Consider the following 114546-nt stretch of genomic DNA (forward strand, 5'->3'; position numbering starts at 1 on the left):
GGACCTGCATTTTGTGAAAGTACAAACCCATTTGCAAAGTTTGATGCATCTGTTTCTTTGGTAAAAGGTTTGCTAGCGTCTAGATGCACAAGAACAGTAGCTGAAGTGAAAGCTTTCTTCAGTTGATCCAAGGTTGACTGTACCTCCATTGACCAGACAAAACAAATCTGTTTTTGGAGGAGTGCAGTTATTGGTGCCACTTGCTGGGAGAATTCTTCATTGAGACACCAATAAAAATTGACAAACTCCCTTGACATCCTTTGGGGCACTCCTCCTAGTGATGGCAGACACTTTCCGTGGGTCATTGTTAGGCCCTCGAAAGAAATGATATAACCAAGGAACTTGATAGTGTCCTTTTCAAATTCACATTTATCTGGTTTGGCATAGAGGTGATTCTGGCAAAGTCTGTCAAAGACAAGGCAAACATGTTGCTCATTTAGCTTCTAGTTTTCAAAGAAGACGAGAATGTCATCTAAACAGATAACAAAAAATCAGTCCAGCATGTCCTTCTTGAGTGTTACATAGCTCATATGCCATAACTAACTACTCAAAATGTCCATACTGAGTGCAAATTGCTGTCTTCCACTCATCACCTTCTGATATGAACCAGATTATAGGTGCTGCGAAGGTCCAGTTTAGAAGAATCCCTCGATTCAGGGCCCAGTAATCAACACAGGGGTGCAGGGTGCCATCTTTTTTTGCCATGAAAAAGGTCAGAGTCATCCCCCCCCCCCGAGAACTACAAGGGCAAGTAAACCCCTTCTCTGAATTTTCATGGAGGTGTTCCTGGAATGTCTGGAGTTCCAGTTCTGAGAGGGAGTGAATATGGCTGAAGAGAATGTCAGGCCCAAGCTGCAGGTCGATGGGGCAATCATAATTGTGACGCATAGGCAAAACATTTGCCCTCCTTTTGTCTAAGATATCACCATAGTCTCAATATTTCTCTGGAATACCCAACATGGTTGAAGGGGTGACAGAGAGGGCAGCTTCTAGCTTTAAAGTCCCCCCTCCCCTTCAGCCACTAAATCGTGAGTGGGTTCAGCTCTGACGCCTGACCTTGAAAGACATGACTGGCAGCAGAATCTTGAGGTAACGTGCACTATGAATGAGCCCCACTGGATGCATGAGTCGTGGGCAACCCATCCAGGAATACCAAGGATGACAGGGGAGTGAGGGATGCATATCAGTACAAACTGTAGATCTCCAAATGGGCTTGCATGTTGGTCGTAGTCAGTAGTGTTGTTTGATGAGTAACTGGGCCAGAGAAGAGTTGGGAACTCATAATTGGATTACACCTAATTGGGGTTGCTTTTATGCTGAGTTAATCAGGGATCTCTCATGTTGAGGATGTTATGAGTCTGAACAAATCCTATGTCCATAAAGTTGTCAGAACCCAAGTCCACCAGCGCCCTCAGTTCAACCTCAGATAGAGCAAAATGGCATAACTGAAGAGGAAGTTGGAGCGCGGTGGCTCATTGGCCACCAATGGCCAGAGTACTGGTTGACAAAAGGTGCTTTCCCAACCAGGACAGGACATGAGTCTTATTGGGGAATACCTGGATGTACTGCCCAGGTTCCCTGCAATATAAGCATAAGTCTAAAACTTGTTGCCAGTTCTTTTCTGAATCAGTAATGCAGGGTCAAATCTGCTTGGCTTGGGAGGGTCGAAAACTGGACTCCCTTTCTAGTTGGCATTTGGCTAAGCGATTGTTGATGCACAGCTTGACCAGGGCATGTCTAGGTGGAATGGTGACTTTATCTGTGCCAGCTCATCCTTAATTTCTTCATCTAAGTGCTGGTTGCTAAGTGCTGGAATTCCTCAGTGAACCTGGCAGCTGGTCTGTTCCCTTGGTGTAGACTCTGAAGTGCACTCTTAGCAGAGTGGGCACAATTCGGGTACTAGAAAATAATCACCATGTCTTGGATAAATTCCTCAATTTGCCCTCGTAGGCTGATAATGAGCCCCACTTGGGCCTGGTCAGTGGGCAATGACAGGAGTCTTAGCATGAACAGGAGCCGGCATTGATTCAGGAAGCTGCAAAATTTCCTGCAGTCACCATCAAACTGAGCCAGCGGATTCTTTGGTTCCTCAGGGACATGGGCCTGAGGTAGTGAGATCTGTTCCTGCAGGGCCATGATCTGGATCTGCAGCCTCTGGATCTGCAACAAGGTACCCGTTTCCTCCATCAGGAAGAGAGATGCCTTAAAGGGGTTCAGTCTCACAGCTGAGCCTAGTTTTCAGTCTTTTTCTGTCAAGAACATGACCAGGACGTGCACGATCAGGCCTAATGGTCAGAGCCCCTACGGTAACCTGGCTGGAGGGAAGAACGGAGCTGAGCTGGAGTCAAGAATCAGGGCCATGGGACAACTGGGGACGTAATTGAGAGCAGAGGCGAGGGTCAGAGCCAGTGATCAGAAGCTGAATATCAGAGCCAGTGGGTGAGCCAGAGACTTGTCAGGAAACAGAGCCGGGGTGTCAAGGATGGAGAAGGGTAGGGGCTGAAGTGGGCACAGGAGCAGGCAGGACAGGAAGTGGGACCAAGCACAGCTGCAGACAGGAAACTCATTGAGCAGCCAGTGAGCTTGGCTGGATTAAATAGTAGTTATCTCGGCCCCCTCATCAATGAGGAAGTGCAATCAGGCAGCCCTGGTAGGATCAGCTCAGCTGTGTCCACTGTATTGCTAGAAAACTGTCCCGCTCCTCGACATCCTTTTTCCACCCCAAAACTCCACTCAGCCCATGGGCCAGGCAGGAAAAATGAGAGTTGGCCAATAGCTGATCTGCTTGTCCTGTTATCCCACCAGCACAGACTAAAGTTGGGGTGGGGGGAGGGAATCATCATCCCAGGGGGTGAGTTAAAACTACTTTAAGCAAGAGCGAAGAGTTCTCTATTTATCCACAGAACAGGTGCAGGCTCCTGATATTAGTAATTATTGCTATTAATAATAATAATTAATAAGCAGTAGTCAGCTACATTCGCGGGGGTATTTCTTGCTGCTTTTTGCATATCTCAGAAATTCCTGATCTTGTACAGAGATGAAAAAATAAGGGCCATCCCTTGAAATAAGGGACTGTTGGCAACCCTACTGTAAGCTCTTTAGGGGAGTGACGGTCATTTGTTACGTGTTTGTGACGGACAAGGGGGCCCAACCTGGTTGTGGACGTTAAGGATTATTTCAATATAAATGTTATACAGTAGTAATAGCACTGCCCGCCTTCCAGTGTACCAATGTCCCACGGCACCATCTGAATTGTCTTTTTATGTATCTGACTATTTCCCTAACATACTTTTATTTTAATCTTCTAACTAGGGGTTTTTCAACACTCCCTGTGTGATTGGAAGTCTTGTCCCAAATGTCCTGGCTTTTGTGGCCTCAGAAGACACTAAGCGTATGTCCATACAGCAATAAAACTCCTACAGGAGGCCCAGGTCAACTGACTTGGGCTCCCTGGGCTCCATTTGCGGGGCTGTAAAATTGTGGTGTAGAAATTTGGGCTTGGGCTTTTGATCTCTGGGACCCATACCTGTCATAGGTGCCCAGAGCTTAGGCTCCACCCTGAGCCCGAACATCTGCACCACAATTTTACAACCCCACAGCCTGAGCCCCATGAAATCAAGTCAGCGGGCCTGGGCCAGCTGCAGGTGTTTAATAGCCGTATAGACACACCCTAACATTCAGACCCAGAACAGCTGCTTTGTACCATTTACTAGTATGGGTGCTAAAGGAGATTCACATTCTTTTCAACCAGCATGCTGATGTGCAGCAGACCAAGCAAGCAATGGATATTTCCCACATCATAGGGATGAATGAGGATGCTCTTTAAATTACCTATAAAACACTTTGAGTCAAACTGCTGAGGTTGACATGGACAGCTTGCTAAGCTTATTGATCATCTTCTGTTTAAATTAAAGTTTGATGTCCTGGAACAGGCTATTCAGCACAGAGCGCTAATGGGGTGGGATGAGATAGAGGAAGCAAGAAAGAAACATACACACAGGGGAAATGGATGATGTTCAAACAAAAACAAAAAAAAAGAGGGTTATGTGCTGAATAGGTTCTGTGGATTAGTTAGTGGATTAGTGGCAATAAAAAGAATGCAGCATGAATGGTGAAGGGGGCTTTTGCTGTGTGATTAAAGGCAAAACAGGCAGCTTATTAGATGTCTAAAATATCAGAGCCAGAAGATGAAAAGGAAGATGGCAAGAATGACTGTAAACGTGCATAAAAGCTAAGAAATTTCTGCTAGATTTTCTGCTAGAATTTCAAGGCAGCTTTTGGGGAGCTGGCTTATATGTGATTCTGCCAGCTCCCTAAGAAAGGGTGGACTGAGGCTAAATGGAGGGTGGGAGATGCCAATATTTTGGGCCTTCAGGGTGGACCCTTCTTCCCAGCCCCTATCTATCTATCACACTCACCAGCATGGTACCTTGGTTATGTGGAAGGAGGGGAAGAACCATTAAAATGGAAAAATAATTGGGTTAGGGAGAAGAAAACAGAGATTGTCAGAAGAAGAGAAGTCCAGACAGTGAAGGATGCAGCAGGATGCAACAGGGCAGAGGCAGTTTTATTCATTTTGTAAAGTTTTTAAAAAAGGGAAAATGACCTGGAAAATGAAGACAGATTTAATTTAAAAACTGGCTGCATTTGCTGATTAAACAAAATTGTTGAGTAGAAAATCCAGGCAAGCAAAGTAGAACACACACATATTCAAAATGTAAGAGTGTGTGGCCATCCCTCCCTGTCAATCTCAGAGCGAGGTCATGCCCCCTTGCTGTCTCATACCTAGAAACGCAGCATGGAAAGGGGAAACTAGCTATCTCTGGTGCCCAGGCTCTCTGAGCTGGGCTGGGCAGTAATCAGTCTCTGGGGCGTAAGCCCACAGGCAGGGTAGAGCCCCAAACCGTCTATGGCTCTGGCCCTCAAGCAGGGCCAAACAGTCAATAGTCTAGGAGCCCAGGCCCTGTCAATCTCGGAGGGAGGCCATGCCCCCTCACTACATAAGTGTTCTGGTAAATTTTGGATTAGGGGCTCTAGGAACAGACAGAAAATATCATATGGAAACATAATATAGAATACTGAGCAAGAAAAGGTCTTGATGTTATGATGAGTGGGACACAGCACTCGGGCAGATGTAATGATTGTTACTAGCTTTATGTGACTTGTTCTTAACATAGGAATATTAATCACTATACAAAAAAGTAGGAGAGACTCAAACCAAAACCCTGGATCCAGCATCCCAAATTTTGGAAAAGTTCTGATATGAAGATCAGTGTTGTGGCTTGGGTCATATCATAGCCTGAAAAAAACTCAAGACCAAAACTTTAAAACGTGCCCATTGCCTTCGGTGCCTCATGTTCTGGATGCCCAACTGAGACACCTAAGAGCTGATTTTCAGAGGTACTGTGCATGCTAAACTCCACCTTCAAGTCAATGGGAGCTGCAGGAACTCCACATCTCTGAAAAAGGGTCCTCAGTGTCTAAAGTCAGGCACCAAAAAATTGTGGCACTCAAAATTGGTGGCTGCTTTTGAAAATATCCAGACCTGAGCAATGTAATAAGCTGCTTTTTTTAGGAAAGGAGATTAAAAACAAAGTGATGAAGAGAGCAAGACAGCTTCCACCACATAAACCAGTATCAGCAATTACAAACTCCTGTGTCATTAACTCAACAGCAGTGTTGCATTTTCTTCTCTGCACCAGAACTATGGATGCCAGAATCCAAAAGGAAGTAGAAGGAGGAGGAAGGGACCAAACTAAGGTCTTAAAAATGTACATAGGTAAAAAGGGTCATTGTGGTGTTTTAGAAAATGTCCTGCCTCTTGCCTTTCTGCCAGATTTACAGTCTTTCCTCCAAACATAAATCTAGAAGTAACACATGAATCTTTGCCTACCTCTTCTATTCCATCTCCCCGGTCACAGCTCTAGGAAATGCAATAATATTGATAAGTCTGACACTGAAGCCCACATGCAGCTAGAATGAAATGCTGTTTGCACTACAACATACCTTCTTGAAATAGGCATAAAGAGCCCAATTCTTTCTTGCCCCTCTATGCTGCTCTAGTATCAGGGAGTGGAGAGCTAGTGGATACCGATCTTAGGCTGTATTACCAGCACATGGAGCCTAACTCAGCTGGCATTGAGTCAGGATAAGCTGATTTGGGCTCATGGGCCCAAGAAGGTTAAAATCAATGTCAGTGTTAGGGAAATAGTCAGATACATAAAAAGAAAATTCAGATGGTGCAGTGGGACATTGGTACACTGGAAGGCAGGCAGTGCTATTACTACTATATAACATTTATATGAGCCAGAGGTGGGAAGGGACACTCTGGGAAGGAGGAAGTGTGTGTCTGGAGCACAATGCACTGTGGCTAGTCTCTGCTTCTCATTGTCCATATGTAAGGGGACTGTTATCCCCTTACTAACATTCAGTGGGGGTGTTTTGGTTGGCTAGCTCCCAGTACCAAAAGGGGAAGGGTTGATAGGAAATGAGGACTCTGAGACTGACAGTCCACAGAGGTAATGGGGGGAGGCCAAAGCTCCAGGTCAGCCTGATTGACTGGATGGGCAGGCTAATCAAGGAGTCAGGAGGCCCGGGGGGGGTTCTGTCCTCCATGTGAGCTGGAATTGCCTGGGTCAGACAGAGTGGGGCTGAGCTAAGGAGAGAGCAGGGGCCCAAGCTAAGCTGCTGGGAGCAAAGCTGCAGCCCCAAAGCCAGAGCACAGCCCAGAGAGAGCAGACCTGCCCTGGGAGGAGAGCTGCAGCAACCAGAGCCAGAGGGGCTAGAGAAGCAGCCCAGGAAGCAGGTCAGATTCTGGGAGAAGAGTCACAGAAGCAGCCTGCAGAGCAAACCTGTCCTAGGAGCAGAGCTGTAGCAACTGGGGCCAGAGAAGCAGCCCAGGGAGCAGGTCAGAGCTGGGAGCAGAGTCACAGAAGCAGCCTGAAGAGCAGACCTGCCCTGGGAGCAGAGCTGTAGCAACCAGAGCCAAAGGGGCCAGAGAAGCAGCCCAGGGAGCCAGGGGCGGCTCTAGAAATTCCGCCGCCCCAAGCAGGGCGGCGCGCCGCGTCACCCTTCCCCGGTCCCGAGGCCGGGGCAGAAGTGCCTGCTGATGGTACCGTGGTCCCGCGGCTCCGGTGGAGCATCCGCAGGCATGCCTGCGGGAGCTCCGTCCGAGCCGCGGGACCAGCGCACCCGCCGCAGTCATGCCTGCAGGAGCTCAAGCGGAGCCGCGGGAAGAGGGGACCCTCCGCAGTCATGCCTGCGGCAGGTCCGCTCGTCCCGGGGCTCCGGTGGACCTCCCGCAGGCATGACTGCGGAAGGTCCGCCGGAGCCAAATGCCGCCCTGCCCCGACAATGCCGCCCCACGCGCCTGCTTGGCGTGCTGGGGTCTGGAGCCGGCCCTGCAGGGAGCTGGAGGCAGAGCAGAAGCAGCAGCCGTGCTGAGGCAGAGTGGAGCAGTCCACAGCCAGGTATGGTGAGCAGCTGGGGAGAGCGAGGGGGACCCTGGGCAGTGGGCCCAGCGCAGGGAGACGCCTCAGCCAAGAGGCTCTGCAGGCCAGACTTGGCAGGGATCGTAACCCCGACAGGGTGGGGGCAATGCTGGGAAGAAGGGTCCTGCCACCTAGAGCCTGAGAGCATGTGGCCACTGCCAGAGCAAGTGTCTGACCCACAGCATCCTTGCAGCACAGCCAGGGCCTGAGAAGGCGGCCTGGGACCCACAAGAAACAGACTGTGAATTGTGCTGACATTCCAGAGACACTGTTTGTGATGTTCTCTGACACAGAGTGGGGTGATGTGTTTCCTTCAACCTTTTCCATTTTTCCTTATTCCTTTTTAAACTAATTGTTAATTAAATAAACTGCATTGCTTTCAATCATATGTAATGATCAGTGGGTCAGGAAAGCATCAGTGCAAAGAGAGTACCCTGGAGTGGGGAAACCCTAGCCCCTGACCTAGCAAGGTTGGGAGTCGAGCCCCCCAGGAATCCTGGGCCCAGCCTTGTTGGGGTTATGAGGACCTGCCAGACAGGAGAGTGGAAGGGGAGTCCTCGAGGGCAGGGAGGCCTCAGGGTAAAGGAAGTGGGAGCAAGGACTCAGATCCTTCCGCTAGTCCATATCACCAGGGTAGTGCAGAAGCCAGGAAAGTTCCCCACAATAGCGGGACCATTCACCCCCTTACACATAGGGTCTCTAGAGTTAGGCCACTCTAATTTTCAGCAAGGCCTGGGCAGGCCCCTGACTACCCCAGAATATGGGAAGGGCAAAGATGGCTTAAAGGCCTCCCCAATTCTGTTTTTGCATGAGCACAGGAACAGAGTAATTCTGAATCAATGACAATATGCCTATTACATGCATCCATGGTTCTACATGTCTCTATGTGCTCACTCCAGAGTGGATCACACATCTGATCCAATAACAAAAGTGGGCCAAATGCTTACGCCAATTTAATGGGCCTGATTCTCCTCTTCACTGGAGTAAATCAGGAATAAGTGATTAAATCAATGGAGTTCTATCCAGAGCTGCTGAAAGTTTTTTTTCAATGACATGCTTTTCTGTTGGAAAATGCCGATTTATCAAAACCAGTTTTTCATGAGAAATGGTCAGTTTTTATTCTTTTCCTGTTTCAAAAAAGTTTTGACCAAAAAACAAAAAAAACAAAAAACCACTTTGAAACAGACAAAATGTTCCATTACCATATTTTTAAATGAAAAGTCTCAATTTTTTCATTCAAAATGACTTTTTGAAAATTAAGTTAATTTATAGTTTAAAATAATTAAACAAAAAAGGTTAAAATCTAAATAAAATGTTTGGATTGACCTGACCTGAATTTTTTTTTGGAGGGTGGTGGTGATTGGTTTGAGAAGAATTTTGAGATTTTTGAGTTTTGTCTCTATTTCGGATGGGGAATTGTTTTGAAATCTTGACATTTTTCCCAGGACAGTGTGAGAGAAGAATCAGGACTAATAACTTCCTTGAACTTGTATAACTGAGAGCAGAATTTGGCCTAATAGCTATAAAGAGTGAAAATCACCTTCACATGAAGGGCTATGCAATACCTCCTGTGCCACTGCAGGGCAGCTGGACAGGAGAACAATTGGCAGAGTAGCTGCTTTGGATGTCCTCTCACACACAGTATGCCCCAGCCTGGGCCCACACACCCACCTCATCTAGGTCCTGGCAGAAGGTGGTTTTGGGAGCAAGTCAGGCACAGGCAATGGGATCTGCCTTTGTGTGGATCCAGTGGTCCTAACACCTTGTGCAAGAGGTATGGAGGGGCAGCAGCTACTATTCTAGCCCATAGGAATTAATCTGATTGTATGTGACTGAAGTGAATTTCACCCAGTCTGATCAGCATATGATTTGATAGCCCTCAAAGCTTATGAAAGCTGAAGTAGTCTAGGTAAATATTAGTTCTGAGAGATGTACACTAGCAAAGCTTCCTCATTATCCAAGAGTCATGCCATGTCCAGCCGAGTGCTACTGCAAATTTTCATTGGAAAAATTACACATTGTGCTGTGATAAATCAAAGGGGAGGCAAATGATTGTTTTCAAATGGAAAATATTTACACAATATGGGCCTACTCCTACATTCTTTGTGCATCTCAGACACCCATCAGCTTCCATAGGAGTTTGAGGGTGCATGTGGAGTGAAGGGTCGAGTGTAGTTTTAGCTTTGTCTGGATGAAGCTAAGAATCACCCCAAATGCCGAGGAAATACTTTCCACTCCTGCCTGAAGCTGGGCAAGCTGGATAGGATAGTGCTTTAAGGGCTTGATTCTGTGAGGTGCTGAGCACCCTCAACTCCTATTGAAGACAGTGGGAGTTGAGGGCCACTTATCACCTCACAGGATGAGGCCCTAAATTAAATGTCTAGATATGCACTTTTGGCCTTCACAACATCCCCTGGCAACAAGTTTTACAGGCTGACTGTGTGCTTTGTGAAGAAGTACTTCCTTTTGTTTGTTTTAAACCTGCTGCCTATTAATTTAATTTGGCATCTCCTGGTTCTTGTATTAAAAGTATAACTGGGTTAAAAATAATTAGATAAGTTCATGGAGGATGGGTTCATCAGTGGCTATTAGCCAAGATGGTCAGGGATGCAACCCGATGCTCTGGGTGTCCTGAAACCTCTGGCTGACAGAAGCTGGGACTAGATGACAGGGAATGGATTACTCGATAATTTCCTTGTTCTGTTCATTCCCTCTGAAGTATCTGGTACCAGAAAACAGGCTACTGGGCTAGATGGACCATTGGTCTAACCTAGTACAGTCATTCTTATGTTTTTATCATCAGAGCTTAGGCAGGATGAAGAATCTGCCTCTCTGTTAAAAAACACTGAAAGCAGCATCAAACACGGGCTTGTCTCTCAATTTGATTTTAAATGAGGAAGAGATCCCGTTGCATTTCTAACCCCAAACAGGAGCCAGGCCCAAAGTCTGCAGTACTGTCACTGGGAGCTCAAGGGTGAATGACGTTAGTCAATAAAAGTGATTTACTGTATCTGCAGAGCACTCGGAAAGCAGGGTATTCAGAGAGCAGTTGCTTGCAATCTACAAACATGTACTTTACTCAGAAATATAGGTAGGACCCTCCCCCCCCATGGGTCTAAACAGGGGAGAATTGCACAGAGTGCTTCATTTAATAGTATCTATTTGTAGGTATAACATTGAGTTTTCCAGCTTTAGGGCCTGATCCTGCTCTCCTGGACAAAGAGCAGAATGCTCAGTAATTTCAATGGGTGCAGGACCAAGCCGTTACTGTTCTCAGTCTAGGTGCTGATCATCTTTTCTGAAATTGCTCCTTTTAGTAATGTATTTCTGGGATCAAACCCTGCTCTGATTTATATACCGTGTTACCTACCCCATTGTGTTACTTATCACCTACCCGTGCATAGGCTGGGGTCAGGAAAGAAAATTCAGTCCCTTACCAGTCCTCCTGTGTGTCACGTATCTCATTAACGCTGGTCAGCTCGCGAAGTAGAAACGCTCTGTGGCCTGCCCCATTTATAACCACATTCAGTCTGGAAATCAGCAGCTTTACAAGAAGATCAGTAATGTAAGAAAAAAGAAACATTTTCCTGCAGATGCACTTGGGTGTGATCAATCAAGCTGCAGCACTGGAGTGATCAGGCCCGCCGGTGGAGGGGGCAAAGGGAGCAATTGCCCAGGGGCCTGGGTGACTTTAAAGGGCCCGGGGGCCCCTGGCTGCTGCCGCAGTAGCGGCAGCGGGAAGCCCTGGGCCCTTTTAAATTGCCCAGGTGGGCTGCAGGGCTCCTAGGTGCGCAAGACCGCTCCAGGCCCCATGCTTTGGGGGGCCCCGTGGGCCAGCAGCACAATTGGCCAGTGTGGGTAGTCTCAGAAGTGACGGATTCGTCACTTCCGCCCTGGGCCCTGCCCGCTCCAGGGACAGCCCTGGCCCTGGGATCCATAATTTCTGTCAGCAGGCCTGGGAGTGATTGTATGGAAGCCTGACCAGGAGATCTGGATATATAGGTCTCCGGAGAGGCACAGCTCAGAAGGTGCAGCCCAGAAGGAGGCAGGGAAAAGGTTGTTATACAATCACGGGGAGAGGATAGAAGGGACCGCAAGAGTCAAAGAAGGGACTGCAAGGCCATTCTAGTCTAACCCCCTGGCAAGATGCAGGATTTGTTGTATCCAACCCGCCCAAGACAGATGGCTATCCACATTATGCCGTATTTCCACCCCCTGGATTCTAAGCTGCTGCAGGGGACAAAATGGCTCCCAGAGTAAGTTAGACCACTCCCAGGGGAGAATTCAGTGCTACAGGGACATCTCTCCCACTTTCAGTCTATACCAGGACTGGCAAGGAGGGGACTGTACAGGTCTGCTTATGGTGGCTCATATGCTGGGGGAATTGTCCTTTGGCTGCTTGTAACTCCTAAGCAGTGGAGTGGAGTCCAGAGTTGGCTCTATGCTGTGTATCAATTGACTTACAAAGTAGCAAAAACACACAGGAGGGTGATCTGGGAAGAATCTGAAGACTAGACGCACCATAAATATGGCTTCTCTTAATAGTGCTACTAACCCTCCCATTATATAATAATACTAAGTGGAGATTTTTTATCGAATTATGAAAGGAATTCACAGAGCAGCTAAGAAGTGGGTAGAGCTTCGGACCACGAGACACAAATCATAGGTCCTTTTTTGCAGCTCACTGTATGACCTTGAGCAAGTCACTTAACCTCTTTGTGTCTCAATTTATTTTTTTGTGAAATGGTTGGAAGGCTATTTACATACCTCACCTGGGTGCTATGAGTCTTAATTCATTATTGTCTGCAAACCCCTTTGAGCTACTCAGCTGGCTGGAGTTAGAGAATTACTGAGTAAATATTTCAATGAATAATTTTCTAAGTAGATCGAACAGAAAGTTCCACGCGTGAATAACTGCACCAGGGTCACTGCAACTTGAGGACAAATATGCAGATGTTTTACAAATATAAAATGCTCATTGCTGATGTATATTTGTCTGTATCCAGCAGGCTGTGGTGACCAGGAAGAGCTATCACAGGAAGCCATCTGTACAAAGCTAGCCTATCAATGTGCTGTTTGCAGTTGGGGGTCTACAGGAAGCCAGCCATACAGGAAGTCATGTCAGGCCAGCTGCATTCTCAAACATGATTCTGTCCCTGACAGTTTTCTCCTTGACATTGTCTATAAATGACACTTGGGAGGAAGTAAGTTGTCAATTGAAAATCATTACCTATTATTAGCTGTGGAATGCAAAGTACTTTAGTACAGAGAGTGATGCGTAACAGATTTTGGTTTATTTCCTCTAGGGTGTTGTTGACGGGAAGTCCACTTGAAGTAGAAATAAATATACAAATACAATGATGCCCTTTTCCTGGGCAGAGGAATTTTTTTCCATGAAGAAATTTATGCTTTAGTGGTTCGGTTAATTCACAAGAACACAGAGGAAAAAAAAATAGGATCAGTTTTCTGGGGTAAGAGAGTCACAGAAGCTGAGACAAGAAGGTTGTCTAGATAGGGAGGGGTGAAGTCCACCAAGGACCCTCAACCCCTCAACTCTTGGGAAAGCAACAATGCAGAAGACTCTGATCAGATCCCAATGGAGAGTCCTTGCTCTGTGTCACCGAAGAAAGTGAGCCAATCCCAGGTCTCCTGCTTCGGAATTAACAATGTATTTTCCAGGGCTAAATAATGACTATTCTCTTGCTGCCCTCAATTGTTCCTACTATGATGGGCAGGAAAATGCTAGGGAATTATGTTGTTGAGAATGAAGAAAGTTAAATTGTTCACAACTATGGTGAGAAAAAAACATATCAGGGAAAATATCCCACCTTGTAAATATTCTTCCCATGTTGAATTTATTTATTTGTTTAATTGTTGTGTTTTTTGTCTTGTAAAAATCTTCAGAAAATCCTCAGAACAAGTGTTAATAGAAAGACATATTTATTCAGAATCAAATACCCTGTTTACATTTATCTCATATTGATTATAAATCAAGAGGATTCTGTAATCATTTTTATCAAAACAGTGTAGCCAAAAAGAATAGAAGGATTATGGCTTTAGCATTCGTAGCACTTTTCTTTATATCATCTGAAAGTGATCGAAAGAAATCCACTCTTGCTACAGAACATGAATTTGTAAGCTGAAAGGATGTAATTTCTGCAATATTTATCTGAGAAAGGAAACAAAGATGTATTTCCCTCAAAAACTCATTTTTGCTATATCTACTACTGCTGTGTGCATCAGGTGGATGCATATTGGTTACATTCTATTTTAGGACACAGGCGGTGGTGCAAAGTATATGTTCCCTATATAGTAAGTAAGAGTTAAAGGAACTAGGAATTCAGAAAATAAGAAGGCCCTGAAGACATCTCTGATTCTAAAATGGAAAACCCAAACATAGTGATTCCCTATTATAGTAACACTAACTATCTTTCTGTCAAGGTATCACACTAAGGTGGCATTAATGACCTACCAGCTTCCTGGCTGCTGAACAACACAGTCATATGAGTAGGAGAAATTGTGAAATAAACTCAATTGGGGCAGAAATGAGGAAGGAAACAACGTGTTAAATCATTTTATTTTCTAAGCTCACTCTGTTTCTTACAGATAGAGACTTAGAATTGGAGCTGATTACAGTGCAATGATTTGATTAAAAGAGAGGGTAGAGAGAGAGATCTAATAGAGCGATTTCTATCAGTTTCAAAGAGTACCCTGATCTTGCATTTCATTTTGCATAGTGGGATCAGGAATTCTAAAGGGCATTTATCTTTAAATCTGTGTGGATCAGATACTGACCTCAGTGGTACTAGTGTAACTCCACTGACTTCAGACTGCAGTAACAGTGGAGTTACTCCAAATTTACATCAGTGTAACTGAGTGCAGTATTTGACACTAAACGAATTAACAGAGAGGTTGTTTTGAACCTAGTTTGTACATTGCTAGTTTCCCTTCTTGGGGGTTATACAGCATTTGTTGATAATTTACATTGCATTTCAACGTTACATATTCCATCCATCACATTTACTGTTTAATGCAATCCATAGTTTGAAAGTTAATGGGCTAAACTCTGCTCTCAGTAGAACTCCTGGAATGCCATTGAGATCTAGGCACTGAGACCATCACTCCTTTTGCAGCTCCTGACAAATCTGGGCACCTCTGTACTGCTGCAGAAGGTTAAAGCAACATTTCTTTTGTATTACCCAGTAATCTTTATGCTGGGTGGTAAAGTTAATGTACAGGACTGTCATTCACCACATAGGTTGCTGAACAGTCTTTCGAGTACAATGACTTTCAGTTACTACCAGTCTAGAGCAAATTTGAATCAGTGTTCTAGAGGTGAAAGAATTACACACCCATTTGTTTCTCAGTTGCAGAGCACTTCCAAGGTAAAGAGCAATCACCGAATAGGAAATAGAATCACCATCATTTTTAAATGAATCATTAAAAAGAACCTGGGATTCCTGATTCCAGTCCCCTATTATAACCACTAGAAAGCACCTCCACTCCCCAAACCCTGGAACTGTCAATGTCTGCAGTTCTCTTGAGACTTGGTAAAAAGAAAATAGTGGGGAAATGTTTATATACAGCTCTGGATTTTGGTGTTCTTGTTCTTTTTAATAAAGATGAAGACAGGATTCTTAAGGAGAGCATTAGTTGTTCCATACACACATGCATTGAGAAGAGAAATTGGATTCTAGCGAGCACACAGCCACTGGATAATACAAAGGAAAGGCTCCTTTAATCTTCTGCAGCAGTACAGCAGTGCCCAGTGTTGTCAGGAGCTGCTGGAGGAGTGATGGCTTTGTCACTGACAGCCGTCTAATTGGATGGTAGAGGGGGCCAGGAGAGAACAGCTATAAAAGATGTGTGTGTGCCAACAAGTGTGTCTGACATCAAGAGAGATCTATTGAGAAGGGGTAGAAATAACAGCAATACTGCAGTGCTAAGTGCACTTATAGTGTGGCAAGGCCTGCGCTGCATGGCCAGGAGAGAGTTTGTTAATGCCAAAGGTCTAAGCAGCTAATGGACAGCCACGGTAGAGAATAAGAGGCTTGACCGGAATCAGTAAGAACCAGAACCAGTGCCAACTGACTGTCTGATTGCTCAGTGAGAAAAGGCATCCTGGAAATAGGACCTGGAGATTTCAGATAGACTGGGGGATGGGAGCTACAGGAGCAATCAGGCAGGGGTGGAGATTTGAACCCAATAGCATAGCTCAATTGTACTCTGACTTCTTTATTCTATCAGAGAAAGATCTCACCTCCCAACAGCTCAAGCCTACATTGCATGGGTCATCAAACATTTCAGTTTGCAAACCACCAGGAAGGCCACTACTGGTCCACACACCCTGCCTTAGCTCCAGTGGCAGAGCTGCAAGGGGCTTCCTAGGTAGAACAAGGGAAAACCTTTAAAAGCCCCATGAAAGAAGAGTTGGAAACACCAAGGGGATGCTGAATGAATGTTTACTGCAGCCTGAGAGAGAACACATTTTCCCGAGTTACCAGTCAACTGAGGTATTTGGCTGCTGGGTCTTGTCCACATGCGCAGGGTCTAATGGATTGCCATATTTGGGGTCAGGAAGGAATTTTCCCCTGGCTCAAATTGGCAGAGACCCTGGGGGCTTTTTGCCTTCTTCTGCAGCATGGGGCACAGGTCACTTGCAAGTTTAAACTTGGTGGGTTCTCTGTAACTTGAAGTCTTTAAATCATGATTTGAGGACTTCAGTAACTCAGCCAGCAGTTTGGCGTCTATTACAGGAGTGGATGGATGAGGTTCTGTGGGCTTCAATGTGCAAGAGATCAAACTAGATGGTCATGATGCTCCCTTCTGGCTTAAAGTCTATATCTGTTAAGGCCAAATTTGGTGCTTTGTTACCATGGGATTTCATGGGTGTCACTGAGAGCAGAATTTAGCCTGAAATGTTCAGATCCTAATTCATTGCAGAGTGAGGTGTCTGATTGAAATATAGACAAGAACCGAAATTCTTGCTGAAATATCTGTGGGCACCTCTGGATATAGTTGTATAACTCACATCAGCCCTGAAAGTACCTCTCTCATAACCGCCCCATTCTAACCAGGCTTTCCAATGCTACAATGTCCATTCAGAAAACAACACGTTTCAAGGGAGAACTTCTATGAATAATAGGTATGTGTGTGGGGGGCGGGGAAGGGGGGAGCAAATACAGATGCTGTTCGGTGACCAAGAAGGGGTAGGAAAGTACCTAACAATTTTGCCAGAGAGCCTCAAAGCATCCGAGCTCTTCTACATTCATTTAAGCATCCTTATATGCTGGCAAAGCAGAGGTGGTACCGACAACAGCTGTTGAGGCCCTTTTGAGATGAAACAGATGTTGTATAGCAGCAATTAATGCAGAAAGCAAGGAGGTAGAATAACAGGGAAATGGCAGGAGCTGAATTCTTCACTTGATTACTCTGTGTGACCCCTGTGAAGTCAATGGGATTGGACCAGTGTAACTGAAAGGAGAATTTAGCCCCTCATTTACAAGACTACTATGATTATATTATCTATGGAATTGTCAGAAGTGATGGATTCATTGACAAATGCAGCAGTTTGATAGGACCATTGTAAATAATCAGAGGAGATGTAATAACAGCATGAAAAAAATAAAGGTTATAGTGCAGCCAGCTTTCAGACTTCACACTGCAATGATGTCTACCTGCACTCTTGTGTGTCCTGAGAGGACGCCAGACAATTCATGGCCATAGCATTTAACGGGGACTAATGATCTGGTCAATGGTGAAGTGCGGTGTTGTTGCTGATGTCTACAGTAACTGAAAATTTACCCATCCAATTTGTTTCTCTGCACCAGCCACAAAGGGAGATGACTCCAATTATTTTTCCGACAGAACTGAGGCTGGTGTTTACCATTATCTCCCTGGCAACCCCCTTTGCGTGACAACATTATGCAACGTAATTGCAAAGCTGCCTCAGCTCACTGAGGTTATTATTAAATGCACTCAGATTTTTTTTCCCAAGGTCAAGGATAATAATTAGGTGACTGGAATGCCTGCAACACAACCTCGTTATGTACAAAAAATAACTCAAATGATGCATCAGACATTCCCTGGTGAGGAGATTTCTATCCTGTTAAGAAGTGTTAGAAGATCAGTTGAAAGTAGGCTTGTGGGATAATGTGTGCGGGTGAGGATAAAGGGCTACAGTGCAGTGGCCTGAAGATAAAGCTGCAACTGGGAGTGCAGCATAACAAAGGGTTAGCTGGATAATGGGTGAATATATATAGGGACTATGGAGGGAGAGTGACAGGGTTTGAGAGATTAAGGAACAGTGCAAATGCTGAGCTACAGGATCTGAACTTTGTTTCTCTGTGCTACTGTTTGTTACAGCTGGCTTGGTGGTCTAGGCATTGCAGAGGCAGGGCACTTACCTATGCTACTCTTCAGAGACCCCTCAATAATAATAGTTAGTTCTTATTTAGCACATTTCATCAGTAGATGTCAAAGAGCTTCCCAAAGGAGGTCGGTATCATTACCCCCACTGTACAGATAGGGAAACCGAGACACAGAGAGGGGAAGTGACTTGCCCCAAGTCACCCAGCTGACTCGTGGCATTGCCAGGAATAGAATGCAGGTTTTCTACACACTATGTTCTACCCACTAGGCCACACAGCCTCCTTGTGATACCAGATGTCCATGTAGATCTGGTGGTGATGAGATTAGTGCTGCTATGTACCTAATCTAGCTGCAGGTTTGTGCTATGGCACCCATTACCACAGTATTTAAGTGCTCACGAGTAATTAAAAATAGGAATGGAAACCTGTAGGAGGTGACAACAAGATTAGTGTAAATCCTAGGTGACGTTAGAGGTATGGTGTATATTGTCAGGTGATGCCCGGGGTTAATGCATCTAATAGTGATGCCAAGGCAACTGCGTCTACCAGGTGACTCCGTCTACTAACGGATGAACTGGGCACTGTGTGTACCAACTAATACCAGGGGTAATCTTACAAATCTGTCTTTTTACTTAACAGCCTGGTGAATAGCAAGGTGAAACCATGTAGGCTACTTGCACACAAATTATGCTAGTGTTTGTAATGCAATTGGAAGATGAAAACTGCCATATAAGTACTAAAGATTATCATTATAATAGACAGAGTCTTCCCTGGGGACATTGAACTAAAGAATCTCTTGTTGCCCAATAATTCCCTTGGGCCTTCCACCTAGAAGGGACCAACTATTTTGTATTCACACTCAGTGATCATTTTCTAAGAGCAATAATTCTTTTAAGGCCTAACCCCCAAGCCCACTTAGTCCATGGGTATCTTTCCCTTGACTCCAATGGGCTTAGCATCAGACCCTTAATACTAAAATAAGAGCTTTGTGCCCATTAGCCAGAAAGTGCTCCTCTCCGTCCACACCTTAATGGTGTAATTGTATGCAAGAGTCTGTATGTACCCAGAGTCCTGGGCTAGATCAAAGCTAGCTCATGTATGTCTACAAGTGCTGCAATCATACCTCTTGATTGCAGTGTAGCCATACCCTGTGACTCATGTGCCTGGGCAGTGGCACATGAGAGAGAGAGAGAGTGAAAGTACTTACCACAGGAAAAGTGCAAATTACTTGAAAGGATGACACCGAAGAGCAATAGCCTTGTGGAGTAAGGAGCTTACGGTAATTGGATTGTGCTTGTGCGCAAGGCAGCAAAGTCTTGATGGGAGCAAGAGAAATCAATAAAAAAAGAGGGAGGAAGAGAGAAAATTTTTTTTTACACATTTCTCCAGTGAAATATCCTTTCATCTGGCTGCCTATAACTTACTTTTCATCATCAGTGGTGTGACCTGCCGTGGAAGCTTTCTCTCGGCTGTAAAAGCAGGCTGATTTCCTCTTTGTTGCCTGTTGAAAGAAATAAGGCAAAACATTTAGTCACTAGATCTTCTTTCTGCACTTTATCTTCTTATCTGAAAGTCTAGACTCCACAATCCCAGTGCAACCCTCACCCAAACTGCAGACTTCATTGTTTTCTTCAATTGAAGGAAAAGGTTAATCCTGAAAAAAACAAGTGTGTCCTTGGCCAGGACTTTTCAAGTCCTCTGAATACATGATTTACCAAAGCAGCAAAGAGTCCCGTGGCACCGTATAGACTAACAGACGTTTTGGAGCATGAGCTTTCGTGGGTGAATACCCACTTCGTCGGATTCATGTAATGGAAACCACTACATGCATCCGACGAAGTGGGTATTCACCCACGAAAGCTCATGCTCCAAAACGTCTGTTAGTCTGTAAGGTGCCACAGGACTCTTTGCTGCTTTTACAGATCCAGACTAACACGGCTACCCCTCTGATACATGATTTACCAAGAGTTTCAAAAGCAATTAGGGCAAGATCCTGCTCTCCTCACTCAGAGAAACCTCCCTAACATCCTATCACCATCTCCGGCCCTAGAAAACTTAAAAAGGATGATAGCAGCTAGCTCATTTTAAAGGTGTAGCGTCCTGCATATAAAAGAAACAGTACTTTGAAGGTGCAGTGCACATTGACAAAAGTTATTGGATAAAAGAGATATCCAGATCCTTGAAACAGTAGCAAATGAAAAAGGAAAAGAATATGTTTTTGTATGTTGCCTTTCACATCTGAGCTCTCCCAAAGCAGTACTTTGCAATGTAACAGGATAGTACTATAATGGAGTAGCCCGGGGTCGGCAACCTTTCAGAAGTGGTGTGCTGAGTCTTCATTTATTCACTCTAATTTAAGGTTTCATGTGCCAGTAATACATTTTAACCTTTTTAGAAGGTCTCTTTCTATAAGTCTATAATATATAACTAAACTATTTGTTGTATGTAAAGTAAATAAGGTTTCAAAATGTTTAAGAAGCTTTATTTAAAATTAAATTAAAATGCAGAGCCCCCCCAGAGCAGTGGCCAGAACCTGGGCAGTGTGAGTGCCACTGAAAATCAGTTCGTGTGCCGCCTTCGGCACCCGTACCATAGGTTGCCTACCCCTGGAGTAGCCAATATGTGCTCAGCAGTAGGTCACATATAGTTTTCATAAAGTAAACTGAGTTCTGTAATTGACACCACAGGTGGACACAAAGTACCTCGGTTACAGGTCTGCACTTCTCACAGTGCAGCTCGCACTGTAGTGGCAGCTTTACACTTTTATAGGACCTTCATCCAAGCAACTCCAAGGACTGTACAATCATTATCACACAGCTCACGTGACGTAAATACAGCTAAGGAGTTCTCTACCTGGCCAATTACTGCACAGCAAGCTAGGGTATAAACCTACAATGCACAAGCTTTCCGCACATACTGAACTGCTGTCCGGAACTTTCAGCGGGTGCTAGCAACGTCCATACTGTGAATTACTGTATAGCAAACTGGTGTGTGGTAGATTTAGATCCTGGCTTGCCACTCAGTAACTCACCATGTCTACAAGCCCTGATTCCCCCATTTTGCAGATGGGGAAACCGAAGCACAAAAGGTGAAGTGATTTGCCCATGGTCACATTGTGAAACAGAGGCAGAATCAAGAATAGAAGCCCAGAGTCCTGGCAGCCAAACCCCTGATCTAATTGTGTATATCCTAATGCTGTAATTGTACACAAGTATGTATACAACTTTGGCCATCTTGCTCTAACCTCTAGACATGGTTTTGATTCTAAACCTTTCTGGCCTAATAGCCAGAGAGCTAGCAACTAACCCACCACACAGTCAATGAGATTCTATTCTTGCATCAATGGTTCATTAACTGCACCTTAAGGTAAAAAGCAAAATGATTTTCATCCATTATAGTTGAAAGAAATAAAGTTAGTTCTCGGCCTTTGCGTCTATAAACAGGCGTGATCTGAAATGGTTCCACATTATCAATGCAATCTATGGGAAATGCTCAGATACAGTCAGCCTTAAAATAATGCTAAGGTCTGGCTGGGCTGAGCTCTGTTAGTACAAGAGGGAGTCCTAGTACCTCGCATAAGGAGAGATCAAAAGCAAGGATAACGATGGCTCCCCAGATTCCAACAGGGGGTGCAGTTCTCTGGAAATGTACAAATTTAGCTCTTTGCTTGGATGACACTGTTCCGTAGGAGCTATGAAACGTTATATAAAATGCTCTCATTGAGAAATATGCTGATGTAGCCAGCCAATTTATTCACAGCCCTTTAGTGCACATGTTCTGCATGATAAATACAGTCAGCAACATTGGATTTGATCTAGGCCTTGGTTCAAGAGCAAGTCTACAGGATCATCCATCTTAATGAAAGTTAATTGAAACCAACACTTATTGCTCATGATTTCCAAGTGGTCAATGATTATGAAAAGCTGTGTTAAACACCACCGGAAAACATGGCATACTGGAGAAAGGTACAATGACAAGAAAAAATTACACTACAAATAATACTTGTCTTGTTGCAGGAAACATAGGCACTGCAGTTTCTAGCAATTAATAGCACTCTGTACTTTTGTAGCATTCCTCATAAGGAGATAAAAATGAATTAATTAAGCTTACACTCCATTGAGGGAGAGAAGCATTTTACAGATGGGGAAACTGAGGCACAATTAGTTAAAGACTTGCCCAGATAGTGTGTGTGTGTGTGTGTGTGGGAAGACTGTCCTGATTCCCAGTCTCTTGCTCTGCCCACTAGAATACTGTCCTTCTCATTAGAATCAGTATCTATCGTCTACAAACCTGGTAAGGAAAAATTGAGTTGTCTCATGAAATCCATTACTTTGCTATGTGCATTTTCCTCACCCTAATAGAGCTACTAGAAAACCAGTTCTTAATTAGGATGGTGAGCACTTCCTTACTCAGCTTTCAGTCTGTTAATCCTTTGGGACTTGGTGTTGAATCCAGCCACTGAAAGTTTAGAGAAAGGCACTTATTTTAGATGCTTATGGTCAGTGCTTAATTTGTAATGAAAGAGGTGCCGGGACTCAAGCAATATTTGTACTTTTATAACTGATGAGGCAAGCCCAGAGGTGCGAGGGCTATGAACTGCCAAGCCTAGAGGTGCCGGGCTCAGCCCTAGCAAGCCCTGGCACAAATTAAGCACTATTTATGGAAATTCCACTCAGACAAATCCTGCAGTCTGGTGCATGCCCATCAATGCAGGGTACTTCTTCCTGACAGTTTGTCTTCAGCCACTGTGCTGCCTGCAAAGTGACCTTCTTTTGGTTTTGGAAATTGCACCTGTCATATGGAGCCTAATGTTACCTTGTGTCTTTGTAGTGCAGTCTATTTAAGGTACCATGACAACTTTAATCCTCATGCAGTATTTCCTGATTACTGTTTGTTTAACTAGATTGAGTTCAAGCAGCACTCTCTCACTAAGCACAGTGAAACGAACATTTGTTATCTTACACACCAGCAAAGTGATCTGCTTTTTCCTCTGTATCCAGTTCTCTCCACCCTACCTCCTGCTGGCATCTTATCTCCATGGAGAATAGGGAGATTGAGAGAGCGTCTTCTTCTGGTGGTCATCATGCTGTTCTTTAGACTTGCAGATAGGTGGTATCTGTAAGAATCATGTAGCGCCATCAGCACTTTCACAGACTGTCTACTTAAGCAACTGAGCATATCACCTTCTTTAGGCATATTGCCCAGGATCTGAAAGCCTGAGTCAAACCCTGTACCTGAAATGCATATACAGCCTGCTTCAGCTTCTTAGCCAAATGCTTTGAACCTTGTTCAGCCATTTCCAAATAGGAGAGGATCTTATTGGTTAAGGGTTTGATCCTGCAGGATGCTGAGTACTCTTGCCTTGCGAAACCCTTAAGCACATGCGGTATCTAATTTACTTCAATGAGCCTTCTCTACTTGGAAGCCAGCTTCAGGCCTGGCCTGAGGTGGTTGACTGAGGTCAGTGGCCTCACAGCAGTGCTCCATTCCTGGCAGGATTGAACCCTAAATGTTTCTTTCAAAAGTTGTCTACCCATTGTTAGGTTTGCATTGAGTGATTTTCTCTTTGGCGGGACTGTGTCTAATAGGCTTTTCCTGTAAATATGTGCACTGTTTTGGGGTTTTAAAATAATTAAATAAATAAATTTTATTTAAAAAAAGAAAAGGAAAAAAACAGACTTTTGGAGCTAGAGCTTTGAATATTGACTGTCTTTGAGAGCAATCCCATCTTGAACATTTTACTTCACACATGCAGTGATAAGGTTATTTTCACAACCAATCCATGCTTTATTAAAAAAAATTAAGCTACAAAGTTATATGACCTTCTGCTGGACATAGAGGATCAAATGCAAGATGCAGGTGGTCTGACTGGAGGCCAGTCAGTGGCCTCATAGCAGTGCTCCATTCCTGGTAGGATTGAACTCTTGGTCCCTTGCTTTTTTAAACTTTAATTTAAAAAAATGCTGTCATGTTTGAAGTCCTTACATTTATTCTTGGTCCCCCTTAAAATTCAGTTGCTAATCCTTCAAGCCATCTTAATAAAGGCCCCAGCAGTTTAATTATTCTCTCTTTCTGGAAGGTTTACTTTTTGCTCCTGATCATAGTTAATATGTCTGACATGAAATATTTATATCACCATTCTATCCTGCTGATGAAGACTAAGTGCTTTTTCCTTTAGTAAAAAATGTTGGATTATGAATGTGACTATCATACTGTAACTTTAAAGTATATTGGACACAGTATATTTAAATAAAATGGATGGATGTTTCCTAATGATCAAAGATGGCTTCAGAGATTTGTTAGGGTCTGATCCAACTCCCCTTGAAGTCCATAGGCGTCTTTCAGCTAACTTCACTGGATTTTGGATCAGACCCTTAATGTTTCTCTTGTGTTATTGCCCCAGTGACCAAAGAACTGGATCAAGGGGTTAATAAAAGGAGACTGGGGTAATAAAAATAGACCAAATATATTCCTGAATGGAAATCAATATATAAGTGAACTATTTCTCTCATTCTTCACTCAGACTTTATTTCTGATCTTTTACATTGCAATTACTGGAGCAGATGGTCCATCTAATCCAGGGCCCTGCCTCCAGCAGTGGCCAGTACCTAATGCTTCAGAGGAAGGCAAAATGCTGTAATTGCGGTAGTAGGTTTAATTTGACTGGTGTAAATCACTGTGCTCCAGGATGCATTGCAGAGAACTATCCTGCCTTGAGGGAGAGTAAGGGGTGAAGACTGCCAAGGGGTGGGGAAATAGCTGAAATGGTCACATAGGTTCCCATCTCTAGTGTTTATGTGATTAAGTACAGATCAATAACCTCCCACTCCAGAGCTTTTCTAGCTAATTAGCAGCAAACAGCAATAAGGTATAAATTTGCTATACTACCCACCATGAACTAGGTGAGGATCAATTGTGCTGATACCTGATGACTATCAAACCGTAGAAGAAAAGAGGCAGAGACATAGCTTAGTTGGCTCATGGCTAGGTAGATAATAATAGTAATATTTAGTTCTTACATAATGCTTTTTATTTTTGGACCTCAAAGCACTGAACACACACACAGAGCGAGCGAGTGAGAGATACAATTACCCTAGAGTGCTTTTGGTAATATGTGGTTAAAGATGCCAGTAAAAATAGTACTGGGTACTTGATACACGCCCAGAAGATCGTTTTCAGGCTGCATATCTGTTTGTTCGCTCGCTGCAAAACTGTATCGTAATCTTAAATTGCACAGGGTTGTAAAAATGCAAACTCAGCTCCCCAGTACGGACTCTGTGGCGAGAGTGCTACTGGCCCTTTAAGAAGCCAACTCAGTCGTGATGCTGCTGTTTGTGTTGCTAAATCCCCCGGAGTCCAGTTAAGAAATGGGCAGCTGTCTCTTTAAGTGTGATTTCCTTCTATTGTATTTGAATCGTGATCAGGAAAAAGGAAATGAAACCAGAGACTCGGGGCTGAGCTAAATAATAATAAGGATGATGCTGATCTCTGCATCTGCGGCATAGGCACCTATCTCAGTCTAGAGCATGTACAGAGCTGTCCAGGCAGAAAGCATAAGCAAAGCAAAGGGGACTCCAGGGTAAGCAGCAGTGACAGCTGAGACAGTCTGTTTCCATCAGTGATCTGAACAGCAGCAGCAGCAGCTGGGGCTGCCCAGCCACGCAGCAAGCAGGAGGAGCATTGCAAGGATGGGAGGTTAGATCCTAAGGGTCAGCCTTGCGGAGACATAACCCAGCAGCAGCAGCCCATATTTCTTTCTCTCTTTGGTGTTGCAGGAGGAAATCCTGTGAATGTCATTGGGGGGTGGAGGGGAAACTCAGCTGGTGAAAAGGCATCAGGAGCAGACAGCCTTTGTAGGGGCAGAGGGGGCAGATCCTACCAGAGACACACTACAAAGGAACAAGCCCTGCCAATGTCATCAGCCATCGAGAGGAAAAGCCTCGATCCTTCCGAGTAAGTGGCCTTTTTTCTTTCCTAACCCCCTCTGCCTTTTGATGGATATTGAGCTTCTCCAACAAATGGGCTTGAAAAGGACTTTATGAGCTTCAATAGTCCTTTATTATTGTTGTTGTTATTAATTATTATTATTTATTTTGTGTAAGCACCAGTTCTAGGGAGATGCTTTGGAGATCTCTTTCTGGTAGAAGATGGTTCAGAAATATACTAGGGCTGCTTTTTCCTTCAAAATAATATCCCTGCATGCAACAAAGTCCCGAGTACCCCCCCCCAACCTTGCTGCCATTGTAATATATTACAACCTGGGTAGATTTGGTAGTGTGTCACTTTGGTGCGTGTAATGGGGAGGTTTGGTAGATTTTCTTGAGCTGGTGCTGGACTAGGCAACCTCTGTGGATATCAGTGTGCTAATCATGTAGATGGCAGCACCAACCCACAGACATCCAGTTCCCCATTTTGAGTTGAAACCAAATTATAGATTCATCAGATTTCTCAGGTTTTATGAAATACCAGCCAATATAAACCTCCTGTTTGAAAAAATCTAACAACCCTTAAGATCAGTACATTCCTCCCTTCCCACTTCTTGAGATTCAGTGATGCTGATGAGAGTAATTCAGAGATACTGCGTGCATAATACTTTCCAGAGCTTAACTTGTTTTCAGTCTCTGCTCCATGTTTAATCTGCCGAAGTAGCTGACTAGTCTGAAAGGTCAGAGCTGTTATCTGATGGTGGACAACTTCCATATTTTCATACTACAAGTCAGTTTGAAACTTTCAAAAGATTATAATGGTGGTGTGAGGGAGGGAGGGGTTCTGTACATGGACCACGAATATATAAAGAATTGATACACAGAGGGCATGGGAGGAGACATTTGTTCTCATGTGCCACCTTTGTGGAAGAGGTTATGTAAATTCAGTAACTGATTGTAGCATTATGATCTGGCTCTTTCAGTAGATTTCCTGGAGCCATCCATTCGGACACCAAGCACATGCAGGCACTTAGTTGCAAGAGAAGTGTTAATTCAGCTCCACAATGTGTGGTGTCATTCCACTGAATTGCAGGGCTGTACATCTCAAGAGCAGCATTAGGTGCATTGCACTTGTCTGTGTCTTGGGAGCACCGTGATATTACAGAGAGAAAAAACACTTGTAAAGTCCCGGTTTTCGATGTAAAACTTAAAATATTATTTCCCCCTATAAACTTAATTAATTTGGGCTTTGTTTCCTGTAAGTCATTAAGAATGTTGTCTTCCGAAGCTCTAATCTAATACGTGTAAAACATAACTCACACATGGTCCAGGGCAGTTAATATGTCATATCAAGAACAGGAGTACTTGTGGCACCTTAAAGACTAACAAATTTATTGAAGCATGAGCTTTCGTGAGCTACAGCTCACTTCTTCGGATGCATAGAATGGAACACACAGACAGGAGATATTTATATATGTCATATCAGACATTTTGCATTTGTTACCATTTTTCTCATTTCCCATTGATTTTTAAGGAATTGTAATTTAACCTTCTAGGTACTTTTTTTAAGGTTTCAACTACAAAGTAGTAGCAATATTTATTTATTTATTTACCTTCTTTATGTTCTAGTGAATAACTGCTGGGTATGAAATCCAAGCACATAGAAAAGCTAATGCATGAAACAGAAATTCTGTTAAAAATAAACATAGAATCATAGGTTCCAGCAGGGCTGGAAAGCAGCTCAAGAGATCATCTGCCAAAGTGTAAGACTGTAGTACCTGACTTGGGCTTTGAAATAGGAACCATGAGTTAGTTGATATTGGTGCATGTAGGTGTACATCTGAACTCCCAAAAGAAGGGATGCATTTATTGTGGAAAAGCTGCTTCCTTATCTCCTCATATCCCTAAAATATTCTTGTGGACCTATAGGATTTACTGCAGATGATCACAGTGCTTTGTTCTGTGGCTATAATACCCTGTTTATATTATTTGGCTTATCTGTGTTGTTTAGTGCATTGATGTTTTCAAGACAGCCTCACAGAAATATCATGCATTCATCTATCCATCTATCCATCTATCTATCTATCTATGTGATTGGATGGTACTATGAGTAGCACTTCATGAAAAGCACAGGCACAGAGGTACAGGCAGTCCTCGACTTTATGATGTTCGAGTTACAATGAACTGCACTTATGGTGGTTCTACATTGATACCCTGATTTGACTTATAACTATAGGTTTCAAGTTTACGACACTCAGTCCCGCATAGAGTAGATTGCAGTTCTGAGTTACGACATTCTGACTTACGACGCAATTGTAAGGAATTGCCTCTATATGCTTTGAAATTCTAGGGTCTAATCCTTTGCCTGTAGAAATTCCCATTGACTTTACTGGCAATACTGGGCTGGCAGGTGTGGACTGCAAGTCGTAAGAATGTTAGGACACAGCTATATAAACTGTGAAGAGTGAAAATGGAAGTGCGTAAGAGCAGATGCTATCTTATGACTGAATTCTGAAGTCAGAGAGAGTTTTGCCTAAGTAAGGACTGCAGTCTTTAGGATGGAAGTTCTGGAGCACTGTACATTTTTCAGACACTGAAGAAAGTCATTTTTTACTAGGAAACTGTTTTTTCCAGTAAGTGAAGGTGGTAGAAAAATGTTAGTTTCCCTGGCCTGTTGGAAATGCTAAACAGCCAGATTTCTTTCTGGCAGTGTAGTTACATTCTGTCCTCACCAGTCCAGTTGCCCTATGTAATAAAAGCAAATTGTCCACAGATTGTGATATAAATAACTGAATAAGGTACTTAAGAATATTGGGCTAGATTCTGCCAGGTGTTGAGGGCTCTGTCTCTGATTCAGGAATGCACTTAAGCATGTGCATCTGAGTAGTTGAATTCAATGTGACTGGTCACATGCTTAAAGTTAAGCATGTGCTTAAGGATCTAATCCGGTGGACTCATATTTCCACTGACTTCAATGAGCATTGGATAAGGCCCTACATGCTTTGCTGGATCAAAGCCAGGGTACTCAGCACCTTGCAGGATTAAGCCCATCGGCGATTCTTTTAATTTTTTGCCAGTAGTGTTTCTGGCAGAACTTGCAAAGTGGTGCAAACAGGCAATGGTGAGACTTTCTTAAAGTGTATTTGCAGAAAATTATGGCTTCATCCCCTGTATTAGTAGATCCATTCCTTCTTGTTCTTGTTTAAAAATTATGAGGTGTCAGACTGGTATAGGAACAAAATACTGTGGATGAATATTTGCTTCCAAAAAACCCCTTAAGGTACTACCACAATACAGTTTTGGGACCTGAGTCTCCTCTCATGCACACGTATATAAATTAGGAGTAACTCCTTGAAGTCAGTGCAGTTATACTGGTGTAAAACCAGTGAAGGTGAGATCAGAGTCAGACTCGTGGTTGAATTAACCAGGAGGAAAAAAGTATTGTAGTAAGGTTGGGTGAAATTCTGGCACTATTGAAGTCAAGAGCAAAACTTCCACTGACTTCCATGGGGCCAGAGTCTTGCCTGTTGTATTTATTCACTTTTAATACTATTCAAACAGATGCCATCTTCAGGCTTAGCCTTCAAATGTACCTTCCTCAAAGGAAAGTTTCATTCCATGCAACAATCCTGGAGGACTCTTAGTATACATCTTCTAATCCTGCAGCCCTTTTAAAGGCAGAATTCCCATTGATTGCAGCAGCTCTGCAGAATGAGCATTGCAGGTTCAAGCCCACAGAATAAGTGTGTATTTTTTTTAAGAGTGCAATTGTTTTACAATCCTCAACAATCTATAGATAGATCTTGGGGTTTATACGGTTTGATGGGTGTCCCTTTTAAATGCTTACTGATAAACATACTAATCTTATTGAAAAACACCATGTAAGCTGTCCCTTTCATGGTAGGGAAGGCATTGCTACATTTTGCTATGGATAAAAGGGAACTACTTTAAAATAGCAAAATGATGATAAAAAATCCCAGGACTTAATGGTTGTCTCTAGGTTGTCAGCATATGCAGAAGCACAACAGAACTTCACTGAGACAGTGAATCCCGACTCTCTTCCCCAAAAATCACTGTCCCTTACCTCCTGTGTTAAAGGACAATCTTGTTTATTTTATAGCAGTGTGGTGACTATGACTCATAGTTGGACATTTTTATTCTCTTCAGTAGAGGGCAGTGATATATATATACAGACAATTCATTTACAATATGTTAAATGTGTTTACTGCAATGAGAAGCTAGAGGAGGTACAGATTGTCATGTTTGCACCTAAGTCTTTGCACAAGAAGAAACAAAGAATTAACAATGTTTTTGCCACCTTTGGTGATTTCCTAAATATTAGGCTGTTCTGTTTTTAAAACAAATGAAAAAAGCCTGCTCCTACTGATAGCAAGGAGGTGAAGTGGGCTGCCATTGACTTCAATGGGAGAATACTCTGGCCATAATTCCTGTTCTAATTAGGCAACTGATTTGATTTTTTTCTTGTTTGGTTGAGTTTAAAGGGCTTTCCCTTCTCCAACAATTGTTTCATTCTCTCAGGGAGCCAGTGGATGAAGTGCTCCAAATCCCCCCTTCACTGCTGACATGTGGAGGTTGCCAGCAGAACATTGGGGACCGTTATTTCCTGAAAGCCATCGATCAGTATTGGCACGAGGACTGCCTCAGCTGTGACCTGTGTGGATGCAGGCTTGGAGAGGTGGGGAGACGATTGTACTATAAACTGGGCAGGAAACTCTGCAGGAGGGACTATCTCAGGTACAGAGCCTTCCTACCTTATACTAGCCTGTCCTAACTTGCTTTCTTCTGTAATTTCAGGTTTATTTAGATATTTATAATGAAGCTAGAATCCCTAATGATGTTGCAGCGCAAGAATCCATGAAGAGATTATACTGAATAATTTATTCCTAAAATATAAATGCTGAGGGTAGTCACAGTGGTTGCACCACCTTTTGCTAAGTGGTGCTTCCTGATGTGGGAAGCTAAGCAGAGCTGAGTTGTGTTAGCACTTGCATGGGGACACCTCGAGTATGTGCTGAAGAGTCAGTAAGTGTTACTCTTCCCTCTGAGTCAGTAATGAGCCAATGCCCCAGCATAGTTTTAGAGGAGTTGTACTTCTGCAGGTGTTGCCTTTCTGATGCAATGTTTATAGTAACTGAGGCCTAAAGCAGTGGTCTCCAAACTTTTTTGATCACACACCCCATCAGTAAAAATTTTTTTGAGCACGCACCCCCGGCTCCCGGCCGAACTGTCGAAGCAACAACAACAACAAAAGCAGTTCAGACTCCCGGCTGAACTGCTGAGGGGGGAGCGGGAAAGGCCTTTTGGACTGCTGAGGGCTGAACTGCTGAGGGCGGGTGGGGGCGGGTGGGGGAAAAAAGCTGCACGGACTCCCGGCCAAACTGCTGAGGGAGGGGAAAGAAAACAAACAAAAAAAAGCCGCTCGGACTCCCGGCTGAACTGCCAAAGGGAAAAAAAAAAGCTGCACTGCTCCAGCGGTGTCCTGCCGCGCACCCCGAGGGATCCTCTTGCACACCCCCTTGGGTGCGTGCACCCCACTTTGGAGACCACTGGCCTAAAGGTTGAGTGTGTATGGAAGATCTTCTGCCACTTTTGTAAGAATAAGGTGTCCTGGTGCCTAGCCAAATTTCCTCTTCCACAATATAATAATACCACATGGAAAAGAGATGTTTTGCTTTGCTACTCTCTATATGGGGGAAGAGGGGTGTTTTGCTGTGCAATAACTGTGATTTGAGTATCAGTTTTTAAAGTTCTCTAGGACCCTTCAGGCTGAAAGGCAGTGTGCTGTTTACATTTATTATAATAATTATGGCCCAGTTCAGGAGAACTTGAAATCAATGTAATTTAAGCATGTGCATAAAGTTAAGCACATGCCTAAGCATTGTCCTGAATAGAATGGACTTAAGTATTTGCTTTAGTGTCTTGCTGAATCTGATACTATAAGAGCACCTGTTACAATTTTTGCATTAGTGAATCCTTGCCCATCTTTGTCCTTATAAATTTTGACAAATCAGATGAATAAAGTTTAATATATTATTTCCCAATAACTTAATAACAAAGAACCTGTGTGTTTTTTATTACAATTAAAGTGTATTGCACCTTCTACATCATTTGTTATAATATATCCTTTGTGCTCTAGGAGCTGGGGGAATGGAATAAGTAGGAACTCCACTTTTCTCCCTCCACCAAGCTTTTTACGGTCTAGTTTTATATTGAACCTGATATTCCTTACACAAAACTCACTTTAAGAGTGTAGGTAATTGGGAGGTGGAAAGAGTAGAGTTCCTAGTAATTTTATCTCATAGCTTTTCCAATGAGAGTTTTGCTAGAGACTGTAGGTTGGACCCCAATAGTGGCTTAAACTGTACGTCTCCATTATATGAAATATTCTAACATTGATCCAGTCCCATGTGCACTTGCCAAATATTTATTAACTTTTTAATGGAAGAATAACAGGCTATGGGAACAAAATTAATGTGTTTTCTGTACAATGAGACTGCATGTTTTCAGAAATGAAGCATTTCACAATCTTATCAGTATCACTTTCATTAGGCAGAAGTGAACAGCGACATCTCCTGGTGGACAAGAGAAATTATTTCTTTTTCCATCAGAGATCTGAGTCTAATAGGTTTTTTGTCTTCCAAACCTAGTAGGTTACTTGAAGCAGGCCCAGCCTGTGATAAACACAGTAAAAATATGGGAAATGGACTCACTAGTTTTAAAATTAATGTGGCAAATCAGAGAACTTAAACACACAAGCAAATATTTCAGACAAATAATATTTCTGAATTTCTCCCTTTCTTATTAAAAATAATACATTTCTGTTTATGTATTAATTATAGGGTTTTTAAACTCTGCAAGCTGCGGCCTACAGTAGAAGATGACATTACATTATGACAAATAGCTGAATAGGTCATAGTGTTCCAGCTGAAAGTAGTGCATTTGTGAGAGGGATAAACACGTTGTGCATGCATTAGAGGGTCCTTTCAATAGACAACCCAATAATTATGGTCTCAGTAGGGTTTCTTAATATGGCTTAAAGAGCAATCCAGATCATAAAATCCTTTGGACTAAAATGGATTTCTAGAGGGTCGTAGAGTCCAGCTCCTGAAACCTAGCAGGAGTGGTTTTATAAGTAGAGAAACATTTGAGTTTTTAAAAAATGAGGAGTCCGATGACCCCTTAAAGACTAACAGATTTATTTGGGCATAAGCTTTTGTGGGTAAAAAACCCATGAAAGCGTATGCCTAAATAAATCTGTTAGTCTTTAAGGGGCCACTGGACTCCTAGTTGTTTTTGTGGATACAAACACGGCTACCCCTCCGATGTTTGAGTTTAAAGGAATCCCAAATACCCTGCAGAATCCTAAATCATAGCCTGCAGCATAGTGGTGACAAAACTGAGCAATGGCAAGATTTATCAATCAGCAGGTAATTTCTATTGACTGATTAGGAAAGATACAAGTGAAAACAAGTATTAAGAGTGGAAAGAAAGTATTAGGGTGGTTTGAATTCATGGTCTGATCTAAAGAGGTTCAAATCTCATTGAAGTTGCTCATTGCCTTTCAGAATTAGGCCCTTACTTTGATCACAACAAACAGGTATATTCATTTAAAAAATAGGTGACACCCTTGGGTTCTTGGCAGGTCACCACTGCTGGATGCCACTCACGCTGGAAAGTTTTGAATGCCCCTGCTTGTTGGATTTCATCAAGCAAATGTTTAAACTTCTATGTATCTTACAATGCATGTGGCAAAAAGCCAATATTGTGCACTTCTTTTGTTTCAGTTCTCTCTCTATTTCCCCCAACCTCCCTTTTCTCCAAGGAAACTTTGCATAACTCTTTGTTGTTGTTGTTTTAGACTCTTTGGCCAAGATGGCCTTTGTGCTTCCTGTGACAAGCGAATCCGGGCCTATGAGATGACTATGCGAGTGAAGGACAAAGTATACCACCTGGAATGCTTCAAATGTGCTGCTTGCCAGAAACATTTTTGTGTCGGCGACAGATACCTCCTCATCAACTCAGACATAGTATGTGAGCAGGACATCTATGAGTGGACTAAGATAAACGGGATGATATAGCCAGGACATGAGGTATCTTATGGATGGCACAAATGCATAGCTGCAATGAGGAAATAATCGCTCAAACTATGTGCTTTGTCTAAACTGGGGGGAAAAGACCACAGTGTAGGCCCTTTTCAGACAGTGCTACATGGAATCTAAACTACAAGCAATAGCAAATAAACTGACTTCTGTTAGCAAAGGCGTATTGACAATAACTGACATTTTCAGCCATGTAGGTGAGAGTTGGGGAACAAATACATTGTGATAATGGATTCTCATAACTGGAAATGCAGTAATGACTTGTTGTGTAAAGAGACATTATGACTTTGACACTCGCAGACTAGGATTGTGCAATTGATTTTTCTTCCCATCTTTTCTAGTTACTCTGTTTAGACAATAGTTTCCAATATAGACATAAGGAAGGACACTGTCGATGAAGAGTCAGTCAGAGTCTCCAAAGCCTTAAGCTTTGTGCAGGAGAGTAAATGGTTCTTTTGCATGGAAATCTCCCCCTCTCCTCTGAGAATGAAAAGTGCAACATCTAGCCCCAAACAATTATTCCAATAAATTCTCATGAATAGCTGTTTTCAAGCAGCACTGTTTGAAGGTGAGATGCTTCACAGATCATTTCTGTACAAATATAAATCTAAAGAGTTGTTCAACTATTTTATTAATTTAGATTATATCAATAAACTATTTGTTGTGTGTAGTACGAACCTGAATGCTTTAATAAAAACAACAGAAGGTTTGAGCGTTGTTATTTCTTTCGATAATGTACAACCATTTGGACATGAGTTTGCTTTTGCATCAGTATTATTTATTTCATTTATTTGCACCATGGCTGCATTTGCCTACATTTGGTGCACAGCTGATTCTTATTGATCTACTAAAGGGCATTTTCCAAAGGGACGTGCTTCAGTCTAAGGCAGTGACATAAGAACCCAGGTTGCTTTGAATGAGTTTTGTGTAGCTCTTCCTGAGGAGGGAGAAAGTAAGCAGTGATGTGGGACACTGGATGTTCTGGAGCTGGCTGCCAAGCAAAGAAAAACATTGTTGGGCTGCTTCATAACAAAGACAGAACCCAGCAGAGTCCATGAGGGACAAGGATCTCCTAAGAATGTGGTTGGACCTGATTTTCTCATCTGCACATGTGTCATTCCTGAACCTAATGCAACAGATCTGCGGCCACCCAGGATTCACCATGTTTAGAGAGAATGAACCTCCATCCCTTCCAGGGCCGCCCAGAGGGGGGGGCAAGTGGGGCAAATTTGCCCCGGGCCCTGCAGGGGCCCCGCGAGCACTGGCCCAGTGGCGGTCCGAGTCTTCGGCCGGCATTTCGGCGGCAGGGGGCCCTTCAGTGCTGCCGAAGACACGGAGAGACTGAAGGGCCCACCCACCGCCAAAGACCCGGACTGCCGCCGGGTGAGTACAAGCGCCGCAGCTCTCCCGCTTTGCTCCAGGTCCCCTGAATCCTCTGGGCGGCCCTGATCCCTTCTTGCAAAACCATAGTCTCTTGACATAAAGGTAAATCTCTTTTAACTGTAGCAGTATTAAGGCTTATGACAAACACTTGAGCAGGTCTGACATTCCATTCAGTAGAAAGTAGTTGCGAAAATTCACACTAGGCAATACTAGAGTGTAACTGAGTCCAAGGCTCTCAGCGCATGGTGCATCTGCCTGTCTGATGGTTTTCAGCAGAGCTATTACCATTCACCACATGCTGTCACTGACCCCTACATTTACAGTTTTACAATTTATATTCTCTTCTTTGATATAGCCACTGGTGTTGAGGGGCAGTAAGACAGCAGATCTCCCTGTAGCCACAGAACTGGGGACCCAAGAATAAGGAGCATAATGAGGACATGGAAGAAGGGAGACAGTGTGGCCAGATAGCGCTACTGTGGTCCAAATATTCTCAGTTAGTTCATTGGCCTGGGGGCCATAAACAGCTGATATATTTTAGCAGCCCTAACACTGCTTTACACTATGCTCACGGCATGGCAGGCATAGAACCAGCCTCCGGAACAGGGAGCCACAGCTGTGACCTCCTCACACCCTCAGCAGCACCTAGCAAATACCGAGCAAAGCTGAGAATCTAGGCCTTAGTATTCTTCTCCTTGAGTCCACACATCCTACTGACACTGCCTCCTAATACGTTGGGGAGTGCTTGGCACCGCCTATGGTCAGCATCTCTACCACAAACAGTGAGATGATCATCTTCTACTAGTCCATGGCAAGATAGATGTAAGGATGCTAGCTACAAACGATAAGGTTGTCCCTTGCTGTATTCGCCGATCAGTGACCTATAGCAAAGAAGACTACATAGGAAAGAGCATCTTCTGCATGATAGTATAGAGAAGCAAGCACTAGGCATTCTGGACCTTTGGTGTGTCAGACTCACCTGCTGGCTGAAGGACCCCTGACTGGTTGCCATGTGTTTTCATTAGGCTGTAGATTGCTGCTGCTTAAGAACCTTGGTTGACAGTTATGACTACATTAGCAGAAACAGGTAACAAAGTTAGGTTCACTTTAACAGAAGTAAGCACTGTGTTTTTGGCTTCCCTGTATTGCTACAAAAGAGGTATTGAACTGGATTCAGATCTCATTTAGGATGATGTAAATCCAGGATGAATAATTCCACTGAAGTTCATGGTGTTACATCAGTATAAAACCAGTGTGGTGAAAGCAGCATCAAGATAATTATCTCCAAAGAAGTGAAAGCTTTGATAATTATTTCCTACTCATTTAAGGGTGTATAATTTGTGAGTTTGACTCATACATTGGACATCCCTTAAAAAGGATTAACTTCAGAGATCCTATCTCATATAGATGTTTGTCTGAAATACTAGTATAAATAATTTTATTACTAGCTAGATTGATACTGAATAGATTGATGTTGAATCATGATTTCAATAGTCCATGTAAATAATTTGGTTTTAGTGTTTACAATAGGGTCTGGTAGTCAGAAGATCTGTATTCTGTTTCCACCTCTGAGAGTGATTTCGTGTATGACTTTTGGCAAGTCACTCAAATGTTCTGCAGAATATTTACATCATCCTAAACTTCCCATCTGTAAAATAGGGATAACAACACTTACTGGCTTTTGTAAAGTTTCTTGCTTACAGGGGGAAGATTTTTCAGTATAACCTAAAATATGAATTTATTTAGATATAGTTATACTAATGTAACACAACCCTTCCTCCCTACCCACTTCTGTGGACATTTATTCTCATATAAGATCAGTTTTTTGGTTTAGCTTGTCACCTGGGAAAGGGTTTAAGCTAAATTGTAAACAGACTCTCTTAAACCAGAATAAGGGAGTTATAGTGGTATAACTGCATGTGTATAACCGTACCAATATAACTGGTAAAACTTTCCTATGGCTATATGTCCTTACACACCCTGGAGCAGGGAGTATGCATGTGTGTGTTGGGGGAGGGAAGGTGTGAGAGGAAAGGAGGTAATTGAAAAGCAACTGTAACATTTAAGATAATACATGTTCCACCTCACCTGACCCTACAAGAAACCTTATTGTACACATTCCTGCCAGTTGCTTTTTGCTGCTAAACTCCCCATTTCTTACCCCTCTGTGTGTAGATTACACTCATTTTGCTCACCCAATGTATGCCAAATTGATGCAAGTTACCCTTTACAATTTATACCAGTTTTTTGACTCACCAAACTGTAACTTATACCACCCTGAAGTCATTAGTGAATTTGATTCCTTAGATCCTTGTGAAAAAGGCAGTAGATGTCCTACTCCTTTAATAGAAAGGACCAATACAGTGAGGGGGTTAACTTGGGAAGCATCTCACACATATCCCTTTCACAAGTATAGTCCTTAAAACATGGCATGTCGCCAGCAATTACGGGAAAATAAAATGTTCCATCACCAACAACAAAAATGAAAACAAGTGATTTCAAAGTAGTAGAAGTAGTAGCATAATAATATGGACATTATTTCATTAGCTGATGTTCAAATGCATTGTCCTTTAGATGTGTTTAATATCAGCATCATTCAACATTTTCTTTCATTGTCCAATTATTCAGTGTCATGGTAGAAAAGATGAGAGTAGTGCCAGCAATATCACTTTTTAATTTTGTGCCCTTGAATAAAAGCAATAAGAGCCCAGCATAATAGAGTTTTCAGTGGAGAGACTAATTGGGAAGCAGTTGCTAATGCAATATCATTCATGAGTACAGGGTACTGCAGCTGTCTCTCCCATCTCTTTTCTCAAGGTAATACCATGCTTCCGATTGTCATTATATTCAAGAAACAAATTATTTGAATTCTGGACACATCAGCACAAAACTGAAGGCTCCCTCATTTCATTGCCTGCTTGGAAAAGAGCATTGCAGTCTATCATTCATTTATACAACTGCCAGTCTGATGCTGTAAATTCAGAAAAGAAGACAGTCTGAAATGCTGCACTTTAACATGTCTTTCCATTCCTGGAACACCCTCTCACCACCCCCAACAGATATAAGGTAACATTTCACCTCTGAGAGCCAACGCTTTTAAACATCTGCCAGGATGCACATAGACTGTGCATGGCCCGTATTTTAATTGAAAATTAAAATATGACTCCTATTAATTGATTACAGTGACTTGTAACACTGAAGGAGATTCATGATTCTTGGAAAAATTAATCTACAAAGATTTCTGTTGCTCTATAAATACAATGCAGCCTCAACTGATTTCATTTGCAGCAGGTTCATCTCCTTCGTAGAAGACACTACACAGCAGGCAATAGAAATTTTAATGGACACTGGAACAATTCATCCATCCCTCTCTTCCATGACAAAAAAGAAACTACACAAAGATATAAAAAGAGAGATTGGGACACTGTATCAGAGAACATTTAAGATAAGGTCATTAAATTATGATTCAAAGGTAGTATCAAATACATGAATGGTAAGCTGATATAAATGTAAGACTAATCAGAAACATCCCGTGTCATCCTGCTGGGAGTTGTTCTGTTCCAGCCTAATGAGAAGGTGTCTCTGTGAAAGATACCTAATAAACCAGAAAAGCTCTGTGAATGTCATTTAATAAAGGTACAGTGCATGTCTGTGACACTGTCCATCCAAGGACCTCCAAACATTTTTAATGGAGGCTTTTATTAAATTAAATATAAAAATTATTAATAATACATGTTCAGATACCAGCATGACAGGCACTTGATAAAAACCATTGACTTCTGTGGAACTAATAGTATGTAAAGTTAAGCACATGCATAAGTGTTAGCAGACTTAGAGCCTAAATCTCTGTGAGAATATATGGACTTCTCAGGATATACTTCTTGTATAAGACAGTTTGTTGCCTTTAAAGTGGTATGGATGAGAGAACTGCTGAAGTTTAAGGGTTCTGGCACCCATACCATCAACTAGAGAATCCCCTTCTGCTAGAATAAACAGACCTGATTAAATGTACTACCTGATTTCCCCCCCCCCACCTAATTGTAGTCATGTATTCATTGTTTGTTGCAATGCTTACAAACCCTTAATCTGTGTTCCTTGCCAGGAGTGTGTGGCAGCAATGTCTATTTCAGCTGTTTAAGACTCCATCTCAGACTTTACTCAGTAGGAGAGCTGGACAAACATTTTCTATCTAAACTATTTTTCAATGGAAAATTGTGTTTTTGACTAAACAAAATTTTCTGCTTCATGTTAAAAAATTAAATCCAAATTTTTGGTTTTCTGCCAAAATGTTTTTGGTTTTTCAAAAAAAATAAGTCATTTTTTTCTGTGAAAAAAAACCCCAAAAAACAGTCTCTGACCATCTCTACTTGATTCCTAATGTACCCTGAGATTTTGCTATACTGGTCAGATTTATTCTTGGCGTAGCTCACTTGAAGTTAATAATGAGGGATGAATTTAGCCCTAGAGATTTTAGTTACATGTAGGTGCCAAGCCAGGGGGATGTTGTAACATAGCTACTAGAATCAGTGGATAGGGACCTTTGTTCTACCACATTCAGTTCTCCTTCTTGTTTTGTCGGGTTAGTTTGTGAGTGAAAAAGGTGAATGTAGTATGAAAGACAGGCCAGGCTTCTGTTGGTTTTTTTTAATCCTCCAGCTTTCTGTTTAAAAGATAAAATAGTAAAAACATTACTCCTGTGTAAAAGCTACTGTAGATGGTTGCCAGGCTACTAATGACTGGATGGGCCAGATAAGCCAAGCCCTGCTGGAAGCACAGGTGCAGCAGGTTAACAAGCGGGAAGATGAGGCACAAGAAACAGGATTTAAAAAAAAAAAAGCAACTGCAGAAGTAGTAGCCTAGTTCAGGAAGTGTTAGTGATCACTTTATAGTAGAAGATCTTTATGGTAGAATTTAGAGTTAGTACCTGTTTTTTTTTTTTATAAAGACAACCCAGACAGTTAGTCTCTATGACATATGGTGTCAGTAGTGAGAAGAACCTTTTTCCCTGATTAATATTAGCAGTCTGGTCTGTATCTGTTGGAGCAGCAGTTCCTTTGGTATAGCCCTTCCAGCAGCTTTAGCTAACCTCTCTTCCAGCACCTTAGCTGAGCAGGTACCTTTCCCCTGGCTGGCAAGAAGCCATACAAAAGTCCTTCTGCTGGGGAGTTTAGCTCCCAACTTTAGTCCCTAATGTTTTGATTTATAGTCCCCTGACTTTCGTATGGGGTGAGTTTGTTCCCATTTAGTATTACATTCTGCCCTTCACACCATATATCTAGGGTGACCAGACAGGAAGTGTGAAAAATCAGGACAGGGGGTGAGGGGTAATAGGAGCCTGTATAAGAAAAAGACCCAAAAATTGGGACTGTCCCTATAAAATCGGGACATCTGGTCACCCTACATATATCATTACCAATATATTTCAACAAAGCTGTTAACCAGCTATTTCTAACCTCCCAGTACTTTGAGATTCAGTTACTTTGTTTATCTTCTTTAAAAAAAGAATGACTAACCTAATTAAAATGGAACATTCCAAAATGGAAGTGAGACAACTAGCCTCCAGCCAGTCAGGATCCCTCAGCAAGAGAGGGTTGCATGTAGTGGTTCTTAGATACCACTAAAGTGATAGCTCCTTAAAATGTCTAAGATGGATAGCAAAGTTCATCAAAACAAGGACACATCAGATCAATGGGTCGGCAACCTTTCAGAAGTGGTGTGCCGAGTCTTCATTTATTTACTCTAATTTAAGGTTTCGCATGCCAGTAATACATTTTAACATTTTTAGAAATTCTCTTTCTATAAGTCTATAATATATAACTAAACTATTGTTGTATGTAAAGTAAATAAGGTTTTTAAAAGTTTAAGAAGCTTCATTTAAAATGCAGAGCCCCCTGGACTGGTGGCCAGGACCCGGGCAGTGTGAGTGCCACTGAAAATCAGCTCGTGTGCCACCTTCGGCACGTGTGCCATAGGTTGCCTACCCCTGGCCTACATCTACACAACAGCCCCACAGTATAGACTAAAGGAGTGTGAATTGCAGTGTGCACTTGCGTGCTGCACTGTAAGGCCCACATGTGGACACAGACTAAAAGTCACATAGTCCTGTTTAAAGAGGACTATGTTAATGTGAACTAGCTACCTTTTAGTTTGCACCTAAAGTACAGCACATTAATGTGTGCTTCTTTTCACACCCTTGTAGTCTGAACTGCAGGGCCCCATGGACATGTAATTTACAATACCATTGTTACATTTTATGTATGCTCAGGAGGTGAGTAAGCAAATGAGCCCAGGGATATCTTCCCTGAAATCCTTGGAGTTAGATGACAGGTAAATTTGACCCAGTATGTGTATGAGGAGCATGCTGTTCAGTTGATAAGGGAACTGAGAATGAGCATCAGCATTCACAGTTTGTTTACATCGTAATAACTGTTTTGAGTACTACTAGGAAAAGTGGCAGGGTCTGTGTTAGACAGATAAGAGTTTTTACGAGTTTAAACAGAGGTCATATGAGTGCCTCTGGGAACTTCAAAAGAGGAGCCCTTAGTGGGAATGGATGATTTAGGGGATTGTTAATGGGATCTGGAGCCTTTTAGCTCTATGTCACCTTTTCAAATCCAGCCCAAGTTGTTAGTAACCTGAAGTTTTCACTGTCTGATGACTGTTAGGTGGGTTCAGACTTGTTCCCACTGGACAGGTGTCTGTCTGAAGATCCAAAAAATACCATCCCATTTGGGACTAATTGGCACCCTTGTTGAAAACTGCAGCAAAGAATAAGTGTCCCTGAAAAGTAAGTTGCAAGCTTGCTCGAACAATTGGTCAGAGAGGAGCACAATAATGAGCCAGTGCAGGGAAACCTGCACTGTCACTGCACCTGTTCCCTGGATAAAAAAGGACCATCATTCTCCAGGTTTTTCAATCCAGTACTAAATTCATGCATAAGTCTAGTCTGAGCACTCCCCAAGAGATCAAGAAAATGACACTGCTTTAAGCCTTGTTTTTAACGGGGGCCTTTTACAGTTGACAGATGCTTTTACAGTTGACAGGATGACCATATCATCCTATTAGCACCATACATCACTCAAAGTGACAAATGCTGTAACTAAAATAATATTATAAATATTCCTGAGGCTTCATTATTGTTTCCTTGACCCAAATTGAGTGTGCAAATAACTTTCTTGTGCAGAATGTCACTTGAAATGTCTTTCACGAATCTTGTCAATGTTAGTCCAATGAAGACAAATATGTTAAAAAAAAAAAAGATATGTGCATTGCTCTCAGATGAGGCTACTTACTGATTAACCAGTGCATTGTGGTTTTGTTCAGCATTATTTGACTAATTAATATATAAGCTCCTGAATGCAAGGACCCTGTTTTTCTCTATGTTTTGTACAGTAGTACACTATGCATGCTCCATAAAAAATAAGTAAACCCTGACTGAGTTATTGGGTTGTTTTTGGTTTTGCATTTAATAATGTTAATATTTACAGTTGTAACAATCTCTTAAATTTCGATTTACATTAAACCTAAGAAAATCAGCTTAAAACTGAACATCCATTAAAACAGTGGTTCTGGTGACCCCTTTCACATAGCAAGCCTGTGAGTAGGACCCTCCCCTTATACGTTTTTATATATTTAACACCATTATAAATGCTGGATGCAAAGCGGGGTTTGAGGTGGAGGCTGACAGCTTGCAACCCCCCATGTAATAACCTTGCGACCCCCTGAAGGGTCCTAACCCCCAGTTTGAGAACCCCTGCATTAAAACATGGTTGTGATAATAATTTGTGCTCGTGTGGAGCCCAGCTTACTACAAAACTAGTTATGACTCACAACACAATCAGACATACGTAAGTGTTCTTAGACCCATTTTGAAGATGATAATCTAAGGTTTGGTAAGGTAAAATGACTTGCCAGAGGTCTCACAGCAGCCTTAAATCTGAGCTGCACAGCTTAGGACAGAGAAGGGGCAAATTTGGGGCTGATGCAGAAGCTGGCTTGGCCCTCAGTATAAGCAGAGCAGTCCCATGAAGCCATTTGGCAGTTCAAAATGGTCTAAAGACTAATTAATATGTAAGCTTCTCTGGCCACAAACTCCCCAGTTTCTATGCTGAGAATGTCTAGAAAACACAGTGCTAAAAATTCCAGTAGGCACCAGAGGCTGGTCTATATAGAGCTTGCACCATTGCTACAACCAGTAGAGATAAGCCCTATGTGTATAAGAGAAGTACTGTTTCCAATTCTTGCCTTCTCTGCTGAGACAGACTTCCACTAAAAGACAAAGAGGGTTCATCTTCCTTGAGTAATTTAATAATTCATCACAGTTTTCCTTTCATTACAGCTGATCTTATATAGAGCCTAAATAGACTAACTACATTGTCTGAGCTATTTCTCAGACTGAAGGTGGTCAGATCACTTCATGTATCACATGTTTAATCTTGGAAAACGGATAAAGATTTTAATATACTATGTTTCCTTATACTTACTGGAAATCTCATAAAATGACAAATTAGGGCCCATTTTTACAAGGTGCTGAATGCATCTTTAGACTTCCTGAGTGCCCTAAGAATCATTTCATCAGGCATTCTTCATTTCACAATTAGGGACAAATTAGGGCCCATTTTCGTAGATGACATATTGTGTGTTCACACAAAGTGCTTCCATTAGTTCACAAATGTTCATACAATTGTGATTGCATTTGCTCTGGACAAGATTAAAGCGCATGTCATCCTTCACTGTGTTTTGCTCTGAATCATTGCAGGAAAAGAGCATACAGCAAGCATTGGTGTAATAGCTGCAATCTTGCAGTTAGTCCTCCCAGTGAAATCCCACAATCCTCCAGCTCACATATCAGTGACAGCTTTTACACTTTATATGGCCTTTGCCAGTATAGCTTATTTCGTTAGGGGAACTGGTACAAGCTATACTGGAAAAATAATTATTTTGCTAGTATAAAATGCACCTTCACTAGGAGGGCTTGCCAGTACAGATCTACTGGCTAATCCTTTCTAATGCCGCTAAGACCTTGGTGTTGCCATCTCTCACAAATTGACAGAGTAAGGCGATTTTGGTCCCCACTGCAGAAGCTCTTGTTAGAAAACCCAGCTGAGCCCAAACTACACAAATGTATATGAAGTACTGCCTCACGGTGTGAAACTCCCAGCTTCTCCACAATCCCCGAAATGCTAAATAATTAATTCTGTGCCCCTCCCCCAGCCCCATCTCTGTCCATCCCTAGACTCACACCAATTCTGTGTCCCTTCATTCCCATATTGTTTAATGTTGTGCTCCCAGTCTTGACAACTGCTCTAACCTCCCACCCTATCATTAATTCAGTCCTCACAGACCCACATTTGTGCCTTTGTCCCCAGCACACCTCTGCTCCTAGAGCTCCAGGAGCTCCTTATCCTCCACCCACCTCCCAGGGCAGGAGGGAGAAGACAGCTTCAGCAGCAGTCCTCTATGTCCACTTCCCAAGCCTGTAGAGATAAAGAAGGGGGGCAGGGGAGGAGCTAGGGTGACCAGACAGCAAGTGTGAAAAATCGGGTGGGGGTCGGGGGCTGATAAAGCCTATTTAAGAAAAAGACCCAAAAATTGGGACTGTCCCTATAAAATTGAGACATCTGGTCACCCTAGGAGAAGCAGACCTATTTTTCATAAGAAGGCAGCGGGAAATGGGAGCTGGTGCTGGGCTTTTTCTGCTCTCCCCTCCCTTACCTCTTGTGAAAATGGCACCCCTGCTCCCTCTCCCCTTCTCCCACCAAAACCTTTTGTCAGTTTAAGAGAGGAGGGATAGAGAGCTCAGCCTGCCTCCCACAGCAGCTCTGATTAGCCACTCTTCCTCAGGAAATGGTGAGGGCAGCTAGTCAGAGGGGTTTTTCCCCTAGACCAGTCTCAAAATCCCATGAAATCTCTTGTCATAATGAGCCTGTTTGCAACAGGGGCCAAAATCATGTTACTGGCAATAACATTACAGGATCTGGCAACAGGGGCTTTGGCCCTGTCCACCTATCCTTTGGCAGAAGTCTGAGAACAGAGGAGGCATTACCTGGCTCTGCTTGGTTCCTCCTGGAGGCCTCTCACACAAACCCACAAACCCCAGAACAGCAAAGAAGGCCAGACAAATCAAACTTCAGTAATATTTTTAGTACACTTAAACTTTCTTTCTTCTTTTCTTCTTCCCTATCCCCTGCGCTCTGCCCCATGGGGACTCACTTGGAAAACATGTAAGAGACAAAAATCAAAGGTTAGTTAGCAGAAATGCAGACACACTAATACAGGCCTCTCCCTCACAAGTCTTTACTGGTGTTGCCATGGCAGTCCATGGGCTGCCTCAGTACTACACTACTGCAATCTGAAAAAGAAAAAAAGAAAAGGGTTATTAACTGAAGGATATGCTGCATGACTACTCCATCAGCTTGTAATTACTCCAAGTAAATCCACTTACCCAAATGCTCTAACAGCCAATCATCATCTCCTTGTATGTCCTATGACAGAATACATCCTCTGTGGTCTCAACTGCTTTATATGAGGGACAGGGATGGGGGAACTTGCTGGGCTGCAGGGAAGGACCTGGAGGGTTGGTTGTCCTCACTGAGACATCACCTGAAATTCCTGCCTCTGGGTCCTAGAGAGAAACACAACAGAGAAGAAAACTATTAGTTCAGCTACAAAACAAATAAATTGTTACACAATCTCAGGTAACAGGGCCAGGTTCTTTGACTGGCAATACCAGTATCTAATCAGCTGGGGAGAAAATTAACTAAAATCTTCCCACCGCCTGCCAGGTAAAACAGATTAAAACCATAAAACAGGAATGTGGTTCCCAAAGATGGGCCTGAAGCCCAGTCCCCAATACAACCCTTAGCAATTTACACTTCTAACAAAACAAACTAAACCAAGGAACCCCAGAACTGTACTGTATCTCGAAGGATGGATCTCGAGTGGGATCAGCTGTGGGTGTTAAGTGACAGTCTCTCCGTTGCTTGGATTCGTAGGGACCTGGACCTGCAACTGTGCACCCAGTGGTTACCGGGGACAGGCGGAGCTCAGGACCTTCACTGTGTTAGAACCAGGAATCAGGAGACTGCTGGTGTTGGCAGTCACTGGAATCAGGAAAAAGGTAAGTGGATTCAGGTAGAAGATACCCGGATTGGTGGGATAGATCAGGTAAGATGGTGAAGGAAGTCCTCAATGCCCATTCAAACGTGACATTCACTGGCTGCCAAATTCTAATCCAGACTGGTTTGATCCAGTCTCCTCAGAGGCAGTTTCTGCAGCAAACCCTGTTTCCCGCCAAACAAAAAGGTGCAAAAGTGAGTTGTAAACAACCAAAACTGGACTCCATTTTAAAAGATGGATTCCATTGTCCAAAATGCCTTATAACTAATTATTTTAATACAAATACAATAAATTCAAATGTGAACAGTGAAACAAGCATAAGTAAGCATGAATAAATATATATAGGGAACTCCACCCTACAAAATGACCAACAAAAAAGAGAGCAGATAGAATAGCAAGAAAATTAAATTGATAAAATTACTGAATGCATGAGTGGACAGGACATGAAGCTTCTTACCTCCTTGAGCTCTTCAGAATAATTTGGGTTTCCAGGCCCAAAGTTGAGGGCTTCAGAGGGAGGTTAGTGACTCTCTGCCATGGCATCTATATTGGCAGCGTGAGATCATACCAGGGCTTATTTCTTGTTCTTTTGGGTGCACAAGGATCTTTTGTGGATCCTTGTGCTGGACAGGATCATTCATTGGAAGGAACCAAAAATGTGAGAACTGCAAATAATATAGACTACAGATATTATGTCTCGACTCCTGGAAGTTTTTTTATAGTGGGGGTGCTGAGAGCCACTGAGCCAAACTGTCAACTCTGTATATAATGGAAACCACTTCAAGTCATAAGAACATAAGAATGGCCCTACTGGGTCAGACCAAAGGTCCATCTAGCCCAGTATCCTGTCTTTTGACAGTGGCCAGTGCCAGGTATCCCAGAGGGAATGAACAGAACAGGTAATCATCAAGTGATCCATCCCCTGTTGCTTATTCCCAGCTTCTGGCAAACAAAGTCTAGGGATATCATTCCTGCCCATCCTGGCTAATAGACATTGATGGACCTATCCTCCATAAATTTATCTAGTTCTTTTTTGAACCGTTATGATCTTGGCCTTTACAACATCCTCTGGCAAGGAGTTCCACAGATTGACTGTGTGTTGTATGAAGAAATACTTCCTTTTATTTGTTTTAAACCTGCTGCCTATTTATTTCATTTGGTGCCTCCTAGTTCTTGTGTTATGAGAAGTAGTAAACAACACTTCCTTATCTACTTTCTCTACACTAGTCATGATTTAATAGACCTCAATCATATCTCCCCTTAGCCGTCTCTTTTCCAAGCTGAAAAGTCCCCGTCTTATTAATCTCTCCTCATAATTTTTGTTGCCCTTTTCTGAACCTTTTCCAATTCCAATATATCTTTTTTTAGAGGGGGCGATCACAGTATTCAAGATCTGGGTGTACCATGGATTTATACAAATAGGCAACATGATATTTTCTGTCCTATTATCTATCCCTATCTTAATTATTCCCAGCATTCTGTTCGCTTTTTTGACTGCCGCTGCACACTGAGTGGATGTTTTCAGAGAACTATTCACAATGACTCCAAGATCTCTTTCTAGAGTGGTAGCAGCTAATTTAGACCCCATCATTTTATATGTATAGTTGGGATTATGCTTTCCAATGTGCATTACTTTGCATTTATCAACATTAAACTTCATTTGCCATTTTGTTGCCCAGTCACCCAGTTTTGAGAGATCCTTTTGTAGCTCTTCGCAGTCTGCCTGGGTTTTAACTATCTTTAGTAATTTTGTAAAAACAACGAGGAGTACTTGTGCACCTTATAGATTAACAAATTTATTTGGGCATAAGCTTTCGTGGGCTAAAACCCACTTCATCACATGAAGCTTATATCCAAATAAATTTGTTAGTCTATAAGATGCCTCAAGTACTCCTCGTTTTTTTTGCTGATACAGACTAACACAGCTACCACTTAGTTATTTTGTATCATCTGCAAATTTTGCCACCTCACTGTTTACTCCTTTTTCCAGATCATTTATGAACATGTTGAATAAGACTGGTCCCAGAACAGACCCCTGGGGGACACCACTATTTACCTCTCTCCATTCTGAAAATTGACCATTTATTCCTACCCTTATTTTTTATCTTTCAACCAGAAACCAAATCCATGAGAGCACCTTCCCTCTTATCTCGTGGCAGCTTACTTTGCGTAAGAGCCTTTGGTGAGGGACCTTGTCAAAGGCTTTCTGAAAATCTAAGTACAGTATATCCACTGGATCCCCTTTGTCCAAATGCCTGTTGACCCCCTCAAAGAATTCTAGTAGATTGGTAAGGCATGATTTCCCTTTACTAAAACCATGTTGACTCTTCCTCAACAAATTATGTTTATCTATATGTCTGACAATATTGTTCTTTATTATAGTTTCAACCAGTTTGCCTGGTACTGAAGTCAGGCTTACATGCCTATAATTGTCGGGATCACCTATGGAGCCCTTTTTAAAAATTGGCATCACATTAGCTATCCTTCAGTCATCTGGTACAGAAGCTGATTTAAATGATAGGTTACAGACTACAGTTAGTAGTTCTGTAATTTCACATTTTAGTTTCTTCAGAACTCTTGGGTGAATACCATCTGGTCCTGGTGATTTATTGCTGTTTAATTTATCAATTTGTTCCAAAACCTCCTCTAATGATATCTCAGTCTGGGACAGTTCCTCAGATCTGACACCTAAAAAGAATGGCTCAGGTTTGGGAATCTCCCTCATATCCTCAGCTATGAGACCGATGCAAAGATTTCATTTAGTTTCTCTGCAATGGCTTTATCATCCATGAGTGCTTCTTTAGCATCTCTATCATCCAGTGGCCCCTCTGGTTGTTTAGGCTTCCTGCTTCTGATGTACTTAAAAAATTTTTTGCTGTTACTTTTTGAGTTTTTGGCTAACTATTCCTCAAATTCTTTTTTCGCCTTCCTAATTGTATTTTTACACTTCATTTGCCAGTGTTTATGCTCCTTTCTATTTTCCTCACTAGGATTTAACTTTCACTTTTTAAAAGATGCCTTTTTGCCTCTCACTGCTTCTTTTACTTTGTTGTTTAGCCCTGGTGGCTCTTTTTTGGTTCTCTTACTATGTTTTTTAATTTGGGGTATACAGGGCCGGCTTTAGCAAGTGCGGGGCCCGATTCCTGGGGGCGGGGCTTGTACTCACCGGGCGCCGCTCCCAGTCTTCGGCAGCACTTCCGATTACCAGCCGGGGGAGGGGGAGCGAGGGGCTTGCCGCGCTCCGGCCAGGGTCGCGGGGCCACTGCACTCCAGCTGGAGCTCGAGTCAGGGTCGCAGGGCTGTGGGGCTGCTGCACTCCAGCTGGAGCTCCAACCACGGTCGCGGGGCCGTGGGGCTGCCATGCTCCGGCCGCGGTCGCGAGGCCATGGGGCTGCCACGCTCCGGCCGGAGCTCCAGCCAGGAGAGCGGGGCTGCAGGGCTTGCCGCGCTCCAGCCGGCGCTCTGGCCAGGGGAGTGGGGCCGCTGAAGACCTCAGAGGAGCGGACTGCCGCCGAGGTGAGTAAAAAAAATTAAAAAGGCGCCTAAGGCGCGGGGCCCTTTTAGGCACGGGGCCCGATTCCGAGGAATCGGGCGAATCAGCCTAAAGCCAGCCCTGGGGGTATACATTTAAGTTGAGCCTCTATTATGGTGTCTTTAAAAAGTTTCCACACTGCTTGCAGAGTTTTCACTTTTGGCACTGAACCCTTTAATTTCTGTCTAACTAACCTCCTCATTTTTGTGTAGTTTCCCTTTCTGAAATTAAATGCTACAGTGTTGGGCCGCTGTGGTGTTTTTCCTGTCACAGGGATATTAAATTTAATTATATTATGTCACTATTACCAAGCGGTCCAGCTATATTCACCTCTTGGACCAGATCCTGTGCTCCATTTAGGATTAAACCAAGAATTGCTCTCCTCTGGTGGGTTTCAGGACCAGCTGCTCCAAGAAGCAGTCATTTAAGCTGCAGCACCCCCCCGCCCCCTTAGTTCTAGTACCTATGTAGGTTAGGTGCAACAATTCACAACCCCTGTGACACTTTCAGAGAATGCTGTGGATTATGATGCACTAGGTGTACTGCAAACAGATGGCTAGTGTGGATGCTCACTGTGTTATAGTTTTCTCAATTTCTGTCACACTAGTCCTCTTTTCTCCTTCTGCAAAACTGGCATAATTATATTTATCTACCTCACAGGATAGTTATGAGACTTTATTTGCTGCTTGTAAATGTATTGAGACCCTTGGTTGCATGGGACTATGGAATTATAAATTTATTATGGTTATTATGACTACAATATCTAATAGTCACAATGTTTTTAAAACCTTGAGAAGGAAATTTGGTTCTTATATAATGTGGAAGATATACACATTTAAAAATTCTAAAATGTGTTACATTTGTACTTGTGTCCAATCTTACACACTTTCATCACTTTAATTTAATTTATTTAATTCATGGATTTGTTTCAATTTGGAAGTGTACTATTGATTGCTCTTATTATCATTTCAATCCCAGTGGATTCTAATCACTGATAACTGCCCAATGTGACCTACAGATCTAATAGGAGATCTAAAAAAGGTTGAAAAATATTCATGTACTACATTTCTAAAGGTAACTCTTGTGGGTGTGCTAAATATAGGAATAATGCTATGAAGCAATGTCAGTGGTTTGGTGCTCTTATTTGGAGCCTGTTCTTGGAGGTGGTGAACACTACGCTGGGTCTGATCCTATCCTACCAATATTTATGATTATGCATGCTCACTGGCTGGGGTAGTCCAACGGAGATCAATTTATTATACATTTTATTTTTTTGGAGGGCCAGGAGGCTTAATTACCCTGTCCCTCAACAGCAAAACACAATTTAATGTGGAGGAGTAATAATCTGAACACCAATTATCTGTAACTCCTTGTTATCTGAAATTCTAATGAGTTTTATCCTGAGTACAAAAGTAACTTGATTCTCTTCTTGCTCGCACCAGGATAAATAGGAGTTCTCTCTGTTGAAGTAAATGGGGTTACACCAGTGTAAAAGAAGTGTAAATCAGAGAAACGTAGCAGCCAAAACAGGGATTTCTGGATATTTGCAGAACTTTTTTCAGTTTTAACTGGATTTCTTTGCCCTGTACTGATTAGCTGTTTGCTTCATCTCTTCCCACACCTCACTGTCTCTTCCACCTCAGTGTCATTCCACATCTACCACTGTTACCCTCTTCTCTCCTGCCCTGTTCCCATCAGCCCTTCCCTTTCCTTGTGTGTGCCTCGCCTCGACTAGCAGGAACCTTTAGCGACCTCATAGTTAGTGGGGTACCAACTGGATGGGACTGAGGTGCAAAGAGGGGGCATGTCTTGGCTGGAGGCTCTGCCAGGCAGAGATGCCAAGGGTTGGCTGTCCTTAAGAGTGAAATTTACATCTCTAAAGAGTGAGATTCAAGGCCAAAGTGTGACAGTTTCCGGGAAGTGTGTTAGATCATTGGTTAAGACAGGGACTTTCATCTTTGGTCTTTGACGACATCCAATTGCCCAGGTATTTAATCCAACCCCTCTTAATAGTTTTTAAATGTACACTGCTTAATATTGTATAAATGTCCTAATTCATACTAAAGTCTAGGGCACATGAGAATTCTATAAGCAATGCAAATCAATGGCTTTTTAATTAGCACTGTTGATTAATCGCAGTTAACTCACATGATTAACTTAAAAAAATTAATTGTGATTAATCACACTGTTAAACAATAGAATACCAATTGAAATATATTAAATATTTTGCATGTTTTTCTACATTTTCAAATATATTGATTTATATTACAACACAGAATACAAAGTGTATATTGCTCACTTATATTATTATTTTTATTACAAATATTTGCACTGTAAAGTCATAAATAGTATTTTTCAATTCACCTTATAGAAGTACTGTAGTGTAATCTCTTGATTGTGAAAGTGTAACTTACAAATGTAGAATTTTTTTGTTACATAACTGCTCAAAAACAAAACAATGTAAAACTTTAGATCCTACAAGTCCACTCAGTCCTACTTCTTGTTCAGCCAATTGCTAAGACAAACAAGATCGTTTACGTTTATGGGAGCTACTGCTGCCTGCTTCTTATTTACAGTGTCACCTGAAAGTGAGAACAGGCTTTCACTTGGTACTTTTGTAGCTGGCATTGCAAGGTATTTATGTGCCAGATATGCTAAACATTTGTATATCTCTTTATGCTTCGGCCACCATTTCAGAGGACATGCTTCCATCCTGATGATGCTCATTAAAAAAATAATGTGTTAATTAAACGTGTGACTGAATTCCTTGGGGGAGAATAGTATGTTTCCTGCTCTGTGTTTTACCCATATTTTGCCATATATTTCATGTAATAACAGTCTCAGACGATGACCCAGTATATGTTCATTTTAAGAACATTTTCACAGCAGATTTGACAAAACACAAAGAAGGTATCAATGTGAGATTTCTAAAAATAGCTACAGCACTTGACTCAAGGTTTAAGAATCTGAAGTGCAATCCAAAATCTGAGAGGGAACGAGGTGTGGAACATGCTTTCAGAAATCTTAAAAGAGCAACACCCCAATACGGAAACTACAGAACCCGAACCACCAAAAAAGAAAATCAACCTTCTGCTGGTGGTATCTGACTCAGATGATGAAAATGAACATGCGTCAATCCGCTCTGCTTTGGATCATCGGCATGGACACATGTCCTTCAGTGGATCTTTAGCGCATCTGGCATGTAAATATCTTGCGACACTGGCTAAAACAGTGCCATGTGAACACCTGTTCTCACTTTCAGGTGATGTAAAGAAGCAGGCAGCATTATCTCCTGCAAATTGTAACCAAACTTGTTTGTCTGAGTAACTGGCTGAACAAGAAATAGGACTGAGTGGACTTGTAGGCTCTAAAGTTTTATATTTTATTTTTGAATGCAGTTTTTTTGTACATAATTCTACATTTGTAAGTTCAACTTTCATGTTCAAGTGATTGCATTACAGTACTTGTATTGGGTGAATTGAAAAATACTATTCCTTTTGTTTTTACAGTGCAAATATTTGTAATAAAAATATAAAGTGAGCACTGTACACTTTGTATTCTGTGTTGTAATTGAAATCAATATATTTGAAAATGTAGAAAACATTCAAAAATATTTAAATAAATGGTATTCTCTTATTGTTTAACAGCACGATTAATCGCACTTAATTTTTGTTATTGCTTGACAGCCCTAATTTTAATAAAAACTATTATTTACTGTTTTGAACAAAAACCTGAGGCCCAGAATTAATAACCCCTAATTTAGGCACACAGTCAAAGGACAGAACAGGAGAAATATTCAAAAATAAACTTGTTTTTATATAAACCTAACTAAAAAGAAAACTGTTTTATCAACACAACAATATGTTTATTTTGTATATCACCTTGTCCTAGTGATCACCCACTTGAAAAACACTTTACAGTACAAATATGATTTGGTTTGTATAGTATTACTCATATTAAAAACAAAAAGTCTTGCCTACTAGCAGGACAATGAAAGACAAAGAATTTGTCCAGTGTTGTTTAAATTTTGAACTGTATTTTGCAGAGCCTGCAAACTTTCAATCAAGTCCTGCTCATTTTTAGGGCAAACTCACCCCTCCCACAGAACCCCCTCTCTCCTCTCGCACACTTGTATAACATGCAATCCTGTACTCTCTATGCTTACCACAGTACCCATTACCAAGCTTGGAATGCCTCATGCCTGAGTCCCCAGATGTATTGTTGTCTCTTTCAGCCCAAGTAAAAACACTTAAAATCTTTATCTAGTTACTCAAAATGAGTGAGCTAAGCTTAGGCATGTGTCTTGTGAGAGTGAGGTTGCACGCTAACCAGTGACTCTCACAGTCACGCCCAATGAGTGAGACTTGACATGTCTGGCACGGTGCCCCACAGGCCAGGGCCCACACTTGTGATCAGCTCCGCAGAAGGGCCAACCTCTGGCGCAAGCCAGGTGCTGGAACGAAGGGGTACTGGAGTGTGTGCTGCAGTACCCCCGGCTTGAAGTGGTTTCCAGCATATACAGGGTTTACAGTTTGGGTCAATGGTTTTCAGCACCCCCACCATAAACATTGTTCAGCTAGGGTGACCAATTAGCAAGTGTGAAAAATCAGGATAGGAGGTGGGAGATAATAGGCCTCTATATACAGGGCCGGCTTTAGGACGTGCGGGGCCGATTCAAATAGTTTTGACGGAGCCCCGGCAGGGATGACTCACCCAGCGGCGCTCCAGCTCTTCACTGAAGGACCCGCCGCCGAAGACCCAGAGCGCCGCCGGGTGAATAAAAATTAAAAAGGCACCTAAGTCAGGCGCTCTTCTTTAGGGCGCGGGGCCCGATTCAAGGGAATCGGCTTAATGCCAGCCCTGTCTATATAAGAAAAAGGCCCAACTATTGGGACTGTCCCTATAAAATCGGGACATCTGGTCACCCTAGTTCCAGCAGCACTTAAGACTGAGCCCAGGCCCTTGGGCCGCGTGGGGCCGGACCCTCCTTTGGCGTCTCTGCCGAGCCTGCAGTTCCCGCGCTGTCCTGCGGGGCGCTCTGCGCTCCAGCGTTAGGCGCGGGCTCTTTAAGAGCTTCCTCCTCCCAGCCCTTCCCTTCCCTTCCCCGGCGCTTGATAACAAACCGGCGTGAGGGGCGGGGCTCCGGGGGGAGGGGCAGCAGCCAGGCCCGGCCCGGCCCGGCGCGGAGGCCTTTCAAGATGGCGGCGGCCGTGGAGCCGGAGCCGCAGCCCCTGAGCCTGGAGCTGCTGCCCACCGACCCGCTGCTGCTCATCCTGAGCTTCCTGGACTACCGGGACCTCCTGAGGTAGGGCGGGACCCCGGGGCTGGGCGCGGCTGCGCTGCGGGCGCTGCTTCGCCGCTACCTGCCCTCCGCTGCGGGACTGGGGCGGCGCCCCTGGCGCGGCGGGTCCCGGGCGCTGATGCGCCCTGGCCGGCGGTAGCGGCCCCGCGGGGCGGGGTGCTGCGGGGGCGGGGTGCTCTCTCGGAGCCGGTGCGGCGCATCCCCGGGCCGGCGGAGGGGCCCCCGGTAGGGGGGAGGGACGTAGGGTAGCGCAGCCAGTGGATTTCGCGATCCCCGCTAATGAGGCGTCAACAGGTGTGTTTCCCGTGCGCGCCCCCGCGTGTGTGCGCGGCGCCCCCAGTCCCGTCCTGTGCCGCGGCGGCGGCGGCGGGACCCGCCCCGTGCCAGGTGCGTCCCCTGGCTGCAGAGCAGCCGACCGGGGTTGCTGTCCAGCCCTCTGCGCGCCTGTGCCCACACGCTGCTCTCCCGACTCCAGCGTCCCGGGGCGCTGCAGGCAAACGCTTGGCGCACATTCAGGCTGGGCGGTGCTGTGAGCCCACTGAATTGGTGTGGCAAGGGGTGTACAGAGAAGACGGTTCGAGTCTGGGTACCAGGCAAGAAAACTTGGAAATGCTCATGAGAGGAAACTTGACCTATGTGAGGTTACTGAAACCTGTACAGTGTTGTAGCTGTGTTGGTCCCAGGCTGTTAGCGAGACAAGGTGGTTGAGGTAATATCTGTTATTGGACCCATTTCACCCATCTTGTATCTCTAATTACTGAAACCTGGTGAGATAACCATGGTATTTGGTTGTTTAAATTGCTGATTGTAACCTGTTTTCAGAAGGATAGAGTGGATAACAGATGCGGGGATGGTCCTATACTTTAAAGATCCCATTACAGTAACTCCTCACTTAACGTCCTCCCGCTTAACGTTGTTTTGAAGTTGTTGCTTTATTAGGGAACATACTCGTTTAAAGTTATGCAATGCTCCCTTACAATGCCCTTTGGCTGACTTTATGAGGGCACATTGCGCAAGTTCCTCTTCTCCGTCTCCTCCCCCTCCCTCCCTCCCAGCGCTTCCCCTGCCGCCAAACAGCTGTTTGATGGTGCTTAGGACTTTCTGGGAGGGAGCGAGCGAGTGGGGAAGCGGCTCTTCCCCCCCACCCCCCGGCAAGCAGGGCCACCTGGAACACAGCGACTTTAGGGACTGCAGGGTCCTGGGCTAAGGGGGCCTTGGTGCCCTGGCCTGCAGCTCTAAAGCCCCTTTTGGAATGCGGCCCTGTGAGAATGGGCAGGAGGACCAGGGGCAGCTGCACAGGCAGCAGCTGGAAAGAAGCGTCACTTTCCCCTTCAAAGCTGGCTGGAGAGAAATGGAGAGCCACCTGCACACCCCCTGCACCAAACAGGAGCTGCCCCAGATAAGTGCTTTGCACCTCCTGCCTGCCCCAGCCCTGAGCCGCCTCCTGCACCCCTGCTCTGAGCGCCCTCCCACACCCTAACTCCCTCCCAGACCCCACACCCCACCCTGAGCACCCTCCCTCACCCTAACTTCCTCCCAGACCCTGCACCCCCAGCCCTGAGCCCCAGGGGTAATCCAGGGGCACCTCCCCACCACAGTACAGTACTGTACAGTGCCACTACATGCATCTGACGAAGTGGGTATTCACCCACGAAAGCTCATGCTCCTATACGTCTGTTAGTCTATAAAGTGCCACAGGACTCTTTTCTGCTTGTACAGTATATGATGCCTTTTGTCTGCCCCCCCAAATTTCATTTACATTAAATTTACATTACATTAAATCTTATGGGAAAATTGGATTCGTTTAACATTGTTTCGCTTAAAGTTGCATTTTTCAGGAACATAACTACAACATTAAGTGAGGAGTTACTGTACCTGTTTTAGAGTTATTAATTAACTTCAACTCAGGATCTTAAATGCATATGGATCAATGGAAGGAGTACTGGCTAGTCTTACAAATCACTGAGAAAACAGCATGATTAACTTCTTACACGCATGTCTATAATGTGTGGGAAGAAAAATTATGAGATTATTGGAAACTTCAGTTTTGGAGATGTGTGCTAGAGGTCTTATACTGCCAGTAGTAAAACATCATTAGTTTCTAAAAAGTATAGATAACTTTTGAGGTAACTTTATTTCAGACAACATTGTGGTGGATAAAGAGGAACCCATCACTTGACTGGAAGTTGGTACTTGTCTAGGAACTAGTGATCATGACCTGATTCAATATGGGTAAACAAAGGATAGGTCTATCCAGTAATACCTCTACCCCGATATAATGTGACCCAGTATAAGACGAATTTGGATATAATGCGGTAAAGCAGTGCTCCCGGGGGGTGGGACTGTGCGCTCTGGCATATCAAAGCAAGTTCGATATAACGGGGTTTCACCTATAATGCGGTAAGATTTTTTGGCTCCTGAGGACAGCGTTATGTCGGGGTAGAGGTGTATGTATAGTTGGTGCTTCAAAAGGCTAATTTCCCAAAGCTGAGGAAACTTCATAACAAAGTAAAACTTGGGGGGAAATGACTTAGTGCAAACAGCTCTCTCAGACATTCACACTGTGCTGTTCTTATTTCATGCTGATAGTTACATTATTTCCTGTACTTTAAAAGTACAAAAATATATTAATTTCAATAGGTAGTTATCAACTGACAGGTAGTAAAAAAGTTTCTTCCATCACTGTACTACCACTGATGGAGCTCCATCTGTAGTGGCAACAATGAAAGCACTAGTGTAGGCTGACTGCCTAGTAGATAAAACTGATTAAAACATTAACAGCTAGCTTATGCTAGCACTGCCACCACTAATGGAGTGTCACAATGGAAAACTTCTAGTAAAATTCTTCTGTGGAACAGACCTATGTCTTTGCCTATTCTACAAAAATATTTAATTGCCAAGAAAGTTCCCTAATATTCATTCTCTAGGGCTGTGCCTACACTAGCAGATTCGGTTACTGTAATTCACTGGCTTTGCAGCTATAGTGAATACAGTCTCAGACATATTTGTCATCATGGAGTGACTCTGGTGGTGTATTATGGTGACTGCCAATGTAGATGAGACGCAATACTATTTTGTGGCAGGAGGGGGTGCAGGGGTAACCCTCCTACCCCAAATGTCATAAACCATTTTAGAAAACCCTGTTCTTGCTTGGGTATCTACCAGGATTAAAAATGTGTTTCTTTAACATGGTTTATAACACTTATTTTCTTCTTTGCTTATGTGGACAAGAAAGCCTTGTTACATGTTTTAATGACAATTGTATTACATTTTTATAGCTCTAATATTCATTTTATGTCATATAATCTTAAATATGTTAATACCTTGACTTGCATTTGTCCTTCGTTATTTTACTACTTTTTGTGATCAGACATAACACTGACTTGTATTTATAGCTGCTGCTATGTAAGTCGAAGATTAAACCAGCTATCAAGTCATGATCCATTGTGGAAAAGACACTGCAAGAAATACTGGCTTTTATCTGAGTAAGTATGGGTATTCTTATCTTATAAAAAAAAATAGTTTGCAGCAGTTTTTTAACCAGCTCATTTGGTTAACAGCTCTATTTTTGCATAGGATCTTTCAGAATAACATTGCAAAATGCTTCATAGCCTCTCGTGGTCTCTAAGTAATGCTTTGTAGATCCAATATTAACAGAAGTTGTGAGATCAGCTGTACTCTATCAACTGAACAAAGTTAATGTTAGCTCTTGAAGATACTCCTAGAGATTTGTTTAATATTGTTACTTATGTTACATGGTGGATTTGGCCTCTTCTGTAGGAATGGAGATGGATTCAGGGAGCAATTCAGGTAATTTTTACATAGTGCCACAATTTTGTGTGGTGCTTTTCAGACAGATGATGATGATTAAGGCAATGTTTTAGGCATGGTGTGTGTGTGGTTCGGGGGTGCTGGGGGAGATGACCCGGGAGCCCTGCTGATGCTGTGGGCGGGGCTTCCTATCAGGTCCATCCCTGCAGTTCCTAGGAGACGGAGGCAGAGGGCAGGGCAGCTCCCAATGGGAGCTGTGGGGACGGGGCCTGCAGGCGTGGGCAGTGTGGAGACCCCTCTGCCATCTAGGAGCTGTAGGGGTGCCCCCCACCCCAGGTAAGCGCACCCCTGCACCTCCCAAACCCCTACCCCCAGCCCGGAGACTCCTCCCATACACCCAAACTACTGCTGCTGACCCAGGGGCTGCCCGGCTTGAGCAGCCCCTGGGCCAGCAGCAGCCACTGCAGAAGTCATGGAATCCGTGACATCTGTGACAGACTCACCGCCTTAATGATGATGTCCCTGTTCCAAAGAACTTACCAACTAAGACCATGATCCTGCAAATGCTTTGCATGGATGATATTCCATTGACTTAATTGAAGAGCTGCACAGATGCGGAGGTCAGAGACTCTAATGAGATTGGGACCTAAATGTAGGCAAAACTCAACAAATGATGACACATGGAGTGGGTGAACATGGGGAATGGAGGGCACACAGAAAATTAGTCACTGTCACTTTACTTGCAATCTCTGAAAATAAAATGGCTGTGAATATTTCCATTTTGCAAATGGAAATTGTATTCTGTTTACATGTTCTCATTCCAACCAAGAATCGGTAAACGCAAAATGCATTTCCTAACTTTTACATGCTTTGTAGTATTTGGAAATGGCCTTCCCTCTAAAATATAACTAACCTGTTATTTCCACATCTGAAAGCTGCATGAGAGACCAGAAACTGCCCATTTTGAATAGAACAGCCTTGTCAAGGTTCCTTCCCCACTCTGAACTTTAGGGTACAGATGTGGGGGAACCTGCATGAGAAGCTCTAAGCTCAATTAACAGCTTAGATCTGGTCTGGCTGCCACCACTTGCAAGCACTACTTCCCTTCCCTGGGTAGCCTTGAAAGACTTCACCAATTTCCTGGTGAACACAGATCCAACTCCCTTGGATCTTAAAACAAGGAAAAATCAATCAGGTATTAAAAAAAGGCTTTTAATTAAAGAAAAGAAAGGTAAAAGAAAAACTTCTGGGAGAGATTAGCATACCCGCTACTCCCACAGACAGATTCCAAACACAGAGGATGTTCCCCTGGGCAAAACCTTAGTTACACCAAAAAATACCCAAATACCCAATTTGATTCTTCCTCTAATTGCACAAGACAGGTTACAAAGAAATAAACATAAACCTATTTATTCCTTTCTAAAAATTACTACTCTGATAAGAGGCTGGTTCCTTGATCTTTTTTTCTCCGGCTGAAACTGACTAAACAAAGGGAACTTCCCTCCTTCCTTTTGAAACATCTTGTTCCCCCATTGGTTCCTCTGGTCAGGTGTCAGCTAGGCTAGGTGAACTTCTTAACCCTTTACAGGTAAAAGAGGCATTAACCCTTAACTATCTGTTTATGACAAGCCTAAAAGCAACTTAGTGGAAATATACAAAATGGAGAATTCTGTTTCCCTTCATACATACCCAGTATTGCCAGTCCTCCCCCTCAGCTTCTACCAAGATGGCATCTGTAACACTACACCCCATATTCATCATGGGGGTACAGTTGTACAAATTGCATCATAATTATATCATAAGATGAGTCGTGAGGTGTCATTGGAAAAGTTATGATTTGCTGAATACAATTATCCTATTTGTATGTGTGTATCATTTTTGTATATAAAGTTATGAATATTTACTATGTATCTGTATTTCAAATGTAGTTACACTAGGATGACACCCACTAGGTAAGATGTTCCAGTCTAGATACCCTGAATGGGCCCTTCACAACCAGCTAATGGGCCATTAGGAAAAACAGTAGGTCTTAAGTGAAGCTTATCCCCCACCTGGTGAGTCTTCCTGAGAATGCTGCAGACACCCTGTAAGTAATGGCTGCTATGACTCAGAAGGGCATGCAAAGGCATGTGACCAGACCACAAGACACTATTCTCCATTTTGGGTACCTGTATTTTTCCACAAGCTGGGCTGGGAACTGATTTTGAAACACAGGGTTCCCACCATATGGAAAAACTTGGAAAAGAAAGGACTTGAGAAGCCCAAGCTGCAAAACAAGTGCAGCTTGTGCCTTGAGAATCTGCAGGCCTGCTTGTATCATCAGGGTGAGAAATTGCTGATTCATATCCAGTCTTTCTAGTATCTTCGGCTTAGTTTGTGACTTTGTTTATTAGGTAATTCACTTTGATCTGTTTGCTATTACACCTCTACCCTGATATAAAACTGTCCTCGGGAGCCAAAAAATCTTACCACATTATAGGTGAAACCATGTTATATCAAACTTGCTTTGATCCACCGGAGTGTGCAGGCCCGCCCCTCCCCGGAGCACTTTTATAACACAAATTCGGATATAACACGGTAAATCAGTTCACGTTATATCAGGGTAGCGGTGTACTTATAATCACTTAAAATATATCTTCTTATAGTTAATAAACTTGTTTTATATTTTAATCTAAACCAGTGTGCCTTTAAGTGCAGTGTTTGGTGAAAAATCTCAACTTGGTTAACACAAGCTTGTTGCATATTCCTCTCCACATTGGGGGAAGGGTGAACCCGGTAATAAATTCATATTGGCCAGAGTTTCGACCAGGGAAGGGCGGTACAGCTCTGGGGTCCTAGGCTGGGAAGCTGGGGTTATTTTGGCGGTAGCCTCGCTATTGTTGGTTCATGCTGTGGCTGGTCAGCCTGCAGGTGGTTGCTGCTGCTGGGTGTGTCCCTGCTTGTGTGAATGCTCGTGGGAGTGTAGGACTGAGAGCGGTCTACAGTTTGTCACAGCAGGACCGGGTGAGAAGGAGCCCAGGCTGGTGAGTCAGAGGGCTCAGTGGAACCCCAGTTCCAGGTGGCATCCCTGGGGGATCCCGTCACTGCATCCTTTTGACTAAGAACTCTCTCTTAAGAAAGCTAACTACTTTTGCTCCTCAATTGATCAGTCAACAGTTCCAGCCAGAGGCGGATTAAGATTTATTGGGGCCTGGGCACAAAGAACATTTGGGCCCCCAACACCCTGGGGGGCTAAGGAGGCTGGAACCAGAGAGGACCAGCGTGGCCATGGCCCTCTCCCCTTTTAAATGTGGGAGGACCATGCCTGCCCACTTTTTAACATACTAGAATATGTAGTAGCCTCAGGCAGGCATGGCAGGGGCTATGCTTCACAGCAAGGGAGCTGATAAGGTGATAATCATTTCCCCAACTATAAAGCACAGCCTCTGCTAGTGGTGCCAACCTCTTCCCGGTTGGAGGCTAAGATTGGCCTTAGCTCTCACTCAGGATGGGGCCCTGCTCCTCCTCTTCCCCCTCCGAGGCCCTGCCCCTGGCCAGGCCTGAAGCCAGAGCCTGGCAGTGGTAAGAACCACCTGGGGAGCCCTGGACCCTCCACCTGCCCTGGGTGGTGCACCCTGGGGTGCGGGTACCTGGGCCAGGGACTGCTCTTGCCACCCCGCCCCTCCACTCAGGGCAGGTGGAGGGTCTGAGGCTCCCCACAGCAGCTCAGGCTTCCTGGATAGTTCTTACCACAGCCCAGCTCCAGCATTTGGCCTGTTCAGGAGGCAGGGCTCCAGGGTGAGGAGCAGGAGGCAGGGCCACAATTCCAGCACCTGTGTTGTCATGTGACACCCCCCCACACACATACACTTTTACACAGGTTCCAGTGCTCCTACAGGGGCCCCCAAATTGCCCGGGGCCTCTGGGCATGGGTGCCTGGGCCTGTGTGTTAATCTGCCACTGGTTCCAGCCCTCTAGCAGCTCAGGAACACTCAGTCCTGGTAGAACTTTCAACCTTTCAGCCTTAGTGGATGGGCCATATCATTGTATCTGAGCCTCCTAAATGGCAGTGCCTGGCATGCTAGTCTGATCTTCAACTTCTGTCCTTGTATAAAAAGGCCTAAGGAGATAATTATTTTGGGAGTTCATTTTCAGTGTTACTTACTTTGATGAATGGTTGTTCTTTAAGTCTGATTTTTATGGGAACTATTTTGAAAACTTAAATAAGGCCACAGGCTTTCCCTAACTATGCTCCCACCACCTTTTCCTCACTCAGCTCTTTCAAAGACTTCTCTTTTATGATGTATACAAGAATGAATTGATAACAATTTAATAAACCTTCCAAGTTATTACCTTCTCTGTTTGTCTTAATGTGTCCTGTCTTCTCTGTATCTGTTTTTTAGATTGTGAACTCTCTGAAGACTGAGTTTATTTGTGACTTAAATGCCGAAATGTTCATTGCTGTTCTACAAATGAGTAAAAGCTGAATCCCCTGCTATTTGTCTCAATTTATAATGGGCGTTTGTTTCTTTTTATTGCAGGAGGTGCTCTTTGGAAAATAAAATCTCATCTACACATGAAATCTTTATTTTAATTGTCACCTCTGTTTTATGACCCGGTTTCTGGTCCCGTAGTCCTTATTTAGGCAAAATTGAGAAAGGACAGCAGGGTTGGACTTTTTTTTAAAAAAAACCCAAAACTTAAATGCCTTCTGCACATGCAAGTTAAATTGATCTGATTTAGTTTTCTACAAGTTCCTGAGTTTAATAATGGCCCATAGTCCTCTAAAGAAAAGATGACTGGCTGAAATGTAGTTACTTGCAAAGGAAATTAAACATTTGAATAGTTCCATGAATTAGTTGAACATCTGTACCTTCACAGGGCTGAAGTGTATCTATGTACACTGTTATAACATAATGTTATAATTTGACTTAGCAGAACCCTAACTGCCTAAGCAATAACTTATTGTTTTTAAAGTGAATTTGTTAGACTAGAAACTTATCATATTTTTATTCTTGTCTATTCAGGGCAGAGAAGACTCGGAGAAAGCAGAGCTGGAAGGCTATCTTCATAAGTATTTACTCTGATTTAGGAAGGTATATTCAATATTATGCTACACTTAAAAAAGCGTGGGATGATATAGAGAGATACTTGGGACAGCTGTGTCCCCGGATGATTGGTTCTTTGAAAGGTATTGTATAAACATTATTTTTGTTTTTAAAGCCAAGATATATTTGTATAGTTATAAAGTTTTACATCCACTGCATAATCTAGGTGCCCTACATAAGCAAAAGTACCAACTTTTATTAAACTGAACTCCAAAAAAGATTATCCCCAATCTTAGACATGGTCCTATCCTTCCCTCTGTTCCTCACTGATTTCCCAAACTTCTTGGACAAGTCTGAGAGAACATGTGGGCCCATATCCTGTCCTGAAGGCCTTCAAATCCAGGGTCAAGTGAACCAAGACATGAAGCAAGGTCCAAAGTTGAGCCCCTCCACAAGAGTGACCTGCTGCTTGCCTCTTCTCTATTAAATTGGCATAAGTGTTGTAAGAATTATCACCGGGAAGGGTGGAGGGGGAGAATAAGGGGGATGATTTTTCAAGTAGTCAGGCCCACTAAGTGTCATTGGTAAAACAAACATCGTAAATTCACCTAGGAAACTGTTGGTAGGCAGCACAGATTCCAGAGCCGTGACAAAACCTTGCTACTTCCTCTGTGCCTTCCTCAACACTCAATTGGCACTTCTGTTCATGCACTCCTGCAGACCCCTCACTGTGCTCTCTGTAGCACTGTTAACTTGGGGAGGACTTGTCACCGGGTAGCCGAGATCAGGTTTTAAAAAGGCTGAGATGGGGAGAGGTGTTATAATTTCCCTGAGTGAATCCTTAGGGCAGGGATCAAAAGGGCCTAAGTTAAGGTCGCCTGGCTACTGTGTGGGAAGTGTTACTCTGCATTTCCTGTTTTTCTAATATTTGTATCTGGATTTTTCTATGTAAATATTCTTAACTCTACATGTCTTTGTTTTGGAATGTTTGAATTTTAGGAATCTAGACTGAGATCTTCAAAGGCGCCCAAGGGAACTTGGCTGCCTAACTCTCTTAGGCTCCTTTGACAATCGCAACAAACTCATGTTCTAGAACGGGGTCCCCAACGCAGTGCCCACGGGCGCCATGGCACCCGCCGGGGCGTCTAAGTGTGCCCACGTCCTGGCTGGCGGATGAGCATCTGCCAAAATGCCGCCGACAAGCTGCATCACGCAGAGACGTCGTCGCCAAAATTCTGCTGATTTTCGGCGGTGACGCCTCTGTATGACACTGCTTGTCAGCGGTATTTTGGCGGCGATGCCTATTGACGTTGCCACTTGGCAGCATTTTGGCGGATGCTTGTCTGCCGCCACGGTCCTCCGAGGCTCGTCGTATGGTACCCACCAGATGAAAAAGGTTGGGGACCACTGTTCTAGAAGGACATGAAGAGCTCAGGGTAGTGTAGACGAAAGGATGGTCAGATGGCTAGGCTGCTAGTCTGAGACAACCTGGGCTCAGTTCCCTACTATGCCACACGCTCCCTCTGTGCCAAGTCACTTAATGTGTCTTTGTGACATTTCCCCATCTGTAAAATGGGGATAATAGCACTTCCTACCTCAGAGGTGTTGAGTATAAGTACATTAAAGATCAAGGAACTTGCATACTGCAGTAATAGGAGCCAGAGTAGTACCTAAAATAGGGTTGAGGTCTTGCAACCTTAACTCCATGTTAACTACTTTTTGTTGTTTGTGGATTTTCTTGTATCTGGCTAATCTTTCACAACTAGGTGTCTAGTTCAAATGCCTCCCTGGTCACTACATTCACCAGTAGTAAATACTGTCTTGTGACTGTTGGCCTATGTTAAACGTGGTGTGTGTTTGTCTAAGCCCAATTTCCAGAGGATGAATGTCCAGGTTGCACAAAGCACTATATTCATTGGTAGCCTCAGAAAAGAGGCCAAAGATTGAATTATTGTGAAAATTTAACTGCCTTCTTATTGAATAAGAGATGCCATACAGTGAGGAAACTTGCATTGCTTTTGCCTGTACTGCACCTATCCTGTAATTAAATAGGGATATCGTTTTGATGGCTGTCAGGGTGTCATAGTAGTGTGATTGTACTATTTAATATTTTCATTTCAAGACTTGGATAATAGAGTTGAGAGTTCGCTTATAAGACTTATGCATGATACCAAGTTGTGTGGGGTTGCAAGTGCTTTGGAGAGCAGGATTAGATTCAAAACAACCTTGACAAATTAAATTATTGATCTGAAATCAACAAGATGAAATTCTGTAAAGACAAGTGAAAAGTAGTACACTTAAGAAGGAAAATGCACAATTGCAAAATGGGAAGTAAATGGTTGGGTGATAGTACTGCTGAAAAGGATCTGGGGGGGGGTCCTAATGGGTCACAACTGAATGAGTCAACAATGTGATGCAGTTGTGAAAAGGCAAATATTCTGGGGTGTGAGATGTCATATATAAGGTACAGGAGGTAACTTTCTTGTTCTGCTCAGCACTGGTGAGTCCCTAGCTAGAGTACTATGTTCACTTCTGGATGCCACACTTCAGGAGAGATGTGGACATGTTGGAGAGAATCTAGAGGAGAGCAGTAAAACTGATAAAAGGTTTAGAAAACCTGATCTTTAAGGAAAGGTTAAAAACTGAGCATGGTTAGTCTAAGAAAAGAAGACTGAGGGAGGACCTGATAAGTCTTCAAATATATTAAGGACTGTTATCAAGAGGATCGTGATCAGTAGTTCTCCTTGTCCACTGAAGGTAGAAGTAGTAGTAATGGGCTCAATCTTCAGGGAGAGAAATTTAGATTAGATATTAGGAAAAACTTTCTAGTTGTTCATTTGCTGATGCCACTATAGCATAGCTGAAAAACTTAAACATTTAGTTAGGCCAAATTCTGCTCTGACTTACAGCAATGCAGCTCCAGTGAAATGATTTAGGTTGCATTGAAGCCAAAGGGGTTGCAACTGTGTAAATAAAAGCAACATTTGTCTCTAGTTGTCTTGAGAGCCACCAATTTTTGTCAGGCATTATCCAATTGGATTTTAAGAGGGGTTTACAAAAAGTAAAGTACTTTAAGCAGGACCCAATTTATTGAGATAATCTCTGAAGCAACAGTTTTCTCTTGTCTGACGATGCCACCTAAAAAAACCTGTTTTTAATGTGTTTGCAGATAGTGTGCAGGAGGAAGACCTAGATGCTGTGGAAGCACAAATAGGTTGCAAACTCCCTGATGATTATCGGTGTTCATTTCGTATTCATAATGGACAGAAACTAGTTGTTCCTGGGTAAGGAGTTAAACCTACTATCAGTTCTGTTATTTAATTATTTCTTTTTCTTCATGGTGGCCAGTTCAGTTAAACTGAGACATGGAGTGAGGATTGCAATGGCTGCTGAGCAGGCTATGCAAAATATTATATACAGAATAGAAGTTAGCTATTGTGTCCTTTGGGTGAAATCTTCACAAGAACTTATGTCCCACTGTCAGCTGTGCCTTAGCAGTGGGATCTAGGCATCTAAGTTCCTTTGCAATGGAGCTAGGATCCTAAATGCCCAAGTCACTTTTGAAAATGGGACTTTAATGCTTTTGGAAAGTTTTACCCTTCATAATTAACAAAATTTTAGCCGTGGATATTTATGGCCCTCAATTACACCAATATTTACAGAATTACTCTGGATTCTCTGTGTTGTAATTGAGAGCAGAATTAGCCTATTTTATACCAGAATTTGCAGAATAAATAGTATGATAAAATGGTCAGGGAACTAATTTCCAGACCTGGCAATACAAGAATAGTCTTAAGTGTGGAGGTGGAACTACCAGAAAAGTAGAAGAATAGAAATTTTGCATCCTACAAAATATAATTTTTTAATTTTTTTTTCCATATTACTGAAAAGATGAAGTCTCCCTGAAATGTAAAACTGACAATTCTTGATATCTTAAACAAGTGACTAAACATGGTTGCATATTGTGCACCTTCAAGCCTCTCATGTTTAGCACACTGGGCTGTGTTTGAGGGAAAGTGACATGAGTGGTAGAAATACTGCCAAGAATGGTTTGTTGATGAGAAAAGATGGGGATCTGAGGCGTGTGTGTGTGTGTTTGAGTTGGCTTTTGCATGTTTGTGGCACCTCTAACTTCTCACTGGGTGGCAGCTTGAGCCTTTTTTTGTATCTTTTCCCCCCACCCCCAGTCCCAGGTGTGTAAGAAGTAACCAGTTCTGCATATTTATGAGGATGACTTGAACCGTTTACAAGTAGGTATTCCAGAAGAGATTTTCAAAAGGGAATTAGGCAGTGGGAGTGACATGCCTTGTTCCCCTTTGAAAATCTCCCCTCCGTGGGCAAATCAGTGATTTAACAAAAGCCAAGTATCAAGCATTGATGTAATGGAACTGGTTAGGAAATGCTAAAAACTTCTGGAAATGCTGTCCTAGTATGACCCTCAAGAGCTATTAAATCCTGGCTTAATATTACTAATGTATCCAAACTGCACATTTTATGAGAAAATAGTGAAAGACATAGAACAGCTTCTTGAAGGATCTGGTCAGTGTTGCTCTTGACACTTCAGAAATTTCCAAAGCTGTTTACCTGCCACGTAAGAGTGTAGTCATGCTTAAGCAATGCTTTGGAGTAACTAGGGCTGCATGCTAAGACAGTTTACGTTTTTATCCTATTAACCTTTCCCCATTTCTTCTTTTTTTTTAAAAAGCAAGATAAAAGTGTGAAATCTCTCTTGACTTTTTTGTTTTGTTCTTAGCTCGAAATCAGATACTTTGAACTAGGCACTGTGTGATTCTCTCTCCTTTCCACTCCACCAGTTGCCAGTTACGTTGCATTAGAATTAAAGCTCTTTCCAATGTCTTCCAACAAACACGTCTCTCACCAGCCCATCTGTATTGGAAATATTTGTACGTATAGAGAGCTACTGGAGAATGTCTATCAAATTGTGCCAGAAAACAATGAGAATGCTGTAATCTGCAAAATGTTGTGGTGTTTAACACTACATGTCAAAGTTTTCATGATTATTTTAGGTGTCTGCTTTTTTTAATTTAGTGTGCGTTTATAACCTATGGCAGATTGGCCAGCTAAATGTGAACTGTTTTTCAGATTCTACTGATGAAAAAGAGAAGCATGCTTCACAGGGGTTTTCTTTTCCTTCCAAATGTAACTGAATAATTTTCAAGTCAATGTAAACCCTAAGTGCAGATCCATAAATATATATCTGTTAAAATAATTGCTGACTTGTTTCTATAACTATTCTTAAGGGATGAGCAAAGTTGTTGAATTTTATTAACTTCTTACATCTGGCTTCAATCTCAACTCATTTTGTGAATGAATCTAGGTAACAATTACAGAGTAGCAGTCGTGTTAGTCTGTATCTGCAAAGAGAACAAGAGTACTTGTGGCATCTTAGTTAGTCTCTAAGGGTATGTCCATACTACCCGCCCGGATTGATGGGTAGCAATCGACTTCTCGGAGTTCGATATATCGCATCTCATCTAGACGCGATATATTGAACTCCGAACGCGCTCCCGTCGACTCCGGAACTCCACCACCGCGGAGTCGACGGGGGAGCCGCGGACGTCGATCCCGCGCCGTGAGGACGGGTAAGTAGTTCGAACTAAGGTAGTTCGACTTCAGCTACGCTATTCGCGTAGCTGAAGTTGCGTACCTTAGTTCGACCTCCCCTTCCCCCCCCAGTGTAGACCAGGCCTAAGGTGCCACAAATACTCCTGTTCTTTTCTTCCAGGTAACAATGTGTCTTGTCAAATATTTGTTACTAAAGTTGATGATTTCTTGGCCTATAGAAACTAAGTATTCATGAATATTCCTTTTAGTACTGAAAGGAGTTGATTCAAAACTTGAAGTGCAGAATATAGTCCCAGTTTCTGCCTTGTGAAGCTGCCCTATTACGCTATTTCAATGTTGAACAGATGCCCTAGGCTGCTTTAACTTGAGGCAACTGGCAGTCACCAGAATGTTCCAGAACTCCCTTTCTTCTTGTGCTAAGCATGGAAAATGAGCAAGACAATATTTGTTAAAACTGCTTCATTTTTTTCTTAAAACAAAAATGAAATCTGTAAGGCTGGTGTTACGAATTGAAGACCTGATTCTGTAGAAAACATTACAATTCACATTTCTCTGGGTATAAGTATTATGCCTAGATGGCAGAATTAGACCTTAGAATGAGTTGTTATTCATTAAGGAAAGGGTAAAAGCTATCTTTGCATTGTTAATCAAGTGTTCATTGTTTCTGTTTTTGTTGTTATTCCTTCTAAGGTTGATGGGAAGTATGGCACTATCCAATCACTATCGTTCAGAGGATTTATTGGATATTGACACAGCAGCTGGGGGATTTCAACAGCGTCTTGGTTTGAAACAATGTCTTCCTCTAACCTTTTGCATTCACACTGGCCTGAGTCAATACATGGCACTGGAGAGTGTGGAGGGTCGTAATAAATATGAGATCTTCTACCAATGTCCAGTAAGGAAGAAATGTTTGTTTATAAATGTATCTTTTTGATAAAACTGGCATTTGTCCTTTGCATGTTATAAAACATGTGACATACAGTATGCACAGTTTAATGAGTGGATGCTTTGTATACTATGAGAACATTTAACTGGTAAATAAAAATGTCTTTGAGTTGCCCTCAGGTGTACACCAAAATTACCCAAGAAGACTGTTTAACACAACAGTGATGTGACCGTAGTGTGTAATGCAGTTACTCCTGGGGGAATTCTGTGCCACTGTGCAATGCAGAATTTTGCAGAAATTAACATTGTGCGTGCAGAATTTTCTTTCCCCCAAAGAAATGGGCTGCAGTGCTGCTAGCTGCTACTAGGGGTCACTGGACTTGGCAGAGCCCAGCTTGCACATAGAAGACTCTGCTGGGGGGAGAGCTAGAGGGTTCCTGGCAGCTGCAGTTCCCAGCATGCCCTGAGGAAAGGAGAGGGCGGCATGCAGGAAACTCTGTGCAAGCCTGGGACAGAGCAACAGTCTTTCTCTCCCTCTGGATCCCTTGGTTCTGGGGTGGAGGGGGATTCTGCAGCTGGGGATGGGGTGTGGGTATCTGGGCTGGGGGAGGGCCCCGTGGTTGGGCTCTGAGGAGGAGGATGTTTGGGTGTATTGGCTGGGGGACCTGCAGGTGGGCTTTGTGGGTAAGAGGTTGTGAGTGTCTGCCCTCCTGACTGGGCTCTGGGGAGGGGAAAGGGGCAGAGAAACAGGAACTGGGTTGTTATAGGTTTTTTTTTTTAAACTCTCTACTCCTGGGCGAATTTTTGTGTGTGTCTGTATTGTTATAGACATACTTGCTGACAGGTATTTTGAAATAAATGACCAAAATAATGGAAACTGGCATGATTTAGTGTTGTTTTGACAAATAAAATTTGTGGAATTTTGCAGAATTTTAAAATGTGCACAGCTTTTTAATTTTTTTTGGTGCAGAATGCCCCCAGTAGTAATGATTGTAGCCAACGTCTATGTAGATTTTAATACATAATAGGTCAAACTCATCACTGCTCTAATCTATTTAATTTGGTAGAATTATGCCAGGCATGAATTTGTCCCAGTCTCTTTCAGCAAGTCACGCTTTTTCATTGTTAAACTTTGTTTTGCATGGTGGGGGATTTTGGCAGTGAGTTATAGACTTGTTTTCTAGAAACAGCAAAACAAAGAAAATATTGGATATGATCTTTTTGGGAAATATACAATGCTTACTCTACAGTGAAAGAACAGAAGATCAGTGTTACTTTAAAAAAAAAAAGACAGACAATTTAATCTTGTTGATAGCTTTATAAAATTGCTTCTGATACTACAATGATGGCAACACCCTAATATCGGAGTCTGGGTGTTCTCGCATGCACTGGTATAATTCCATTGATTTCAGTGGAGTTTACTCCTAAGTCTCATTAGTGTGTGGAGAGAATCAAGCCCTCAGTTCCTGAACAGCTTTGTCTCTTTCACGGATTAAAGTGTGAGTATAGTCAGAAAAGGGATTGTCAAGATATTCTCTCTTTAATAAGTGTCAGAGGTGTAGGCATGTTAGTCTGGATCAGTAAAAAGTGATGAATTCATCTGACAAAGTGGGTAGTCACCCACAAAAGCTTAAGCTCCAGTACGTCTGTTTGCCTATAAGGTGCCACGGGACTCTTTGTCTCTGTTTAATAAGTGGATCTGCTATCTGTGTTCTATTTTTTATTGATAGAAAAAAACATTTCCTACTCAGGTTAGCATTGCTGAACCAGTGCAGCTTGTCCACTGTCACCAACAAAATTATTTACTAAACTCCAGTTGTAGATTTTGTACTATCTGTGGAAAATGCACAGAGTGAACTCAGCTTGACTTCCCTATTTCAGGTTGAGTTTACAGCATTAGCAATTATAAGCTAACTTTTAAAATATTTCTGTTAGAACTTTCTAACTAGTCAGGTTATACATTACTTACTGAACTGTGCATTTTAAAAACATACACCAAGGTTAAATCTAAAACCCTCAAAAGCAAGGTCACTCACATTCAAGAATAAACTATTCTTAATTATTCTCATTGTACTAAAATTATTGCAATACATATTAATTGGCATCACAGTAAAACTGCAATGACAAGCAACAACAGATACCTTGGCTACAGTCTGAGTCTTAATTTTGAATTGGAATTAAGCTAAAACCCCTTGAAAAGCAGTTGTTGAAACTGATGACCTAATTCTAGCTGTCCATGGGATTCAGCGCAAATTTGTAAAGAAAGATGCCGGGAGCTTGGAACTCTCAAGTAACAGACTTTATTATAGAACCTTAACCTGTTGGGATCTGCTAGTTATTTTCCTCATGTGTAGCAATGGGAGTTCTAGTCACTTGACATTGATGGGGACATTGAAAAAAATCTTGTACACCTTGTTTGTTATGCTAAAATGTCTATTTTGCCTGGAGTATATTATGAGAAATTGAAGGCATTTAAATGTTAATATTTGTGTTCCTCTTGAGACAATACAGACTCTTTGGTAGGAAGGAATATAAAGATAGGAGCTCTAAAAATTAGGTGGAGTTAGTTTTCAGATTATTCTAAGCCTGATTAGTGGAATGTCCCAACTGTGTGTTCGAATGCTCAACTTGGCACTTAGACACATGGGACAGACATTTGTGTCTTAAATACTGCTTTGAACATCTGATTGTGGGATTTGGATGCTCTATTGAAGAAGTTAGGTTTGGGCCTAGATAATACTAGGAAAATACTCAGGTATTTAGGATGTCAAGAAAAAACATCGGTCTGCTTTTCAATATACACACTTAATTTTTGTTCCTTTTCTAGGATCAGATGGCCCGTAATCCATCTGCTATTGATATGTTCATTACAGGTAAGAGCATGTTGTAGGGGGGGGGGGGAAACATATTCATGCAAAAAATACCTTGTTTAGAGATGCCAGCATATCTAACCACTTCATTCTGTCTTAAGTTGCATATGTTAATAAAAAATATACCTATGCTGAGAGCTGTTTAGTACATTTGCACAACATTTTGACCTGCACAAAGTAAGCACTAAAGTTGTACATGTATTCTTACTGCTGAGAAACTTATAACCGGTATTGGAACTTGAACAATTAATTGAAATCAATTCCAAAACGGTTTTATTTCCCTACTGATGCTTGTTACGTCACACCTCTGTTTTTGAGTTATTCAACACACTGGTCAGTCTGACAAAACATGTAGCAACCTTTAGGGTAACCATCAGAGGAGCTGTCGGAGACACCATTAACTGTAGCCTGGGAGAGGGAATTTTTAGTAGCCTTTGCAGTCATGTCACAGGTTCAATATATATTGTGCCTCTCAATGAAAATTTTCCTTTTCGGGTATAGTTACATTTAGAAGAAATGTTCCTGGATTTTTCAGGTTCTCTCTCTAACTGCATTGTTCAAAGCATAAGGAGGGGAGAGGAAGATTTTGGAGTCATTACTTGATGACTATAGAATCCTTATGATGTTCTGTTGACATGGGCTGGACTGTAGTAGAAAGTTTCTTGAATCCCCACCCCCCTTTTCTACTGAAGGCTATTGGTAGAGCCCTACCAAATTCATGGCCGTGAAAAACATGTCATGGACCGTGAAATCTGGACTCCCCTGTGAAATCTGCTTTTTTTGTGTATTTTTACCCTGTATTATATAGATTTCATAGGGGAGACCAGTGTTTCTCAAACTGGGGGTTCTGACCCAAAAGAAGGTGGGGGGGGGGTCACAAGGTTATTATAGGAGGGTTGTGGTATTGCCACCCTTACTTCTGCACTGCTGCTGGCGGCAGCACTGCCTTCACAGCTGGGCCCACATGAATCATGAAATTTTACTATTTTTAAAAAAATCCTATGATCATGAAATTTACCAAAATGGACCAAAACTTGGTAGGGCCCTAGCTATTGGCTACGGAAGCCTTCAACTAACTGAACTGCTTTCCTGTTGAGTGAAAACAGTACCTTAATTTAGACTTCCATTAATATGCATAATCTATGCTAACCTGTATCACAGGTTGTTTCTAGTGTAACACCAATGATGAGTAATAGCCCCACTGGGCCATGCCATAATGCTTTCATTTCTGGGTAAAAGGAAAGGCAAGAGAAACTCTTACTAAGACTTCCTAGTCTTCTAGTCCTGCAATTTTGGACTTGCAGTGGCTGTGTATTGGAAAACATGTCACTTATTCCACCCCAGAGGTAGCTGTATTGCAGTGCTGGGTGATGAAATCACTATCTGTCGTCTTCCTCACAAGAGTATTGAGGTTTACTGTCTCGTTCTTTGAAATCTTCAAATGAAAAGTGTTGTAGAAGTTCAAAGTACTATTCTAATTATTTGCAATTTGTGAGGAAAATGAACTATTTTAGAGATAGTGACTGCAGTGATCTAGTGTTAATTATCATTTTGGGTTGGCCTTGTCCTTATGGAAACAATGACTTCCAGTTGTTGTTCACCAGTATGATGGCACAGCACATTCCATGTAGATGAGAAGATTAATCTGCTAAGTATTTCCTACTTTCATATAAAAAAACAAGTGTTCAAACTGCAGAGTGAATCATACAGCTAGTGTGCACCCCAAACTCTAGCATTTCAAGGCCAAGACAAAATGTTGAAGATGATTGGGTGGGTGATAGAAGAAGGAAAATGGAGAAGAGAAATTACTGAAGACTTCTAAGCAACAGAGGAGCCCCAAAGATGGCAGGACAGTACAAATAATTAATTGGCTTTTTAGGAAAAAAATTAGGAACAAGAGATGAGAAAATTGTGTTAATTATTGCTTTGTGACATAGCAACCCTGTGTAGCTTGGGAGAAATAGAATATTATGAAATCATTAACTTAAAAATAAACATTTCACATCAATAATATAAACCAAAATTTAAAGAACTATTGATCTTCCATTACTAAAACCCATAGTACGTTGCTTGAATTAATTGAATTACCTATAGCGTATTTCACATATAGAGGATAATGTCTTGACTTTGACAGAGTCCCTTTAATGAACAAGGTTGAATCTGCCCCATTACTGAATTTTTATGATCCTGATAAATCCAGCTGTTCTCAAAATGATGACTGCAGGTTTTTGGAAAGCTGTTTCTATATTGTGTGACCTATAAACCCAGAGCTCTGAGCCTTATGGTGGTAACAGGTGTGGATGTTGCACATTCTTCTACCCTACTTTCCAGCTTTGTTCTTGTGAGTACAGAAACTTGCAAAATTTGCTAGATTTCTTAGGAACTTTAATACCTTACCTGTTTTAAACATGCAGATACCTATGAACCAAAACCAAGCTTGCAGGTCCAGTAATAGACCTACCAGCTTTAGCAAATAGAATATTGGATTAACTGTGGAGTACAGTGCCTAGGAAATGGGTATAGTAATTACATTACTTGTAAAGCCAACATCTCCTTAAATCATGCAGTACCAGCAAAGGTTTAAAAGGCAGTTGTTGAAGTATAAAAGCATCCGGAATTGTGCGAGGTACTTCACAATATAAATAGAAAGTCATGGTTCCTGGCCTGAAGAGTATGCAGTCTCATTTTAGCTGTGACACAGAGAGTGGAGGATAACAAGCAAACCATTTAAGCCACAATTCAGTTCCCAGCAAAAGCAGAGTTCAACGTCTTGAATAGAGCAGGATGAGGAATGTGTTACTCCGCTACAGAGGTCTGGGAATTGTTTATATTAAGGCCTACTAGCTTTTATATTGCCTATGTTTAAAAAAAAAAGTTAATATTGTAACTGGTTTAATTATAAGAGTACCTGTTCTTGTAAAACTTTCCCTCTTTGGCATCTAGGTACATCTTATTTGGAGTGGTTCACATCTTATGTAAACAATGTCGTAACAGGTGGCTATCCCATCATCAGGGACCAGATTTTCAGGTATTGTGACTTTGATCTGTAGTGCAGCAGAATTATAAGGCAGAGAAAATCAATCTATTTTAAATGCTGATTATTTTTTTCTCAAAAAGCTGGGTGTGCATGTGTGTGACATAAAGGTAAATTGGTGGGGATGGAGAGAAGAGGTATGCAATATATACAACAGATATAGCTGCAGAAATCAAAAGGCTTAAACTAGTCCTGTTTTGTTACCAGGAATATTAGAACTAGTAGCATCACATTGAAGGGATTGTAATTAATACCAGCTCTAACTCATCTGCCTGCCAAGAACTTGAGGTGCAAAATACGTGGGCTAGTGAGCAAGATGCAGCTGCACATCATGTAGGAATTTATTGAAGAGCAGTTCTGCATAGCTCAAAAACTTCTCTCACCAATAGAAGTTGATCCAATAAGATATTACCTCACCCACCTTATCTCTCTAATATCCTAAGGCCAAAACAGCTACAACAAAACTGGTAAACAAATGACATTTGCTATTTTAAATAAGGGATTCTTTCAGTGATATGGTCTATCTACCATTAATTTGAATGTTATATTGAATACATGTATTATGATACTCTAAACAAACAAGATTTGGAGATGGATTTACCTTGAAGCTCCAAGTGCACTGCTCTAGATGTTTTTGTTTTTATCTTGGTTGTTTTATAACAGTAGTTCTCAACCAGGGGTACGCATAAGGGGGTACATCAGCTCATCTAGATATTTGCCTAGTTTTACAACAGGCTACATCAAAAACACTAGCAGTCAGTACAAACTAAAATTTCATACAGATAATGACTTGTTTATACTGCTCTATATCAGAGGTCCCTGAAGTGTGGGGCATGCCCCCCTAGGGGGCAGTGGAAAAAGGTCTGGGGGTCAAGGGTGCATAGTGGGACCCATGTCAGCCCCCACAGGAGGGAGTGACACTCAGCCCCTCCCTGCCCCCCGCTGTGCTCCAGTCCTCCCCCCAGCAGCATCTCCAGCTCCTGGTGCCGGCTCCAGCCTCAGCACAGCTCCAGTCCGGGCCCCGCGCCAGCCCCATTCCCGGCCCGGAACAGAGACTGGGGGCAAGGCTAGGAGCGGAGCTGCATCTGGTTGCAGGCCCGGCTGTCTGACCCCACCTCTGTTCCTGCCCCTCCCTTGGCCCCTGACCACAGCCCCGTCCCCAGCTGTGTCCTCAGCCTTGGCCCCCTTACCTCTGTCCACGGCCCCCTTCTCCATGGAGTCACAGTCCCCCTCTGGGGGAGGGGGGAGCAGGAGTAAAAGGGGACATGACCCCCAAAAGTTTGGGGACCGCTGCTCTATATTATATACTGTACACTGAAATGTAAGTACAATATTCATATTCCAATTGATTTATTGTATTACTTTGTCACTTTTACCATATAATTTATTAAAAAAAAAAAAAATTCAGTAATAGTGGGCTGTGATGCTCTTTTGTATTTCTAAGGCCTGGTCTACACTACGGAGTTAGGCTGAAATTAGGTGTTAGGTCGATTTTTAAAATGAATGCGTCCACACAGCCAACCCAATTCCGTCAACTTAAAGGGCTCTTAAAATCGACTTCTATACTTCTCCTCCAACGAGGGGATTAGCACTAAAATCGACCTTGCTCGGTTGAATTTGGGGTTGTGCGGATGCAAATCGATGGTACTGGCCTCCGGGAACTATCCCAGAGTGCTCCAATGTGACCGCTTTGGACAGCACTTAGAACTCCGATGCACTAGCCAGATACAGAGGAAAAGCTTTGGGAACTTTTGAATTTAATTTCCTGTTTGGTCAGCGTGGCGAACTGAGCAGCACAGGTGACCAGTCCCCCCAGAATCATAGAGCGTAGAATGTTTCTACGCTCCCCCTATCATCTCCGTCCCTGAGGTTATCGCAGATTAGAAGGCGGAAAAAAAAATGCACGTGCGATGATGTTTTCCGAGCTCATGCAGTCCTCCCGCACTGATAGGGCACAGCTTAATGCATGGAAGCATTCAGTGGCAGAGGCCAGGAAAGAATTAAGTGAGCGCAAAGAGCGGAGGCAGGACACGATGCTGAGAAAAGCCAGCAAGAGCACAGACCCCCGTTGTATCCACTGTATAACCGCCTACCTTCCTCCCCATGTTCCATAGCCTCCTCACCCAGATGCCCAAGAATGTGGGAGGAGGCTCCGGGCACCCAGCCACTCCACTCCACAGGATGGCCCAAGCAACAGAAGGCTGTCATTCAAACAGTTTGATTGCTTATTGTAGCCACACTTAAAAAAAAAATAAATAAAAAAAAATGTGGTTGTGTCCTTCCCCTACCTCACCTGGGCTACCTTGTCCGTTATCTCATTTTTATTTTTTTTAAATTAATAAACAAAGAATGCATGGTTTCAAAACAATAGTTGCTTTATTTTGAAGGGGAGCGGGTGGTCGGCTTACAGGGAATTAAAATCAACAAAGGGGATGGGTTTACATCAAGGAGAAACACACACAACTATCACACCATAGCCTGGCCAGTCATGAAGCTGGTTTTCAAAGGCTCTCTGATACGCAGCACGCCTTGCTGTGCTCTTCTAATTGCCCCGGTGTCTGGCTGCTCAAAATTGGATGCCAGGCGGTTTGCCTCAACCTCCCACCCCGCCACAAACATCTCCCCCTTACTGTCACAGATATTATGGAGCACACAGCAAGTAGCAATAACAATGGGAATGTTGGTTGCGCTGAGGTCTGACCTAGTCAGCAAACAGCGCCAGTGAGCGTTTAAAGTGCATGACGGTGAGCTGAGTGGGCTCCATGCTTGCTGTGGTATGGTATCTGCATGGGTGTAACAGGAAAAAAGGCATGAAACGATTGAAAGCCGTTGCTTTCACTGAGGAGGGGCGACTGATTACATGTACCCAAAACTACCCGCAACAATGTTTTGCCCCATCAGGCATTGGGAGCTTAACCCAGAATTCCAATGGGTGGTGGAGACTGCGAGAACTGTGGGCTAGCTACCCACTGTGCACCGCTCCGTAAGTCGATGCTACCATGGTAGTGAGGATGCACTCCGCCGACTTAATGCGCTTAGTGGGAACATAGACAATCGACTGTATAAAATCAATATCTAAAAATCAACTTTTATAAAATCAATTTTAATTTTGTAGTGTAGACATACCCTCAGTGAGGTGAAACTTGGAAGTATGTAAGACAAATCAGACTCCTGAAAGGGGTACAGTAGTCTGGAATGGTTGAGAGCCACTGGTGTATAATAGCCCCTTTTAAGATTAATGGGATGCTGTAAGATGCATCTCCAAAATAGATTTGTACACAACCTAATATGAAGAATTGCATGAAGACATATCTGAAGTCTACTCTCATAGTTTAAGGCAAGTATTGCACTGTTGTACTAATGTATTCACAAAGACTAAAAAATGACTAGTTTAATTTAGAGCTTAATAGTCACACAGAATAACTATTTAATTTTGGGTTTAATAATCCAAAATACTATTAGTGTAGCATGTGGAAACTTTTATTCTTCAAAAATATCCTTTTAGCATCTGTATTGAACTCATGGAATTGGGTTACATCATACAAAAGAAATTTCCAACTCTTTTATTATGTTTCTGTTGCACAGGTATGTTCATGATAAGGAGTGTGTGGCCACAACAGGAGATATTACTGTTTCAGTCTCCACATCTTTTCTACCTGAACTCAGTTCTGTACATCCACCTCATTACTTCTTCACTTACAGAATCAGGTGAGAATAGCAAATGGGCTATCTTTCCTGATAACAGGAGAGAGTCCTTTATGGAGTTCAAGCCTTATGACTGTTGCACGTGTACGCACAGTTCTCAGAAGTTTGGTAAAATATGGTGAAATTTAGATACCATATACATATGGGGCTTGGTGTACAGCATGCAATATATTTATTTTAATACAGCTTTAAATAAAAAAGGCTATTTGACTATTTTAAAACTTGGAAAGGGTCTTTCGTTGTACTTTTGTTGAGGGGGGGTTCTTTTCACTAACAATATATAGCACGTATCACTTGGCAAACATGATAAATATTGTGACAAATGTTTCATGAGTTAAGGAGAGGTAGGTAAGAGGAATAATAAAGCTGGGATTAGTGCTCTGGTGTTCCTACTTTGGTCGGTACACAGGTCACTAGAACCATACCACTTTCTCTAAGCAGTAGGGAGTATAGGATAGTATTTTAAACATTTTATGGTTGGTTTTTAGACATGTAAGTAAGTCATTTCTAAGCACAAAATATATTTGATTTGGATCATAGAATTGAGATGTCCAAAGATGCTCTTCCTGAAAAGGCTTGTCAGTTGGACAGTCGGTACTGGAGAATAACCAATGCCAAGGGTGATGTAGAAGAAGTTCAGGGTCCTGGAGTCGTTGGTATGTAAACTGAGAGTTTCATTTTAGCATTTAGAGCATTCCAGTGATTACTGTGAAAATTCTGTAACTTCTGGTGGAGCCATTCTCAGTAATGATGCAAGATGGTGGCTATTCTCTTCTTTAGCAAACATGCATTCTGTTCCACTTTCTCACAGGGCTGCCCAGAGGGGGGGGCAAGAGGGGCAATTTGCCCCAGGCCCCGAGCCCCACAGGGGCCCCCTGGAGCGGGGTCCCTCACTCGCTCCGGGGGGCCCGGAAAACTCTTGCGGGGCCGGGCGCAGGAGCTTCTTTGCTCCCGGTCTTCGCCGGCGGGGGGGTCCTTCCGCTCCGGGGCGGAAGGACCCCCTGCTGGCGAATTACCGCCGAAGACGGAGCGGGACCCGCCGCCGAAGTTCGGTCTTCGGCGGTAATTCGGCGGCGGGGGGCCCTTCCGTTCCGGGACCCGCCGCCGAAGTGCCCCGAAGACCTGCGGTGGGGGCCCCCCGCCGTCGAATTACCGCCGAAGACCGGGCTGCACTTCGGCGGCGGGTCCTGCTTCGGCGGTAATTTGGCGGCGGGGGGTCTCCGCCGCGGGTCTTTGGGGCACTTCGGCGGCGGGTCCCGGAATGGAAGGGCCCCCCGCCACCGAAGACCCCGGGCCCCCGGAATCCTCTGGGCGGCCCTGCTTTCTCATATTGCATTGTGTGTAAGTGAAAGTGTTAAACATTAACTTCAGTTTTAAAGGATCTTAAGGAATATAATTTTTGGTTAACTATTTTAAATTGTTGGGCAAATCTGTATATTAATATACAGTAGTTTAATATTAGTATAAATAGTCAAGCCATTTAAAGATTCTTGAATTACTTAGATTGTAAGCTGTTTGGGACAGGAATTGTCTTTTTGTACAGCACTTAGCACATTGGGGTCCTGGTCCCTGAGTGGGGCTCCTAAGCACTTTGAGAATATAAATTAATATTAATAATCCTGAAGTCTCTAATGCCATCTGTTTTTACCTATGTATTAAGGTTAACAGCATAAGTGCATGTCAGAAGACTTAAGTATTTTTTTTTGTATTTAGAAATGATTTGTAGCAAAAGTTCTGATTTAAAAAAACAAAACAAAAACAACCTCTTCCCTCTTCTCCCTGCCCGCACCCCCTCCAGCATGTTGTTTGGACATTCTTGTCCTTTGAGCTTGATATAGTGACTCCTGCTCAGCAAGTTAGGCACTTCTGATTTAGTGAACAATGTTCTCTAAAAAACTGCTATTCACTTGTGACTGAAAGTGATGCAAAGATAACTAGTCACTAGAATGTTCATTAAAACAGGATTTGTTATAACAAACTTACCTCTTTTTATTTGTATAGTACCGTTACAGAAACACAAACTTTTTTGTATTCCAGCAGAACTCTAACTGAACTTAATGTCTATAGAAATTAACTATATTGCAAGAGAAAATGTATGCTATTTATACCTACTTTAATTCAAAACTTCCAACTGCTCTTCATTGTTTTTTGTATATGCAGGAGAATTTCCAATAATCAGCCCAGGTCGAGTTTATGAATATACCAGCTGTACTACCTTTTCCACTACTTCAGGATACATGGAAGGATACTATACCTTCCATTGTCTCTACTATAAGGACAAGTTCTTTAACGTCATAATTCCCAGATTTCATATGGTGTGCCCAACATTCAAAGTGTCTACAGCACGCATGGTAAGCTGAGGTACATGTGGTATTGTCATTTGTGCTAGGCTTTTATCCCTAACCTTTTTGCAGAAAACATGAATTAAATTAGCTCTAATAGAATAGTATAATATACGTTCTCTAGATAAAGGTCTTACCAGACTCCATAATCATGACACTTTTTTCCAGTTTTATAATTTTATTTTATTTCTTAGTATTATAATGTAGATAATTCCCTACAAGGGGGAATGACAAGAACAACAATTACAAAATATATATATAGAGAGAGAGAGAGACACACACACACACACACACACACACACACACACACACCCCCACCCCTACCTTGTCCCCCAATTTGAATTCCTCTCAGTTCTTTGGGGTGATCGTATAGCCAAAAGAACATAACACATAGATTAATTGAATCTAACAATTATCACTTATGATTAAATGTTAATGTCACCTCATGCTTGGATTACTGTGTACACTTCATATGGGGCTTCACTTAGTTAATCCAAAAATTTGAGTGGAGTAATGGTCTGTCTGTTAAGCAGCACATGTTTGTCAGGTGCAGTATATGTCACTGGAGTTATAATTTGTATTTTGAATTAAAGATGGCTTGAAGCTAAGATGCTTAATTTTTATCCATGAATCCCTAAGTGGGTTGGGACCATCCTGCTTGATGGGCCACCTTTTTCCCCCCTCCCACTCTGTTACAGTTTCAGTGGACGGAGACAGTGCACTTCAATCATCTTGACAATGAGAGTAGACTAGTAATTCCTCCATGAGGGGTCTGCTATTCTGAATTGGCTTCTACTTGCGCATTCTAGCCCGGATGCTAGCTCATGTCTGTGGACTTTTGGGGCATGCTTCCAGGCACATCTATTTATGCAGGATATTGCAGTGTTGAGCTTTGAGGGAGAACAGAGTTTGATATTCTGCAGGTGACTTGGTTTTATGGTTTTGTAACTTGTGACACTGGCACTTTTGTAACTGTGAAATTGGATGGATACACCCTTATTTATAAATTTAAATTGTTACATATTCGAGCTCTTTCTGTCTTGGTGTGACCTGATTGTGGTTTGCTTCCTTCTACATCAGAAGAATGTGTCTGCTTTTCTTGATAGGAGAGAGGTTTCCATACATGTGCTAACCAGGCCTTTTAAGCTGATGGATTTTAAGGTCAAAACAGACCTTAATGTTCATCTAGTCTACCCTGCACAACATAGGCCATGGAATTTCACCCAATAACTCCTGCATCAACTCCAAAAATTTAATAAATTGCTGTTCTATTGAATGATTATCTAGTTTTAAGGTTTGGAAGCAGCTGGTGAATCTGGGCAGTTTTGTTAGCTTGTTTTGATGTAAACGTAAATGGATTTGATAAAATCTGTAAACTGTCCTATGTCTAGGTAGTTCAATGGAATGTAGGGTGTTTAATGTTTTTCAGTCCCTGTAGTTAAACACTCAAAGGAAGCAGAAGGCCTTGCAAAATCCAGAGCAGCAAAACAAAACTGCATCTACAAATAAGCAAAAAGAGCCCAGAGTCAACCGATTCCATAAGAGGGAAATGAAGCTGGTAATTACACTGGCATCCATGTGCAGGGCAATGCTACAGAGGAATATGGGCAATCAAGTGATGTGATTAGGAGAAGATTACTTTTTTAAAAAGCTATTTTGGGAAACTAGCACTGGTTTAGGCTGTTAACAGTGAATACAAAGTGCCAACAGAGGTCACAGTTGTAACAGATAAATTGCTGCTTTTTCCCTCTTTCCTTTGGTTACCTATTTAAACCAGGACCTCTTTTCTGTTCCACAAGTTGTAGAAATCACTTGCATTTGATTTGATAATTTTATGACTCTGCCTCTAATACAGATGCTTAGCAGAGGATTGTTGTATATTAAAGTTGAGTGTACACTGATATTGTAGAGTATTCACTCAAATTCATACCTAGTGGCTTAAATTCTGTTCTGTTATATACTTGTAAAACAGAAAGAACTAATTTAATTCAATTGTTAGTGGTGAGCTGGGATTTTTATTGGCCCACAGCTGGGAAGAATTTGCAGTATTAGTGCCAGTAAAACCCAGATTTAGTTTTTTGTTTTTTTTAATGCAAAGCTATTTATTTAAGAGTGGCAGAAAGGTTATACCAGGCTTTTTTTTTAAATAAGCCTTAATTTTTCAAGCATAAACCCTTAGTAACTATGTTGGCCCTACACAGTATCCTGGGGCACGTCTATACTACAGCCGGGATCGATGCTCTTAGATTGATCCACCGGCGGTCAGTTTAGCAGGTCCAGTAAAGACCTGCCAGATTGACTGCAACTCACTCTCCAGTCGACCCCTGTACTCTACCCCAACCAGAAGAATAAGATAAGTCGATGGGAGATTTTTTTCCTGTCGATTTCCCCCCCCCCCCCCCACGGTGTAGACCCTGTGGTAACGCGACCTCAGGTACGTCAATTCCAGTTACGTTATTCACGTAGCTGGAGTTACATAGCGTAGGTTGACTTACCTCAGTAGTGTAGACATAGCCCTGATTAGCAAACAAAGCAGGTATAGCTACCAGTTCTAGATGAAGGCCTTTATTTTGGGGAGATGGGGGGGTTTGTTGGGGTTTTTTTAAGCACTTGGTCTGTTACAAGCCTTTTCAGATGTTAATCAGGGTGAAGGAAGGAGCATGTAATATTTTCCAATACATATACCCCTTTTTTTTAAAGAAGTTACATGTTCTGAAATATGCCCTTTTAGTGTTTTGTAACTTGTTTTTCTAGAACATGAACAGACTAAAGGCTGGCTGAAATTTACTTTATTAATTATTAACTTTTTGGGTTAACTCTTGGTTGTGCTACAGGATTAGTTAACCCAGCTCAGTTAGTTAGTTCTATGTTCACCATTTTCATGTTTTTTTGTGAGATTTATTTGGTAAACATGACTAGTGGTGGTTTTGTTTTGTTTTTTACATCAGCACAAATACACAGAGATCCTGGTTAAACATCTAAAGTACATAATTGTGTCAGTATCCAAGTGTAATGTCAGCACTTTCAGTAAACTTTCATACAGCCTGTCTGGTGCCAAAAAAACCCCAAAACCCGCTCCCAGAATTCTTCAGCAAATTCAGACTTACCAACCTTTACCAAACTCATGTCAACCACAGTAATTTATAATAATTAAACACCATTCCAACAGTTAGTGAGTCAGATTCTGATCTCACTGGTCTATTTATTTTTATTTATTTTTTTATTTTTATGAATAAAAGTTTAAACAGATTAGAAATACAATTGCCATGTAGATTAAATTTTCTAAAATTGATATATGAAAACAAATCTGATTTAGCAGTATTTTCATATTTAGAGTAACTAGTCTTTATCTGAGACTGACTTTAAATGTGATATAAATGACATCTTTATTTTATTTTGTTACGTTGTTAGCACTTGATCCAAGTGAGATTTAGGAGGCAATTAAGTACCTAGTTAAACATGGGGGTGTCTTGTTTATAGGAAACTAATCATAATGAATATGCTATGGATGAAGATGAAGACTCAACAGATACTGATGAATATGAAGACAGACGTAGAGTCTTGGATATTCCTGCCCCTTCTGGACGCTGTCCACGTCACACCTGATCAAACTTTAAACAAAAAAAAAACTGTTGGGCAGAGAAGTTTAACTTCCTGGGGCTACTACATAAGACAGTTTCTGAATATTGTAAATGAATTGTTTCTTTTCCACAGCAGGACAACTAGCATGAATATTGGTGCCAGTTCTAACTTTCATCTGATTGGAGTATAGGGATTTTTTTTGAAGGGTGGGGGAAGGATTTTGTGTGTTCTTTTTTTCCAGAGTGCAAAACAGCTTGACAGTCTGAGGTAATCATATCTTACATTTTTAAACTATTTCCTATTTATGATCATATTACAAACATGATATGGGGATTTGTTTTTATATAAGCATTTAAAACTTAGCAACAGACAGAGAAGTTTGCAAAAAGGTATAAAATGGCCTTTCACACTGACTTCCAATTGTTAATTTCTGCTATGAATGAATGAAATTTGCAGTTAAGCCTATGTAACCCCATTGGGTTGGATCAGGTGCTCCTGTACATTTTATATTAATATACAGATAGCATAAAATTCTGGTGACTGAGTGCGTAAGTTTGAAATGAAACAAACTTTATTTTTCAGACAATCTGTCTTTCAACTTAGTTTATAATAAATATCTGAGGATTATCACAGATACATGCCTTTTGGGATGTAGTATAATTCATAATCTGCTGTTTACTAACAAGCAATTTCTCAGTTACTACATAGTATAAATTTGTAAATACTGTTTCTGATTTTTTCCTTTATATGCTGTTTGCTATCTGACTTTGTGGTAAGTGACACAAATTTTATGTGTAAGACTAAGTATTATCATATGTTTTCCTGAATCCTATATGGATTTTTGTAATTATGCTTGATTCACAATTGCGGCTTAGCAGTACACAGATGTCTAAAAGCCTTATATTTAAAGAAACATTCATTTGTTCTATCATTTTATTTTATTTCCACTGCTATTAAAATAAATATATTGCCTCCATTGTTCTAAATGTTACTTGGAACTATTCCTCTTGCTAAGAGTAGAGCAAGGAATTAAAAGTTGCAACTGATGCCATGTTGTAGTTGGTTGCCCTTCTTCACGCTTACCATGGCAAATTCTCTCCAGCTTGGAGAGAAACCAGTATCTGGCACTGATGGACCCAACTGAAACCTCATTTGCTGAATATCATCTTGAGTAATGGTTGGCTGCAGCTATTCTAGATTGTAGCCACTATTTCCTTTACATGATTTTAGTGCCATTAGATTCACTCTTAGGTTATGGTCTTCATGTCAGGGAGATTTTCCCAAGGCAGAATTAAGCAGAGCCAGGAAATATTACTGGATTGAATCCTGTATTACTCAGGAAAAAAGTCTATGGAAGTGGGTGAGAGACTTAACTACCTAGGTCTGCAGAACTCTGCCTGTAATGGATAATTCTAATGAACTGTACTAACAATTGGAATACTTGAAACTGCTCACTTGTTTTTACTAGAACCTCTTAAATATTGAGTGAAAGGAAAATACTATGTAATGTGAGAGAGCCTTGATTCCTATTTCAGCTAAATACGAAAAGTTTTTTTAAAGAATTATCTAACAAAAGATTAGAGACTGTAACTTTCAGCATAACCACAAATCTGTAGTATTAAAATGAAAAGATTCTAATATTCTTTAAGGGCAGAAAGCACCACTGTCTTGGAGCCTTAATAGTCAATGTGTCTGTCAAGGGGGTCGTGGAAGTCATTGGTGCTGCGATTTCTGCAACGGCCAGTGTGGCGGTCCAGCCACGCCACCTGCTGCTGGAGCGGCCCTGCAGCCAGCCGCATGTGTTCAATCTCAAGTCTTAAGACTAAGAACTTTTCAAAAAATTCCCACTGTGACTGAACATTGGAAGCTCTAACTAGGTTGGCTGTTGCCTGCATTGCTATCTGGTAGAGTTGAACGAGGGTGGGGAGCAATTCTTGCAAAATTTCTTTAATGTAGATAAGGTCTTAAATAGTAATAATTGAAAAGGTCATGCTTGTAAATGGCTGGAAGGACAAAAAACACAATCGTATGTGGTGTTGTAGCTATGTTGGTCTCATGATATTAGATACACAAGGTGGGTGAGGTAATACCTATTATTGGCCTGACTTCTGCTGGTGAGACAGACAAGCTTTTTAGCTTACACAGAGCTCTTCTTCCGTTCTGGGAAACAAGCTTGTTTCTCTTCCAACTGAAGCTGTGCCAATAAAAGATATTACCTCATTCACCCTTGTCTCACTAAAAGCCACATTGGCAATGTTTACTTTGAAATAAGCACATGAATAAAATATCTGATTCTCTAGATTGTGATCTATAAGTTTGTAGTCTTCCCTGACTCAGTTTCCTCTATTACTGTGATGTGCGTAGGGTAAGAGAAAAGACCTGATATGAGTGGGACTGGAGGAAGAGGATCATGTTTTAGGAGAGATCTAGTTTAGGAAACACTAGTTAAAATTCATACATGAAAAAGCAGTAACCACATTTGGTTTAAGGCCTGCTTTTGCATATAGCTTTGTTTTAAAATGTGATTTTAGTGGAAAACCAAACACCACCTTTCTCTACACCCAAAAATATTGATACTTACCATGCAAAGAGAAATAAACATAAAACGCTGTGGTGAACAGAAACTGTAGATGGATACAATGGCTCCAGTGAGGACACTGATCTAAATGGATTTGCTTCCTTTCCTAATTTAAACTGCAAATTTCCATAGCTTGTGCAAAGGGAGCTTTTGCCAGAGCATCATGTTCTCTGCTCTACACCTGAAGCCCAGTTATAGGGGTAATTTATCTGCTCTTCAAGTTCTACCACCTTTTTTAGCTACCGATTCATACCATCTGTTTGTTTTTATGTTGCTCTTCTTTCCTTACCTCAGAAGCTGATTTCTTACATGCTCTGTGAAGGATTGGCTATGTGACCACCAGTGCAACATACTCAAAGGGAAAACTGCACTACTTGTGTATTAACATCAATCTTCATACACGTCCCATTTCCACATGTGGGCAATGGATTGGTCACTTACAAAACACTTTTCATTCTGCTTTATGCTGAAAAGCCTGAACTATGTTCAGTTATTTACATGCACACAGAAAAATGCAATATATTGAATTTATAAAAAGACAACAGTGGAAGTGTTACATATGGTAATCCCCTGAATCCTAGTGCTAAGGAGTAAATGTTAGGAAGAAGGCTACATCATATGAAAATGAGAGGTGTGAAAGGGAATACAAATAAAAGGTGACACTTTGAATAATCAATGTCTAACAGATTCATGGGACCTACTTCTACAGTCTCTTAAAGCACAGGTCTTGGTATGGTTCACAAGCGGAGTAGATACATGAATAAAAAGAGCTTGTGTAATTATACTATATTTGGGATAAAATTGCAGAACTCTAAACTTCTGCTTTAGGATATTTATGGAATGTCAGCTAAGGTTAGGAGGAAAAACTTTCTCGTATTAGTTACTAGACATGGTGTATCTCTAAGCACCTCACTGAAGCATCTGCTGTAAGCCCCACCTTGTGTACCAGTCTAGGTAGACCAGTGTTCTATAGCAATGGCCATGGGTGTTCTATATAGAATGTGTCATGAGCCACTGAATGAACATGCCATGCAGAATACTAAAGCATAGATTTACTGGCATGATGGACTGGCTACAAGCGTTTACTATGGATAGCTGAAAGTCATAGAAGATTGGGATTGGAAGAAACCTCATGAGGTTATCTAGTCAAAGCAGGACCAATTTACTAAACCTATTCCAGTGCTTCACCACCTTCCTCATGAAATAGTTTTTCCTAATATGCAACCTAGATCTCCCCCACTGCAACTTGAGACCATTGCTCCTTGTTCTGTGGTCTGCCACCACTGAGAACAGCCTAGCTCTATCCTTTTTGAAACCCCCATTCAGATAGTTGAAGGCTGCTATGAAATCCCCCCTCACTCTTCTGCAACCTAAATAATCCCAGTTCTCTCAGCTGCTCCTCATAAGTCATGTGTCCCAGTCACCTAATCATTTTTGTTGCCCTCTACTGGACTGTCTCCAATTTGTCCATATCCTTTCTGTAGTGGGGGCCCCAAAACTGGACAATACCCCAGATGTGGTCCCACCAGTGCCAAATAGAGGGGAATAATCACTTCCCTTGATCTGCTGGGAATGCTCATACTAATGCAGCCCAATATCCCTGCTGTAGCCTGATTTGGGGAGGGTTAGTAGGGACAGTGGAATTTATCCACTTAATTTAGTTTTATTTAATAATTAATTTTCTAATTAATATTAGTAATAATTTAATAGATATTAATAATATGGGTATGGCTCGCTAATATGTGTGATCAGAAGATAAAGTTCGTCTTGAATCAGGCTTCACAGAATTTATACAAGGAGATTGGGGTATATGACAGAAAACTTACACTGAGACAGAACTAGTCAATCAAGACCTTTTATTTAAAATCAATGAAACAAGAAGTAAATGTAAAATGTTAAAAGCAGTTTGAGATTACAAAGTTACAAATATCACAATTCTAAATGCACTTTGCAGCAGTAGCACTAGAGTAAATTTCACACCTCTGATAGAGGAAGTATAGTTATGAGTTTTAGCCCTCTATAAACTAAATGCTTAGAGGTGAAGCAGAAATAAGAATTTGTTCATACTTACAGCTGTGAAAAGAATTAATACTACGACTTAGTATTGACAGCTTTCATAGGAGAGAGAGGCCTCGCTGTAGGTTGAGATGATAAGGAAACAGAGAGGTGTATCGCCCGCCTAATGGTGGATTGTCACCCTTTTTATAGGGAGAAATCCTTCCTCCTATGCCCAAATTTGTCTTTCCCCCATGGAAAGGTGAGGGTACCTGTTTTCATAGGCTGACCTTTTGTGTACGTATTAATGACAGATATGCACGTATCTTATGGTGTACGTGTTAGATTTGTGGGCAGAAAAACCCCACTTTTCACCCTACTAGGTGAAAGGTTAGCAGACATTCAAAAGTCCCTAGACAATTTGCGTAGGTTTGTATCCTATTATTACTTTTCTGAGTAAGGGTCTTAAAGGTTGCTTTCAGCGTCACAGAGGAAATAGGCCAGGATGTCTGGCCTAGAAGCTTCTAGGTATCTTGCATTACAGCTTATTGTAAATAATTCTATTAATCTATGCAGCCTACACACTTTTATCAAAAAGACATTTTATACAGACCAACAGATTAATCCTCAGGGCTACACTGCTAATATGTGGGGTGTTCCTTCTGTCTGTTAAATTCTAGCTCTTCAGTTCTCTGTATAACTTCTGCATTATTAGATAGATAAGGTTACCTTAACAGAGGCATGAAATTTACGGTAAAAGGCTTGGAGTATGAATGCCTTTTGATATAGGTGAGGATATGTGGTCATGCAGTTAGTTGTTTGCCTGACTGGTGAGGATCTGATATTCAGAACAGTGAATGATAAAAGGAATAATATAGTTCAATTATATATGACTGGAATTCTATCCATAAATACTCTGAAGCTTGAGTTGTTTGTTATTTAGCCCTGGGATTGAATTGATGTACATTATAATTATAAAATAAATTGGAATATAAATATACTTACATTTCAGTGTATAGTGTAGATAGAGCAGTATAAACAATTCATTCCGTATGAAATTTTAGTTTGTACTGACTTCTCTAGTGCTTTTTATGTAGCCTGCTAAACTGGGCAAATATCTAAATGAGTTGATGTACCCCCCTGGAGACCTCTGGCTCTGTGTACCCCTAGGGATACCTGTACCCCTCATTGAGAACCACTGCATTATGTGCTCTGCAGGAATCTCCCAACCACTAGGATTTCCCCCCTCACCTTTAAGGTGTATTAACATCATCTACGAATTTCGTGTATGTGCCTTTCACTTTTTCAGCTCCTTAACCAAGATGCTAAATGTGAGCAGATGGAACAGTCTCAGAGCAGAGCAGGAGCTTCTTGAAGGGCTGAAAAAACCCCGGCCCAAGGTAAAAATACCACTTCTCAAGTGCCGGTGCAAATAACAAGAGGCAGAGGGAGTGAAAAAAATTACATTCCCTAAGGCTCATTGACAGTCTGGAAATAGGTGGCAGGGATTGAGGAAACCACACAAAGAGGTCAGAACTACTCACTGAAGCAAATAGCGGGGTACCCTGTTTGTTTAATATAGAGAGGGAAAGAGAACTCCGCTTAAATAACGTAAGCACACAACTCTACCTAGCAAGCTCTAACGCAAACCATTACAAAAGAAAGGGAGCGCACATTGCCTGATCACACACACTGCGGAGTGACTTACCATGCCACGCGAACGTGGGGAACTAAAGGGTGGCGGTTCTGCTCCTCTCCCTCTGACCCCCCTTTCCCCACGTCAGAACAACCAAAAGCCAAGGGAAGCTGAGTGCTGCTGAAGGAGCTAGAAGGGGCTGGCGTAGGAGAGCTTTCTGCAGAAGACGTGAATCTAGCAGAGCGGCAGAGTGAGCGGGGAGCTGCACAGGTGCAAGCTCAGAGCAGGTAGGAGGCTATTGGAGCGTGCTGTAGTGCGGAGGAACTGCGGCGACCAGCGCGCTAGAGGGCTGGATTGCGGGATGGGGTAGGCAGTTGCTGCATCAATTTGCGTGATCTGCTCTCCTTATTCCCCTCTGCCACAGGGGGCATGGATTGCTCTCCTGCCAGTGCAAAGGAAGAGGCTGTTTTATTGCTGGAGCAGAGCCTCCCTCCCTTTGTCCCTTTTGCTGCTGAGCAGGCAACCTGCCCTTATTCCCCGCTTCTGGAGGGCCTAAGCCCCTTTTCCAAGGGAGGGGTAGATTGCGGCCCCCCCCCCGCCCTCAGGTTGCTGGAGCAGAGGCGCCGCGGCTCTGCAGAGGGGCGGCTGGAGGCGGTGGGGAGGTGCAGCGCGCGTGCCGCAGAGGCGCTGCGGCGGGGAGGGCCAGCGGGGAACAAGGGCCCTAGAAGGAAGTTCTCAGTGGGGAGGGGCTGAAGAGAGAGACCCGCGCTAGGGAAAGTCTAACTCCGCTGCAGGGGAGCGGACATGGAGCTTGGATCCCTGCCTCACCCACCTCGCCTCCCTTCAAGCTAAACACACTTGCCCTGAGCTTCACCCTCCTTCCACTGTCCCCCCCCCCTGTTCCCCAGCCCCTCTGCCACCCCACTTCCTCCTCCGCCAGCCCCTTCCCTCACCTTCACCCTCCTTCCACTGTCCCCCTATTCCCCAGCCAGCCCCTCTGCCACCCCACTTCCTCCTCCCTCAGCCCATCACCCCACTTCCTCCTCCCTGCCCCACCTCCTTCCCTCACCTTCACCCTCCTTCCACTGTCCCCCCCGTTCCCCAGCCCCTCTGCCACCCCACTTCCTCCTCCGCCAGCCCCTTCCCTCACCTTCACCCTCCTTCCACTGTCCCCCCCCCGTTCCCCAGCCCCTCTGTCACCCCACTTCCTCCTCCGCCAGCCCCTTCCCTCACCTTCACCCTCATTCCACTGTGCTCCCTGTTCCCTAGCCAGCTCCCGTCACCCCACTTCCTCCTCCCCAGCTCCTGTCACCCCTTCCTCCTCCCCAGCCCCTTCCCTGACTTCACCCTCCTTCCACTGTTCCCCAGCCAGCCCCTCTGTTGCCCCACTTCCTCCTCTGCCAGCCACTTCCCTCACTTTCACCCTCCTTCCACTGTCCTCCCTTCTCCTCCACCCCTTCCCAATCCATCACCCCATCTCCTCTTCACACTCATTTCAGTGGCTTTTCTGTCCCTACAGTGTCTCTTCTGAGGCATGAAGGAGTGATTGACACAGTTGTATGTGATTTGGGGTCCCCTTGAACGAACTGACAGTCTCACCACCCTACTGCTCCAGAGGGAGAGATACTCCCCAGTGCTTAACTTGTAATGACTTTTTTTTACATTCATAACTGATGCAGCAAGCCCAGAGGTGCCAGGGCTATGGATAGAGCCCTGCATGGAAACCAAATTTATATCTGTGGATATCTGAGGAGCTGCAGGGCTCTACCAGGAATGGCAGCAGTGAAAGCAGCCGCACGTCATGCTGATGCTTGCATGAGCCAGTGACCTGCATGGGCAGCTCCTCTAGCATGGCTGTACTGACCCCAGCCCTGCCCACTGGGGAGGGGGTACCAGGCTTTATAACTGCAGATATGTGCATCCATGGATATAAAACAAGTATCCACACAGGGCTCTAGCTATGAATTGCCAAACCTACAGGTGCTGGGGATCAGCCTTGGCAAGCCCTGGCAGAAATTAAGCACTGGGTACTCTCATTCTTCAGGTAGTACAGAGATCCCCAAACTGTGGGGTATGCTCCCCACCCTCGGGGACATGGAGGAACTTCCAGCGGGCATGGTGGGGCCCAGGCCAGCCCCCACAGGGGGCGGGGAGGGAGCATCACCCAGCCCTGCTCTGCCACCAGCTCAGCTCCCTGCTACTTGGCTCAACTCCTGGCCCCGCCCCACCTCTGTCCCCAGCCTCCTCCCCTGCTGGGGCTCTGCTCCTGGCACTGGCTCCAGACCCACCCCCAGTTGTGGCCCCATTACCTCCAGAGCCACAACCCTGCTCCTGGCCCCAGCTCTGGGGGGGGAGGGGCATGACTCTAAAAACTTTGGGGACCGCTGAAGTAGTAGGAGTTGGCTGGATTGCGGGTGGGTATTTATGGCTGAGCAGGGCTCTCTCCAGTTATTCTTGTGGTAGAAAGGAGAACAATCTGAGTCCCTCCACCAGGTCTCTTACTCCATATTTTCCTGCCTGACACCGATAAAACATTGGCTCAGTGCTGTGCTATGCTATGTCTCTGTATAATCTGGCCTATCTCTGAGCTGAGTAATGAGAAGAATGTGTCAGCAGCACTATCACACTGTGATGGGGTCTGGTGTGGTAAGAAATTAATTTCTTTGCGACTTTGGGTTTCCTTGATACTGTTCCCACTGTGCTAATGGTCTTGCCAGTTTTCTGACACAGCAGTGATTTTCTGGAAGGAGGTGGTGGTGGTGGGGAGTTAGGCTTAAAGGAAAATATTCCCAGACTATGACAGACAAGGCAGAAGCTTGTTACTTTCCCCCAGATACGTATAACAAATGGCTGATGGCACAAAGGGAGCAGAAACCAAGTACAAGTCCCCTGCTGTGGGAGGAAAAAGGCTATATGCATTATTCTCTGGGGACTGGTCTACACTACGATTTTAGGTTGAATTTAGCAGGGTTACCTTGATTTAAGCCTGGACCCATCCACATGACAAAGCCCTTTTTTTCGACTTAAAGGGCTCTTTAAATTGATTTCTTTACTTCACCTCCGACGAGGGGATTAGCATTCAAATCGGCCTTGCTGGGTCGAATTTGGGGTAGTGTGGACACAATTCAATGGTATTGGCCTCCGGGAGCTATCCCAGAGTGCTCCATTGTGACCGCCCTGGACCAGCGCTCTCAACTCAGATGCACTGGCCAGGTAGATAGGAAAAGGCCCGCGAAGTTTTGAATCTCATTTCCTGTTTGGCCAGCGTGGCAAGGTGCAGGTGAGTGCAGATCTCATCAGCAGAGGTGACCATTATGGAGTCCCAGGATTGCAAAAGAGCCCCAGCATGGACCGAACGGGAGATACGGGATCTGCTCGCCATATGGGGAGACGAATCCGTACTAGCTGAACTCCATTCCAGTAAACAAAATGCCAAAACATTAGAAAAAGTCTCAAAGGGCATGAAGGACAGAGGCCATAACAGGGACGCACAGCAGTGCCATGTGAAAATTAAGGAGCTAAGGCAAGCCTACCAAAAAACCAGAGAGGCAAATGGCCACTCCGAATCAGAGCCCCGAACATGCCGCTTCTATGATGAGCTGCATGCCATGCTAGAGGGTGCAGCCACCACTACCCCAACCCTGTGCTTTGACTCCGTCAGTGGAGAATCATGCAACACGGGAGCGGGTTTTGGGGACGAGGAAGATAGCTCACAGCAAGGAAGCAGAGAAACCGGTTTTCCCAACAGCCAAGATATGTTTCTCATCCTGGACCTGGAGCCAGTAACCCCCAAACTCACCCAAGGTGTGCTCCTGGACCCCGAAGGTGGAGAAGGGACTTCTGGTGAGTGTAACTTTGTAAATATTACACATGGTTTAAAAGCAAGCGTGTTTAATGATTAATTTGCCCTGGCAATCGCGGCAAGTACAGCTACTGGAAAAGTCCATTAACGTGTATGGGGATGGAGTGGAAATCTTCCAGGGACATCTCCATAAACCTCTCCTGGATGTACTCCCAAAGCCTTTGCAAAAGGTTTCTGGGGAGTGGGGAGGACAGCCTTATTCCGTCCACCATGGTAGGACACGTTACCATGCCAGGCCAGTAGCATGTAGTTGGGAATCATTGCATAAAAAAGCATGGCAGCATATGGTCCCGGTGTTTGCTAGCATTCAAACAACATCCGTTCTTTATCTTGCAGTGTTATCCTCAGGAGAGTGATATCATTCATGGTCATCTGGTTGAAGTAGGGTGCTTTTATTAAGGGGACATTCAGAAGTGCCCATTCCTGCTCGGCTGTTTGGCTGTGGCTGAACAGAAATGTTACCTGCTGTTAGCCATGCGGTGGGGGGAGAGGTGAAGCGTGAGTGATCTCTCACACCAAACCAGCCGCCCCTCAATACAAGAGACAAAATGTGACCTTGTAACAGAAGCTCATGTGCTGTGTAATGTGAACAGCAAGGTTTAACGTGAAAGTGTACCCATTGTTCTCTAAAATGTGTCTTTTTAACTATCACTCTCCCTTTTCCTCCACCAGCTACAAATGTTTCTTCTTCGCAGAGGCTAGCAAAGATTAGAAGGTGAAAAATACGCACTCGGGATGAAATGTTCTCTGAGCTCCTGCTGTCCTCCCACACTGACAGAGCACAGTAGAATGTATGGAGGCAGACAATGTCAGAGTGCAGGAATGCACAATATGAACGCGAGGAGAGGTGGCGGGCTGAAGATGATAGGTGGTGTCAGCTGCTGACAGAATGCAAGAGTTGATGCTCAGGCTGGAAGATCAAACTCATATGCTCCAGCGTATGGTTGAGCTGCAGGAAAGGCAGCAGGAGCACAGACCACTGCTACAGCCCCTGTGTAACCAACAGCCCTCCTCCCCAAGTTCCATAGCCTCCTCACCCAGACGCCCAAGAATGAGGTGTGGGGGGCCTCTGGCCACCCAGCCACTCCACCCCAGAGGATTGCCCAAGCAACAGAAGGCTGGCCTTCAATAAGTTTTAAAAATTTGAAGTGCAGTGTGGCCTTGTCCTTCCCTCCTCCCCCACCCCATCCGGTGCTTCCCTCTTCCCCCACCCCTCCTGGGCTACCTTGGCAGTTATACCCCTATTTGTGTGATGAATTAATAAAGAATGCATGAATGTGAAGCAACAATGACTTTATTGCCTTTGCAAGCAGTGATCGAAGGGGGGAGGGAGGGTGGCTAGCTTACAGGGAAGTAGAGTGAACCAAGGGGGAGGGGGTTTCATCAAGGAGAAACAAACAGAACTTTCACACCATAGCCTGGCCAGTTATGAAACTGGTTTTCAAAGCTTCACTGATGCGCACCATGCCCTCCTGTACTCTGCTAACCACCCTGGTGTCTGGCTGCGTGTAATCAGTGGCCAGGCGATTTGCCTCAACCTCCCAACCCACCATAAACGTCTCCCCCTTACTCTCACAGATATTGTGGAGCGCACAGCAAGCAGTAATAACAATGGGGATATTGGTTTCGCTGAGGTCTATCCGAGTCAGTAAACTGCGCCAGCACACTTTTAAATGTCCAAATGCACATTCTACCACCATTCTGCACTTGTTCAGCCTATAGTTGAACAGCTCCTGACTGCTGTCCAGGCTGCCTGTGTATGGCTTCATGAGCCATGGCATTAAGGGGTAGGCTGGGTCCCCAAAGATAACTATAGGCATTTCAACATCTCCAATGGTTATTTTCTGGTCTGGGAAGAAAGTCCCTTCCTGCAGCTTTTGAAACAGACCAGAGTTCCTGAAGACGCGAGCATCATGTACCTTTCCTGGCCATCCCACATTTATGTTGGTGAAATGTCCCTTGTGATCCACCAGTGCTTGCAGCAGCATTGAAAAGTATCCCTTTTGGTTTATGTACTCGCTGGCTTGATGTTCTGGTGCCAAGATAGGGATATGGGTTCTGTCTATCGCCCCACCACAGTTAGGGAATCCCATTGCAGCAAAGCCATTCACTGTGGCCTGCACATTTCCCAGAGTCACTACCCTTGATATTAGCATCTCTTTGATTGCCTGGGCTACTTGGATCACAGCAGCCCCCACAGTAGATTTGCCCATGCAAAACTGATACCTGACTGACCGGTAGCTGTCTGGCGTTGCAAGCTTCCACAGGGCTATTACCACTTGCTTCTCAACTGTGAGGGATGCTCTCATCTTGGGATTCTGGCACTTTGGGGCAGGGGAAAGCAAGTCACAAAGTTCCATGAAAGTGCCCTTACACATGCGAAAGTTTCGCAGCCACTGGGAATCATCCCAGACCTGCAACACTATGCGGTCCCACCAGTCTATGCTTGTTTCCTGGGCCCAGAATCGGTGTTCCACAGCATGAACTTGTCCCATTAACACCAGGATGTGCACATTGCTGGGACCCGTACTTTGTGAGAAGTCTATGTCCATGTCTATGTCCTCATCACTCTTGTCACCAAGCTGCCGTCACCTCCTCGCCTGGTTTTCCTCTGGCAGGTTCTGGTTTTGCATATACTCCAGAATAATGTGCATGGTGTTTACAGTGCTCATAATTGCTGCGGTGATCTCAGCGGACTCCATGATCCCAGTGCTATGGCATCTGGGCTGAAAAAAGGCGTGAACCAATTGTCTGCTCTGATGGAGGGAGGGGCGACTGATGACATGGCTTACAGGGAATTAAAGTCCACAAAGGGGGTGGCTTTGCATCAAGAAGAAACACAAACAACTGTCACACAGAATGGCCCCCTCAAGGATTGAACTCAAAACCCTTGGTTTAGCAGGCCGTTGATTTCACGGAGGGAGGGAGGGAGGGAGAAAGCAAATGAATACAGAATAAATTGGGCCTATTTCTTGTTTTGATCCACTCCATCTATCTTTTACATCTTTAGGGTGGCAGCAGACGGTTGAGTTCAACTGCTAGCCATCATCATCTCCTGGGTGCTTGGCAGAAGATGGGAATGACCTGGCTGAGTCACTCCCATATCTGCCCAGGTGCTCTGACTGACCTCACCGAGGTCGGTTAAAAGAGCACTCAGGAATACACCAGTGATGGCTATCAGTTATAATGCACTGTCTGCTGCCAGAAGGCAATGAGCTGCTGCTGTGTACCAATACAGTCCCATGTCTGCCAGCACCCAGGAGACTTATGGTGATGGTCAGCTATGTGGGCTTCATGCTTGCCATGGTATGGTGTCTGCACAGGTAACCCAGGAAGAAAGGCATGAAACGATTGTCTGCTGTTTCTTTCATGGAGGGACGGAGGGAGAGGGGGGCCTGACAACATGTACCCAGGACCACCTGCGACAATGTTTTTTTGCCGCATCAGGCATTGGGATCTCAACCCAGAATTCCAATGGGCAGCAGAGACTGCAGGAACTGTGGGATAGCTACCCAGAGTGCAACGCTCCGGAAGTTGACACTAGCCTTGGTACTGTGGACGCAGTCCGCCAACTCAATGCACTTAGAGCATTTTTTATAGGGACACACACAATCGACTGTATAAAAATGATTTCTGAAAAACCGACTTCTAGAAATTTGACCTAATTTCGTAGTGTAGACATACCCTGGGTGTCTCCAGGTAGCCTATGGTCCACAGGCAGCTGGTGCAAGTTAGAGCAGCCATGAGACTGCTCGCACCTGGGCTGCGGTAGAGACACATGGAATCCTAATTAGTTGCTGGTTCTCAGCTTATGCTCTTTATCTGTATATGTGTGTGTTCCATTCTCCCTTACCTGGACTGCCCTGGGTAGCTGTCTGTGAAGGGAAGCAGTCCTTCACTATGCACTTTCTCAGGCTCAGGCTCAGACTCAGCCAGTCAAGCTCCTGTATTGCCATCCTTGGGGCTACCACAGCCCAGAAAGCAAGCCCTTTACATCCTTGCTGAGTCAAACATTTAAGTTTAAAAAAATCACATTGTGCATTGAGGAACAGCTCTTCATTTATCAAACACATCCTTTTCTTGATAGTTACTCTTGAGGGCCACAATTTAGAGCTCTGTGTGGCACCTTAGAGCAGGGGTGGACAAACTACGGCCCTTGGGATTGCCCCCCTGTGGTGCTTTCAGCAATGGCCAGCCCAACATCCCTGTGGCTCCCGGGCCCTTGCCTCCAGGCACCGCCCCCCCTCCCCGCAGCTCTCATTGGTCGGGAATGGGGAATTGCGGCCAATGGGAGCTCTGGGGGAGGTACCTAGAGGCGCGGCAAGGGCAGGGTGAGGAGCTCTCCGCCCCCACCACTCCCAGAGGCCGCAGCACTTTCTGGAGCGGCGCGGGGACAGGGCAGGCAGGCAGGAAGCCTGCCCTGGCCCCGGTGTGCGCTGCTGCCACCCCGGAGCCCGAACCCCTCCTGCACCCCGCCCCCCCAACTCCCTGCCCTAACCCTCTGCCTGCACCGTGCATCCCTCCTGCACCCCAACTCCCTGCCCTGAGCCCCCTCGTACACCCTGCACCCCTCCTGCACCCCACCCCCTGCCCTGAGCTCCCTCCCACAGTCCGCACCCCTCCTGCACCCCTGCCCTGAGCCCCTCCTGCACTCCATACCCCTCCTGCACACCAATCCCCTACCCTGAGCCCCCTCATACACCCTTCACCCCTCCTCTGCCCCAATCCCTTACCCTGAGCCCCTTCCTGCACACCGCACCCGCTCCCACACCCGCACTCCCTCCCGCACCCCAACTCCCTGCCTCGGCCCTGCATACAATTTCCCCACCCAGATGTGGCCCTTGGCCCAAAAAGTTTGCCCACCCCTGCCTTAGAGACTAACAAATTTATTTGGGCATAAGCTTTTGTGGGCTAGAACCCACTTCATCAGATGGGTTCTAGCCCATGAAAGCTTAAGCCCAAATACATTCGTTAGTCTCTAAGGTGCCACAAGGACTCCTGATTGTTTTTGCTGATACAGACTAACACAGTTGCCACTCTGAAATTTAGAGCTCTGTGAATGACAGGTTGGCAGCCACTGATATAAACAAACGGAGGGTCATGCTGCTGCTGAGAAGAATGCTCAGGGCTATCAGTTTCCCTATGGTCAATCTGGGAGAGCTTGTAATCTAAGAATTCAATGTTGTGTTCTTTTGGGAGGTGTCTCTGCTCTCTCTTCCCTCCCAACCCCCCAGCAATTTTGAACCATTCTTCTTATAGAAATTATTGTGCTGAAAGACCAGTCCTTTGATTTTTGTTCAGCATACCCATCTGAAAACCTTAGGGCTTGGCACTGTACACAGACAAACAAATAGGGACCAGTCAGTGATTGGCTGCTGTAAATAGAAAACCCAGTGTAGTTATTATGACCCTAAGAACACCTGGATGCCACCTGGAAAAGGGTTTACTGTTCTGTAATAGCAACTCTTATCAGGCTTGACAAACTCACTACATCTAACACTTTGCTTTCATAATATTTATCTATAAAGAATGTTGTTTGAGATCTTAAAGGAAAGTCAAGATTATGCTGGTCCTTGATATTATTGTGAAATGTATGTACTGATTATATTTAAGAAGACATGTATATGTACTCAAAATATATCCTCATAGTTTGTATCAAGGTGTTACTCCTCAACAGAGGTGAAAAACTGGTTTTGGCGGACAGAGGAATGTATATTCACATGTCTGCCTAGGTTCATATGTAGATTAAGCATATGCATTTCAAGTCAACATGAGGATATGAAGACAACTTGGAGCCAACACATTGGAGAACAAACAATGTGGGTCCTCCTGACTCTGGGGTGAAAAGACTGAATTATGGGAAATGCAAGGAGAAGCAAAACGCCATTTTGGTATCTATTTGCTGAGGAATTCCCTATTAGGGCATGTGGATATTCATGAAAATTTGAATCCCGGTTTTGACTGAAAACCAGCTGCTCTGTCAGAGACACTGAATCTTTGGGAGAAGATCTACTTTATTAAATAAGAATGGTAACCATTCATAAGTGTAGACCTAGCATTGTATTTTATGTTTTGTTTCATGTGTAACCAGTTCCGTTTCCACTCATTATCCTTTCTCAATATCTCTAAAATCTTAATCTTTGTGAATAAACTTATGATTGTTTTTACTATACATGTATTTCAGTGCTGTAATGTTATAAAGGACCTTGTACCAGTCAAGCTGTGTGTACACTCTCTCTTTGGGGATAGCTTACCTGACAGTTATTGTCCAGTAACTGCGGCTGGATACTGCAGGGAATGCACCAAGGACTTGATACTAGCCTATACCGAAATGGCAAGGTCTGTGGATTCTACTGCACATATTTTTAGAGAAGATCAACATTATTTTTTGTTTGTTTGTTGTTTCGGGTTGTTTTACTGAATTTATTGTAGTGTACAGTTCCTAGGACACCAGTGGTACTGATTGCCACCAGACCATTGAGGCCAAGAGTTTAGTACGATTCCAAAAAGACATTTATTTAATATATGTAAGAAGCATATTTACAATTGTACTAGATATGATAGCTTTATAAGGGCTACAAACACTCCACATTTTAGGACTTAAGCCAGCCACCAGCTCCCTGGGTTTAGGAAGAAATTTCCCGTGGAATAGGCATTACATAATTGTCTTCATAAGACTGTTTTTTATACCTTCTCATAGACATGTGGTATTGGTTGCTGTCTAGCATCCAGTTTCTGAACAAATAGATCTCTGGACTAATTTGATATAGGAGCTGCTATGTAACTTAACTAGATATTACATACTATATCTAAATCATAGATCTTTTGTAACCCAATCTATGGACTGTGTATTAATTATATTGATTACTTAAGAAACTCTGAGGTTTGACAGGTTCTTGTCCAAAGATCAGGCCCCATATTATTAAAATTACTGGAACCCCGACATGCACAGTTGCAACACTCACACTTTAGGAACCTTTCTTTCTCTATTTACAATAGTTTATTAATAAATTTAGCAAAGTCACAAACACTATAACCCAGTACAGTAGATAGAAGTAATATAGAATGTACGTCTATATACTCACACCGTCCCTTGCAAAACAACCTGAAATGTAGGCTATTAGCTTCCTCATCACCCTTACCTTCCTCATCATCACCAGTGGTCATCATTCTGGCACCAACCAAGGGCTACATCTGTCTCCCCCATGTACACAGGCTGGGATACAACTTTTATAATATGTTACGCTGACACCACTGTGTCTAATGCATATTTAGTAGGGGTTTCTCCCCTCTTCTTTATTTGTATTTCCTCATCCTACTAATGTTGGGGTGCCCTTCTCCTACAGGTTAGTATATTAATGATCCCAATTTATTATCATATGTCTTCATTGCCATGGCACTATTGTGGTCAGACATCTGCAGATGTGCCTATCCTAAAATATCCAAGAGCTGATGTTAGCTCATGTTCCTGGGGTTGTTATGGACAAACTTCCCCTTAAACACCCTATTCCCAGTTCCCCAAAAATGTCCCAGTGGTCACCCCTAAGTTATCTGTGCCAAAGTTCATAGGCCTCAAGCCTTATGCTAACTGCTGAAGCCAATGTCTGACAGGATACAGGCCTGTAGGTTCCTGAATAAAATAAGTGCTAACTCTAGCTATGTGGGCTACACTTTCAATCAAGAGGATTATATGTCCACTTAAATTATTAAATGCAAAAAATCTGCATTAATGCAATTTTTATGTTGCAGTTTCAAATCACCAAAAAGTCACAAAAATCCAAAATTAAGATTACAGTAAAGACATTACCTTGGCCACATTGTATTTCATTTTCTGTAGTCTTTATGCTATGTAACTTATGACTTATATATGTGCTCCCCAAAACAGGAATACAAAAGAGTGTATGTGTAGTATGGCCTAGATACTGATACTGGAACCTTGCCTTTCTCATATTATATATTTTTTAACTGTGCAGTCTTAATATTGCACAAATGCATTTTTTTGCATTTAATTTTTTAATGTATGTAAATATCCTTAGTGTGTACAGTAGGAATCGAGTTACAAGACTTTAATTAAGCACTCACTCAAATGGAGGGAGTTTGACAATATTCTTGTAGGCTGCATGAAAGGACATGGAGGGTCATAAAATATATGATTTTAATTGCAAAATTATGTCTTTGGTTTGCCCTTTGCAGATGCCTGGATATACTGTGCCAAGTTCATCCCTGTTATAACTACATTGGGTTTGGCAAAGTTGCCTGGGGTATAGATATGCGAGGCTTCCCCAAGAGTCCCACTTTTTTTTTTTTTGGTATTGTACTGAGCCATAAGAGCCTGTTTATGAAATGATGCCTTTAGAAAAGATGATATATGATCTAAAAGAAATGCTTGGGCTGCTGAGATGAAGAGGTAGGGAGAGTTGTGCTACATAAAGGAATTGCATTGTGCTCCAACAGAAAAGTCTAGTTTGGGTTGGGCGGGCTATCATTGATAGCCCATCAAGCATAGAAAATAAACAAAAAATAGAAAATGCAGGGAACAGAAATCAGTAAATCAGGCATGTCTGTGAGCTGCCTTATGGTGACACAATGGTCTAGTGTTCCTTTCCTAGATACCTGCCACATCCATATGTGGTATCCAATAATTCTTTGCAGATATGATATCTTAAATACTTTGCAAACATCAAGGGACTTGTCCAAAGCCTTCTGATGTCAATAAGCTTTGTATCAAATACCAGTGAATTACCCTTCATTACGTCCTTTCTGTAAGGTAGGTGAGTATTGTCTCCATTTTACAGATGAGGAAACCTGAGCACATAGAAGTTATGTGATTTGCCCAATGCCACAGAAATAGTCTGTTGGGGCCACGATTAGAATTTGGGAGTGCCTGACTCCTGATGAATGTACTCAGACTACTAGATCTTACTCTTTTTCAATCAAAACTTTCTCTGGTTTTAAATATTATAAACTAAGGAACATGTAACCATTTTTCATTTATTCTTGCTGCCAGATTCTGGAAGAAAAATGAACAAAATGAATTGTATCCTGTTCACTGTCTTCATTGTTCTGACTGCTTATTGCAGTTCTGGTAGGTATCCTGGACGTTCTGCATTAATGCTTTTCTTACATACATGCCAATGTCACATTAAACAGGCGCACAATGTGGTCAAGGACAGAATTTGTCATTATAGACACAAGTTCAGGGGGAAGCAGTGCAGCTTATATAAATGTACAGCATTTCAGTGTCACTTTCTGCGGGAGGGCAGGTTCAGGGTGGAGGTAGATTTCCATAACAGAATGTTTTCAAGCTGAAGCAAGAATGCAGGCATACAGTGTACATCCCACAGCAGTACAGGAACAAAATATCCTGTTTCATTGATATAGTATCAGCAGAAGGTTGCCAGGGGACAAGGGTATAAAAACTGGAAATATTTGTTAGAAGGAGATTTAAAATTTGCATAGGATAAGTTTTCAGATGTGTAGACAACTACAACGTAGCCTTCATGAGGATGGTGTGGCAAAATTTGCTAAAGAAACCTCATGGATCATCCTTTGGGGAGGTCAAGATTAAATTTTTATTTAAAAATCTTAATTGTGAATTTAAGTTTTTTAAAACTTTTTAAAAGATGCTTTTCAAAGTTGTCTGTCTCAGTGTGTGAACTGGGTATAGGTTATTTTTAAAGAGGGTAGAACTTGCACTTTTCCTGCTCCACTCTTCTTAGTCCTTCTCATCCTTTTCCTTCTTGCTTGATTTTCTCTCTTTTCCTTTGACAGCCTATGGAAAAGAAATTTGGGTTTTGGCTTTTGTTTTGTTTTGTTCCCCAAGAAGGATGGGGTGGGGCGGGAGGGAGCAGTGGGTCATGTGGTACCTGTGAGGAGGATGGCTGCCTAATTTCAGACCTCCTCACTCAAAACATAAATTAATCTCTAATCATTACTTTCCTGGCAAATTGACTATAAATTTCTGTCCTAAAGTTTAAATTAATCCCATGGATAAATTTCAAACTGTTGAATATGGATGCCAATGGAAAAATGAGAGATAAGACAAGACCTAGGCCTGAATCACTTAAGCAGCTAAAAGGAGATACTACATGGCCACAGCAGGACCTAGCCTAGAATATTACAGCACTGAAAGAATTCCTCACAGACTGACTGGATTCAGTCTCAAAAGATATTCGTGGCCTCTCTAAATTAAAATTTGATGTAAAATCCCATATAACTGACATGGAAAATGAGCTACAAAAGACTGCCATTGAAACCAGGGAAATTAAAGAAGGAACTGCCTCCTTAAAGCTTAGACTAGAGAAACTGAAAGAAAAATAAGATGACTCAGGCCTGGTTTACATTGAGGGGGGGAGGGATCGATCTAAGTTACGCAACTTCAGCTATGTGAATAGCTTAGATTTACTTACCACACTGTCTTCACTGTGGTAAGTCAATGGCTGATGCTCTCCCGTCAACTCTGCCTGTACCTCTTGCCCTGTGGAGTACCAGAGTTGATGGGAGAGCGCTCAGTGATGCGATAAATTGACCCCCGCTGGATCAATTGCTGCCCATTGATCCAGCGGGTAATGTAGACAAGCCCTAAGGGTCTCGCAGACACAATCTTTGCCTCTTGGGCATTGCTGAGGGTCTAGTGGAGCTTTCTTCAGAAACTGCTCCCTGACATTCTTAAACTGGACCCACAGCTGCCCCCATTAGATACTGAAAAAGCTCATGAAATGCCTGGTACTAGACAATGAGAATCTGACAAGCCCAAACGCATCCTCTTCAAGCTACTGAAGTTCAATGATAAAGTAACATTAATGCATGCTGCCAGAAAAGCTGAAATCCTTAGAATCATAGAATATCAGGGTTGGAAGGGACCTCAGGAGGTCATCTAGTCCAACCCCCTGCTCAAAGCAGGACCAATTCCCAACTAAATCATCCCAGCCAGGGCTTTGTCAAGCCTGACCTTAAAAATCTCTAAGGAAGGAGATTCCACCACCTCCCTAGGTAACCCATTCCAGTGCTTCACCACCCTCCTCGTGAAATAGTGTTTCCTAATATCCAACCTAAACCTCCCCAACTGCAACTTGAGACCATTACTCCTTGTTCTGTCATCTGCTACCACTGAGAACAGTCTAGATCCATCCTCTTTGGAGCCCCCTTTCAGGAGTTGAAAGCAGCTATCAAATCCCCCCTCATTCTTCTCTTCTGCTGACTAAACAATCCCAGTTCCCTCAGCCTCTCCTCATAAGTCATGTGCTCCAGCCCCCTAATCATTTTTGTTCCCCTCCGCTGGACTCTTTCCAATTTTTCCACATCCTTCTTGTAGTGTGGGGCCCAAAACTGGACACAGTACTCCAGATGAGGCCTCACCAATGTCGAATAGAGGGGAATGATCACGTCCCTTGATCTGCTGGCAATGCTCTACTTATACTGCCCAAAATGCTGTTAGCCTTCTTGGCAACAAGGGCACACTGTCGACTTATATCCAGCTTCTTGTCCACTGTAACGACTAGGTCCTTTTCTGCAGAACTGCTTCCTAGCCATTCGGTCCCTAGTCTGTAACAGTGAATGGGATTCTTCCGTCCTAAGTGCAGGACTCTACACATGTCCTTGTTGAACCTCATCAGGTTTCTTTTGGCCCAATCCTCTAATTTGTCTAGGTCCCGCTGTATTGTATCTCTACCCTCCAACGTATCTATCACTCCTCCCAGTTTAGTGTCATCTGCAAACTTGCTGATAGTGCAGTCCACGCCATCCTCCAGATCATTAATGAAGATATTGAACAAAACCGGCCCCAGGACTGACCCTTGGGGCACTCCGCTTGAAACCGGCTGCCAACAAGACATGGAGCCATTGATCACTACCCATTGAGCCCAACAATCTAGCCAGCTTTCTATCCACCTTATAGTTCATTCATCCACCCCATACTTCTTTAACTTGCCAGCAAGAATACTGTGGGAGACCATATCAAAAGCTTTGCTAAAGTCACGGAATAACACATCCACTGCTTTCCCCTCATCCACAGACCCAGTTATCTCCTCATAGAAGGCAATTCTTGTAAGCTTCGTTTCTGCATTTAAGATCAGCAAGGATTTCACTGTTAAGCCAAGCTGGTCGCCTGCCATATTTACTATTCTTTCTACACATTGGGATGTTTTTTTCCTGCAACCTCAGTAAGGATTCTTTAAAATACAGCCAGCTCTGCTGGACTCCTTTTCCCCTCATGTTATCCTCCCAGGGGATCCTGCCCATCAGTTCCCTGTGGGAGTCAAAGTCTGCTTTTCTGAAGTCCAGGGTCCGTATTCTGCTGCTCTCCTTTCTTCCTTGTGTCAGGATCCTGAACTCGACCATCTCATGGTCACTGCCTCCCAGGTTCCCATCCACTTTTGATTCCCATACTAATTCTTCCCTGTTTGTGAGCAGCAGGTCTAGAAGAGCTCTGCCCCTAGTTGGTTCCTCCAACACTTGCACCAGGAAATTGTCCTCTACACTTTCCAAAAACTTCCTGGATTGTCTGGGCACCTCTGTATTGCTCTCCCAGCAGATATCAGGTTGATTAAAGTCTCCCATGAGAACCAGGGCCTGCAATCTAGTAACTTCCGCTAGTTGCTGGAAGAAAGCCTTGTCCACCTCATTCCCCTGGTCTGGTGGTCTATAGCAGACTCCCACCATGACATCACCCTTGTTTCTCACACTTCTAAACTTAATCCAGAGACTCTCAGTTTTTTCTGCAGTTTCATACCGGAGCTCTGAGCAGTCATACTCGTCTCTTACATACCATGCAACTCCCCCACCTTTTCTGTTCTGCCTGTCCTTCCTGAATAGTTTATATCCATCCATGACAGTACTCCAGTCATGTGAGTTATCCCACCAAGACTCTGTTATTCCAGTTACATCATAGTTCCTTGACTGTGCCAGGACTTCCAGTTCTACCTGCTTGTTTCCCAGGCTTCTTGCATTTGTGTACGGGCACTTAAGATAACTCACTGATCTTCCCGCTTTCTCAGTCTGAGACAGGAGTCCTCCTTTCTTGCACTCTCCTGCTCGTGCTTCCTCCAGGTATCCCATTTCCCCACTTACCTCAGGGCTTTGGTCTCCTTCCCATGGTGAACCTAGTTTAAAGCCCTCCTCCCTAGGTTAGCCAGCCTGCTTGAAAAGATGCTCTTCTCTCTCTTTGTTAGGTGGAGCCCATCTCTGCCTAGCACTCCTTCTTCTTGGAACACCATCCCATGGTCGAAGAATCAAAAACCTTCTCTCTGACACCACCTGTGTAGCCATTCATTGACTTCCACAATTTGACGGTCTCTACCCAGGCCTTTTCCCTGCACAGGGAGGATGGACGAGAACACCACTTGCGCCTCAAACTCCTTTGTCCTTCTTCCCAGAGCCACGTAGTCTGCAGTGATCCACTCAAGGTCATTCTTGGCAGTACCATTGGTGCCCACGTGGAGAAGCAGGAAGGGGTAGCGATCCGAGTGCTTGATGAATCTCGGCAGTCTCTCCATCACATCATGAATCCTAGCTCCTGGCAAGCTGCAGACCTCTCATTTTTTCTCGGTCGGGGCGGCAGATAGATGATTCAGTTCCCCTGAGGAGGGAGTCCCCGACCACCACCACCTGCCTCCTTCTCTTGGGAGCGGTGGTCGTGGAACCCTCATCCCTAGGACAGTGCATCTCATGCCTTCCAATCGGTGGAGTCTCCTTCTGCTCAGATGTATCATTTGGTCCACTCTCCACATTAGTACCTGTGGAGAGAACATGAAAACGGTTGCTCACCTGTATCTCCATTGCTGGTACATGATCGCTCCTCTTTCTTCTTCTGGAGGTCACATGCTACCAAATTTCTTCATTGTCCCTCTGTCCCCTCTGCGCAGCCTGCTCCGATTCTTCAGAACGTTGTGCCTGTAGAAGCATATCCTGATGTCTGTCCAGGAAATCTTCATTTTCCCTTTTGCAACGCAGGGTTGATACTTGTTTCTCCAGACCTTGAACCTTCTCTTCCAATATGGAGACCAGCATGCACTTTGTACAAAGTCGCTTCTGTCCTGTGGAAGAAAGACAAACATGGCACAACTTGCGCAGGTTACAACAGCTGAATGCTCACCTTCCATAATTTCTTCCTTCTAAGGGCTTCCTTAACTGTTGCAGCAACTCACAGAAGCCTGCAAGATGAAAGCCTCAATGGGCTCTCCCGAGGCAAACTCCCTTTGTTAGGCTCCGCTGTTCGCCGCTCAGCTGGTTCGCTGCTGACTGCCTTTTTGTAACAGTCAGGCCCAGTCAAGGCCAACCTGGAACAAAGCACTCCCAATTCACACTTTTCAAACAATCAAGCACACAGTCAAACTGACAAACTGTCCCCACAACAGAAGATACGGAATTTATTTTTCTTGTCTCGCATGACTTTCTCATAAGCAAACTAGGGAAATATAGCCTAGGTGGAGCTACTATAAGGTAGATGCACAACTGGTTGGAAAAGCGTTCCTAGAGAGTAGTTATCAGTGGTTCACAGTCAAGCTGGAAGGGCATATTGGTCCTGGTTCTGGTTCTGTTCAATATCTTCATAAATGATTTAGATAATGGCATAGAGAGTACACTTATAAAGTTTGCAGACAATTCAAAGCTGGGTTTCAAAGGCTTGGAGATAAGGCTAAAATTCAAAAGGATCTGGACAAACTGAAGAAATGATCTGAGGTAACTAGGATGAAATTAAATGAAGACAAAAGCCAAGTACCCCACTTAGGAGTACAAAATGGGAAATGACTGCCTAGGAAGGAATACTGTGGAAAGGGACCTGGGTGTTATGTTGGATCACAAGCTAAATATGAGTCAACAGTGTAACACTAGTGCAAGAAAAGCAAACATCATTCTGGGATGTGTCAGAAGGAGTGTTGCAAGGAAGACATGAGAAGTAATTCTTCCACTCTACTCTGCACTGATAAGTCTCAGCTGGAGTATTGTGTCCAGTTCTGGGCACCACATTTCAGAAAAAATATGGACAAATTGGAGAAAGTCTAGAGGAAAGCAACAAAAATGATTAAAGGTCTAGAAAATATGAGGAAAGACTGAAAAAATGGTTTTGTTTAATTTTATGAAAAGAAGACTGAGGGGGGCCATACCAGTTTTCGAGTATGTAAAAGGTTGCTACAAGGAGGGTGAAAAATTGTTCTCGTTAACCTCTGAGGCTAGGACAAGAAGCAAGGGGCTTAAATTGCAGCAAGGGAGGTTTAGGTTGGACATTAGGAAAAACTTCCTGTCAGGGTAGTTAAGCACTGCAACAAATTGCCTAGAAAGGTTGTGGAATCTCCATTATTGGAGGTTTTAAAGAACAGGTTAAACAAACATCTGTCAGGGATGGTCTAGTTAATGCATAGTCCTGCCTTGACCAGATGACCTGTTGTGGTCTCTTCCAGTCCTACACTTCTATGATTCTATATAAATAATCAATTTAAGCAATTCTATCAAACTTTATTTAAATCAGACAATTAATTTGACTTTAATAAATTTGATCATTTTACTGAAGGTCTACCTTTTAATACCCTAAGTTAAGTGTTTATGGTCTGATGGGTTTGGTCACAGACCTCCTTGGGACTGTCACCTGATGTGCTGAATTTACCTCCGAGCCCCAAAGCTGCAGACTTAGGTGACCTGCTGAGCAGTTTTTGGTTTATCTCCAGCACCCAGACACACAGTTCCCAATGGGATCCAAACCCCAAATATATCTGTTTACTCTGTATAAAGCTTACACAGGATAAACTCATAAATTGTCCACCCTCTATAACACTGATAGAGAGATATGCACAGTTGCTTGCTTCCTCAGGTATTAATTACTTAGTCTGTGTTAATTAATAAACAAAAGTGATTTTATTAAGTATAAAAAGTTGGATTTAAGTCGTTTCAAGTAATAACAGACAGAACAAAGTAAGTCACCATGCAAAATAAAGCAAAAACATGCAAGTCTAAGCCTAATACATTAAGAAATTGATACAAGTAATATCTCACCCTCAGAGATGTTCCAATAAGTTTCTTTCACAGACTAGACTCCGTCCTAGTCTGGGCCCAATTCTTTCCCCTGGTACAGTCCTTGTTAGTTCCAGCTGAGGTGGTAACTAGTGGTATTTTCATGACTGGCAGCCCCCTTTGTCCTGTTCCATCACCTTGTATAGCTTTGGCGGGAATCTTTTGTCTCTCTGGGTCCCCACCCCTCCTTCTAAATGGAAAAGAACCAGAATTAAGATGGATTCCAGCATCATGTGACATAGTCACATGTCCTGTGAGACCCCAGCCTCCATTTCTCCTGGGCTAGCTCACACGAACACAGGAAAGCTTGCAAGTAAACAGAGCCATTTACATCCAATTGTCCTAGTCAATGGGAGCCATCAAGATTCTAAACCCACATCAATGGCCCACACCTTGCATAATTACAGTAGGACTTCAGAGTTATACTTCATATTCCTAGTTTCAGATACAAGAATAATACATTCATACAAATAGGATGAACACACTCCGTAGATTATAAAATTTATAATGATACCTTACAAGAGACCTTTGGCATAAAGCATATTCCAGTTACATTGTATTCACACTCATAAGCATATTTCCATAAAACATTATGGAGTGCAACGTCACATATGGACAAAACTATCAAGAAATCAAACAGGTTATAAAAATATAAATTCCAACAAGGTCCATGGGATGGAGGGCTTTCTGTCAGATTTCTACAAAACATTTTATAATTAGGTATCTTATATTATTCAAAGGATTTCACTGAAACATTCCAAAAAGGAACCATGTCTCATGACATGAGAACTGCTTTAATATTAAAAAGACCAAAGATGATTGCAACTGTGGTAACTTCTGCCCCATATCTCTGTTGAATACAGATAGCAAAATAATTGTAAAAATTTTAGCAACACAACTGAACACCATCATCCCATCAATTATACACACAGATCAGGTTGGTTTCATTAAAGGAAGAGTGGCTGCTGATAATACAAGAAAAAATAGCTCACTTGATCCAGCAAGCTCAGATGTCAGATTTTCCCTACATATAGTCTTATCTCTAGATGCAGAAAAAGTCATTGATAGGGTTGAATGGCCTTATCTATGTCTGTCCTAAAAGATTTGGATTTTGACCAAAATTCCTGAATTGGGTAAGTGTATTATACAGCTCTCCCCTTGCTTCACTATCAACTAATGGAATTATTTCTCCCACATTTCAACTATAAAAAAGGATATGACAGGACTGTCTCCTCTTGCCTCTCCTTTTTAATCTCTCTCTCGAACCACTGGCAATGTACATACGTCAGCACTCAGTCCTTGATGGTATGACTATAAACAGGAAAGAATACTAAATCAGTGTATATGCTGATGGCATTTTTGTGCTATTGAAGAATCCATCCTCATCAATCTCATCATTATTGAATGTAGTTGATATTTTTTGAAAGATCTCTGTCTTTTGGAATAAATCACAAACAATGGATAAATCCAAAAGACCAGATTCTTCTCAGTTTCATCATTTTGCATTTCAAATGTGCAAGGAAATAACTTATTCAGGTGTTAAATTTGTCCTAATTTTTCCAAAATTGTTTTTATAAACTATATATTAAAAGAAATTTCCAAGGACATGGAAAAGTGGTGTCTCCTCCCTCTATCCTTATCAGGGAGAATAGAAATAGCCAAAATGAATATCTGCCCAATAATGACTTTTATTATTGGTCTGTTGCCTTTCAAGATCTCCCCCTTGCTCTTTGCTCAAATAAATAGGCTTATCATGCAACTTATACGGAATAAAAAAACAGTCTTGCTTGTCACACAAGATCCTTCTTGTACCACTATGGATAACCGGTGCCTCAGGATTAAGGCCTACTCCATGCTTAAAACAATTTAGATAGCAAAAGGATTAACGAATATTAAAGATATAATGCAAGATGATAGACTGGCCTCCTTCAATTACATGTGTAACAAATATTGGCTACTGCCAGGGCCGGATCCAGGGGTTATGCCGCCCCAAGCAGCCAAAAAAAAAAAAAAAAAAAGCCGCGATCACGATCTGCGACATTTCAGTGGGAGGTCCTTCGCTCTGACCGGGAGTGAGGGACCCTCCGCCGAATTGCCGCCGAATAGCTGGACCTGCCGCCCCTCTCCGGAGGGGCTGCCTCAAGCACCTGCTTGCTAAGCTGGTGCCTGGAGCTGGCCCTGGCTACTGCTGTCTCACAGTTCCTTCTCTCTGCAGCTATGCTTAAGGATTCATGCAAGGATTGGGGAAAATTGGTCTGTTTCAAAGAAGGTTTCACTTGAAGAACTCTTGTTATACAAAAACAAATGCACTTGAGCCAAGATTTTCAAAAAAGGAACTGTCATTATCATCTCTTCTTTTCTAGTTTTAAAATGGTAACTAGAAACATTCATTTTTGTCACAGTATGAGGGGTTATAGCTGTTTTAGGG

The 114546-nt window shown here is 43.0% G+C and overlaps 2 protein-coding genes and 1 long non-coding RNA gene across 4 annotated transcripts; all 3 read left to right on the forward strand.

Moving 5' to 3' along the window:
* Positions 1-25530: 25530 nt before the first annotated feature.
* On the forward strand, positions 25531-34614 carry LMO2 (LIM domain only 2). The gene is made up of 3 exons (XM_045012287.1): positions 25531-25813; positions 30325-30540; positions 33665-34614. The coding sequence occupies exons 1-3, from the start codon at positions 25773-25775 to the stop codon at positions 33882-33884; spliced, it is 477 nt and encodes a 158-aa protein (XP_044868222.1). The 5' UTR covers positions 25531-25772; the 3' UTR covers positions 33885-34614.
* Positions 34615-55090: 20476 nt separating this feature from the next.
* FBXO3 (F-box protein 3) lies at positions 55091-87093 on the forward strand. 2 transcript variants are annotated; one of them, XM_045015818.1, is made up of 11 exons: positions 55092-55243; positions 58636-58725; positions 64018-64181; positions 67208-67322; positions 70315-70519; positions 73337-73382; positions 76323-76407; positions 79999-80121; positions 80659-80774; positions 82279-82469; positions 85941-87093. In XM_045015818.1, the coding sequence occupies exons 1-11, from the start codon at positions 55137-55139 to the stop codon at positions 86064-86066; spliced, it is 1368 nt and encodes a 455-aa protein (XP_044871753.1). In that variant the 5' UTR covers positions 55092-55136; the 3' UTR covers positions 86067-87093. The 2 variants fall into 2 exon arrangements, with proteins under 2 accessions (XP_044871754.1, XP_044871753.1); XM_045015819.1 differs by lacking the exon at positions 67208-67322 and having other exon boundaries at positions 55091-55243; positions 64018-64086.
* Positions 87094-91990: 4897 nt separating this feature from the next.
* LOC123368010 lies at positions 91991-97130 on the forward strand. The gene is made up of 3 exons (XR_006578664.1): positions 91991-92538; positions 95913-96094; positions 96786-97130. It is a non-coding gene; the product is annotated as an uncharacterized LOC123368010 (long non-coding RNA).
* The last annotated feature ends 17416 nt before the right edge of the window (positions 97131-114546 follow it).

Source organism: Mauremys mutica, chromosome 4, assembly GCF_020497125.1.
Source record: "Mauremys mutica isolate MM-2020 ecotype Southern chromosome 4, ASM2049712v1, whole genome shotgun sequence".
NCBI classification, from domain to species: Eukaryota; Metazoa; Chordata; order Testudines; family Geoemydidae; genus Mauremys; species Mauremys mutica.

Excerpts from the sequence above, each read along its gene's own strand:
- LMO2 (XM_045012287.1), top strand. The coding sequence starts at position 25,773 with ATGTCATCAGCCATCGAGAGGAAAAGCCTCGATCCTTCCGA. Across the intron at positions 25,814-30,324 it reads AAAAGCCTCGATCCTTCCGA|GGAGCCAGTGGATGAAGTGC; the intron begins GTAAGTGGCCTT and ends TCATTCTCTCAG. Across the intron at positions 30,541-33,664 it reads TGCAGGAGGGACTATCTCAG|ACTCTTTGGCCAAGATGGCC; the intron begins GTACAGAGCCTT and ends TTGTTGTTTTAG.
- FBXO3 (XM_045015818.1), top strand. The coding sequence starts at position 55,137 with ATGGCGGCGGCCGTGGAGCCGGAGCCGCAGCCCCTGAGCCTGGAGCTG. Across the intron at positions 64,182-67,207 it reads GATGATTGGTTCTTTGAAAG|ATAGTGTGCAGGAGGAAGAC; the intron begins GTATTGTATAAA and ends ATGTGTTTGCAG. Across the intron at positions 80,775-82,278 it reads TCAGGGTCCTGGAGTCGTTG|GAGAATTTCCAATAATCAGC; the intron begins GTATGTAAACTG and ends TTGTATATGCAG.